Source organism: Peromyscus leucopus, chromosome 22, assembly GCF_004664715.2.
Source record: "Peromyscus leucopus breed LL Stock chromosome 22, UCI_PerLeu_2.1, whole genome shotgun sequence".
Lineage (NCBI taxonomy): Eukaryota > Metazoa > Chordata > Mammalia > Rodentia > Cricetidae > Peromyscus > Peromyscus leucopus.
The window spans coordinates 2,412,112-2,531,903 of NC_051081.1; the positions used below are offsets into that span (position 1 = coordinate 2,412,112).

Consider the following 119,792-nt stretch of genomic DNA (forward strand, 5'->3'; position numbering starts at 1 on the left):
AAAGAACTGTTGTGGGCACTGAGCTGTTTGCAGGTTAAGGAGGCAAAGGTTTCTTCCTCCACCTAACAGATGAAAAGTTTTAGAAACTAGTTGGTGGGTGCCAGGCCAGCAAGCTGCATTGTGAGACCCTGTCTCAAGAAAAGAGAGAGAGAGAGAAGATGAAGGCAATTAAATTTTTTTGATACATTGTATCACCGGCTGCCCTGGAACAGGCTATGCAGACCTGGATGTCCTCCAACTCACAGAGGTCCACCTGCCTCTGCCTCCCAAATGCTCATACCACCAGACTCAATGAATTAATTTTCTTTTTTTTTTTTTTTTTTTTTCGAGACAGGGTTTCTCTTGTGTAGCTTTGCGCCTTTCCTGGAACTCACTTGGTAGCCCAGGCTGGCCTTGAACTCACAGAGATCCGCCTGCCTCTGCCTCCCAAGTGCTGGGATTAAAGGCGTGCGCCACCACCGCCCGGCATGAATTAATTTTTTAATTAATATATCTTTAAAGTAATTCACGCTAAAAAAGTAATTCACCATTTAAAAAGTAATTTATAATTTTACAACAGAAAATTCTACTTAACTCAAAATTAAAGCAAATCGTAATTTTTAAGGAAGCAGTTCATATTTCAGAAAAGAAACTCATAATTTAAAAAAAATTAGTTTATAGTTAAAAAGGGAAGTAATTCATAAATGAAGACTAAAAGGATGTAATCCCCAAATTTAACTGCAGTAGCTACTTTCAACCAATCACTACCCAGGACAAACTCACTTCAGATTCCTCTTCTAATCCATAATTACAAATTGTCACTGGCGCCGATCGTGACGTAACCGTCCCGCCTCCTCCACGCAGTCAGCCAATAAAAGGGAGGAAGCTTAAATTGACATTTCTTAGGACCAGTAGAAACGCGTCACTGCACAGCCACTCAAGAACCGCCCGAAAAGAGCCCGCCTCCTTCCACCTCCCGCGGGATTTTCGGGCATACAAGCCACAGTTCTCGCGAGGATGCGCCCAGCGCCCCTCTTTTCCTGAGGCAGGACTGTCACGTGGCGCGCCCTCGTCCAATCGGCGCGCGGGCCGCGGAGGCTGCCGCGGTTCCCGCCAAATACGAGCGCGGCGGCCGCGGCGGCAGCAGTACTGGCACCGGCGGGAGGCGGAGAGCGCACCGGGGCCGCCTGAGTGAACCCTGAGCCGCCGCCGCCGCGATGCTGGAGGAGCCGGGCGCCGCGACGCCGCGAGCAGCAGGTGGGTGAAGCTGCGGCCCGAAGGAGCGGTTCCGCGCCCGGGTGGCCCGGGGACCGAGACGCGGAGACGCGAAGGGAAACTGAGGCCCCAGGGAGGGGGAAGAGTCCGCTTTGCAGGCTCCCGGAGGCTCTGCGTCGTCCAGACAACGAGGACCTGGTAGCAGATGGGAAACAGGCCGGGTCGTCTTTGATGGATCCTGAATGCATCCGTGTCCTCTTGTAGCAGGTGGGGAAACTGAGGCCAGCGAGTGGGTCGAGTCAGTTGTGCAGGTTATTAAAAGTGCATTTGTGAATTCTCGAGCGAATCGGACCTTTGCAGTGGGTGAGGAAACTGAGGCCTGTGGTCACTTGAGCTCTGGACACCAGAGTATCAGCTGTGCGGCACAGGGCAAGCCCAGGACGATGGAGGGGGTGGGTGGCAAGTATGACCAGGAAGCCCTCTTCTCTGAGTGTGGTATGGCCTGCGGGGCCCGTGTTAGAGTCTTTGTAGCGTACGGCAGGCTTCCCTAAATGTGGGGTGCCTAGTCTCCCTGCTTGACTCTGAATTGTCTTCCCAGCGGTTGTGTGAGTTGAAGGACCGAAGGACTGGGAGGGACAGGGGCCATCCTGATAAGCTAAGATTGCACCAGTTGAGCACCACTTGGGACACTTAGGACGGTCCCTTCTGGGTTCATTTATACCAGTCTGCAAGCCTGGACGTGAGTTGGAGAGCAGCGTCCTCGATCTCCGTCCACTTCTAGGATAATGCCGCCCCCCTCCTACAGTTCTGACCACCAAAGATATGCACCTCCTGTCTCTGTCTCTGTCTCTCTCTCTCTCTCTCTCTCTCTCTCTCTCTCTCACACACACACACACACACACACACACACACACACACACACACACACACACACACACAGGCGGGAGAAAGGCTGGAACTGTTGCCCTGACTGGCTTGGGATTTTATGAAGACATGATTAATATTCATAAAATTGCCTGGACTATCTGGGAGCATCGTTTTTATTTAACCAAGGCAGAACGTGTAAAACCAACACTATTGGTAATAAAGACAAGTTGGGTGTGGTAGTTCATACCTGCACTTACAACATCCTAGAAGCTGAGGCGGGAAGATGATGAGTTCCAGGTTGATCTGGCCTCTCACCACCTGAATTTTATTGTAAGAAGGAGAGAATTGATTCCACAAACCTCCCCCCACTCCAGCAAATTAATTAAAATGTAATAAAAAATTTAAAGAAAAGATGCCTTTCAGGAAAAAAAAAAAAACACTTTTTTGGGCAATAGGAAGCAGGGTAATGTTACCTTTCTTCCGTTGAAATAAGAAGAAAAGAGTGTGGGTGTTCTGGGTAGGGGTCTGAGTCTCTAAGTTGGGGTGAGTGGGCTGTCTCCACTGACAACCTCAGCTGTCCAGAGTGGACACTGAAATTCCATGTAGCATTAGCAAAATGTGTGGAGATTCTCCCCAAATTACTGAAGGAGTTTTTGTCCACATGATGCCTACTAGGTGAGAGTTACTACACCTGAGCCATCTGTTTAAAGGCATTTACCCAAAGAAAGGTTCTAAGTGAGACATGGTGGTGCATACCTTTAGTCCCAGCCCTTGGGAGGCAGAGGCAGGTGGATTTCTGTGAGTTCTAGGCCAGCCTGGTCTATGTATCGAGTTCCAGGAGAGTCAGGGCTGTCTTAAAACAAACAAACAAAAACCAGGTTCTATTTGTGGTCCAACGTGCATGGATTTTGATGTGCTTACATACTCCCTGAGGTTTTTAATTTACTTTAGTGGGAAATAGTCTCTCATGGGTTTTTTTTATTATTATTATTATTTGTAGTTATTATTTTTAAAACAGGGTCTTGTGTAGCCAAGGCTTGCCTCTACCTCCAGGTGCCATCATTCCTGGTTTATGCAGGGCTGTGGTTGGAACCCAGAGCTTCCTGCATGTTAGGCCAGTGTGCTACCTACAGAGCCCAACCCCGTGTTCCTTACTGTGCATTGACATGACTGAAGCTTCCACCATGCAGTGTGTTCATTTCCTCTACTTATATACTTCGCTTAGAAAAATTAGTTTTTTAAGTTTGTTTACTTACAGGTTTATTTGATATTACGTGTCTTTATATGTCTGTACACATGGGATAGGTGCCCATGGAGGTCAGAGAGGGCATCAGATCCCCTAGAGCTGGACTTGGAGGGGTTGTGAGCTGTTGGATCCTGATGCTGGGACTAGAGCAGCTAATGCTTTTAATTGCTGATCCCCCTGTCCAGCCCCACATTCACTGTGTGTGTGTGTGTGTGGTGTGTGTGTGTGTGTGTGTGTGTGTGTAGGTGTAGGTCAGAGGACATATGGGAGTCAGCTCTCGCCTTCCCCTGTGTGGGTCCTGGGGATTGAGCTCAGATTGTCAAGTTTGGAAAGTGTCCGGACCCACTGAACCATCTTGCCAGCTCTTACTTGTTTTTTGAGACAGCCTTGTGCAGTTTAGCCATGACTGACCTAGAATTCTATGTAACCCAGAGTGGCTTTGAAGTTGAGGCAATCCTCCTATGTGTACCTCCTTAGTCCTGGGATGGCGAACATCACCCCATGACTGGCTCTTCCTGTCTGTTTTCTCATGCCCTTGCTTTTTGCTCACAGTTCATTGGTTTCCAGTATATTCAAGTGCTGAGGGGGGCAGTATGGATCAGGGGACATAATACAAGTTTCTGAGTGAGAGGCCCACAGAGAAACTCAAAGCAGGATACTGAGTCTAGGATAGAATTGCTCAGTGTTGACATTTTGAGCCAAATAATTCTTTATTGGGGAGCCGGCCTATTCATTGTAGGCTGTTTAAGAAGAGTATCTGTGCATCAGCTAGAGATGAGCAGCACCCCCAAACCCTTCCCCCAGCCATGGAAACTGTCTCTATGGGCTGATGATAGGCCTCAAGGGTCAGAGTACTTGCTGCCGAGCCTGACCATTGGGTACTGTCACTACAAACCACATGTAGACTGAGAGTACAACCCCTGGAAGTTGTCCTCTGACACACCATGTGGCAAATGTAAAAACTGCGGGAGAGGAGGGATGCCCAGCAGTTACTGAGGACCAGAGTTCAGATCAGGACCCAGCACCCATATTCAGTACCTCACAACTGCTTAGAACTCCAGATCTGGGGGACCTGACACCTCTGGCCTCTGTAGACACCCATGCACACAGACATGCATACACATAAATAAGAAAGATAAATGGTAGCTGAGTGTGGTGTTATAGCCTTTATTACTAGCATTTGAGAGGCAGGGGCAGGCAGACCTATGTAAGTTCAAGGCCATCCACGACTACATACTGAGACCTTGGATGAAAGAGCAAACTAATGTTTTTTTTTTAAGCCTGTAAAAGTAGGCTGTGGTAGTTTGTACCTGGGATTCCAGCACTCGGGAGGCAGAGTCAGGAGGCTTGCCATGATTTTTTTGAGCTCAGCCTGCTGCATAGTGAGATCCTATCTCAAGAGAAGAGGCAGCTCAAATGGAATAGGCAGGACCATAGGAGCCTCAGGGGGATCCGTTTGTGTGTGGCTGCTTTGAATGTTAGCTGTCCAGTGGCTCTCACCCTTAGTAACATCTGCTCTTCTTTCCCCACAGCTATGGATTGCAAAGACAGACCCGGGTTCCCAGTGAAGAGGTTGATACAAGGTAACTTGGGGCTGGGAAAGCCCTGAACCTGGTTCCTAACTTGTCTCCATTGGCTTCTGTGGAGTCCTCAGTGGCCTGTTAAGGGCTGAGGGGAAGACAGCAGTTGCTCCCTCCAGTTTGGACATCTTCCAAAGTGTTGGTCACTGAGCTTTGGAGGTCTCAAGTGCTTCTTACATCTTATCTCTGGTTTTGGTGCTGGAACCCAGCCCAGGACCTCATATGGCAGCCAAGTCCTGTACCGCTCAGCTGCACCGACACCCAAAATTTTTCTTTGGGATATGTGTGTATATGGTGAGCCTTGTATGCTTGGGGCTCACTGGAGTTTAGAATTGAATTATGTTCCATGGATACTGTATGTACATGAACCCAGAGCATTTGTGTTGCTTTCATTTGCTTAGTTTTATTTTTGAGTGATTACTAATGTGTGCATATTTTAAGAGAAAAATTGATTGCATGTTTTTTTATCATGAGTCAGAGCCTCACTATGTAGCCCAGGCTGGTCTAGAACTCAAAAAGAGCCACCTGCCTCTGTATCCTGTGTGCTGGGATTAAAGGTGTATGCCACCATGCCTAGCTTCCAGTTTTAATTTTTTAAATGATGTGTTTATTTTCACTTTGTCTTTCTGAACATTTGCCTCTGTATTTTAATGTGCCATCTATATGCAGTGCCCACTGCAGGTAGAAGATCCTTGTTACAGGTGATTGTGAGCCACCAAGTGGATGCTGGGTCCTGAACCCGGGTCCTCTGTAAGACCAGCAAGTGCTCCTTACCACTGAGTCATTTCTAGTCCGTTTTATATACTTTAAAGATCCATTAAATTTTCTTTAATTAGGTGTGCATATGTGGGTGGTTATGTGCACCACTTGCTTGCAGAGGCCATGGGGAGTCGGATTCCCTGAAGCAGGATTTATAGGCAGCTGTGAGCCACTTCATGTGCTGGAGACCCAACTTTACAAGAGCAGGATGTGCTCTCAACCCTTGAGCCACCTCTCAAGCTGCTGGGTTTTGGTTTTTGAGACAGGATCTCACTCTTTAGTCTAGCTCACCTACTAGCTATAAAGTCCAGACTGGCCCTTCACATCTTCCTGCCTCAGCTGGAATCAGGAGCATACCTCCGCAAGAGGCCCCTTTTCAAGGCTTTGGGATTGGTGTTGTGTGCCCTGCAGAGGGACTGGGAGGCAGAGCTTCGCCCCAGAGCAGGGTTTCCAACTCACCCTTTGATTTGTGTACAAATAATGATTCACCTGTGTGTGTACACGTGCTGGGTGTGTGTTCTGAGGTGCGCAGGTGGCGGCAGAAGACCACTTGTGCAAGCCTTACTCCTTCCCAAGTGGGCCTTTGCCTCAGGCTTGGCAGCTACACCCTGGCTTCTTCCCAGTAGGTGCCAATAGCTGCCCCCAAGTTGAGCAGACAGACACTGCCTGACTGCTGAGGCAGAACTGCTACCTATGTGGAGAGTGCTTCTGGGCAGCGCATCAATGTTTCTTATTCACAAGCCATGCCCTTGCCCTCGGCCGAAGTGGCAGTGGGATTGTGTCAAGGATCGAGGCTCCCATTGCAGAGCCCAGCTGTCTATCTGGTGGCTCCTAGCAGTTCCCTCCCTGCTCAGGACTCCACAGCCAGGCTGGCTTGGGTGGAATGTGTCCTGGGTGGGAGGAATCAGCAGAGCCTGAAACCTCAGGGCAGCCATGTTTCATGAGCTACCCAAATGTAGGGAAAAGGTTGGTTTGGCTTTTGACTAATGTAGGTAGAATTAACCAATGGTACTTGGCATTTAAATGCATGGAGTGGGGAGTGAGCCCCCGAGGTCAGGTGAAAGTGCCCGCTGCAAAGCCTCACTGCTTGAGTTTGATCCCCAGCCTTCAGCAGCACCCACCTCTTCTTAAATTTTCTGGGTATGGGTGCTTTCCCTGCAAGTATGTTGGTGCATCATGTTCATGTCTGGTGTCCTTGGAGGTCAGAAGGAGGTGTCAGGTCTCCTCTGGAACAGGTGGTTGTGAGCCACCATGTCAGTGCTGGCAGTTGATCTCAGGTCCTCTGTAAGAGCAGTCAGTGCTCTTTATGGCTGAGCCATCTCCCCAGCCCTCAGCAGCTCATTTTTGGGCTTGAAATTTTCACCACAACCCCCCATAGGGCCATTAATGCCCGGGCACTCAGGTTTTGAGCACAGGTTGATGGTCTCCCTCTGCTGTCACTGAAGATGTTGCTTCTCTTCATTTCAGCCCGCCTGCCCTTCAAACGTCTGAACCTTGTCCCCAAGGAGAAAGCCGAGGAAACACCACCAAAAGTGTCTGTGGAAGATAAAGTTCGGGATCTACAATTGTCCTTGGACACTTTGGAAAACCGCTGTCACACAGGTTCTCATGTAGGCTTGAGTCCGAAGCTGGTCAGTGGCCGGGGCCCCATCGATAGCTTCTTGAGGGCCACGATAAAGCCAGTGCAGAGTATGGTCATCATCGACCTGACCGAGAACTCCAATGACATTCCAGACAGCCCTGAGGCCCCAGCGGAAGGAGCCACCAAGCGGCAGGGGCCCTCCACAGCGGAGCAGTGTCTCCAAGAGAGCCCTTCAGACATTCCCTGCCGTGTGGAGGAAGAGCCTGGCAGCCCAGGAGGCCCACAGAGGACGGGTAGCTGTCGAGCTGGCTCATTAGCGAGCTGCCCTGAGCTGACTGAGGGTTCCAGGACATCCCCTGTAAAGGAGCCACCAGGCTGGAGCAAGGCAGGGAATCTCCTGTTTATAGAGAAAGTGCCCATGGTGGTGCTTGAGGACATCCTGGCCGCTAAGCCTCCCCACACCTCTCTTCCCACGATGTCCCTGGACAGGAGTGTCACTTCAGAGAGTGAAGTGCAGGAGTCCTGCCCTGAGGATGATTCCACACTGAGTCACTCTTCCACCAGCTCCTCTTCTCCAACCAGCTCTCCTGAGGGACTGTCTGCACCCCCAGCACAGCTCAGTGGGACCAGCCCCCCCTCCACACCCATCTGCATAGTGAGTACCCACCCCCCAGAATCCCAGGGTACTGACCAGGCCTCACACTGGATAGAGCGCTAGCCCTGCATGCTGGAAGCACCAGGCTCCATTCTAGGTACCTCAGAAACCTGTTATGTCAGCACTGGGGAAGTAGAGAGAGGAGGATCTGGAGGTCAGGGTTAGCCTCAGTTATGTAGTGAATTTGAGGCCAGCCTAGGCTACATGAGTACATGAGACCTTGTTTTAAGCTAATCATAAATCATTATAATGGTGGTAGTCCACGCCTTTAATCCCAGCATTTGGGAGGCAGAGCCCAGCAGATCTCTGTGAGTTCAAGGCCAGCCTGGTCTACAGAGTAAGATCCAGGACAGGCACCAAAACTACACAGAAAAACTCTGTCTCGAAAAAAACCAAAACAAACAAAAACATTATATGGCCAGCCATGGTGGCAACATGCTTTTAATCCCAGCTCTTGGGAGACAGAGGCAGGGGGATCTCTTGAGTTCAAAGCCCAATAGGGCTGCATAGTGAGATCCTGTCTTAAAAACAAAACAAAACAAAAAGGAGGTTCATAGAATAAAAATTAATTACCTGGTCTTGGGACCCCAAGAGGTCAAAACCTGCTTGTCACATTACAGACATTCCAAAACTCACAACAGATGCTCCTGAGCATTTGGACAAGGGATGCTGAAGCATGCTGTGGCCAGGCTCACTTTTGCCCTTGTCTTAAAGCTAAGTTTTCCAACACCTGCCAACTTCCTGCTTTATTTTTTCATTCTGGTGCTGGAGATGGGACTTGACTTGACAGGCAGGTGCTCCCCACTTTGGCACACTCCAGTCCTCAGGACGGAGTTTAAAGATGAGTGGTCTGTCCAGGTGCAGTGTCCTTCCCAGATGCAACCCAGACAGACCACCAGAGCCTGGCTGAGAGCTCACATCCCTCTCCACCAAAATGGCCATCCTGAGGTCACCACTAACCGGATGTCAACGAGGCCTGGAAGAGTAACTCAGAGCCAGGCCACCTGCCTCATACACAGAAACCCAGGGGCCTCACACATGCTAGGCAAGCACTTTACTGCTGAACCATATCCCCAGCCGGCTTTCCTTGGTTTTGTTAAGACTTCATGTATGGTCCAGGCTACCCTGGATGCCCTCAGCCTCCCAAACACTGTGATTACATATAATGGGTTTTGTGTGTGTGTTTGTGTGTGTGTGTGTGTGTGTGTGTGTGTGTGTGTGGTTTTTTTGAGACAGGGTTTCTTGTGTAGCCCTAAACTTACTCTTTAGACCAGGCTGGCCTCGAACTCACTGAGACCCACCTGCGTCTGCCTCCCTAGTGCTGGCATGCGCCACCACCACCCAGCTATGGATCTCCTTTTAAACCTTATGAGCCTCTTGCATTCAGCTGTTTGCGTACCTTCACACAGCCTGCAGTTCATTTCAGCCCTCTCTTGGGAGGCATATCGGTGGCAGCCTGTGAGGCTGTGAGGTCAGGTGTGGGATTTTGCACTGGTAGTCAGTCATACATCGGTGCTCAGGGAGTCTTGTATTGAGGAGGACTTGGCATTTCAAATATGGGTGTCCCACTTTTATTGGTTTCAAATCTGCAGTGACAGATATGTCAATTCTCAGGTGTCCTTAAAATCTCATAGATAAAACTGTATATAATTTTTTTTTTTAAATTTTATCCAAACCAGTCATGATGGTACATGCCTGTAATCCCAGGGTTTGGTGTGAGGCAAGAGGATTCTCATCAGTGAGGCCAGCCTGGAATGTATAGTTGGACCAGAAGCCTTGAACAAAGTCAGTTCAGAATCCCAAAATATTCTGATTGTGTGGCACTTTGATTTGTTCACATTAGACACATGGGTGGTTTGTTCATCAGTTCCTGTGAGGTCTGATCAGATCGCCAGCCTTAGTGGCTTTGTGACTTTGTTGTTTTTTGAGACAGGGTTTCTCTCTGTGGCCTTGGCTGTCCTTGAACTAGCACTGTAGACCAGGTTGGCCTTGAACTCAGAGATCCGCTTGCCTCTGCCTCTGGAGTGCTGGGATAAAAGTGCATGCCACCACCGCCTGGCTAGCTTTGTAACTTGATGTGTGAGATTACTTCACTTACTGGGAGCACAGGCGTCCTGGGAGATGTGGTGACTTGCTGACTTGACAAACTGAACTTGGAGCTTCTGCCCTGCCCCTCCAGCCTCATTGGCCACCTTGTCTGTACATGCCACCTCTTGAGTCTGGCTTCATCTTCACCTTGCAGCATCTCTATCCCATGGTGCATCAAGATGGTCATAGATCCACCTCATAAAGTTCGACTTGATTCCTGCCCCCAGTGAATCTGGAACTCAAGGCCTTTCCAACCTATCAGATCAGGATCTGTCTGGGTAGTTTTTGTTTTTGACGTGGGGGTGTTGCTGTGTGGACAGGCTGGCCACAAGCCAGGTAACAGTCAATAGAGCTAGGCCTGGCTCCTGCCCCCAAATCTTTTCAAGCCATACTTGGTCCCTAAGGCCTGCATGTCTCAGTGCTTCAGGGGTCACTGTAGGGATCCTCTGCTTTCCCAGCCAGCCTGCCCCCTCCTGGTAGGGGTGGGGGTGGGAGCCATTTTCCCAGCTCACAAGACAGTTCTTGTCATCTTTCATTTTGTTTTTTAAGACAGGTCTCTACTTAACCTTGACTGTCGTAGAACTTGCTGTGTAGATCAGGCTCAGGCTGGCCTCACTCACAAAGATACACCTGCCTGTGCTTCCCAAGTGTTGGTACCTGTCTCGGTTTTTGTTGTTGTTGTTGTTTTTAAGGTTTTTGTTTGTTTGTTTTGTTTTGTTTTGTTAAATTATACATACCAATCCCAGTTCCCCCTCCCTCCTTCCCCGGTACCTGACTGTTTTGTGTTTGAGAATTCCATGTGGGGGTTGAGGATTTAGCTCAGTGGTAGAGCCCCCAAATTCTTCTCTCCCCTTCAACTTCATGAGCCTTTTTGGGGGGAGGGGTTTGGGGGGGTAGATTTTTTTTCAAGACAGGGTTTCTCTGTGTAACAGCCCGGCTATCTTGGAACTCATTCTGTTGTAGCTAGAGTTTTCCTGCCTTGCCCACAGTCAGGACACAATCTCTCTCACCCGCCAGTCCCACAGCCGCTCAGACCCAACCAAGTAAACACAGAGACTTATATTGCTTACAAACTGTATGGCCGTGGCAGGCTTCTTGCTAACTGTTCTTATATCTTAAATTAATCCATTTCCACAAATCTATACCCTGCCACGCTGCTTGTGGCTGACTGGCATCTTTTCATGCTGCTTGTCAGGGTGGCAACTGGCAGTGACTCCTTCTGCCTTCCTGTTCTTTTATTTGTCCTCTCTGTTAGTCCCGCCTATACTTCCTGCCTAGCCACTGGCCAATCAGGTTTTATTTATTTATTGACCAGTCAGAGCAACAGATTTGACATATAGACCATCCCAAAGCACTCTGTAGACCAGGCTGGCCTCAAACTCACAGAGATCTGCCTGCCTTTGCCTCCCAATTGCTGGGATTAAAGGCGTGCACCACCATGCCCAGCCTTATGAGCTCTTATTTTCAAAAATATGTTTTTAATTGAAGTAGGATTACATCACTTCTCCCTCTAGCCCCTGCCATGTCTTACACTCACAAGTTGATAGCCTTTTTATTGTGTGTGTGTGTGTGTGTGTGTGTGTGTGTGTGTGCACAAAGATGTGTATAAATACACCCCGCTGAATTTTTGTTGTTTGTGTAGATGGTCTCTGGTCTGATCACTCTACCTTGGACAGTAAGGGGGCTCATCCCTGGGAGAGGCTAATTCTCCATCTCTCAGCTGTCATTATTTGCCTGTAGCTGTTTGTCTAGGGGTAGGACCCTCTTGAGAGTTTCCATGTTCTCCTTGTTTATGCAATTGTTTCTAGGAGGCACAGTCACGGCAGACTTCCTGATCCTCCGGCTCTCACCGTCTTCCTGCTTACTCTCCCGCCATGTTCCCTGAGCCATAGATGCAGGAGCTGGGCTGTAGATTATCCCGGGCTGGGCTCCCTATGATGTCTGCATTGTGTCCAGTTGTGTCTGCTGTAAAAATCAACATCTTTGAGGAGAGGTGGCTGTGCTTACCCAGGAAAGAAGGCTTGCACAGAGACTTGGATCTAGGTGTCTGGGAGTTCCTGTGGGGTTCCAGGTGGCAAAGAGTTGCCTGTTCTTTTTTTAAATCTATTCAGTGTTCCGTACATGCACAGCGGGGACCATCTACGGGGCTTGAGCAGCCTCTTGGACCACATCCCTTAGAAGGCTGACCCCCTCTCCCCCGAGCAGCCACCCTTCCTCAGTAGTTCCTTGGCTGCGGGTGGGAGATTCATGACTGTTCTCCATCCGTGCTGGAATTTCATGAGGCTTAATCTGTGCAGGCCTTGTGCATGCAGTCACAGTTGCTGAGTTCACATGTGCGACATGTTTCACTGCAGGTGTCTACCCCCAGATGTGGCTCTCACAAGCTCTCTTCCCTCACATCCCTGAGTCTTGATGAGAGGAGGTGATATAACCATCCCATGTAGGGCTGAGTACATCAGTCCTCCTTGCATGTAGAAGTTGTGGGTTGTATGATGGTAATTCAAGAAAGTAACTTCTGGGGTAAGAGGTGACTCGTCTGTGGGTGTAAACATAAGAACACAGCATACCGAAGAGACGGCACAGGCCTGGAGACTGCTTGCTTGCTCCTTCAGAGGACACCCGGCACATACATGGTGACAGACACACATGCAGACAAAACTTACACGCGTCTTTAAAAGAGGAACCTGAGAGAGTTTATTACTATAGCCGATTAGGGCAGCTCCGTTTAAATCCTGTGCGTGCGTGAGCTAGGATGCTCCTGTAGTAGTGAGCTTCAGTGTCATTTACCCTGCCCCATTGACCCTCCTCTTGGTCCTCATCCTCTCCCTGCAGATGCTCCTCCCTTCATGGCCCTACTGTTGTTGTGCCTTCTGTGAGTGTTCCAGTGTAGACCCACCCTGCTAACTAAGGATTCAGAGATGGCATTCACAGATGGGAGACTGTGATAGCATTTGTCTTTCTGGGTCTGGGTTCCTGACCCAGGATGAATTTCCTGCAAATTCCATAATTTCATTTTTCTTTATTGGTTTTCCCAGGCTGGCCTGGAACTCAGAGATCCGCCTGCCTCTGAGTGCTAGGATTAAAGGCGTGCACTACCAGCGTCTGACATCATAATTTCATTTTTCTTAGCAGCTGAATAATATTCCATTGTGTCAATGAACTGCAGTTTCATGATCCATTCCTTCTGGTATCCTATTCAGGGTGCAGCCGAACATCAAATGTTAGAGGCCCCAGGTGGGTGGGAACACCTCAGCCATATGCTGTGGCCTCTACCATCTTTCTCAAGAGGCCTGCTAACCTTTTTCCAAATAACACTTTTTAATGTAATTTAATTTTATTTTTTGTTTGGTTTTTTTCAAGATAGGGTTTCTCTGTGTAGTTTTGGTGCCTGTCCTGGCTCTCACTCTGTAGACCAGATGGCTTCGAACTCACAGAGATCCGCCTGGCTCTGTCTCCCAAGTGCTGAGATTAAAGGCGTGTGCCACCACCGCCCATTAGTTTTCTTTTTAAATGTATTTGTGTGTGTGTATGTGTATGCGCGCATGCACGCACATGCAGAGGTGAAGGCGGCATTGGGACTTGATTTAAAAAAACCTCTGATGTTAGGCTGCTCACAAGCACTTTGACCTGCTGAACTGTCTCCTTGGCCCTGTTTTATTGTTTATTTTATGGTGTTTTGAGACAGGGCCTTATTGTATAACCCCACCTTTCCTTGAACTCACAGAGATCCTCCTGCTCCTGTGGCCCAGGTGCTGGGATTTCTACTCAGCCTGACAGGGCACTATCAGATTATCTGGCATCTTCTGGATCAGGGAAGGTTCTTAGTATAGTTTCTCCACTGGCAGAAGTCAGATTTATGTGCTGTGAGACATGTCGCTCAATCTAGTGTCTGGCAACACAGGGTGTCATTCCATTCATGATGGTGACGATGCAGCCATGTTCCTGGGTCTTTGCCTTGTGCCATGTGAGCCCTGGCTGCTGGAATGTTTTCAGTTCTGCACTCTGGAAGTTTCCCGTGCTTACATTGCATTCAGCAAAGCCAGGTAAAAACTACTTGAAAGCTAGGTGCATATCTTTCATCCTAGCCCTTGGAAGGCTGTGGCAGGAGTATTGAAAGTTCCAAGGCTAGGCCTGGGCAACATAGACCTTGGCTCAAAAGACTAAGGGCAGGGAAAATTCCAGAAGAAAACTTGCATCTGTTGTGAACATGTCCAAACAATGCTGCTCAGGGCAGGAAGTGGTGCACATGGTGTACGTCTGCAGGAGGGCACGCCAGGTGCTATGTAGATGCTGCTGAGCTATGTGGGCGGGCGGGCAGGGTTGCTCTGGTGCTCGTACTCTGGTGCTATGTGCTGACGTGTGAGGCAGGAGGATCTTTTGAATCCAGGGCTTAAGCCCAGCATGGGAAGCACAGGTGATCCTACCCCACACAGATACTTTGGGGCTGTGCTCGTCCAGGGCAGGAAGCTCTGGTGGGTTCCAGGCCTGATGATGCTCACCTGCCAGCAGGAGCATCAGGAGTTCAAGGCCAGCCTAGGCTACATGAGACCTGTCTAAAAATAAATCTGTAGTAAATACCTTTCTAGTCCCAGTGTTGTTCCTCAGTATACTGTGAAGTCCCCTGCTGTGTGTGTGTGTGTCTCCTCTCTTCTCTATCTCTGCATGTGAGGTTCCACACTTCTCACAGAAGAACTTTGAATGTGTCTTGGTTGCTAGGTATCCTGAGCTCTCTGTGGAGAGGCCTCTGTGGAGGCTACAGTTCCTGCATGTTCTGTGCCTTCTCTTGGATAGGTGTCTCTGGTGTCCCCTTCCTATCCCAGGCACCATACTTGCTGGGTGTCCACAAGTTGTTAGAGGGCTTGCATCTGTAGTCAGCCCCTTGCCTTCAGCTGGGCCCTCTCAGCAGTCTCTCCCCTGGCTTAGAAAGAGGGGTACCACAGAGAGCCCTGTCCCTGTGAGTGGGTGGGTAGAACTAACAGGCCAGCCTTGCTTGTCTCTTGACAGGTTCTCTGTAGCCCTGGCTAGCCTCAAACTCTCACGGACACCTGAAAAGCCCTTGTTGAGATTGCCTAGCAATGTGGTGGTGTGGTCACCACATACTCAGTGGAGACTGAAATCAGCCCATGGCCCTGCAGCCAGTGCTGTGTCCTGCTGCCTCTACCTTGGTCTTCTTAGCTAAGACTCAGCTGAGACTGAGTTCTATCCACCATTGAGCCTCTCCTCAAATCTAAAAGGAACCCACAGAGTGATTTCTCCCCTGCTTTTTGTGTGTAGAACCCAGACCCTTAAACATGTGCAAGTCCAGCACTCTACCATTGAGCCAGGCACCCAGACCCTAGTTTGTACTTACTCCCTCACTAAGTCGCCCCGATCCTGCAGAAGGGCAAAGACTACAGGCCTGGGTCATGGGCCCAGCCCAAGGTGACCTGCCACTTTCTAAAAAGTATCTGGCAGACATGTGATGGCATGCCTGGCAGGTACAGGCCCAGGGTTCAACTCCAGCACCACACAGAACTCAGGCTCATTTGTACCAGGAAGAGCTTCATTTGGACCTTGCAGAAAAGACTGAACATGGTAGGATTAGGAGGAGCTGGATTCTAGCTCGGGGCTGTCCACTGCTGCTTACAGTCATTCTTATCTGTTCAATTTACCTGAGTAAGGCCTTTGCACTCTGACCCTATTACAATCTTTGGTACAGTTGCTGGAAAAGGCTTTTGCAACAATGTTTCTGTTTTGTTTCTACTTATGTCTCAATAAAGAAGAGGAGATGGGAGGGCACTCCACCCCTGAGCCATGTCCCCTCACTTGGGGATTCTAGGTAGGGGCTCCACCCCTACCATATCCTCAGCCCTTAACTTGGGACTCCCAGGCAGAAGGCTCTACCCCTGATCATGCCTCCAGCCCCTCACTGGGGGATTCTACCTATGAACTGTATATACTTGACAAACAATCTTTGTAGGTTGGTTCCTGTGTGAGAATGGAGGCCAGAAGACAGCCTTCATTATTGGTCTTCAGGCATTATCTACCCTTTTGGGGGTGGGGGTAAGGGCACAAGGTCTCACTGTGTCTCCCTGGCTGGCTCTGTCTGCTAGTGTTGGTTAAGTGGCAGCCATGCCAACAGAGGAGAGTGCTGGAGGAGTCCTGGAAGAATCACGAACCATGGTTACCTTTCTATAGCTTTATTGGGAGAGAAAAAGAGAGGGAGGAAGGGAGAGAGAGAGATACAGCTACAGAGACACTGCACGGAGGAGGGAGAATACAGGAGAGGCCATATGGAAAGAGAGCACACAGAGGGCACGCCCGCTTTTTAGGCTGGGACGCTGTCACAGGCTGGTGACATAATTAAGGACATAATCCTTATACACAGTGCTGAAACTAAAGGCATGGCCACCACAATGAGCTTCTCACGCCCTTGGGCTTAGGCCAGCTAATTGAAGTAGACTGCCAGCTGGGGACCCCAGGGATCTTCCTGTCTTCTGGTCCCTGGTGCTGGGATGAAAAGTGTCCATCATTACACCTGGCTCTTTCTGTGTTGGGCCTTAGTCGGTTCTTGGTGTTTCAAGATAAAGTCAACTGCTAAATCACCCGGCTCTCCTGGGGCTTAAAGACTGTACCCATGATGTCCCCTGCAGGCTCCCGGCCCTGCCGCCCTTCCCATGGGCTGGGATGGAGTCCCATGGGAATGTGGGTGGAGTTCCTCCAGAATGTGACCTAAGCTCTTCTGTCTTTCTTTTTAGGTTGCCAAGAAACTGGTGAGAGGCTCCACAGAGAAGGGCAGGAGCAAACTGCACAGAGTAAGGCCCTCCTGGCTTCTGAGCCTCGTGCTTCGGGGCTCAGCTGCTTGTGCTGCATTGCACTAACAGTGGTGATAGACTGGGTGTCCTGAGTGTGCGGGTCCTGCCTGGGTCTCTGCTAGCCAGTGTGGGTAGGGGAAAAGCTCCCTTCAAAGGGGCATTGAGTTCAGATCCAACCAGGGCTACATAGTGAGTCAAAAACAAAACAAATAACTTTGTTATAGGTATGCTCTCCTTGGAAGGGTGTGAGGTAGGTTCACATGGAAGTGGCCCCAGACAGTGCAGAAGCGACAGCTGCTTGTGGCTTTTCAGTCTGGGGTCACCATGTGGCCCATGGGGGCGGGGAAAACACTCTAATGTGGAAAAGTTTAGGCCCTGCTGTGCCTGCTGGGCTACACAGCCCCTTTGCAGTGAGGAAGGGGTGTTGTGCCAGTTGGTATTCCTTAGACTTTTGGTATTGGAGGGTTGGTATGGGAAAGGCAAGCTATTTGCATGCTGAACGTGCTGGTCCTCTGAGGTATACCCCAGTCCTGTCTGTTGCATCTGCTTACTTAGACAGAGGCTCACTGTGTAGTCCAGGCTGGCCCTGGTCTCCCAGTGACAGGATGGCATGCCCACACCGCCAGGTACAATTCAGCCCGTGTGAGAACAGCACACATGCAGGTGCAGCAGCCAGGCTGAGTCTGCAGGACTTCTGTCTCCTTAGTGACAACTGGGAACAGACCAGGCCTACAGTGCAGTCAGGCCTGCACATCCTGCCCAGTCCAGACTGCCTCTCTTGGCCAGGAAGTAACACTTGGTGGGCTGTGCCTCAGCACGCAGTTGCAAAACATGCTGGAGTCCCAAGCACAGAGAAACCACCCGACACAGGCCTGTTGCAACAGCTGCCCCATGTCCACAGGCTTTAGTACAGGAAGACTTGAAGTCCTTTTCCAAGCTGGACGCTCCACTCGGGCTCCAGTGTAGAGAGATCTACTGGGCTAGAGCTCAGTCGCAGAAAGTTCTGTGCTGGGTATTGGGGTCCAACCCAGGACTCTGGTTAACACTTACCCACGAGGCTCCTGTCCTTACCTCAGCCCAGTTTCTCATTTCAAAAGAAATCAAGTCATGCTTGAGTATATGTTGGAAATGTGAGTCAGCCTGGGCTACATGGAGCACTGTCGCTTGGCAGTTCTCGCCATGGGTCACCTGTGGGGCGCCTTTGCTGCTGTCTTCATAGGACAGAGAACAGCAGAGGGAGGAGAAGGAAAAGCTGAGGGAGGAGACACGGCGAGCCAAGGAGGAGGCTCGGAGGAGGAAGGAGGAGGAGAAGGAGCTGAAGGAGAAGGAGCGGAGGGAGAAGCGGGAGAAGGACGAGAAGGAGAAGGCGGAGAAGCAGCGGCTCAAGGAGGAGCGACGCAAGGAGCGGCAGGAGGCTCTGGAGTGAGTGCCGGGCCCAGAGGCTCCCCAGCAGTGTTCTGATTCCTTCTGTCTCTCCTGCCGGAGCCGGACTGCAGAGCGGGCAGTTGGCTTCTGGCCTCTGTTCTTTCTGTGGGACTGCAGGCTTTGTCTGGCAGTGGTTCCTAGGCTGCTGGAGGTTTTGGTGTAGACACTCTGGTCCTATCAGAATTTCGTCCTCAGTTTCCTAACTGGGCTGTTGCCTCAGTGGACAACCACTGTGTCCTGTGAGGTTTTGACCTAAAGGAGTTCACAGCAGCTCTTGTAAAAGGTTCTATCATGATAGAGCTGTTTTGTTTTGTGTTTCCAAGATGGGGTTTCTCTGTGTAGCCCTGTGTCCTGGAACTTACTTTGTAGACCAGGCTGGCCTCAAACTCGCAGAGATCCTCCTGCCTCTGCCTCCCGAGTGCTGAGATTAAAGGTGTGCGCCGCCATGCCTGGCCACAAAAAAGCATTCTTTGTGCTTTGCAAGTAGGTGGTTGAAACTAATAATGGCAAGTGATTTTTGAACAAGTGAGGCATGTTGCTAAAGATGACCTTGGAATTTTGATTCTCCTGCCTCCACGTAGTGCTGGGATGATTGGCAGGTACCACCACATCTGGCTTTTGATGTGTTGGAGCTGGAACCCAGGGCCTAGTACATGACAGGCCATCCATCACTCTACCCACTGAGCCCCAAACCATCAAGAACTTTATATTGATGAGCAAGTGTGGTACCGCCTTTAATCTGCACCCATGCTGGGGGATTCTGTGAATTGCAGATTAGCTTTGTCTACAGAGTGAGACCCTATCTCAAAATATTTTTTGAAGATGTATTTATTATATATACAGTGTTTTGCCTGCATGTGCACCTTCGTGCCAGAAGAGGGCATCAGATTTCATTGTAGGAGGTTGTGAGCCACCATGTGGTTGCTGAGAATTGAATTCGGGACCTCTGTAAGAGCAACCAGTGCTCTTAACTGCTGAGACATCTATCCAGCCCCTCAAAATAATTTTATATGGAGATTTAGGATACCTGTAGTGTCAGCACTCAGGATGAGGCAAGGGGATTGCTGTTGCCAACCTGGGGTTGCATATCAAAACTGTCTCAGTAGCAAAGAAAAGTTTTGTGGTGGTGTGCATTTTGCTTTGTTAGTCCCAGTGCCACAGCTTTGTCACAGCACAGCAGGAAGATGAGGGTGATTCCGGGCTCACACAGTTCATGTCTCCTGTCTCCCAGGGCTAAACTGGAGGAGAAGAGGAAGAAAGAAGAGGAGAAGCGGATACGGGAGGAAGAGAAGCGGTTACGGGAGGAAGAGAAGGTAGCCTGGCTGCCTGCCCTGCCCCTCTTGGACACTGTGGCACCAGAGTGCTTTCTTTCTGGGTCTCTGTTGGGGCGGTGGGCTCTATGGGAACTGTGTGCTCACTCAGATCCCACCTTGTCTCCCTCGGCTGCCATCAGCATGAGCACCATGGGCAGACGCCTCATGGGATGGGGTTTTGAGAGCCTGCAAGCACAATATTGCCTTCCCAGAGTGCCCTGGGATAACTGTGGTGTCCTGTCCCTACCACAGCGCATTAAGGCAGAGAAGGCAGAGATCACCAGGTTCTTCCAGAAGCCAAAGACTCCGCAGGCCCCCAAGGTGAGCACTACATCAGCTCCGGTTACAGCAGACTCTGCATGCTTTTTTGTGTGTGAGTGTGTAGGCCAGGTGCTGGTGTCCTCTGTTGCTCTCCACCTTATTTTCAAAATTTATTTTATTTCTAATTGTGAGTTTGTCCCCATTCACCATTTTTTGAGACCATCTCTGGTTGTACTGATTGTCTAGCTTGGTTGGAACTAACCTGTGGCTAGCATTGAGACCCTAGGTACAAAGAGGCTCAAGGTGCTGGAGAAGTGGGTGACCTGATGCCAACCTTTCACCCAGTCGGCTCCCCTCACTGCCGGCTCTCAGGCCCCATTTCCTGACATACTGTGGCATCTGCTGCTTAAACACTGGTCCCACAGTAACTTTGGTGGCTTGGGTGTTTCAGACTCTGGCCCTGACGTATTGAGATCTAGTTGAGTGTCGTTTCCCAGGCCGTGCTAGAGTTGGCTGTGTAGGCTGGGTAGTCTTGAACTCACCATCTTCCTTTAGGAAGGAAGGACTGAGCACGTGGCAGGAGCTGAGCATGGTCTTACATTTGCATGCACTGTGTCATCTTAGTCACCTGGCCAGCATGATTCAGCACGGTGCTGTAGGTTCCGGTGACAGTTCCCTAAGGCTACCTGGAAATGGCCTTGCTTATTGGGAAAGCTGCAGTGACCCTGGCCAGCTCGCACCATGTGGGAACTGACGCTGAAGGTGGCCCCTCCCATCCTGCAGCTGCTCTGTTACCTTAGCCTGTGGGTAACAGGCTTGTTATGTCCTTGTCAGCTCAGTGGAGCATCCTGTGTCCACTTGATGAGCCTGTTCTTTTCCTCCATCAACCCCCAGCTAATTAACCTGTGAATCAGCAGGTTTGGCTCAGCATCAGCTGATTGGCCCATGGCCAGAGCCAGTGACAAAACCCACTCATCTTATGATAGAAAGACTGGGGAAGGGCTTTGGGGGTCCCGTGAGGATGGCCCTGCTCTAGGCTGCACTGTGTTACGGTGGCCTGCTATCTCCTCTGGACTTTATCCCTTCCTGTTCTGTTGGCTGTTGTTTGGGTTTTTGCTTGGAAAGTAGTATGTTCTGTGGCTTTGGCTCTGCTCTAATTAGGGAGGGTTGAGGTTTAGAGCGATGTGATGTGGCATCCAAATCAAGTCCTCTGCAAAACAACATACATACTTAATCCATGAGCCATCTCCTCTCACCTTGGCTTATGATTATTGGGTGAAGGTGTGAGTGCACATGCCATCACACACATGTGGAGCTAAGAACACAGCTTAAAGGAATCAGCTCTCTCCACTGTGGGTCCTGGGGATTGAACTTGAGTCATCAGGTTTGGTAGCAAGTACTTTTACTCTGAATCATTTTGTTGGCCCCTGATTTGTCTTTTTATTATTTATTACTGTATAGTGTGTGTGCATGGACAGAAATAAGAACAATTTCCTGTAGTTGTTTTTCTCCTCTCACCAAAGATGGGTTCTCAGACTCAAAGCTTGTTACAAGGCACGGGTAACAAGCTTTTGCCCTGCTGAGTCAACCCTTTTTTTGGTTTTTGGTTTTGTTTTTGTTTTTTTGAGACAGGGTTTCTCTGCGTAGTTTTGGTGCCTGTCCTGGATCTTGCTCTGTAGACTAGGCTGGCCTCGAACTGACAGAGATCTGCCTCACTCTGCCTCTCAAATGCTTAGATTAGAGGCGTGCACCATCACCGCCCCACCTACCCGCCAGCCCTTCTTAGTATATTAGATCTGCATTCTGCCCAGTGGCCCAGCCCTTAGCTTGCTTGGAGTGTTGGAATCCTGGGTGCTCAGCTGGGTTGTGACTGTCTCCTGTCTTCCTAATGCTACTGGCTCCTGGCCCCAGGGGAACAGTTGCTGGTTCTCTGCCTCAAGGCTTTGGGAAGTCTCAGGGAGCACTGGGACATGCTGGAGCTTGGCTGTTCTCCAAGAGTCCACAAGGCCAGGCTTAAGTGGCATGGCTTTTAGGGGTTCCCGAGCTCTCCACCAACTACGCAGTTGGCCATGCACAGTACAGCCCTTGTATGGGCTTACAATGGCATTCAGAGAACTTGAAATCACAGCCAGTGGTGGGATGACGAGTCCAGCCATTGGGCCACATGTCTGGATGTGGACTCTGTCGGCGACTCTTGTGTTTTCACTGTAAAACTCTTGGGGGGTGGGGTGTTGAGACAGGCTTTCACCGTATAACAGTCCTAGCTGTTTTGAAACTCGCTTTGTAGACTAGGCTGGCCTCGAACTCACAGAGATCCACCTGCCTCTGCCTCCCGAATGCTGGGATTAAAGCCATGCACCACCACCAGTTGTGAGACTCTTGATGAATGATGAACCTGTCCGTCCACTGGTTCTCAGTCCCTAACCCCCAGCATTGTCAGAAGAAGGAGTTCGCTCTGAGCTCTGCCACATGCCTTCCCTGAAGCCCCAACCAATGCTTGTCTCTGGTCCAGGTTCACACATTAAAACGGTTTTCTGCCTGGGCAGGGGTGGCGCACGCCTTTAATCCCAGCACTTGGGAGGCAGAGCCAGGCGGATCTCTGTGAGTTTGAGGCCATCTGGTCTACAGGGCGAGACCCAGGACAGGCAACAAAACTACACAGAGAAACCCCATCTCGAAAACAAAAAACAAAACTGGTTTTCTGGGGCTGGGGAGATGGGCTAAGCAGTAAAGAGCATTGGTTGCTCTTCCAGAGGTCCTGAGTTCAATTCCCAGTGACCACATGATAGCTCACAACCATCTATAATAAAATCTGATGGCCTGTTCTGGTATGCAGAACACTCATAAATAAAACAAAAAACAAAAACTGGTTTTCCAGAACTCACAGTGACTGACAAAAGTTGGGGGCTAAAAAGCTCTCACCATGATTAAGATCTGGAGGCCAGGAACAAGGGAGATGGCTTGCATGGTGTATATAAACTCACATAACAAAATGAATGGAGACTTCTTGTGGATTTTTGTTATATATGTATGGATGTTTTGCCTGCATGTATGTCTGTGCATCACATGCACGAAGTGCCCATAGAGAACACAAGGACAGCATCCTCTGGAACCAGAGTTACAGCTGTCATGTTGGTGTTGGGATTTGAATCTGGGTCCTCTGGAAGAGCAGCCAGTGGTCTTAACTGCTGAGCCATCTCTCCAGCCCCTCAATAAATAAACAGAATGTGGAGGCCAGGTTTGTCAGTCCATGATTGTCACCTCAGCAGGCTGAGATGGGAGAGTTGTGAGTTTGAGGCCAACCCGGGCTACTGCAAGGCTGTGTCTCCACAGGTAGGGTTGAAAGGCCAACAGGGTAGAGGTAGTTCTCAAGTGGCCTTGTCTGAAATCCACCCCCATCACTGCAAAGAAGGAAGACCCCGAAGTCTTCCAGCACCCAAGCAGCTTCCTTTGGCCACTCTAGCCTGTCAGAGCTTGCACAGCCTCTGACCTGAGCACCTGAACTTTCTACAGTGCACTCACCTGCCAGCATTGCATTGGGTTGTTCCTATTGCAGACCCTGGCCGGCTCCTGTGGTAAGTTTGCCCCATTTGAAATCAAAGAACACATGATGCTGGCTCCACGGTGCCGGGCTGCCTTGGACCAGGACCTGTGTGATCAGCTGGACCAGCTCCTGCAGCAGCAGAGTGGGGCCAGCTCCTTCCTCAGCGACCTGAAAGGCCGCCTGCCCCTGAGGTCAGGACCTACCCAGATCTGCAGCCGTAACACCAACATGGACAGGTGAGATCTGGCAAGCCAGGCCACAGGAGAACCTAGAAGGTGGCTCCATGCTGCTCATTGCTGCTGACCCCTAGGGTCACCATCTCCCTGGGCGTCTTTCTTGGTTGCTAGAGTATGTTACAGAGGGCCTCTGGGGCACAGCATGGCACCTCCTCTGCCCTGTGTGCAACAGGAAGGGCAGTCCTGAGCAGTTCCTGGACAGGCAGGTCACATGGCGGCCAGCCATGAGCACAGTACCGAGCACGGTCTGACCACCCAGGGACGTGATCATTGTGGAGAACAAGGTGGATGGCGTGCCTGAGAGGAGGAGCTTTGGCCGCATGAAGCTCTTGCAGTTCTCAGAGAACCACCGGCCAGCATACTGGGGGACGTGGAACAAGAAGACAGCAGTCATCCGCCCCCGTGACCCCTGGGCCCAGGACAAGGTGAGCCCTGGGGTTGGGGTCCCCATCCCTGGAGGGGGGTGCGGCTGCTCTGTGCTACTTCACACCATGTTGCTCATGCGCGTTCTCCCTCCAGAACCTTCTTGATTATGAGGTGGACAGTGACGACGAGTGGGAAGAGGAGGAACCTGGAGAGTCCTTGTCCCACAGTGAGGGGGTGAGTAACCCCGGTGGGGTCCAGTAGCCTCCGCACCAGCTGTGGGAGCCACTGTGCAGTTGGCTGATGTGGGGCAGGCCATGGAATCTGAAGTTCTGGTCCTGCTTGGACTAGGAAGTGCTTGCTGCCCCAGCTCCCCCAGTCACGGACAAACTATTGGAGCCACACTTGGCCCTATGAGTCCCTTCTTCCTCTGCCTACATGAACTGTTTCTGCCTGTCTCCCCAGCCTCCTGTGACCTAATGGGGTCCTGCTAACACCGATGCAGGTGTGCCTAGATATACTGGGGCACTGGGGATGAGCTAGGGCACGCGCAAGGCCAATGCTGGCCCCTCGGCAAGCTCTGCAAGCCCTTCAGTACCTGCATGGGTACTTGTGTTTATGTGAGACCAGACTGGCCTTGAACTCTGACGTCTGTGTTCTGTGCATGTGTGAGCTCTTCTCTTCTTTCTCTTCAAGGATGAGGATGATGACATGGGGGAAGATGAGGATGAGGACGATGGCTTCTTTGTGCCCCATGGGTACCTGTCTGAGGACGAAGGCGTGACTGAGGTGAGGGCTCCTGCCCAGGCTGGTTGCAGGGTATTGGGATGATTAGTGGCTGTGGCTTGGGTTCCGGTGAACAGGCATAGGGCTTTCTCTGCTACAGAGTGATTGACTGCAGAATGATGCAGTGCGGCCTACACATCCCACCATTACCTAGAATTCTATCAACCCCTGCACCCCCCTAAAAGAAAGCACAGGCTTCCCCACAGCTGCTGAAGGTCCCCGTGCCCCTGCATGCTCTCCCAGAAGAGGCCATGGACTGGTGTCCTTAGGCCCTGAGCTCCTAGTTGCATTTCTAGGGGGCCTGAACAGGATGGCTGGGGTCAGGCTGGCTGGACCGTCTCGTCTCTGGCCATGTTGTTCTGCAGTGTTTGCTCTGGGGTTGGCGATGTGGCCACCTGTTAGCAGAGCCACCAAAATATCCTGACTCATCACACAACTTGGGGTGTGAACTGATCCCTCTGGCTTTGCCTTTCACTGCCACCTCTTCCCAGGGCCTGGCACAGGCTCTCAGTAGTTCAGTGCCAGTGCTGGGTCACCAGGGAGCATGGGCATTAAACGAGGGTCTGCTCCCTGTTCTGCCAGGAATGTGCGGACCCTGAGAACCACAAAGTACGCCAGAAACTGAAGGCCAAGGAGTGGGATGAGCTCCTAGCCAAGGGCAAGCGCTTTCGAGTACTGCAGCCTGTGCAGGTGGGATGCGTGTGGGCGGCTGAGGCAGCCAACTGCGCAGGCTCCGACTTGAAGCTGCTGCAGCAGTTCACCGCGTGCCTGCTGGATGCAGCACCCCCTGAAGAGCCAGAGCCCAGGGCTTCCAGGCGGGAGAAGAGGGACCAGCATAGTAAGTGGAGTGCCAGTGTGTCGGGACCCAGCACTTGTTGAGTTCACAGGTTTGCAGAACCTGTGTGTGCTTAGCTATCCACTGATAAGCCGTCTGCATACACAGTTCGCGGGGCCTTCTGCTCATTTATATAGCAGCTTTAAATTTTGGCACTGGGTACAAAACCCAGGATTTGCATGTGCCTGCCAAGTGCTCACCATTTTGCCCCACCCTGGTTTTGCTATCTGTTACTATTTTAACTTTTTTTTAAACTTTGAGTCAGTATCTTACATGTAACTCAGACAAGTCGGAAGTTATCAAGTGGCTTACAGTGTTCTTGAACTCATGGTGGTCTTCTTGCCTCCACCTCCTGAGTGTTTGGATTGCAGCCCAGGCCTGGCTCCTTGGTGATTACTAAAGTAGGACCACAGCAGAATGTTGGGTCAGAATTGAGTCCTGGACCAGAGTGCTGTGCTACTCCCTCTGTTCTAAACCCTGGGACAGTGGTGGCTCAGAGTGAGCAGTGGCCACTCAGGAGGAACACGAGGGTGCAGGCATGTGGCTTGGCCAGTCTGCAGCCCACGCCTAGTGGCTTTCTTTGAAGTGTGCCCTGGATGGGGCCCTCTCAAGGCTTCCTCTCTAACCCCTGTCTCATCCCACAGTCCTGGCCCAGCTGCTTCCACTGCTGCATGGCAATGTGAACGGGAGCAAGGTGATCATCCGTGAATTCCAAGAGCGATGCCGCCGTGGCCTGCTGAGCCCCCCAAGCCCCACCCCACACCCACAGACACCCAGCTCAGAGGATGCTGTGGCTGTGCCTTCCAAGGCCAGGCTGAAGCGCCTCATCTCTGAGAACTCGGCCTACGAGAAGCGGCCCGACTTCCGTATGTGCTGGTATGTGCACCCACAGGTGCTCAGGAGCTTTGGCCTGGAGTGCCTACCTGTGCCCTGCCAGTGGACCTACGTCACCGCCATGCCCTCAACACCCAAGGAAGACAGTGGCAATGCTTCCACCGAGGGGCCTGGCCAGGGCACACCCATGCCAATCAAGCGGAAGCCAGCGTCCACCATGTGCATTACGCAGTTCATGAAGAAAAGGCGGTATGATGGACAGGTGAGCTGCAGAGGACATGAGCCTTGCTCACCTGTGCCAGAGCAGGCTGTACACCTGCCCCACAGCTTGTGCCAAGTCAGTCGACAGCTTTGTGGCACTGGTTACCTCCCGCCTTCACGTGGGTTTCGGGGTGGAACTCGGGTTGCCAGGCTTATGCAACAACATCGCTTTACCCACTGGGCCATCTCGATCCCCTTCTACAACAGTTTTAGAGTCGCAGTAGCACCGAGCAGGCGGTTGCATCTGCACAAGCAGCTGCCCCCTCTGCTGCATCTCACTCCTCGTGTTGATTTCCCCCAGAGGCCCCAGTTGGCTGAGGAGCTGGTTCTTAGTGACAAAGCTGTTGTAACTACCATCACAGTTACCTGGAGTTGCTTTCTTCCCCAAGAGCCTATGCCCCACCTGCCTTCCCACAGTAGCAGCCATGCCACTGTCCATGTCCCCGAATGTCCTCATCAGGACCACACAGCAAGTAACCTTCAGTCTGTACTGCTTAGTTGATCCTTGCTCAGTCCTCCTCCTAACTCTGAATGATGCTTAGATACCGGAATGCTGTCTGCTGGGCTGCGTGGGCAGGAGCATGTGACATAGCATCCAAGCCGTGTGGCACTGCCCACTGAGGCAGTATCAGCATTTTTTCCTTTGAGATGTCCTTTCTGTCACTGGAAGTCCAGCTCACTCACCACATGTTGGCATCTCAGGTCCTCTTCTGCGACGTTCGAGGCCTTGGTTAGGACACAGGCTCCAATTGTTGCCTGGTGTTGGCCACCACTGTGGGTGGACACAAGGCTTGGAATCTATAACCCTGCCCCAGACTACAAGAAGTCCTGGAGTCATTGATGGGATTGTTCCCCTGTGGCCCTAGTGTCAGTCATTAATGGCACAGGTCCCTTCAACCTGGGATATGGCTGGGGATGTGCCCAGAGCATTGTGCTCCAGCAGGTCAAGCCACTCTGGTGCCCTTGTCCTCCTAATGATCTTTGCCATACCCCACATGAGCAGGGAGCAAGGCTCAAAGGCACACTTTGCTGTCAGCCTTAGCCCTGAGGAACACCACGCACTCCACAGAGCAGAGCAGTGGGCGTTTGCATTTCATGGCTGGAAGTGCTGCCTCCAGAAGGCACAGGCCCAGCATGGTGCTCACACGGGGCCCTAGACTGCCTGGGTGGGTGCATTCCTCAGCAGCCCTGCAGCCCAGTGTTCTACCTGACTTGCTAGATCTACTTGTGAGGAGCGGATGTTGGATTCAGTCTTCCAGGTGTCTGGCCTCCTCGGGGAGGGCCAGCTGTGCTCTTGATTGAACCATTAGCCAGAGCTGTGATCACACCAGACTATACAGTGCATCACTGGCCCAAGGGTACCCCCAGTCTTTGAGACCTGGTTTTCCCTGTTTTAAGGATTTATCATGTTTTTACAGATGTGTGTGCATGTGAGCACAGTGCCCATGGAGTCTCTCAGAGAACGTCAGATCCTCTGCAGCTGGGTTAAAAGCATTTGTGAGCAGCCATATGGGTGCTGGGAACCAATTCAGATCCCCTGCTAGAGCAGCCAGGGCTCTTAACCACTGAGCAACCCAGGCTGGCTTCAACTCTTGATCCTCCTGCCTCAGCCTCCATGCCACCATCCATGGATGTAGGCAAACATCTGTACAAGAGGCATTTTAACTTGTGGAGGAACATGTCGAAGACCAGTGGGCTGTTTCCTCATGTGAGGTCACCCTGGCTGCATCTGTCTCTTCCCCAGAAGTCCGTAAACTGGCCAGGGCGTCTCCCAGCTGCAGGAGCTGCCAAGTCTTAGCCACCGGGAGAAAGAATGCCGATAAAGTGGGTGGTTCAGTTGGTTCTTTGAAACCAAAGTTGAGACGTCACTCAGGTTGCTGTGGGGTGCTGCTGCTGGCAGTTTTTAGATGGGTGTGTGGCTCCTCTTAACAGTCTGCAGCCATAGGCCCCGGTGTGGACACTCACTGGGAGTTGTCCAGGATGGTGTGTTGGGTGTGAGGGTCAAGATGCTGATAGGCTGTATTTCGTGCAGGTTGGCTCTGGGGACATGGATGGCTTCCAGGCAGACACAGAAGAAGATGAGGACGACGACACAGACTGTATGATCATGGAAGTGCCAGATGTTGGGGGTGATGTGCCAGAAGCTCCTGTGCCCGCCCCCACTCTTTGCAAATGACTAGTGTCGAGTTGAAAAACCCGGGACTCCTGGGTCAAAGTGATGTGGGCTGCAGGCAGTGGAGTGCAGGCTGTGGAGCGCAAGGCTGGTGTGGGCACGGCCTGGGCAGTGGTGGCCACGCCACCCTCAGCCTTGTAGAGCTGCGGAGGAAGGTGGGAATTGGCACTAGCAACAGCCTGCTCACTGTGGCACCTGAGCAGCCACCCCCCGACGTGAGCCTCCTGCTGACTCCCGTGTGAAGAGCACTTTGTCCCACACCCCAAGGTGTGGGGTCTAGAGGAGGCCTGAGCAGGTACTTCCAAACCGTCAAGCCCCCAGGGCGGTGTGCTAATCTACCCTTCTTAGTTAAGCATTATCGACAGCCGATTGACAGGTGCCTGCTGTTGTCAAACACCTGCCAACGAATTATGCCAGGGACACTGAGGCTGCTGTGCAGGCCCTGGGCAAACGTGGACATGTATAAACGTATTCTACCTGACCATGTCTGTCTTCTGTCACGACTGTCATGTTACACTGGTGTGTGTCCTTCTACCTGTCCCCTGCAAAGGTCCTGGGCCCAGCCAGAGCTTTCTGAGGGTATCCCCAGCAAGATGGATGTGTCCTCTCCAAAGGAAGTGCCATGGCTAGCCTGTTCCACCCCCACTGCGTGCACTTGGATGAGGCCCTTGTTCTACTAGTCCCTCAAGAGGCTGCTTAGCCTGGACCTGGTTGGCTGTAGGGCATGACAGACCTTGTAGGAGTTCCTGCTGCCATGGTGAAGCCTTGTGTGGTTTTGATGAAACACCAAGACACTGGGTTTAAATAGCCTGTTTATTTGGGTTCATAACTTAGGAATTACAGCGCCATGCTGCCAGGCACCTGCCCCTCCTGCTGCCTCCATCCACAGCCGTGAGGCCTGTGCCCATGCTAGAGACCCACTCTGCCAGAGGTGCCCATCCCAACCGTGCTGGGCTCCCAGCAGCTCCACTCCTCAGGCCTGTCCCTGCAGCCCAGAGGACTCGGCTCCTTGAGATGGGACCCTGTTCTCAACTCTGCTGCCACTGGAGTCTTTTCTATTCCCGGGGGCTCGGGGAGAACGGGTTTGGGGGACAGCATAAGACGGCGCCACGCTGGGCCAAGCCTGCTTTTATTCAGGAGAGCTGCTCAATGGCTGCGAGCAACTCCGGCCTCAAGACCGACGTGGCCGGCTCCGCTCCTGCGGCCCTCATGTCCTCCAACACCGAAGCATCCCAGGAGAAGGTCAGCAGGGCAGAGGGTACCTTCAGGGCAGACAGAATGTCACCTGGGCGTTATGACACCACCCCCAACTGTTGCTGCACCAGACTCCCCTCCCCACACCACCGTCTCCATACAGATCCCCCAGTCAGCTCTTTAGAGGTACCCTCCATGTTACAGGAGGGAAACCGAGACACCGAGCCAGTGCAAGCCCACCGAAGGTCACAGCCCCAGCTCACCAGCCCACACTCATTGAGGGCCAGGGCCTCGTCCTCCACCAGCTTCTGTCCACCTGAGGCCCGCAGCTCAAAGGGCAGCCAGTCGTTCTGCAGCACCTCGCGCACAAACTGGAAGAGCACGGGCAGCCGCTCCCGGGCATAGAAGGTCCCTGTGGGGTACAGAGCGAGCATGAGCTAGATGGTACGGCCAGCCTGCCATCCCCCCTTGGGCCGGAGGCACGAACCCTGCAGCAGGCAGCCATCGGGCAGGCGCACGCGCAGTAGGGCGTAGGTGTACTTGCGCAGCTCCCGCTGCTCCTCCTTCTCGCGCATGGCCTTGGTTCGCAGGGAGCTCAGCCGTTCCACCGCCTCGGTTCTGCATGGGTTTGAGTGCCGTTAGGCTGCCACCCCAAGAACTACCCCCCATGGCCCCCTCCTTGCATGGGCCTACCTGAGTCTCTGCTCACGCTTTACCTCCTCGGCCGTGAGGCTAAAGAAGTCGGCAGGGAGCTCGAAATGCGAGGCCAGAGCCGAGGGGCGGAAGACGCGGCGCTGCCGGTCCAGCATGGCGCGCACTGGCTCTGCACTCAGCAGCTGCTGCTTGTACTGCTCCAGGCTCTGCGGCTGCGCCCGTGCAGCCTCACCCAGCACATAGAACTCCTCGGAGCCCTCTGCAGAGGAGTCACAGCTGTCCCCGTGTCCATGCGCCGCACCACACCACACCGCCCCCTCCCATCTGCCTGACTGGCCTCACCCTGATCTGGCACAGGCAGTGTCAACTTCTTGAAGCCAATGGCCTCGAAGAACTCATGGGTCCCCTCCAGGCAGTTGATGCGCTCCTGGGGATGAGGCACATATACATCACCCGGGCCCCATGGCATGGACCCCCAGCACGGCTGGGATTGATGCCGTCTAAGGATGGCATCAGCCGTCATGGCTTTGTGGCAACAGTTAAAATACCGCTTCGGGCACAGACTGGGATGGCTGTACCCACAAGCCCCATGTCTGCATTTGTAGGACAAATGTCACAGGGTGACTTCTCAAGGTATTCAAACTGAAGAGAGGCCACTTAAGAGAGCCAGGTCGCTAAAACCCTAGTGGCTTTCAATCCTAGACCCAACATGCCTATGGTCCTGAAAGTCAAGATCCTATACTCAATTCAGTGCTTGTGAGATGGCCAGGTAAGTGTGACACCGGTGTTCCATCCCAGGACCCACAAGGTGGAAGGAGAGCCAACCCCCACAGGCTCTCTTTCACCCCGTGTAAATTAAATACATGTATGAGAAGAACGATGGGTGGTGTGCTGCAAGCCTGTATCCTACCACTCTGGAAGCTGAGGCAGGAGCATTTCCGCCAGTACTGGGTTAAGTTGGACTACATACTGACACCTGGTCTCAACAGCAAACAATCACAGACAAAATACAGGCACCACTGCAACCCACCCCATGTACCCTGGGACCCGGGACCGCAGCGCACCTGGAACACCTTGTTGTGCAGTTTGATTTTCTGGTACTTTTCCTCCTCTGGGTGCAAATGGATGTTGTCCAGGTACCTGGGGGGGCGGGCAGAGGCACACGCAGGTGACCACCTAACCTCACTCTTCTTCCACCCCTGGGCCTCAAACACCAGTGAACCTGGTGCCCGCAGCACAGGAAGGGCTACCCCCAATGCTCAGGCCCCTCAGGTAAACTAAGGCTCACTTGGCAATAGTGTCCACTCCCAGCTTCACTCGGTCCCGGTCTCTGTTGAATGTATGTATCTTCATGATGGACGCGGCCACAGGGTCCGTGGAGAAGTGCTGGGGGAGGGGAGGGCATGTTGAGGACCCCACAAGACTGCATGGCAAAGGGCAGAGGGGCAGCAACCGCAGCTCTCAGCTCTCGGGCCACTGTGGTGTAAACTGAGGCAAAGCTAGCCATGAGTGCTTGATAGAGGGCAAGGAGCATGCCTTCAGTGAAGGCCAATTGTGCCTCTTCTACGATGGGGAAAAATCCAAGCAGGAAGAGGAGACAAGCATGTCCCTTCAGATGTCTGGGGCACTTGTGGCCTTGTAAACCATAGCACCTGGCTGAGGTCCCCATAGCTGCCAATCAGGTAACTCCCAGATGCTGTGAGAAGCCGGTACTGTGGTAGCTACAGTAGGTGTCAGGTGGCACAGGGACACAAGCCTGCCATTACCACCAGCAAATCTGAGTGGCCGGTATGACACTGGAACCAGAAATACACTGGTGGACTGTGGGATAAGGCAGTATTGGAGTTGCTAATCATAAGCTATGGTCAGAAGACCCACAAATGGGGAAAACCAGACAGTTCCCAGAAAGATGAAACCATAAGCCAAGGGATGTGAGACTTCTAGCTGTCGGGGAAGGCAAATCTGGAGTCAACAAGGAACCAGCCTTCCCAAGCTGGATTTACCCCAGCAAGTCTTGTGCTAGACTTCTGAGGCCAAACTTCAGGTCAGAAATGCGCACCTGAAGCCAGCACGGACTATCAGAGCTGGTTGCAGGTGTATGCATATCTCCTTGTTCCCAGATTGGGGGGAGGGGGTTTGCACAGGCTGGCCCAAAATTTGCAATTCTCCTGCCTAAGCCTCCTGAGTCCTAGGACAACAGGAGTGTACGACCACATTGGACTTTCCTCTATTTTCTGAGTTTTCTATACTCTAGGCCTCTTGCAGAGAGGGCAAAAACAAGGGGTCCAATCCTGGGCCATCAGAGCACTTGCCAAGTGCTGCGGTGTGAGTAAGAACGGCCCCCATGGGCTCATATTTGAATGCTTAGTCACCAGGGAGCAGCACTATTGGAAAAGATTAGAAAGATAAGATCAGGAGGTGTGGTCCTGTTGGAGGAAGTGTGTCACTGGGGGGGGGGGGGGGACGGACTTGAGGTTTAAAAAGCCTTTGCAGTGGTGGTGGCCCACATCTTTAATCCCAGCACTCAGGAGGCAGAGGCCGGTGGGTCTCTGAGTTGGAGTCCAGCCTGGTCTACAAATTGAGTTCCAGGGCAGCCAGGGCTACACAGAGAAACCCTGTCTCGAAAAACCAAACAAGAAAAGCCCATGGCAGGCCCTGTCTCTGTCTCTTCCTGCACATCAGGACCTTGTAGCACTCGGCTACTTCTCAAGCCCTATGCCTGCCTGCTGCCATACTCTGCCATTGTAACAGACTAAACCTCTAAAACTGTAAGCCAGCCCCTTACAATTAAACGCTTTCCTTCTTAAGAGTTGCCTTGGTCATCGTGTCTCTCCACAGCAAGAGAACAGGGACTAATACACCAGGCTTGACGGCATCTGTGGTGCGGTGCATCCGATGGTTCAGGCCTGATGCTGGAGCCCAGGTCACTCACCGATAGGATGGCCGCCTTGATGTGGGCATCCCGCTGGTCCCTCCTCAAGGTGACACCTGTGAGCGGGCAGATGAAGTACACACCAGGCACTGCCAGGTGGGGAGAGATTTCTTCTTTGGGTTCAGGTACCTGAAGACAAGACAGAAGAGGAGGCTCCTGCAGCTGGACACACAGGCCCACGGCCATCACCCCTCCGTCCAAGGGTCTGTCTCCCCACTGCCGCAGGTGCTGCTCACGCCAGGCTCTGCAAGAGGCTCTCCCTCCCCAGGCAGCAGCTGCCTCCACACTGCCCCAGAGCACTGGGCAGTCCCCAGCAGATACCATACCAAGTTGGTCCCGGGAGCCCCTGGGCTGTTGCTGGAGGTGGCTTCGGCCTGAAGTTCCTTTCTCACTGGGAGTGGGAGGGTGTAATGGGGAAAGAGTGAGGACCTCAGCCTGAACCCGGAGGCTCAGCCACACCCACCCCTCTCCATGGGGGTGGGGGACAACACTGGCCTGAGAGCTAAAAGTCCTCCCTGCCAAAGCTCCAAGGAGTGGAGGGAGACCTAGTCCCTGCTCTTCTCCCATCCAAGGACCACCCGTGTCACCTGTCTCAACTGGACACACCGCTGCCTTCTGTGGACGTTTAACCTCACCCCAGGTGCCACCCAGAACAGGACTCACCCTGGTTCCGGATGGAGTCCTGAGATGTGGGGCCCCGCGCTCGGGGCTGCTTCTGTTCCAGCCGGGCTAGGGCAGCAGCCGCAGCCCTCTGCGCCTCATCAGTGGGGCCCTGGCGAGGCTGCCGGAGCGACACCTGTGGTGACTTTTCTTTGGGGTTCTTCTCCCTACACAGACATGGGGACCCGAATAGTGTACTGGGACTCCCATCTCGCAAAGAGGTGCATAGATCACAGACACTGGACCTCCAGACACCATCCCCTCCCCTGTCAGGTCCCGGCCTGAGGATCCCGTCAATCTCCACCATGGGAGCGGCCCCACTATTCCTGGCTGGACCCCTGGTTTGCCCACCTCCCTTCTAGCCCTGGCCTCCAGGCCCCTCCTCCTTCTGACCCCCAGCTCCTGGTTGTCATGGAGTCCACCTTCCATACTTCCTTTTACAGTCCTATAGACTTCTCTCTGGAAGCCTGTAGCTGTCTCCATTCTCCACCCCACCCCTTCCGGGCAGCTCCAGCATCCCACTCGCCACTCACCCAAGCCTCACCTCCCTCTTCAGCACACACAGCTCTCCGGGACCTCCGATCCTCCTGCGATCCCACCTCCTCCTCCCCCCAGAGCCTGCTAGGTGCATGCACCCCAACCACTCATCAACAGTCTGGGGTTCTCTGGCCGCCACACTCCTCCAAGACCCTCCCATTACCTCTCCCTCCCCAGTCCCTTCCAGAGTGTCACATCCCAGCCCTGCCCGCCCTCAACCACACTCCACACCCCCTGCAAAGGAGTCAATCTCTCAGTCTCCCTTCTGCCCTCAACACCTCCCTTCGGTCCCGCCCGGGCCCCGCCCCCAGAGGTTCTTCCACCCGGCCCCTGGCATCGCCCTGCCCCTTCTCACCAGCCGGGACCAGGAGTATCCAGGCCTGAGACCACTACTCCTTGCCCACCGGCCCCGCCCACCTCCACTACACGGCGCCCCGCCCTCCTCTTAGGCCACGCCCACGCCCCGCCACTTCGGCCACGCCCACCTCGCCGCCCTCCCATCGGCTCCCACTCAGCATCGCCTGTCGGGTGTCCCAGGCACCCCGCCAGCCCTTCCCGCTCCCTGGTCCTTGCCATCTGCGCCGCTCAGCCCGCGTCACGCACCCCGCGGAGTCTGTGAGCTTCTGGCCGGGCCCCGCGCTCTTGAACTTGATGTCAGCCTTGATCTCCTGGAAGAACTTCTTCATGGCGGCGGCGGCCCGGCGGCGAGGGCCGCGGGGCGGGGGCGCAGGGCCCGGGTTGGGAGGCGCAGGCGGCCAACCACCGGAAAGAAAATATCGCGGCGCCGGAAGTCCCGCCGCGCGCACGTGACAATAGCCTTGCACGCACCTCGCGGGCGAGGCGCCGCCTTCCTGTCTGCCGACGCCGTTGCCAGGGCAACGGGCCCGCCTTCCTCAGGACCTCAACGTGCCGCCTGGGGGCGCTAGAGAACACCACAGCCGCCTCGCAGCCTCGAAACGTACCCAGCGCTATGGAAACCAGGCTGGATGTCAAGAGTTTAAGGCCAGCCTGGGCTACAGAGAAAAGGAGCGTGATGGGAGCATGAACTACCTTTTGGGAGGTCCAGGGATTGGTGCAGGCGAGGTCAAAGCTGGCTGGAACTGCTCTACTGGAATGTACCTAAGTTGGTCCAGCGCTTGCTCAGCATGTGTGAAGCCTGAGTTGAATCTCCTGCACCACTTCCATCTGGTGTGGCGTGCACACTCAACAAAAAAGATGGATGCTGTGGGCTCAGGCATTGTAGAACACCACTATTCATGTAAATCTGCATCAGGACCACTGTGACTATGTGCAAGAGACCCCCCAAATCAAATACTTTACTGTTGATGGTCACTCATCAGAAAGATGGAGTGGACTACAGGACGATCACTTGAGATTCCAGCCCCTCCTTCCTGTGTGTGTATGCATTTCTGACCTAATTGCACATGGCCTTGTGGTCTCGAGCTACTAGAGTGTGCAGTCAGTGGACCGTGTACCTGAGGTGGCAGTGAGCAAGCCTTCATCTGCGCTGGTGTGAAACTGTCCGGGGTGCAGCTGCTTTGGTGCTATCCAGGCTCTGTTAGTAATCTCACTGCTTTGGCCAAGATGCACGAAGCTAAGGAGATGGAACAACATGGTGACCTCAAGGAAACAAGGGACCCAGTGGCTGGAGGACAGCAGGGAAGTCATTGATTTAAGATATCTGTGGAGGACTCTGGTCCAAGAACTGTAGTGGGACAGGAGTGGAGCACCCTGAGGAAGGCAGCTGGGAAGTACTTAGGAAATGCTCCAGGGCGGATACTTTAGTTCTTGGGGGGCGGGGAGCTGGGTAGTGATGGCACTCACCTTTAATTCCGGCACTCATGAGCAGAGGCAGGCAGATCTCTGATTCAAGGCCAGCCTGCTCTGCAGAGTTCCAGGACAGCCAGAGGTACACATAGAAACCTTGTCTCAAAAAAAAAAAAAAAAAAAAAGTTTGTAGATATACGCTTTTTTGGTTTGTTTGGTTTTTTGGTTTGTTTTGGTTTTTGTTTTGTTTTGTTTTTTTAATTTGAGGCAGGGTTTCACTGTGGAGACCAAGCTGGTCTTGAACTCACAGAGATCTGCCTATCTCTACGTCATGAGTGCTGGGACCATGTAGGTGCACCACCAAGTCCCCCAATATATATGTGTGAGAGAGGACATCGTAGCCTAGGCTGGCCTTGAAATTCTGATCCTTCTGCCTCTACCTCCCAAGTGTTGAGATGACAGTTTTGTGTCACCCCAGCAGAACAAAGGGGTGTGTGTGTGTGTGTGTGTGTGTGTGTGTGTGTGCATGCAGTATATGTGCACATTGGTATGTGAGGGTGCGCATGTCCATTATCAAAGACCAGAGGGGGAGAATGAGTGGCCTCACCTTCCAGTTTATTCCTGGGAGACAGGGGATCCATCTCCTTCTTCTGGCCTCCTCAGGCACCAGACATGCAGGTGCATACATACATTCAAGCAAGACATCCATATATATAAAATGAATTTTTTTTAATTTAAAAATGATACAGTATAAAGATAAAAATGGAATGAGTTACTTGTCCCACAGGCCTCAGGTGAAGGAAGACGGCTGGCTAGCTCCACAAAGCTGTACTCTGACATCCATACATGTGTTGTGGCATGTACTTGCAAGCCCACACATATCACACACAGATTTTTTTTTTTTAATTTAAGAAATAAATGCTTAAGGGAAGTTCCTTGTCTGTGTATCCTGCATAATGGGCGTTAACAGTTTAGATGCAAGATTGTAAAACATCGGTAGCGAACTTCTGCCCTCCGGGGTTCTCCCATTGTGCTGTAAGCCTGTATTTAAGACCTCTTCCCCCCTTCAATAAACGGCATTTGGCATTAAAAAAAAAAAAAAGAAGCCGGGCGTTGGTGGCGCACGCCTTTAATCCCAGCACTCGGGAGGTAGAGGCAGGCGGATCTCTGTGAGTTCGAGGCCAGCCTGGACTACCAAGTGAGCTCCAAGAAAGGCGCAAAGCTACACAAAGAAACCCTGTCTCGAAAAAAAAAAAAGAAAAGAAAAGAAAAGAAATAAAAATAAGGCCAGGCGTGGTGGCATACATATTTAATCCCATGACCTGGGAGGCAAAGGCAGAAAGATCTCTGTGAGTTCGAAGCAAGCATGATCTACATAGATTTCCAGGCCAATCAGGGCTGCTGAATGAGAGATCCTGTCTCCAAGTAATAAAATAAAATAAGAATACAAATAAATAAGTTATAAAATCCCCAAGCATAAAGATGTTATGAGGGCTGGAGAGATGGCTCAGAGGTTAAGAGCACTGGCTGCTCTTCCAGAGGTCCTGAGTTCAATTCCCAGCAACCACATGGTGGCTCACAACCATCTGTAATGAGATCTGGTGCCCTCTTCTGGCTTGCAGTCACATATGCTGTATACATAATAAATAAATAAATCTTAAAAAAAACAACAACAACAAAACAAATTATTTAAAAAAAAAAAAAAAAAAAAAAAAAAAGATGTTATGAATATAAAATGAAAACCTATTATAAACAACAAAAAAAGATAAACATAACAAAGTTTTAAAATAAACCGAGAGTCTGGCCCCCTCCCTTTCCAGACCCGCCCTCTCTGTAGACCCGCCCCTTCCCCTACCAACTCTCGGCGGGTCTTTGATGGGCCCCGTTGAACCTGTTCTCTTGTCAGCCATTGGTCGAGGTGCAGCCAGTGCGCTTCATTCTGTTAGGCTGTCAATAATCTGTCTTCTACGCTGATTGGGTACATTTTATCGGATGCCATCCAATAGCTTGTACAGTATGGTTGTTTAAGTCCCGCCCTTCCTAGGCCCCGCCCCATCGCTTCTTGTTACTCGTTTCCCTCTTCCTTTCACCTCCACCCCACCCAGTGACCCCAGAGGCCACGGCCACATCCCGCTCTTGGGCCCGCCCCCACTCCTATTGAAGCCCCGCCCCGTCTCCGTGCCTAATTAACCTGATCCCCTTCACCCCGCCCCAAATCCTGACCGCGTCCCATTCCAAGCCCCGCCCCACCATTCCTCTCCAGGCTCCGCCCTGTAGCCCCTTGGGCCGCTGGTCTTTTACGTCCCACAACCTCCACCCCGCCCCCTGGCCCCTAGGCCACGCCCTGAACTCCTGCTCCGTTATCCAATCCCGTTAACTAACTCGGCTCCAACCCCTCCCTTTATTGGTCCCCGCGCTTCTCTGTGGTCATGAGCGACGGTGACGGCGGCCCATGGCGAAGGGAGGGTGGGACTTCCGGGCGCGCCGAACCCAATAAGTAGGCGCCGGCCGGCGGCCCGTGCGGACGCCTCCGCCCCTCAGGCGTCCGACTCCCGCCTCCGGCTTCGCCTCCCACCGCCGCCGTTGCTGCTTCCCGCGGCCTGGCCCTCCGCCGACAGCATGCCGCACGCCTTCAAGCCCGGGGACTTGGTGTTCGCCAAGATGAAGGGCTACCCGCACTGGCCGGCCCGGGTGAGGCCGCGCGTGGACGGGCCCGGCGGAGTTGGCCGCCCCGAGCGGAGGGGCCGCGGGCGCGCGCAGGGAGGCTGGAATGGAGGCCGAGGGGAGGCTGAGGAGAGGTTGGGGCTGCGGGCTGAGGCGGCTGCACGGTGGCCCTCTGGAAGCTGAGGGTCGCCTTCCTCAGGGGCCACAGTGCCTGGGGTCTGGAGGGTCTTCGGGGCAGTCCCTAGTCTGAGGGACTTGTGGGCTGCGGTTCCGGGTCCCGGCCCTGAGACCCACGGTCCCTCAGGGCTAGGGTATGGCAGTTTAGTCTGAGTGACCTGCCTGGTGAGGTCCTGAGCCTCAGAGACGCACAGTCCTGCAGGGAACGGCTGTGGTGAGCTATCCTTGACCTCAGGAACCGGTGTCACTGGTCTGGGGTCCAGGACCTGAGAGACCAATGTACTAGAGTCTAGAAGTGCGTTTGGGGGATCCCAGGATCGTGCAGCCTGAGGGGTGTAGCGGGGCGTCGTGGGGCCCGAGGGGTGTAGCGGCGCCCGAGGGGTTCATGGGCACCTTGGGATTGGAGTGAAAGGGCCACATGATGGGAAGAGTCTTTCTCCCAGGAGCTAAAGATGACGTGATGACTAGAGGAGCAGAATGCAGCCCCAGAGGAGGGGACCCCATCTCCATTTAGGTCATGGGAGGAGAATGGGGACAGAGGTTGGAAGAAGTCTTTTCTGGGAACCTGGAGCCAGGCCCTTAAAGGGACTTAGTGGGGTGGCTCACTTGGGAACAGGCAACTTCAGGCTGGGGCCAGAGGCTTTAGGGTTTCCTACTGGAGGAGGCTGCGGCCCAGGAGTGTAAATGTTTGGAGCTTGGGGTGCACAGGTTGTAGAATTCTGGCCCTGGCAAGAGGACATATACACAGGGACCCAAAGGCTTCAGTTGCCCCCCAGGACTTAGGGCAGGGACCACTCCAAGGCTGAAGTTGTCATCCATGTGGCAGGACTGAAGAAATTTTGGGTTGTGCAGATGGTGGCTGGCGTTCCAGGCCCTGGTGCACAAGTCCAGTTGCATAGAGACAGAGTTTTGTTGCCTCCAAGTCTTAGTGTAGAGGCCAAGGTTGGCTGTGTCTTCATGGGGGGACTGCATGGGGGTGGAGGTGAAAGGCCAGACAGCAGGGGGTTGCCATGGGGATGCCCAAGAGCAAGCCAAACGGGAACCAGCTCAGGAGGTGGCTCCTAGGTCAAGACCAGAGAGCTGTTGGCTTTCTGAGGTGTGAGACCATTGGGAGAGACAGACAGCCAGTCTGGCTTGAGGATGCTCGTACATACGGTTTCCTGCATCCAGCCACCAGGGACCACAAAACTAGTAGGACTAAAGAGAAGTGAGGGATGATGCTGGGTGCAGGCCAGGAAGAACCCAGCAGTCCCCCGGGTGTTGGCGAGGTGGGTGGGTAAAGCATCACCCAGCCCTGGGAATCCCACTCTGAGAGGGGGAACTGAGGGACAAAACTTTGCAGTCGCCACTGCTCTCTCTAGTCTGGCTCTGCTCTCTGCGAAGCTCTTGTGCCCTCCCCCTTCCCAGCCTCCTCCAGCACGGAGAGAGAACATTTCCAAGCTCCTGATTGGAAGGGAAGGGGCTGCTAGCCTCCTTTGGGAAGGTGACTGACAGCTGCCGGAGCCCATGGGCTTGCATGAGGAGGGTGGGACTTCCGGGATGCTCTGGGCCTTGCTCCTGCAGCCCACCCCCCATCCTCTGCATCCCTGGAGCTGCCAGCTCCACCTCTAGGGCAAGAGCAGATCTGACCTTTTTGCAGTAGGGGCGGTTGTGGGGGGAGTCCTAGAGATGGGGAGAAGCTGAGCCTATGCCCACCCCGGGGGCTTCAGGGGGCCATACTGGGCCTGGCTCAGGTTAAGTACCTGTCAGGGAGCCCAGCTTGCTTCTTGGCAGAGAGAATCACTGTGAGTGGCAGACAGGCAAGCAGGGAGTACCTTTAATCTCAACGCCCACTGCTTGGGAGGCAAAAACAGTCTGAGGCCAGCTTGGTCTCCATAGTTCCAGGACAGTCAGGGCTACCTAGAGAGACTGTCTCAATTTTTTTTTAATGCCAAATTAAGGGGCTAAGGAACTAGTTTTGTGGGCCTAAGTTCAGACCTCCAGACTTGTGTTTGGAAGGTGCTCTGTATCCCCAGGGTGTGCTTTTCCCCCCAAGTAATTGGAGGTTTCCTGGCCCTCACCAGGAGCCCCCTAACCACCTGCCTTTCACTACAGATCGATGACATCGCCGACGGTGCTGTGAAGCCCCCACCCAACAAATACCCCATCTTCTTCTTTGGAACACACGAAACGTAAGTGTCCACCCCACAGAATGGTTTCTTTCCCAGGGTGCCCTGGCTCACCTGGACCTGGCCTGTGGTTCCTTCCTTCAGGGCCTTCCTGGGACCCAAGGACCTGTTCCCCTATGACAAGTGCAAGGACAAGTACGGGAAGCCCAACAAGAGGAAAGGCTTCAATGAGGGGCTCTGGGAGATCCAGAACAACCCCCACGCCAGCTACAGCGCACCTCCGGTGAGTGCCTGGCGCCAGTGGGCAGTGGGTGTCTGGGGGCCTCTGGGGGTGGGGCTGCCTCAGAAGCTTCCAGGCTGCTTTTTCGCAACCTTCAGCACTGTGGGTGCTGAGGATGCTGTGGATCAGGTCTTTTTGGGGTGGGTGTGCTGAGCCCTACAGGGTGTGGACCAGCATCCTTGGTCTCTGCTCACTGTGTACTCCAGGAGCTACCCGGGTCATTACCACAGGTGTGTCTAGATACTATCCAGTGTTCACTGGGTGGATACTGGGGTGCAGACACATCTATGGTGGGGACCACCATCTAAGGATGAGCCTGGGATTCAGAACAGGGTGTTACAGGTCAAGGTAGATGCTTCTCTAAGGTAAAAGGCTTTCTCTGGCTAACACTGTCCTCTGTCCCAGGACTCTCTTTGTGGATTGGGTAGGGTAAAGTTGGTGAATGTGAGAGCTCCTCATCAGGGAGGAGAAATAATGCCAAGAGTCACAGAGAGTCTGTCTCCGGGGAAGTCTCTCTGGGGGAGAGAAGGACTTTAAATTGAAGTGAGGACTCAGAAGCTGCTTGCCGCCCAGCCTGATGACCTGAGTTCCATCCCCAGTACCCACATGGCAGAGAGGAAAACTGGCTCCTGTGTGTAACCCTCCGCCCCCCCCCACACAACAAACTAAGCAAATATAATTTCTAAAATTGAAAATTAGAAGTTGAAACTGATAGCCACTGTGGAAGGCTGGAAGGGGTGCCCATGTGGGTGTGGGTGTTCTGGAGTGAGATGAGGGTAGAGGATGTTTGGATGCCCAGGGTCCTTTACTCTGCTGTTACTGCTGCTTTAGGGTGTTGTTGATGTTGTTTCTTTGCACATGTGTGGTGCGTGCATGTGCACATCTGTGCATATCTGAAGATGGAGGTTGATATCAGTGTCTTCGTGATCACTCTCCACCTTACATATTGAGCCACAGTTTCTCATGAGCCCCTAGCCCATTCAGTTGGCTGAATAAGTTCCAGGGATCCCCTGATAGTGTACTATGCACCTGGGCATGCAAGTGAGCTGCCTGACTTCTCTGGCGACTCGGAGAACCTGGATTCAGGTACTTTTGCTTGCACAGTAGGTGCTTTGCTGGCCGAGCCATTGCCTCATCCCCTGCCCTGGAAATTATCACGAGAAGTAGCAAGGTAGCATTGGCTTGGGAGGGCTGATGTCCAGTTGGGAGGTGGCCAAAGGGAGCGATCACACAAGCCAAAACTTGCTGTTAGTGAAGAAGGGCCACCTGGGTTTGCTGATAGCGAGCGAGCGAGCGAAGCAGGAATTGATGAGGGTCAGTCCCAGCCTTGCCTTTGCTGGTAGAAACCCAAGTCTTCTCATAGAATCGGGTCGTGGTTGGACCTTGAGAATAAAAGATAGTTTATTATGGAACCATTTTGAGTGACCATGGCCTAGGAATATGGATCTAGGTTACCCCAAGTTCCATGTTCCAACATGGGAGCAGTTGCATGAAGTTTTATAGTTTTACAGAACAAAGAAATCCATAAATCAAAGCAAGTTTAAAATACGTTGGTGGGTACATCAGAGAAATTGCTACAGCAAGGTGGCTGGAGGAGCTTTTCTCTAAGCTGTCTGATGACATTCTCCTTAGCTTGTGGGTTGGTGAATTCTAGTGGTCTGCTAAGTTGATAGATTTTGAAAGGTTTTCAACTGTTTGTCACGGGGTGTTGCAGGGTTCACGCTGCAGGTGTCTCCTGAGCACTTCTGGCTCAGCTGCCTTTGTTGAGGGTCTGGGGACATTTTACTTCTGTTGTCTGTTCTGTGTGTGAGAGTGGAGTGGCCCTTTTTGTGCATCTCTCCTCGGTTCTGCTTGGGCAAGGGATCTTGAAGTTGAATGTGTCATGATCTCTCCTGGTGCTCCTTTGAGTGTGCTCTGGTTACACATTCAGAGCCCGTTGCCTGCTGGTGAATCATCACTGTATTTAATATTTATTGGACACCCACGGCTTGTGGGCACCATGCAGATAGATGCAGTCCTCGAGGAAACAAGACTTGAACATCAAGTGCTGAGACCAGCCGGTTCTCCACATGCCCCCAAAACAGAGTGGCTAGAAGCTCTGAGAGCCCCTGGCTGCCTTGTGGTTCCCAGGTGCTCTCAAGGGGGACATGAGTGTGGAATGTAGATACCTACAGGCCTGTCCTCAGCATTCAGAGATGCTGAGGCAGGAGGATCACAAGCTTAAGGCTTGCTTGGGTTACAGAGTGAGTACAGACAGGGTCAGCCTGGGCTGTACACAGTGATACCTTGAATTAAACATAAGGAAAGGAAGGAAGAATTCCTGGGCCACCATTGGAGTGGCCCTTCCAGGCATTGTTGATACTTTTGACACAACGTGTGTATGCAGGCCTTTAGACAGAAACATGATTTTATGGGAAACTGAGCTGTCTCTTTTCCCTAAATTTTAGCTTAGTTTTACTTTTCCCTAAATTTTAGCTTAGTCAGACAGGAATCCAGACTTGACATTCAGAAAGAGCACTGTTCTGTGAGGAGCCGTCCTACCTCCTCGCCTCCCGGTTACTTTGTGTTGTTTTCTTTCTCAGATAGCCCTGCTGCAGCGCCTTCCTATTTCACAGAAAATCACACAGAGCTTTCTTTTCTTTTTTTAAGATGTATTTATTTTTATTTTATGTGTATGAGTGTTTTGCCTGCAAGTATAGAAGTGCACTAAGTATGTGCCTGGTCTCTGAGGCCAAAAGAAGCTGCCAAATCCCTGCACTGACTTATAAGTTCTAGAGATCCTTTTTTTTTTTTTTTTTTTTTAACCCCTCAATTTTCTTTATGACACATATTCCCCAATTTCTTCTGGTCAAAAGTTCTTTGAGAACATTCCATCAGCCTTAGTCAATCATAGAGTAGACAGACCTGACTCAGCCATCCTGTGATTGGCCCCACAGATAGCATAAGTTTTAAACTGGCTATTAAAGCTTCCTGTGACCTTGTCAGCCTCTGCCACATTCATCTGAATACATATGTGGTCCTTGGCACCAATGATGTGTTAACTCAAGGATCGTGTCCATGGAATGTACAGGTGTACAAACTCACTAGTGCTGTTATGTATGTTGAGTGCCCACTCCAGATCCAGTGAGAGCACATAAAGGAAGTGGCTCATCCCCCGGCAGCAGGACTGGGCCAGGTGCTGGGGTCTGAACCCAGATCCTCTGCAAGGACAGCCAGTGGTCATAACGGTCTCTCCAGCCCCAACTTTCTTAAGTGTTGGTTCAGAGCTTTGCAAGCTTAGCAGGGGTCCTGGCCATTGGTGCATGCCAACAGACCAGCCTCCAGCTTTTGGGGGAGTTGATTGTGAGTGGTGCACCTGCGGAGGCCGGGGCAGAATGTCGGATATCATCCTCTGTGACTCTCCACTCTGTTGCTCTGAGACAGAGGCTCTCTGCACTGGAGGCTTGCAGTCTCCGCTGGGCTGGCTGCTTGGTGAGCTCCTGGGAGACACCTGTCTCAGTCACAGACCTTCACAGCTATGGCTTCTCACATAGACACAGGTCCTCATGGTTCCCGAGGAAGGGCTTTTATCCACAGAGCCTTCTCTTTCTTTCTTTCTTTTTTTTTTTTTTTTTAAAGATTTATTTATTATGTATACACTGTTCTGACTGCATATATGCCTACACACCAGAAGAGGGCACCAGATTTCATTACAGATGGTTGTGAGCCACCATGTGGTTGCTGGGAATTGAACTCAGGACCTCTGGAAGAGCAGCCAGGGCTCTTAACCTCTGAGCCATCTGTCCAGCCCCGAGCCTTCTCTTTCAAACCATCTTGGGTTTTGTTGCTGTGGGTTTTGTTTTGTTTTGTATTTTGTTGTTATTTTGAGATAAGGTCTTACTATGTAGCCCAGTCTGACCTCAAACTCACTAAAAAGGATGGCCTTGAACTCCTGATCCTCCTGTCTCTACCTCCCAAGGGCTGAAATGACAGGCTTGTGTCACTATCCTACATCGTCTCTTCCCTCTTCTGGCCAGGATGCAAGACAGTAGCAGTGCACTTAGGACCACAGTGCCTTTCAGCCCTGCTGTGGTCCTCAGTGGGGAGTTCTTCATTATATGGCTAGACACCCAGACAGTTTGCTTGAGCACCAAGAGGGGCCCAGCTAGGCTCTGAGGCCACTGAGACTTAATCCAAGATACTCAACCATAGTGGGTTTTTTCCCTTTAGTTTTACATGCATGTGCGTCTCACTGCACTTCTGAAGGTCAGAAAACGACTGGGGTAGTTTATATTCTCCTTCTACATATGGGTTCTGGGCAACAAACTCAGGTTGCCAGGCTTGGCAGCAAGCACCTTTACCTGCTGTGCCCTTTCATTGGCCCTGATACAGTTTTTTTTTTGGGGGGGGGGGGGGACTGGTTCTCCAGTAGGGTGGTGGGTTTTGTACATCAGAAGGGCCCAAGCAACACCCTGGCCTGGGTGAACTTGAGTTTGTACCTGTCCTGCCTCAGCCTTGAAAGCACAAGATAACAAGTATGGGACCCATTGTCATCCATGCTGTAAGCCAATGACCTTAAAGAGGTCCCACTGAGCTGGAAAGACAGCTCATTTGGTAAAATGGTTGTCATGAAGTCAAAAGGACCTGAGTCTCAGCCAGGTGTGGGGCATACTCCCCAACTGGGGGGGCAGAGGCAAGGGGATCCTTTGAGCTCCCACCAGCCAACCTCACCACCACCACCTCAGTAAGAAGTTCCAGGCCAGTGCAGCCTTGCCTCATAAAGCAAGGTGGCCATCTCCTAAGTAGCAACAGCCAAGCTTGGCCAATTCTAGGCACACCTGTTTTTCATCATTCTTGTTCTGTTATATTTTGATTATGATGTACACACACACACACACACACACACACACACACACACACACACACACGTATGTTGAAGTCAGAGGACTACTTGGAGTAGTTGATTTATTTTTTACCAGGTATGTTTTGAGGATCAAACTTCAGGGCATCAGACTTGGTGGTAAGCACCTTTACTCACTGAGCCATATCACCAGCCCTGTAATGTTTTTGGTTTTTTACCATGTAGCCCAGGCTGGACTCAGTCAGGAACCTCAGCTCAGCCTCTCCCGATGCTGGGATGAGGAATAGAAGCCTCAGGCCTGGCTTCTGTCCAGGGCTCTCAAGATAGAGCAACACATTGGGCTGGGTGCAGAGAACAGGCTCCTGATGCTAGGCATGTTCCGTCCCTTCTGACTGGCACCTGTGCCCACAGGCTACTGAAAAGGAGACACTTGGCATAGAATCCCCGCTCCAGAGGCACTCAAGCCCTGGGTCTCTGTACCACACCTATATGCTGTCTTGCCTCTATGTCCTGCCTGACCGTCAGGGTTAGGGACAGTGTGAGGTCAGCACTCAGTGAACACTGGGCATAGCCACTGTCTTAGGGTTTCTTTTGCTGTGATGAGACACAATGACCAAAAGCAACTTGGATAGGAAAGGGTTTATTCAGCTTACACTTACATATCATTGTTACTCTTAAAAGAAGTCAGGACAGGAACTCAAATAGGGTAGGAACCTGGAAGCAGGTAGATCTCTATGACTTCGAGGCCAGCCTGGTCTACAAAGTAAGTTCTAGGACAGCTAGATCTGTTACACAGAGAAACCCTGTCTTGAAAAAACTAAACCAAAACCAACAGACTAGCTATCACACCACCCTCTGGAATGCACAGCTGGTCTGGACTGCTCTGCTATGGTCGCTTCTTAATTCATCCAGACAGACACGGAACACCATCTATTTTTATTTTTGAAATTTTGAAACAAGATCTTACTATGTAGCCCAGGCTGGCCTGGAACTCATGATTCTTCTGCCAGTCTCGAGTACTAGGAAGACAATTACGTGCCATGATGCACAGCCTTGAGGAGCAATGTTTTGTTGGTGTCCTGTTGTTTTGGAGACAGGGTCTTGTGGCAAGTGCATGCCATGGTGCAAGTGTGAAGATGAGAAGACAGCCTTCTCTTCCACCTTATTTGAAGAAGGGTCTCTTGTTCTGCATAGGCCAGACTGCCTGCCAGCTCCCAGGGATTCTCCTGTTTCTATCATGGTAGGCATGCCTTGATTATAGCCACGTCTAACTTTCATGTGGGTTCTGGGGGTTGGAACCCCAGTCCTCACGCTTGCACAGCAAATACTCTTCTCCCCCATCCATGACATCTGTCCACTACCCAAGCTTCAAGGCCACAGTGGGCCTGGGCTGCAGGTCTCATGCTGACCTGCTGAGTTGTGCAGCTGATGTACGGCTCTTTGTGTTCTTGTCCTGCAAGATCAGGACACCCTACACTCTGTGTCATCCATGAACAATGGCTCTCCATGGTGTGATATTGCCCTGTCCTTCCATGTTCACCACGTGGCATTGTCTTCTTGGGAAGGGGACCTGTGTTGTCATTTCTAGGATGAAAGAAAGAGAGGGTAGAGTCAGAGTCCCATACCCACTGTGGGTGAGGCGTGTCTCGCAGTCCACACAGGCCCTCGTTTTTCCCTCTTCATATGTTTGGTTTGGGGTTCACCCTACTTAAGCATCACAGTTCAAAATGGTTCAGGCAGGGCTGTGTCATAGCTCTTTGGCCACATGTGAAGCTCTTTGGCCCTGTGAAGCTAAGTGGAACAGCTGGGCTGGACCGGCACCTGGTTTTCACTTGGTGGGCTCATTAGCCTGGGCTAGGGTCTATGCTGAGGACTCAGCTCTGCTCTCCGTTGGGAAAGATACAGGACTTGATGAAGACCGCTGGAGAGCTGCTGCAAGCCCTCCTCCCTCCTTCCCTCCCTCCCTCCCTTGCTTTTGAGAATGGATTTCATATAGCCCAGGCTAGCCTCAGACTCCCTTTGTAGCTGAAGGTGACTTTAGACTGTCTTTGCCTCTCACGTGCTCTTCCACCTTATTTGAAGAAGGGTCTCTTGTTCTGCATAGGCCAGACTGCCTGCCAGCTCCCAGGGATTCTCCTGTTTCTATCATGGTAGGCATGCCTTGATTGATTATAGCCACGTCTAACTTTCATGTGGGTTCTGGGGGTTGGAACTCCAGTCCTCATGCTTGCACAGCAAACACTCTCTCATGAGTCTTACCTGTGTTTCCATGCTGTGGTGTGAATTGCCACACTTGGGCTCAAGCTAAAGCACCTGGGAGACCTGGACTACTTCATTTCCCTTTCTGGTCTCCTGTCTCCAGCAGCAGTTCATTTCTGATCTCATCCGTGTCTGCCCATCAGGGCTCCTAGGATCTGCTCCATGGCTTTTTCTCTCAGCCTCTGCAGTCCCCCATCCCCTGTCCTTCATGCCCACTACAGTCACCCCAAGGTAGTATCTTTTTAAACACCAGCTTCTTAGATTTACATTTATATCTATGTGCTGTCTGGTTTTATGTCAGCTTGACACAGTAGAGTCATTTGGGAAGAGCCATACAGACTGGCCTGTGGGCAAGCCTGTGGTGCATTCTCTTGATTGAAGATTGATGTAGCAGGGCCCAGCCCACTGTGGATGGTGCCATCCCTGGGCTGCTGGTCCTGGGTTCTATGAGAAAGCAGGCTGAGCAGCCAGTAAGCAACAACCTCCCTAGCCTCTGCATCAGCTCCTGCCTCCAGGATCCTGCCCTGTTTGAGTTCCTGCTGACTTCCTGGATGATGAGCTGTGAGCTGAAATAAACCCTTTCTGCCCCAAGTTCATTTTGGTCACAGTTTGTTTTTAATCACAGCAATAGAAACCCAGTAATGGTATATACCTTTAATCCCAGCACTCAGGAGGCAAAAGCAGGAGGATCTCTGTGAGTTTGAGGCCAGCCTGGTCTACAAATCAAGTTCCAGGACAGGCTCAAAAGCTACACAGAAACCCTGTCTTGAAACCAAAAAAAAGAAAAAAAGAGAAAGAAAGAGAAAGGAAAGAAAGAAAGAAAGAAAGAAAGAAAGAAAGAAAGAAAGAAAGAAAGAAAGAAAGAAAGAAAGAAAGAAAGAAAGAAGACTATAAGTAACATAAGTTGGTATCAGGAGTGGGGTATACAGATACGGCCATGTGTTTTGGGGAGGATTTGCAGTAGCATTTGAAGTTGGGCTGAGAAATCCACTGAGTGCTCAGAGCTCAGTGGACTGTTCTGTGGGAGCCTGGAAGATAAAAGTGTTGAAAGCAGTGCAGATGATGGAGGCCTGGCTTCTGAAGTTTTGAGAGTCCTTTAAGGATTCTATTGGGCCGTTCCACTAATGTGAAACCTTTGCTTTGCTGGGACAATCGATGCTGGTCGGCTGGGGCTAAAGAATCAGTGGTGATGGAGGCCAGCTTCCCTGAGGTGAAATCTGGGAAGTGTTTCTTCAGGGTTAGCACACAGAGGCTGTAGTTCAGAGGGGACTGAGCCTACATCTCGTGCTGGCAGCCAAACTTAGTCCTGTGCAAGAGTCCCCCAGGGGGTGCTGCTTTGAAGGCCTGCAGAGATCTTGGAGAGCAGCTGAGGCTTGGCACTGTGAGAGGCCAGGAGAGGCCACTCGTGAAGGTGGAGTCTCAGTTGTAATAGAAGCCCCAGGCCTGAAGGGTCATGCGGAGTGACTGAGGCTTGGCACTGTGTGGCTGGGTCAGAGTACTTGAAGAGTGCCCACAAGAGGCCCCCAGTGAAGGTGCAACTCAGTTGTAGAGACCTCGGTAGTTTGGAGATGACAGTGGCATAGGATGGATGACCAAGGACAGCAGCAGATGTGGAGTGGAGCTGGCTGTGTGTGCTTCAGGTGGTAGAGCCAGAGCAGCCACTGCCAAGGCCTTTGCAGCTCAGTCTCCATTGAGTTATGCAAAGCCAGACTTGGGTTTTACTTGTATCTTATTTCAACCTATTTAATCCCACAGCTGAGAGACTTTGGATATTTTTGAGAAACTTTGAAAGAGACTGAATTTGTTTTGTTTTTCGAGATAGGGTTTCTCTGTATATCCCTGGCTGTCCTATAACTCACTCTGTAGACCAGGCTGGCCTTAAACTCACAGAGATCCACCTTCCTCTGCCTCCCAAGTGCTGGGACTAAAGGCGTGCACTACCACCTCCCAGAAAGACTGAACATTTTTGTTGTTTGTTTTTGTTGTTGTTTTTTGTTTGTTTTGGAAATAGGATCTCACTATGAAGCTCTAGGTGTCTTGGCATTTTCTATGTAAACCAGGCTGGCCTCAAACTCATAGAGATGTACCTAGCTAGACTTCATTGTTCTGTGTAGCACTGGCTGTCCTGGAACTTACTCTGTACACCGGCTGGCCTCGAACTTAGAGATACACCTGCCTCTGCCTCCTGAGTGCTGGGAACAAAGGCGTGTGCCACCACGCCCATCAAGGATAAACTTTTAGTGTTTGAATTTTTAAAGACTGTAGTACTTGCAAAGTTATTTATATTGTGATGTTAATATTAACATATTAGGAAAAGTTCAATAGTGATGTGTTTGTGTGCCAAGTTAACAAGAGGTCAATTGTGCTGGGTGGTTTTATGTCATCTTGACACATGCTAGAGTCACTTGACAAGAGGAACCTATCTCAGTTGAGAAAATGCCCCCACCAGATTGGCCTGTGCATGGGTATGTCTTTGTGATATTTTCTTGATTGATGATTTATGTGGGAGGCCTCACCTACTGGGTGGGGCCACCCCTGGGCTGGTGGTCCTGGGTTCTATCAGAAAGCAGCCTGAGCAAGCCATGAGGAATAAGCCAGTTAAGCAGCACCCCTCCATGGCCTCTGCATCAACACCTGCCTCCAGGATCCTGGTTTGACTTTCTGCCCTGTATGATGGTATAAGAGAAAATAAGCTATAAGAAAAAATAAGCCCTTTCCTCCACAGGTTCATTTTGGTCATTCTTGTTTAGTTTTTTTTTTTTTGTTGTTGTTGTTGTTGTTTTTACTGCAGCAATGAAATGTATGGTGGGTGCTGCATGCTACAACACTTGGGAAAGTCAGGTGATAGCTTGTGGAGTTGGTTCTCTCCTTCCACCATATGCGTCCTGAGGCTCAAACTCAGGTCTTCAGGCTTGACAGCAAGTGCCTTTACCAGCTGAGTCTCTTCCTGACCCTCAACACTAGAGTCTTGGGTGTATAAAAATGATTAACATTGGGCGCTAGTGGCGTACACCTTTATTCCCAGCACTTAAAGAGGCAGAGGCAGATGAATCTCTGTGAGTTCGAGGCCAGTCTGGTCTACAGAGTGAGTTCTAGAACAGCCAAAGCTACACAGAGAAATTCTGTCTCAAAAAAAAGAAGAAGAAGAAGAGGAGGAGGAGGAGGAGGAGGAGGAGGAGAAGAAGATGATCAAGATGATCAAGATGATCAGAACTCTGGAAGCAAAGGAAGATGCATCTCTGTGAGATCAAGGCCAGCCTGATGTAGATAGTGAATTCGAAGACAGCCAGAGCTACATAGTGTGAGACCCTGTCTCAAAAAAACAAACAAACAAACAAGAATGGTCAGAGCTGTTTGTGAGGTCCGGGCCTGCAGTCCCAGCCGGGGGCAGCAGGAGGATACCATCGGGTAAACTGTACTCTGCAGTTTCTGTTTAACGGTGTTGGTGTATTTGCAGCCGGTGGGGCTTTCACCACGGTGTGACTGCAGCACCTTTCACAGCCCTCGGGACTTTGCTTTTCCACCCAGATTCACCCACTGTAGACAGAGGCCCACACTGCAGGGCCGCTGCCATCCTGTGTAGCGCAGGCTGGCCTAGAACTATAGTGTAGCTGGAATTTTAGGCCTGCATTGCACACTGGTGGCCATGCTAGCCATGCTCACTATTTCTGGCTGTACCGCATCTTTCTCACTCCTTACTTGATGCAAGTTTGAGTTCTTTCCAGGCATGGTTCCTGAAAAATGAGCAACTGCCCCCATCCCACCCCTACCTCGACCCTCAGGCAGCAGTCATGTGGAATGACAGTGACTGGGGTTCAAGTCCTGTGCCAGGGAGGTCCAGTACTCTCACTGCTTTTACCTGTCGCCTCCCCTTAGACAGCTCCCTGAGGCCCAGACCACGTCTTATTCTAGCACATAGTAGGTGCCCCATAGTGTGCATTGGATGAGTGAGGGGCAGACTGAACACAACTCGGGCTTCTTGTGTCACCTGCCTACTGGTTTCAGAGCCTCGGTAAGCCCATGCGAGAGCTGGCTACAGCCTCATCCTCAGTCTCTGCCTCACTGCCTTCTCTCTCTCTGCCCTGACATCCCAGCCTCTTCCTTTTGTCGAGAGGACCCTCACTCCCTCAGGCCACTTGTGAGCCACATTTTGTCCAGCCTGCTCTGCCTCTTGGTGGGCCTTCCTGAGCGCCTAGTGCAAATCCTTCACTTCTTGGTCCTCACAGCTATGCAGTATTTTCTGTCTTCCTAGTCACTGTTTAGGAGCCTTGTGTGGTCCGCCTGTCCCTAAGTCGTCAGCTCCTAAGTTGATAGGAGATCAAGCTGCAGTCACTGTTCTGTACAGAGCCTGTGGTGTGGTTTGGCTAGCCTCTGGCTGCTGCCCGAGTGGGCATTGAGAAGGTAATGAGTTTAGCAGTGCCCTGGAGGCTGGCTTTCTTCTCATAGTACTAGGGTAGCTTGAAAAAGAGCCAAGCCAGGCCTGTTTGGTCAGGCCTGTCATCCCATCATAACATGAAGGCCAGCCCAGGATGGATAAAGTATGTTCCAGGAGAGCCTGGGCTTCATAGTACCATATCTAACATGGAAAGTAAAAAGAGGGCTGGGGTTGTGGCTCAGTGAGATCGTGCCTAACATGCATGAAGCCCTGTGCTCTGTCCCCAGTAGCACACACAAAAACAAAACCCACAGTTTTCATGAGCCCTTGCTGTGGTCTACACACTACCCTGGCTTCACATGGCAGCTCTGTGACACCTTCGACAGCCTCATGGGTAAAAGCTGTGATCTCCCCTTGCTTGCATGGAAACTGAGGCACAGAGTTAAAGCACTTACCCTGCATCCTAATATCTGACTGCCATGCCCACCATAGACATCGCCATCTTGGCCCTCCTGCCTCAGTTCCCCAGCTCATGAGTGAGGTGGCTAGATCCTGAACCTGTATTCCCAGTGTTAGATGCTGTCTGCCCAGTTACCAGGGGCTAGGAAGTTTACCTGGCCCCTTGGTGACACATGTTTGTCATCCCAACCACAGCCTGTGAGCTCCTCTGACAGCGAGGCCCCCGAAGCTGACCTAGGTGGTGGCAGTGATGGGGACAAGGATGAAGAGGCCCGGGGGGTCATGACCGTGACAGCTGTGACCACCACAGCCACCAGTGACAGGATGGAGAGCGACTCTGACTCTGATAAGAGCAGTGACCACAGTGGCCTGAAGAGGAAGACGCCAGTCCTAAAGGTAGTGTAAAGTGGTGGTCACTCCAGGCCTGTCCCCTTGTGGCCCTTCGCCTTCTCCTGCCCCTCTCAGTAGGCATCGTTTTTGTTGTTTTGTTTGAGACAGGGTCTCCCTATATAATAACCCAGTCAGGCCTGAAACTTGTACTCATTTTTTACAAGAACTGAGATAAAATTCAGATTTCAGATACCTTGATTGATTCTCTTAGAGGGTGGGGTGTGGCTCTCATTGATGTTTTTAATCTGTGTGTGTGATAGGTGCATGTTTCTGTTCCTGTGTATAGAGGCAAGAGGTTGACAACAGGCCCCTTCCTCAATGTCTCTTATTTGTCTTGTATTTTGAGACAGTCTCTCCCTGCACTTGGGAGCTCACCAGTTCCACTAGGCGCTAGCAAGCCTGGAGACCTTGTCTCTGCCTCCCCAGATCTGGATTACAGATGTGGGTTTGCTTTTTTGTTTTTCCTGTTTTATTTTCTGCATATGGGTGTTTTACCTGCATGTATGTCTGCACACCTCATTTGTGTCTGATGCCCAAAGCAAGAGACATTGTTGGATCTCCTGGGACAGAGTTGTGAATGTTTATTTTGTTTGTTTGAGACAGTGTCTCGGGCTGGAGAGATGGCTCATCCATTAAAGGCTAGGCTCACAACCAAAAATATAAGAGACAGTGTCTCACTGTGTACCCTGGCTGGGATGGAACTTACTATGTAGACTAGACCGGCCTCGAACCTAGAGATCTACCTGCCTCTGCCCCAGGTGCTGGGATTGAAGGTAGCGCCACCACTCCTGGCTTGTAGTTACTGATGGTTGTAAGCAGCCTTGTGCATGCTGGGAACCAAGCCTAGATCCTTTTTTTGTTTTTGTTTTTGTTTTTTGAGACAGGGTTTCTCTGTGTAGGGAACTCCCTCTGTAGCTCAGGCTGGCCTCAAACTCACAGAGATCCACCTGCCTCTGCCTCCCAGAGTGCTGGGATTAAAGGCGTGCGCCACCAACGCCCGGCTGCCAGTGATCTTAAATGCCAAGCCATCTCTCAAGCCACAACCCCCACCCTTTTTTTTCCTTTTTTATTTTTCTTTAATTTATTTATTTATTATGTATACAATGTTCTGCCTGCATGTATGATTGCATGCCAGGAGAGGGCACCAGATCTCATTATAGATGGTTGTGAGCCACCATGTGGGTGCTGGGTATTGAACTCAGGACCTCTGGAAGAACAGCTAGTGCTCTTAGCCTCTGAACCATCTCTCCAGCCCGCCTTTTTAAAGTCTATTTTTCATCATGTCTATGATTTGGGCCTTGGGGGAGGGTGTACATTCATGCAGGTGCTTGTGGAGACCAGAGGTGTCAAATCCCTAGGGCTGGATTACAGATGGTTGTGAGCCTCCGAGTGAGCGCTGGGGACCAAGCTTGGGGCCTCTGTGAGAGCAGCCAGTGCTCTATCTATGGAGCTGTTGCTCCAGCCACACATGGGCTTTTCTACGTGGGTGCAAGGGATGGGTCTCAGGTCCTCGGGCTTGCACAGTGGGTACCCTTCCTGCTGAACTGTCGTCCCTGTGCTTTACATACTGTTTGTCCATGTCAGTGGACGCTGCCTCTTGGCCGCAGTGAGCTGCACTGCCTCCTCTATAGTTCCTGCTGAGGGCCTGCTCTCTCCCCCACCCCCCACCGTGTGTGTGTGTGTGTGTGTGTGTGTGTGTGTGTGTGTGTGTGTGTGTGAGAGAGAGAGAGAGAGAGAGAGAGAGAGAGAGAGAGAGAGAGAGAGATTTTCCTTTTGATACAGAACTTGTGACATAAAATGAGATATTCTGAGGCATAGTCCTTACCACCTGTCTCCAGAAAGTTCCGGCCCCATCAGACACTGTCCTTCCCAAGCCCCTGGCACCTGCCACGTCCCACACCCCTACACCCCCCACCCCCGCCACACACACACTCTCTCTCTCTCTCTCTCTCCCCCTCTCTCCCTCTCTCCCTCTCCCTCTCTCTCTCTCTCTCTCTCCCTCTCCCTCTCTCTCTCTCTCTGGTTCTGATAACTGAAGGATAGGGAGCTCCTAGGAGTGGGATCTGTGTTGTGTGTGCCTCTGTGTGTGACCTACATCATCATCCCAGAATTCAAGAGCACCAAGGCACATAAGAGGGTCCCATCTGGAATCTGGAACCAGGACTGTCCAGCTGTTGACCCAGCCTGGCCCTGCCTTCCAGATGTCAGTCTCTAAACGAGCTCGGAAAGCCTCCAGCGACCTGGATCAGGCCAGTGTGTCCCCATCGGAAGAGGATTCCGAGAGCCCATCCGAGTCAGAGAAGACCAGCGACCAGGTGAGTGAACAACAGCCCCAGGACAGCCTGGCACGGCAGCCAGCACCCCTGACGCTCCTGTCCCTTCACTCAGGACTTTACCCCAGAGAAGAAGACAGTAGCCCGGGCACCACGGCGGGGTCCTCCAGGAGGACGCAAGAAGAAGGTAAAGTGCTGTGCCCACGTTCCCGAGAAGCCACTAGCATCCTAAGGGGCTTTCGATGGCAATGGTACCTGGGTACCCAGGTGCAGTGATGCCCCTGGGGCCTGTGGGTCACTGCTCCCAGGGGACCCCACTTACCAGGATTGGAAAATCAGGTCTTGCGTGCTGGAAGGTTGTGGCATCAAAGGTCACACGTGCTGTGTGCATGTGGGGGTGAGAGGACCTGTGTTCACAAGACTGCTTGTGCATGTGCACATGTGCTCGTGTGTCTGTGGCCATGTGTGCGATGTGGATGGTGGATGTACTGTGACGTGCGTGCGTGCGTGCGTGCGTGCTTGCTGTGGGGGAACTGGACAGTACGAGGGAGGAAGCAGACCTGGCCACCTGTGCAGGGTTTCAGTGCACACCTGCCCTGGACAGTCCTGGGCTGGGCCCTGACCCTGTCCCCAGGAGCTATCCAGGGTGTCCAGGACTCACGTTCTTGCTGTGCGTGAGGCATAGAACTGTGTCCTTTGGGGACTGCAGCTGCCTCTGCCCCGTCGTCACCTTCACTCTGTGCGACACCCCCTGGCTCTGCCTGTCCCCAGAAGGTGCCTGCAGCCTCAGATTCAGACTCCAAAGCCGACTCAGATGGGGCCAAGGAGGAGCTTGTGGCTGCAGCACGGCCGTCCCCATCCTCCTCCTCGTCCTCTTCATCCTCTTCCTCCGACTCAGATGTGTCTGTCAAGAAACCCCCTCGAGGCAGAAAGCCAGGTAAGGCCTGAGCCAGCCTCCATGTAGCCCTGGGAAGCCATGGAGAGAAGGTCACCCCTCCTTTTTCGCAGCTGAGAAGCCACCCCCCAAGCCCCGAGGGCGGAGACCAAAGCCAGAACGGCCACCTTCCACCTCCAGCAGTGACAGGTGGGTGTCGGCTGGTGATGTGGGGGCTGTAAGGTATGCCGGGGTCCCTGCTGACGAACTTTCCATCCCAGCGACAGTGACAGTGGTGAGGTGGACCGCATCAGTGAGTGGAAGCGGCGCGATGAGGAGCGGAGGCGCGAGCTGGAGGCCAGAAGGCGACGGGAGCAGGAGGAAGAACTCCGGCGACTGCGAGAGCAGGAGAGGGAAGAGAAGGAGCGCCGCAAGGAGCGGGCAGAGCGTGGGGGCAGCAGTGGAGAAGAGCTGGAGGATGACGAGCCTGTGAAGAAGCGCAGCCGCAAGGCCCGGGGCCGGGCCACACCATCCTCCTCTGACTCCGAACCTGAGGGGGAGCTTGGGAAAGAGGTGCGTGGTACCCCCTCTTCACACTGAGGCCCCAGGCACTGGCCCTGGGCTCCACTCCTTTATTGAGCACCTACTGGGTACTGGGGCCTATCCTGGGTATTGGAGATAAGGTGGTAACACAGAGCCCAGGGTCCTGGCCATAGAAGATAGGGACAGCCAGCTGAGGGTCCTTCCAGAGTATAGGGCTTGCCTGTTGCATTGATCCCTGGATTCTACACCTCTGTGGAAGACCAGGGAAGCTATAGCCCACATGTGCTGGGTGGGGGTGGGACAGGCTGCCCCTAAGGCAGCAACCCTGTCCTCTGGCCGCTGTAGGGGAAGAAGTTGGCCAAGAAATCCCAACAGCCAGGCTCAGAGTCTGCAAGGAAGCCCGGGCAGAAGGAGAAGAGAGGGCGGCCGGACGAGAAGCCACGAAACAGGTTAGTGCCTGTCCTGAGCCTTGGACCTAATCATCCCCACCCCCACCCCCACCCCACCCCACCCCACCCCCACCCCCACCCCCGCGCCTGGCTGTTAAGTTCAGCCTTGGAGCTGCATCCATCCTAGGGTTCCAGCTCTTGGGGCTGCAGTCTTCCCTGGAGCCATGTGTGGCAGTCAGACTAGGAGCTCCTGGCCTATAGTAGGTAGAGGGACACCATACCCAGCACGGTGGCTTTAACTTTGAGCCTGCAAGTGGAGAGGTGCAGCTCATCTCTGCTCTCAAAGTGTCCCAACTGTTTCTGATCAAAGCTGCCCGTGGGGACCAGAAGTGTGGCACAGTGGCCACACAGCACGGGGTATGATGTGCTGAGCTTCTCATGGTTAGCCTGGTGCACAGAAGCAGAGGAGGGCCTCAGGCCCCTGGCCTGGCTGGCTGTCCTCACGTAGGGCCTTCCAAGGTGGCCTGTCTGATGGGACCCTCTTCATAGGCCTGTGAAGGTGGAGCGGACGCGGAAGCGGTCAGAAGGCCTCTCGCTGGACAGGAAGGGGGAGAAGAAGAAAGGTGAGCACTAGCATGGTGCAGGATTCCCAGGCTCCGGGTGCAGGCCTGTGGTGGTGGAAGGCTGGGCCACCTTGTAGCCCGGGCCAGAGCACCCGGCTCAAGCCAGTGTCTCTCCTGCCCAGAGCCCTCTGTAGAGGAGAGACTGCAGAAGCTGCACAGCGAGATCAAATTTGCACTGAAGGTCGACAACCCAGTAAGATGCCTGCTGTGCAGCCCACAGGGTCACAGCCCCATGCTGTCCTGAGATGGGTGCTTTCCTTAGCCACCTCCTTTCAGGCACTTTGGAAGTCTTGGGAAACTGAGGCAGGGTCCCCCAGGTTGGAGAGTGGTTTCATATTGGCCCAGGAAACTCCACCCCCACGCCCATACCCTGCAATCTCCCCTGGGGACAGCAGGTGGCATCCTAGAAGTCAGCCAGAGCTGCTTTCCACTCTTCCTGCCCTGCAGGACGTGAGGAGGTGTCTGAACGCACTGGAAGAGCTGGGGACCCTGCAGGTGACCTCTCAGATCCTTCAGAAGAACACAGATGTGGTAGCCACACTGAAGAAGGTATGGCATGGGGCACTGGGGCAGAGCACCGGGAAGATGGTGGTGGTGTCCAAGGGGAGAGCTTGGGGACACAGTCAGCCGCTCTGCTAAGCTTAGCCTCCTGGTGGCTAGATTCGCCGGTACAAGGCCAACAAGGATGTGATGGCGAAGGCAGCAGAGGTCTACACCCGGCTCAAGTCTCGGGTCCTGGGGCCAAAGGTTGAGGCTCTCCAGAAGGTGAACAAGGCTGGAGCCGAGAAGGAACGGGCTGACGGCGAGAAGGTGGAGGAGCAGCCAGGGGAGCAGGCTCCCAGAGAGCTGGTAGAGGATGAGCCCAGCACTGGTGAGGGCCGCCTCTACCTGGCCAGTAGGACAGGTTGAGACTGCATGTGTTCGCCCCAGCACGCTTACTAGACCCAACCTCATTCTGGATAGCTGCACAGCTCCACTGGGTGCTAGCAGTTGGGTGTTAGCAGTGCTCTCTGGGCCACAGCACCTATGTGCGTGCGCCTACACTGTTTATAAGCTCATGATGACCCTGTCACCCTAGATCTCTCAGCACCTGTGAACGGTGAGGCTGCATCCCAGAAGGGGGAGAGCACAGAAGACAGAGCACAGGAAGATGGGCAGGACTCAGAGGACGGCCCACGGGGCGGCTCCTCAGAAGAGCTGCATGAGTGAGTGTCCCTGGGGCATTAGGCACATTCCCTGCACGATGGAGCTCTTCCCCCCACCCCTACCACATCTTGGGGCCAGCCAGCACACTGATTGTGGCCATAGGCCACCAGGCTTCCAGTTACTTGTACTCTGGGAGGGGCTTCCTGCTGACTGTCCAGGGGTGGCCCTAGTAGCCACCATGAGCACCTGCTGCTGGACTGAGCTACAATTGGCCTGGGGAAGGTCAGGAAGGCCACACTAGACAGGTGCTGTCAGCGAGGAAGGACATTACCCCTTTCTGGCCGCCCGCCCACCCACCCGATGGCCGTGTGGCAGCACCAGGTAACTGCATCCTGACCGACCTTCACTATGCTCCCAGCAGCCCTCGGGACAGCTCCGACCCCGCCAGGCCTGGGAGTGAGCATCAGGAGCATGAGAGGGCACGGCTGGCCTCCGAGTCTGCTGATGATGACGAGGACAGCTGAGCTCCAGCCACTATGGCCATGGTGCCATGTCCGTCCCCAGCCTCCCAGGGAAGTGCTGCGCTGTTTGTATTTGTGGCCTGGGCCTTTCTGCCTAGTTCTGTGACTTCGATTGACATGAAATGGCTATAAAGGTTTTATAATGAAAAAGAAACAGCTTTTATTGGCTTGGTGTTCTGATGTGAAATGCAGCTGGGCTAGGGCCAGGGCACTAGGCCTGACACAGTGCTGAGGTACCAGCCACCATGAGCAGCATGGGAGCCAGGCCTGGCACAGGGCAGGGTTCCCGTTTACAGCTCAGCAGAGCTCGTCCCGCAGTGAGTGGCCTGTTCCTGTGGAGCAGACGCTAAGGACAGGCCAGCAGGAGAGACTCAGCCCCGTCATGGCCATCCCCAGCTATGCAGGGGCCGCCAGTGGAGGCCAGCAATGTGGTTCTGGGGCAGCTCAGTCCACACTGTCCCATCCTGCTCTCGCTGTGTGGCTTTGAGCAGTGGCTTTTCCACTCTGCTGTGTTCCCTGTGGGCTCAGGTTGGGTACATGCCTCCCAGTGTATCCCCTGCCTCCGTGGCCACCAAGAACTGGACATGATGTAATGAGGCTCATCTCCTGGAGGACTTAGCTGCAGGCCATCAGTGTTTGTCGGTGGCTGAGTCGGTGTTCTGCTGACATGGCAGAAGGACAGGGAACGGCTCGGGAAGGCTCCTTGCCATCTCCGTCATGGCATTCCTCTGTCACAGCTGGCCCAGCCTGGGAACTCATGGACATTGTTACTTTCCAAGGGTGCAGATGAAAGGGAGCTGAAAGGTTGGGGTTGCTAGCACTGCTGAGGTTCAGGGGGCTGTGCTGTGGTCTTGGGTGATGTGCCCACAAGGGAGGGCCTTGGCCCCGTCATCTCCTGTGCTTCGGACTGGAGTGCATAGGGTGAGGGAGGGGCCGTCACCTGCCCGTGTCTCCTGTCGGCACAGCCTTCGACTGCTCAGAGCAGTGCTGGCCCTGTCAAGTCAGCCCTGTCTCCATTCAGTAATGTTTGTGACCCTCCTTTTCCCAACAGAGCAGGTCTGAGGCCTGAAGCATCCTGGGATATAAGTGTGTGGCTTTGAGTGGCTCTACCCCCCACTAGCTATCAGAAGAGGCTGTGGGAACTTAACTTAGGGTGGCTGTGCATTCTAGTACATTCTAGTGCCAGGGAACAAGTTGCCTAGTATGTCAGCTAAGAGCTCTGGATGCCCCAGCGTGGGGCCTGGGGTGGAGTGACGCCATCCGTGGTGGAGAGTCCTGAAGGTAGGGTCAGAGCCCCCGCCCCCAGGGTGGAAGGCTTACCAGTGGGTATGGCTAGAAGACCTTCTAGGTTTGCCTGTGCATCTGCTTTGCTCTGTCGTGGAGACCTGTGTGGACGCTCTCTGAACAGACTTGGTGGTGACTAGTTTGGAAGAGGGGCCCTCAGTTCTTGGAAATAGCAGGAGCCGTAGCTGCTTTCAAATTCACTTTCCAAGGACCCTCTGCTCCCACTTAGCCCAGAGCTTTGGGGAAGTGCAGATGCCTACAGCTGGCCGCCAGGGGTCAAAGCGAACGGCCCCACTAGCCAGCCAAGTGGGGGGCTCTGCTGCAGCCTGTCCAGCAGCACCTCCAGGCCCTGCCATGTCTGGACCACACTGGCACTGCTCTGGGCCAGCTGCTCGGCCTGCAGCTTGCCGCCACTCGAAGAGGACACAAGGCCATACAGCTTGCAGAGGCTGTGCCGCGCCAGCCCTGCCTGCTGCTGCACTTGTGGCAGACCCTGCAGGCTGGCTGCCAGGCCGCTGTAAGCTGCATGGAGCTGACGGGCTATCGCGCACAGCCTGTCCTGAGCCACGGGAGCACGAACCTGAGGAGAAGGAACAAGGTAAGCGGCGTGGGGCATGCAGTGGGGCACTGGGGAGGGCTGTGTCACACACACCTCATGGGTACCAGCGGCCTCCACCGTGGAGCTCAAGCTCTGGTCCCTGCAGAGCTGCCCGCCTGGCGCTTCCATGGCCATGTCTGTCTGGAAAGAGAGCCACAGAAGAGGTGGTGGCTCTAGTGGAGGTAGGGACACTCGGTGTTGTCCCTAGTTCTTGAGTCTAAACCTCCTCCATACATGGTGCAGCCAAAACACAAGTTCCCCATGAGGGCATCTGGAAGGCCAGGTGGTGGTCCCTGTCTGTGTCCATTTCTCTCCCACCCCACTATTGCCCTCTGCATATACACACAGGTTCCCTTCTGTCCCTGCCCATGATCACACTTTCCCCTGGGATCTGCTGCCCTACACCACACCATGCCTGCTTTGTCCCTCCCATATTCCCTGGGTGTCTACATGGCCAGGGATGGGGTGGGCAGATGAAAGGGATGCCACCGGGCACCCAGAATTAACAGGCCTCTGTGTCTATAATGCCCCGCAGAATCCTGGAGACAGGACACTGGGTGAAGAACCCCTTGCTAGGGCCCTGTCACCCTCACCACCCTCTCCCTTGGCTTCACAGATTCTAGCCACACACCCTGCTCACTAAATGAGGCTAGAACAACCATGCCCTAGCTTCCTCTGTATGCAGGTGGCTTAGCCCATTAGGCACTTGGTCAGTGAACAGTTGGAAGTTCCCAGGGTGGGAACCCGAGATGCGCTTACCACCTGTAAGACCTCCTGGAGCTGGGCCAGTGCAGCCCTGGCTTGGAACTGGTTGTGCTGTATGTGGCTCAGGGCATGTTCAAAAGCCCGCTGGCGGAAGCTGGGTGTCAGGTCACCCAGGCGGACAAAGTAGCTTCCCCGGTCAGCAGATAGCACCCGGGGCCCTGACTCCAAGGCTGCCAGCTGGGCTGGAAGGAAAACAGTGAGACTCAGTCTGAGAGGTCCCTTGAGGCGCTCATACTGGAGCTAAGGACCTGTAATGGGAGGGACAAGCACTCACCTTGTTCCTCAGCTGTCATGGGCTGAAAGATGTCCCCTAGTCCCTCCAACTCATCATGAAGTGCAGCAAAGTTTATAGCAGCCAGCTGACCACACTCATCCTCAGACCTGGTAGCTGCGTGGGCAGATGAAACTACACCAGACACAGGATCTTTGGTGGCAGCTGTGGGTTCCGTGACAAGCCCCAAGCCACATGTGTCTGCAAGGCTGCTGATCTCAGAGCACAGGGACTCTGCAGAAGTCAGAGTAGCATGTTTGACTCCTTGGTTGGTGGCTTTGTAACTGCCAGGCTCATAACATGTGGTGGCATGAGAGCTGTAGAGTGAACTCGGGACTGTGTGGACACTTGTGTGGGTGGCATTGATGGCCACATTATCTGCTGGAGACAGCATGACAGACTGTGTGTCTTTGGTTGTGTCCAGGCCCTTCTGAATGACACCTTTAGCCATGTTCATGGCCCCAGTGATCCCAGCAGAGACAGTATCCTTCGTACCTGTGAGCACGCTCTTGCTGGTGTCCAGGCCCGTCTGCACTGTCCCCTTGGCCACGTTCACGGCCCCCGTGAGTCCTGTGGTCACTGTGTCCTTGGTGCCCATGACCACAGACTTGGTGTGTCCAGGCCTCCTGGCAGCCACTTTTGCCACATTCATGGCCCCTGTGAGTCCTGTGGTCACGGTGTCTTTGGTGCCCATCAGCACACTCTTGCTGGTGTCCAGGCCCATCTGCACTGTGCCCTTGGCCACGTTCATGGCCCCCGTGAGTCCTGTGGTTACTGTGTCCTTGGTGCCCATCAGCACGCTCTTGCTGGTGTCCAGGCCCGTCTGCACTGTCCCCTTGGCCACATTCACGGCCCCCGTGAGTCCTGTGGTTACTGTGTTCTTGGTGCCCATCAGCACGCTCTTACTGGTGTCCAGGCCCGTCTGCACTGTCCCCTTGGCCACGTTCACAGCCCCCGTGAGTCCTGTGGTCACGGTGTCCTTGGTGCCCATCAGCACGCTCTTACTGGTGTCCAGGCCCGTCTGCACTGTCCCCTTGGCCACGTTCACGGCCCCCGTGAGTCCTGTGGTCACTGTGTCCTTGGTGCCCATGACCACAGACTTGGTGGTGTCCAGGCCCGTCTGCACTGTCCCCTTGGCCACGTTCACGGCCCCCGTGAGTCCTGTGGTCACTGTGTCCTTGGTGCCCATGACCACAGACTTGGTGGTGTCCAGGCCTCCCTGGGCAGCCACTTTAGCCACATTCATGGCCCCCGTGAGTCCTGTGGTCACTGTGTCCTTGGTGCCCATCAGCACACTCTTGCTGGTGTCCAGGCCCGTCTGCACTGTCCCCTTGGCCACGTTCATGGCCCCCGTGAGTCCTGTGGTCACGGTGTCCTTGGTGCCCATCAGCACGCTCTTGCTGGTGTCCAGGCCTGTCTGCACTGTCCCCTTGGCCACGTTCATGGCCCCCGTGAGTCTGTGGTCACTATGTCCTTGGTGCCCATGACTACAGACTTGGAGGTGTCCAGGCCTCCTGGGCAGCCACTTTTGCCACATTCACGGCCCCGTGAGTCCTGTGGTCACTGTGTCCTTGGTGCCCATGACCACAGACTTGGTGGTGTCCAGGCCTCCCTGGGCAGCCACTTTTGCCACATTCATGGCCCCTGTGAGTCCTGTGGTCACTGTGTCCTTGGTGCCCATCAGCACGCTCTTGCTGGTGTCCAGGCCCGTCTGCACTGTCCCCTTGGCCACATTCATGGCCCCCGTGAGTCCTGTGGTTACTGTGTTCTTGGTGCCCATCAGCACGCTCTTACTGGTGTCCAGGCCCGTCTGCACTGTCCCCTTGGCCACATTCACAGCCCCCGTGAGTCCTGTGGTCACGGTGTCCTTGGTGCCCATCAGCACACTCTTGCTGGTGTCCAGGCCCGTCTGCACTGTCCCCTTGGCCACGTTCATGGCCCCCGTGAGTCCTGTGGTCACGGTGTCCTTGGTGCCCATCAGCACGCTCTTACTGGTGTCCAGGCCCGTCTGCACTGTCCCCTTGGCCACGTTCACGGCCCCCGTGAGTCCTGTGGTCACTGTGTCCTTGGTGCCCATCAGCACACTCTTGCTGGTGTCCAGGCCCGTCTGCACTGTCCCCTTGGCCACGTTCATGGCCCCCGTGAGTCCTGTGGTCACTGTGTCCTTGGTGCCCATGACCACAGACTTGGTGGTGTCCAGGCCTCCCTGGGCAGCCACTTTTGCCACATTCATGGCCCCTGTGAGTCCTGTGGTCACTGTGTCCTTGGTGCCCATCAGCACACTCTTGCTGGTGTCCAGGCCCGTCTGCACTGTCCCCTTGGCCACATTCATGGCCCCCGTGAGTCCTGTGGTCACGGTGTCCTTGGTGCCCATCAGCACGCTCTTGCTGGTGTCCAGGCCTGTCTGCACTGTCCCCTTGGCCACGTTCATGGCCCCCGTGAGTCCTGTGGTCACTATGTCCTTGGTGCCCATGACTACAGACTTGGAGGTGTCCAGGCCTCCCTGGGCAGCCACTTTTGCCACATTCACGGCCCCCGTGAGTCCTATGGTCACTGTGTCCTTGGTGCCCATGACCACAGACTTGGTGGTGTCCAGGCCTCCCTGGGCAGCCACTTTTGCCACATTCATGGCCCCTGTGAGTCCTGTGGTTACTGTGTCCTTGGTGCCCATCAGCACGCTCTTGCTGGTGTCCAGGCCCGTCTGCACTGTCCCCTTGGCCACGTTCATGGCCCCTGTGAGTCCTGTGGTTACTGTGTCCTTGGTGCCCATCAGCACGCTCTTACTGGTGTCCAGGCCCGTCTGCACTGTCCCCTTGGCCACATTCATGGCCCCTGTGAGTCCTGTGGTTACTGTGTCCTTGGTGCCCATCAGCACACTCTTGCTGGTGTCCAGGCCCGTCTGCACTGTCCCCTTGGCCACATTCATGGCCCCTGTGAGTCCTGTGGTTACTGTGTCCTTGGTGCCCATCAGCACACTCTTGCTGGTGTCCAGGCCCGTCTGCACTGTCCCTTTGGCCATGTTCACGGCCCCCGTGAGTCCTGTGGTCACTGTGTCCTTGGTGCCCATCAGCACGCTCTTGCTGGTGTCCAGGCCCGTCTGCACTGTCCCCTTGGCCACGTTCATGGCTCCCGTGAGTCCTGTGGTCACGGTGTCCTTGGTGCCCATCAGCGCACTCTTGCTGGTGTCCAGGCCCGTCTGCACTGTCCCTTGGCCATGTTCACAGCCCCGTGAGTCCTGTGGTCACTGTGTCCTTGGTGCCCATCAGCACACTCTTGCTGGTGTCCAGGCCCGTCTGCACTGTCCCCTTGGCCACGTTCACAGCCCCCGTGAGTCCTGTGGTCACTGTGTCCTTGGTGCCCATCAGCACACTCTTGCTGGTGTCCAGGCCCGTCTGCACTGTCCCCTTGGCCACGTTCATGGCCCCCGTGAGTCCTGTGGTCACTGTGTCCTTGGTGCCCATGACCACAGACTTGGAGGTGTCCAGGCCTCCCTGGACAAGACCTTTGGCCATACCTACTGCTCCCATGACGCCTCCGGACACTGCCTCCTTAGTGCCCACAAGGGCGGACTGGGTGACGCCCAGGCCACCCTGGACCATTCCTTTGGCTGTGTCCATGATGCCAGCCACCCCGGAGGATAAGGCATCTTTGCCACTGGTCACACTGAAGCCTCCCTCGTCCTTTTGTGCAGCCGTTGCCTAACAAGGAAGTGCACAGGTCATCACCTCATGAAAGTCCCTTAGGGTGACTATGCTCTCCTTCCCCTTTGTGCACCTAGGTCCCTGGGACCTCCCACCTACCTTAGCCAAACACCCTAATGTCACCCAGCTGCAAGATAATGTCGGGGGACCCGCTAAAAAGATCCCAGCACTTATCTTAAGGAGGATTGTCCCAAGTCAAGGGCTGCCTGGCTATACCGTGAGACCCTGTCTCAACAACTGAAATGCAAGTTGACAGAGACCCCATCAGTGTCCACTGGACTTTGGCTTGTCTCACATTGTTGTCAAGGGCCCATGGGTCAGAGGTCACTGTTGTCACTTGGGTGTTCCTTGATACCGGTCTCATGTGACCCCAGAATTCACTATGTAGCTGAGGAGGACCTGCTGGGATGATGGAGATGTGCTGCCACTGAGTGGCCAGGGACTCGGAGCATCCCTGGAGGCACTAGCTGTCCCAGCAGGGGAGGGTGGAGGCCCAGCCCAGTGTGTGTCCCACAGTGTCGCCCAGTTAGCCCAGTGGTCACCTCGCTTCTGCAGCGGCCTGGGCTTGACTCCCCAGCTCTCCCTGCACGTGTGTGATATCAGGCACCAATGGTGTCTCCCCTCCCCTCAGGCCTGCAGCCCCTTAGAAGACACTCCTACCTGCTGGGGCTCACGGGCAGACTCAGCTACAGACTGAGGTACAGGCCAGCCTGGGCTACATGAGACCTTGTTTCAGATACAAAACCTCACTTCCTTCAAGGTCAGAACAGTGGGTGAAAGAAAGGGTCTCAGTGGGTGCTGAGTCGTCGCTAACAGAGGGACTGGCGGGCCTTGGCGCCAGGGCTGTGTTCTGATTTGAATCTACAGGGGGTAGCCCGCCATTGCCGGCCCAGGTGGTGCTTAAGGCAGCCACGGAAGTGGGGTTGGGGTCTCCTACCTCAGTTTCTCTGCACCTGCCATGTGGTGTTGTGGGCCCCTGTCTCCCCGGGGGCCAGGGAGGGCTAACATTTAAGTAGGACTGTTAAGTTTGTGCTCATTTCTCAGATGTAGAAACTGAGGCCCAGGGTGGAGAATGTACTAGGGGCCCCACCTTCTCTTTGTCCTTTGAATCCCCACCCCATGGAAGGAACTAGAACCTTCCAGACCCTCCTGTCCAGGGACTTCCAACCCGGCTCACCTGTTGAGAAGGCTGGAGCAGCCCCGCCGCACCTCTTGCCATCCGCTGCAGGTCGGTGGCCCCTGCCGAGACAGAGCCAGGCTGGGGAGTGAGGGGCAGGCCTCCAGCTGCAGCCTGTCACTCTTGTGCAATTCCAGGCCTGGCCCCAAAGGACAGGAATGTCCTAGCCGCAGGCCGGGGACAGCAGGCGGTGGCATCTACAGGCAGGAGCCAGGCCCAGCCTCCCCCCACCTCTGCCAACGGTGGCTCTGGCCCCCGTGACGCAGGGCTCTGGGAGGACTTTCTGTGCCGGACTCTGGGTGCTGGACACCCACCCTGTACCCTTGGGGCCCACGGAGCCTGCAGTGGGCTAGTGTTGTCTTGCCGCCTGTGCCATGGCCCCCAGTGGTCTGTCACAGGTGTGTGGCCTTCAAGGCAGTTAGTGGCCTGCTGCAGGCACCCCAGCTGAGTCCCAGGATGCTGTGTGACTCTAGGACAGCTGCTGGCCCTCTCTGAGTCTTTATCCTTGACACAGTCAGACAAGCACAACACCCAGCCTGGTATGTGGTGCAGAGTGGAGGGGCCATGGCAGGGTTTAAACACCGCCTTCCCTGGGCTATGTTGCCCAGTATCTGTGCCTCAGTTTCCCCATCTAATGAGATAACACAGACACAAGATCACCGGGATTGCTGCAGGTCCCTCCTGGGCAGTCTGCATAGTTACTCGGTCCCCACCACCTCCGTCGTGCCACTCACCCAGAGATGGGGGGACAGAAGTCCCTGTGGGGTCTGTGGCCGGTCCTGCGTCCTTTGGGGAGCTGTGAGTGTGGGACACCAGATTCCGGGCAGAGCTGAAGCCAGGCAGGGACCCGAAGAAACTGCTCAGGCTCTGCGTGGGGTGGGAGGGGGTGGCATGAGTGGACACTGGAGTCACCTTCCCAGGTCCCCGGTGGGATGGCTCTCCGTTCTCTTACCTTGCCTTTGGATTTGGGGTGACCCCTGGCCTCGTCTCCCGAAGCTGACATGACAGCGGCCTGTGGGGCTGGAGGGGAGCAGAAAGTACCACATGGTGGGGGGCCCTCCTGTCTCGTCCCTATTCCGGGCCCCACGGGCACCCCCCCTTCACCCACCTGGAGGCAGCGGTCGCTGGGTGACAGCTGGAATCACCTGGACCGTGCAAGGTCCTTCAGAGCAGGGCAGCTGCTGGCAGTGCCTCAGCTTCTGGTTCCCAGGCCTTATAGGGTCTGGGGAGGTGCAGGCTCGGCCGGCCCAGGCAGGCCGCCAGAGAGCTGGAGGGGGGGCGGTGTCACGTGCCTATCTGCCTGGGCCAGTGTGGACCCAACCCAGCACCTTTCCCCTGCTCTCCACCTCGGCCCAAGCTACCTCTGCCCACAGTGCCTGCCTGCAGGCCCAGTGAGTCATGGCCAGCTGGGCTCCCTGAGGGACCTGCTCTCTGCCTCTACTTTCTGAGATGGTGCCTGACCAGGCACCACCTTTGGGTCTCAGTTTCCCCTTCCAGATTCATCGGTGGGCTTCTTTGCCTCCCTCCTCCTCTGCTCCTGGCTCCCTGGCTCCTCACGGGGCCCTCCTCTAACACGTGGGACCCTTGCTTGCTCCAGGGCCTTTGCATAGGCCATGCCCCTGCCTGCTACACCTTCCTCTAGATTCCTGCACAGCCTCACCTGTCAGCCTGTTTATATCCCGCGCCCAGGACAATGCCTGGCATACATCAAACACTTAGGAAACATTTGTCTAAATGGGGACAGCTAAAGGTGCATATGAGTTTAAAATGAGGTCATATGTGATCAGTAGTCAACAAATACTACCTTAGCATTACCTGGGAAGAAACAGGGTCTCCAAGAGTGCTTCCTGATGAGGGCAGTGACATGTCCCTCTACTGAAAGGACCTGGCTGAAATGTAGAGCGGGAGGCACCCTGGGGGTGAGAGCCCAACCATGGTGGGCCCGACCTAACCAGTGTGTTAGGTCAGAGGAGGATGGTGGGCCTCAGGTCCTGAACTCACTGTCTGCCAAGTGGGCCGTCAGTGGGGCTGCTGGACAGAGGTAACTGCCACTCCCACCCTGAGCCCTGTCCCAGACTTGTACCCCAGGAACAGGGATCCCGACCTTAATGATGGGGCAATTAACTCTGGTGCTGAGCAAGGGGAAGGGGTTCTGGGGGCTGGCACCCCTGAGCCATTTCCTTGGAGTCTTGATTGTGTTGGGAGACAGTTCTGAAACAAAAGTGGGTGCTCCTGCCGGGCGGTGGTGGCACACACCTTTAATCCCAGCACTCGGGAGGCAGGGGCAGGAGGATCTCTGTGAGTTCAAGGTCAGCCACAACTACACACAGAAACCCTGTCTCGAAAAAACAAAACAAAAAAAGCATTGCAGCCAGGTCCCTCTTGTACCACCAGCTAGCACCTGACTGCCACCACCCCCCCTCACACAATCCACAAGGCTCCCTGGTGGAAGCAGCATTAGGCCTGAGGGGGGTGCCTTCTGGACAAGACGGGTGCTGGCAGGTGGGCAGAGATGGGGACACTGTTCTAAGAGCACTAGGGAGCTATGGGGTTTCTGGAACAGAGGCCCAGAAACACCATCCAGGCAGGGTTCCAAGGAAGCCAGGGGCTGCCCTGATCTCACCATGCTGGCAGAGGTTTCTCGCCAATGTGCTGCCCAGACCCAGGAGTCGGGGGCAGCCAGGAATGCGGTGAGAAGCCAGGAGGGCCCTGTGGGACCCATCCCGGCCTATGCCCTGTTTCTGCCTCCCACAACCCTTCCCCAGAGCAGGCTGTCTCCTGCGGATCCAGGGAAAGAGAGGCCACCCCATGGCATCCCCGCCATCACCTCCTTCCTCTCCTGCTTCCAAGAGGTTCCAAGAACTGATTTATACGACAGTAAGAGCGGCTTCCACTTAGGTGTACTGAGGGGGCAACACTTAGCCTTTGCTCCTCCATGCTGTAAGCAATGCTCTGGTCCTGAACGCTGGCCGGAAACTCCATCCCCACACCCTGAAAACCGGCAGCATTAGAGTGTCAAGACCCGCCTCAGACCACACCATACATGTTTATTCTGGACCATGAACAGCAAAACAAGTGAGTCTCTGGCCCAACAGAGCTGGCTGGACATCCTGGAGGGACATCAGCCAAAAGCATTTGCTTTGAAAGCATCTGAGCCCCTGGAGCAGATGCCGTGGGACACCATGTTTTCCTCAGAGCCCAGAGCCGCCTTAAAAAAAATATATATATTTGACAGTTTTGCTAAGGCAGCTCAAGCTGGCCTCAAATCTCAATCCTCCTGCCCTAGCCTCTCAAGTGCTGGCACGATAGCTGTGTGCCAACTTTGGAGGTGGGCACAGGATCACAGGAAAGAGTAGCTTGCGTGGGGTCCACAGCCCGCTGGGGTGAGCGCGATCATGTGACCACCAGGGGGCAGCAGGGCCCTGGGTGGTCAGAAGTCCAGCTCCGGCATCATCCTGTGTTTAGCCGGGCTGCTCTGGGGCTCGGACGGTAACGGCAGCGGCGGGTCTGCGTGCTCGGCCTCCCAGGCTCTCTGTTGGGCCGGCCAGTCCATGTGCGCCCAGCGCGGATCGGGGGCGCCCACCACCTCATCCACGCAGGCAGCCAAGTCGGCCAGGGGCTCCGGCCGCTCCACCAGGATTGGTGCAAATGGACCCACGAGCCAGGGCAGGGGCACCGCCCGCAGGACCAAGTCCAGCAGCTCGTCCACGCAGGCGTGTGCACGGGCCACGCGGCCCCGGCCCTCGGCCAGAGCGGCGGGCGCCACGTCCCGTAGGCAGCGGGCGTCGGCGAAGGCAGCCTGCAGGGCGTCCACGCTGCGCTGCACCTCGGCCACCTTGGCCCGGGCACCCGGCGGCAGGCCCCGCACACAGCCTGCCAGTGTGTCCACAGCACTCTGCAGCTCCAAGGTCAGGCTGCGAGACAGGGCCAGGGTCTCCAGCTCCACCTGCAAAGGGTCCATCCTCAGTTTCCCCATACATCTAAAGCAGGGTTCTCAACCTGTGGGTCACAACCCTGTGAGTGTAGAAAGGTCTTTTCATAGAGGTCCTGTATTAGATATTTACATCAAGATTCATAACAGGGACTGGAGCGATGGCTCAGCGGTTAAGAGCACTGGCTGCTCTTCCAGAGATCCTGAGTTCAATTCCCTGAAACTACATGGTGGCTCATAACTATCTATAATTCGATCTGGTACTCTCTTCTGGCATTTAGGCAGAACACTGATACATAATAAATAAATAAATCTTTTTTAAATCTTTTTTAAAAAATTTTTTTGAAAAAAGATTCATAACAGTAGCAAAATTACAGCTATGAAGTAGCAATGAAATAATTTTATAGTGGGGAGTCACCATAGCATGTATAAAACAGCTGCATTAGGAAGGCTGAGAACCACTGATTTAATGGAAGCTTTGGCTGCTTCAGTTTCCCCATGAAATCTAATGTGAGGACCTTGGCTTGCCTCGGTTTCCCCTGTGGACAACAATGGGGGGCATGTAGATCTGCCTACTTTACCTCGAGGATGCAAAAAGAAAATATGTGCCCTGCCTGTTTCCCTCATGAACACCCAACCTGGTGACTGAGAGCACTTGAGCCAGGATCCCTGTCTCATGCCCAGGATGGGTCCCGCCTTCCCCACGGCCCCTCACCTGGCTGTGGCTGCGCCCGTTCTCTGGCCATGGACTCCAGCCCTCCCACAGCTCCTGCACCTTTGGGGGGTGGGGAGTGGGGCTCACCCCGCTCTGCATACGGTGAATCTGCAGGACAGGGACACTGGGAGTCAGGCTGGAGGTCTTGGGGTGAGTGGGCCCCCCTAGCCTGCAGTCAGCCTCTAGCAGCCATTAATGAGCATCATCTGAATGCCGCCAGCCTTGCATTCTGTTGGCCAACCACCCCTTCTCCCCTCTGCTCCTCCTGTTGCTCACTGTCACCACCCTGTCCACGGGGGTCCCTGCCCAATGGAGAGTCTCCCTCCCTCTCCCGCCTGAAGACAGTGAGTGGACAGGTATAGTGTGGTATGTCAGTATTCAGTATTCAACCAGGAAAAGGGGGAAGGGATGACAGCTCCACGGTGGGTGGCCCGAGACGAGGCCCGGTGGGTGACCAGACAGGACACAGCTCAGATCTGCCCCAGCCTCACACCCACAGAGACAGGAAGTGGGAGGGTGGGCAGAGGGTTTGGATGGAGATGGAATTAGTATTGAACAGGGACAGAGCCTCACTGGGGGGAGAGGATGGGTGGTGGGGAGGACTGCATGGCTTCCTGAGTACCGGGGTGACAAGGCCTGAGCCACCACACCGCGGCAATACCATAATGCGGATGTTTTAAAATGAGGCAAGAGATCATGCAAGATCCCGTGCGCCCCCACCCAGCTGTGGGCCGGCACACAGCGGACTTTCTCAATAAGCATTTAGTAACCTGACTATGTACAAACTCTCCCACTGGCCCCTGCAGGCGGTGCTGTGGGCAGGCCAGCCATACAGTGGAGCAAGCGCCGGGGCCCAGCACAGTGCTGAGCGCCTTCCCAGCGCGGGTGAGGCCAGACAAAGGCCCTGAGGCAGGGTGGAGCCTGGTGGGAGGCTGTGGGAGGCAGGATGGGAGGGGGTCAGGAGTGGGAGGACAGAGACTGTGCTCGCTGGTGCCCTCTGGTGTGTCCGTCGTGAGCGAGGTGAGGACTGAGTCCCGTGGTGTGTGTGTGTGTATGTGTGTGTGTGTGTGTGTGTGTGTGTGTACGTGTCTGTGTCTATATGTGAAGAAGCAGGTGGGCTGGCCAAGGGCTTTGAAGATGAGGCCACTGTCAGCTGTGAGGGGAAGGAGGGAGTCCGGGGCAGAAAATGCGGAGGGACACAGTTTGGGGTGAAGGCTGAGGTGTGATCTGGGATCTAGGGTGATGTGTCCCGATGGGGTCTCTTCCTGAGTCCACTAGACTCAGATCCCTGAGAGCCCCGGCCCCACCCTCAGCAGGGACTCCGCCCCATCCCAAAGGGAACCCCCACCAATCGGGAGCCCCCCCCCCAGGCCTCTGACTACCGATCCCTAGTTGCTCACCAGCTCCAGGGTCTCCTGCAGCTGGGCCAGCGTGTCCTGGGTGCGGTGTTTGCTCTGCCTCAGTTTCCCCAAAGAGTGTTCATAGGCCAGGTGGCGGAGGCGCGCTGACAGGGATCCCAGACGCACAAAGTAGCCCTGTTGCCGCCTCTGCTCCTCCACAGAGCCCACTTCTGGGCCCTCAGCCTCGGCTGCCAGGGCCGCTGGGGACCAGGACACCGGGGGTGGGGGGGATGTCGGCATGACGCGGCCTGCGCCTCTGCTCACCCACCGTCCAGAGTGCCCAGGCCCCCAGCTCTACAGCGTCTCCATGTTCCCCTCGCCCCTCTAACCTTCCCCAAACCCTACGGCGTACTTTATTTTTGTTCCTTTGTTTTGAGACATGTAGCCCAGGCTACCTTCCAACTCACTACATAGCCGAGGCTAACCTTGGGTGTTGAGGTGACAGGTGAGGGCTGCCACAGTGGTTCATGGGGTGCTGGGGATGGGACCCAGACTTTGTATCCCCAGCCCTGGCCCCTGCGCTGAGGTAGGTCAGTGATGATGGAAAGAGAACCAACCCCCTGAAGTTGGATCCTCTGACCTCCCACGCCTGCTGTGGCACACGCACACGCACACTTTTAAACTGAAGTATCTTAGCATGCCAGAGGCAGATCCAGGACTCGAACCCAGGCCTGATTCTACCAAGCATAGCCAGGTCTAGTGATGCACACCCGTCATTGCAGCACTCAGGAAGCTGAGGCAGGAGGATGGCCATGAGTTCAGGGCCGGCCTGGGCTACAGAGTGAAACCCTGTCTCCAAACAATGGCAACAAATGACATGAAATGAATCCACACATCTGCAAGCCAGATAAAGCAGTTTCCATGGCCACCACATGCAAAAGCCCCATGTGTCCTTGGGGTCCCGGTGTCCAATTTTCTGGGCGCAGAACGGAGGGAGAGATCTGACCTGGTTTGAGTCCCAGGTTTCCCTATGCTGTGCTGTGCAACCTCGGGCAAGCCCCAGACCTCTCTGATCAGTACCTAGCTCATCCTCAGTCATGGGCAGGAAGTGGTCCACCAGCTCCTCCGACTTGCCCAGAACCATGTCCATGGCCTGGCTCATGGAGCGCCTCAGCTCTCCGCTCCAGCGCCTGCCGCGCTGGGCCAGGCCCACCACACCTGTGACGCTGGTGGCCACTACGTCCTTGGCTGAGGTCACCACCTGTGGGGAGGGTGTCAGTTTGGGCGCGGTGGGCCTGTGGCTCCATTTACCCTCCACTTTAGTCCTGGGAGCAGAGATCCCAAGACCTTCTGAACTTCCTCCTAGTTCTGTGCCTCAGTTTCCCTTCATCCGATAGGTGGCCCTGAAGCCCTCCCCAACTGGCCAGCTGGGGCCACCGACACCTACATGTACATCCTACACATCTGCTCCCCCAAAGTCCTCCCCTCCCCCTCCTCCCCCTGGCGGGGGCCCCTGAGGCCTGGTCAGTTCTAGTACCATGTCTGACGGCTGCTGCAGGAAGGGCAGCTTCTCCTCCAATTTGTCCAGTCCCCTGCAGGCAAGACTGTTCACCGTGGCCACTGAAGAGAGAGGGAGAGTGATGGGGGGGTGAAGGGCTGTGGTGGGCGGGAGTGCCTGGCAGAGAGGGGGGACGTAGAGGGGAGTGCACCCTGGCGAGGGGGGACCTGAGGCATTCCAGCTATTGAGCCCTGTCTCCCCTGTCTCCCCGTCCCCTGCTGGGTCCCTCAGCACAGCTGGGCTCAGAGCCCTGGGAACAGCAGAAGAGTTGGGGACCCTCAGAGACCCTCTTCAGTCACACCCCCTGGTCAGGTCAGAGCCCTGAGCCAGAGACCTGGAGACAAGGGAGGTGCCAGAAGTTGAGACAGGGCAGAGGGGACAGAGTTGGGGACCCACAAGAAGAGGTCGAGGCTGACTACGTGTGATTTGATCCCAGGGCCCCATAAGCTGTGAATGGTAGTGCACGCCCATCATCCCAGCACTCCGGAGGCTGAAGCAGGAGGATTGCTCAGTGTTCTGGGCCAGCTTGGGTTACAGAGCAAAACCCTGAGTCAGAAAAAAGAAAAGAAGGGGGTGGGGGCTCCCTGGGTGGCTCAGGGAGGGACACCTGGTTCTGGGGATGGTAAAGAAAGACGAAGAAGGTAGGGACTCGGGGGGACTCAGACTCACACTGAGGCTGCAGATGCTCCAGCAGCGGCTGCGCGTGGTCCAGGGCGCGGGTGGTCACACTGCACACACAGTTCTCAGCAAGGCGGCAGGCCGAGCCCAGCAGCGGGTGCTTGTCCTTGGCGGCATTGTAAGCGCCAGACACGGCCGTGCAGGTGGCCCTGACGAGGGGCAAGGCTACCACACGCTTCACCACGCTCTGCAGGAACCGGTGATGTCAGGGCTCTGCCCCACCAGGGGACAAAAGGCAGCTCGCCGGCCAATGCGGGCAGCGCACCACTCAACAGGGCACCTCCCGGTGCTCCGGGTGAGGCTGCCGAGTTGGGGACCAGCTGGGGCCTCAGTTTCCCCACAGGTTGTAACTGTGGGTGGCATATACCCTGGGTTTGGTGACACCAGTCACGGAGCTGGATCTTGGTGTGTCACTCCTGCTAGCGCCTCCCCCAGGGACGTGCGGGGACCCAGCCGCGATCCCCCTCAGAGGGGCCCCCCATACGGCCACTCTCCCAGCCCCTCACCTGCTGGTCCGGCTCCCTCAGGCCGCATCCAGGGTCCTGAGCTGTCTCATCATTGGACACACTGAGAGGCAGGACACAGAGAGAGGGGACCCCTGAGAGCCTGTGGGGTGTCCTGGGGTGCATAGACAAGGCCTGCACAGGGCCCCCGCACACAGTAGGTATATAATAAAAACCCACGGCTTTGTGGGGCAGGGGACGCGGGCCCCGAGTTCAGATCATTACCTGCGGTGTGGCGCGGGACTGGCGAGTGCACCTCTCTGGTCCATTCCACCGGGGACAGACCTACACACCAGCTCCGCTTGCGGAGGTGGAGGCAGCGGCCGCAGAATCCGGTCCCTTTGACAGGCAGGGAAATTGAGGCACGGGCTGCACGTGGAGCTCCGAGGTCACCCTCAGCTGTCCGGGGTGACAGGGACGCTGACCTCAGGGCACACAACCGCACTGGGCGTCCCCACCATGGCCGTCCCACTGTCCTCTGCGCCTGGGCCACGCCCAACTGGGTCCTGGGCCGGGGCCCACTGGGCCAAGGGTCCCGCCACCTGCCGCGCCCGTGGCTCCACGCATGCGCGCCCCTCCCCCTCCGGCCCCGCGGGGGAAGCCGGGTGTTCGGGGTGAGGGCCTTGCGCGCCCTCACCTGGGTACAGAGCAGACCCCGCGGGTGTCCCCGGCGCCCCCACCCGAGTCAGCCCCGCAGCCCTTATAGCAGCTCTGGGCGGGGCCTCCGCGCGCGGGCCAATGAGGGGTCGGGGTGTGTCCGGGGCTTCCCCCCCACCCCCGTTGCCTTAGCGACCTAGGGACGCTGGTGTTCCTGTCCGGTTTCCAGTTCTGACCTCCGACTAGGGCCGAGGACTTTCTTACCCTTGATTCTTTTATGTACGCTGGTTTTGTTTTGAGTCAGAGGCTCACTCTGTAGCCCAGGCTTGACCGGAACTCACTCTGTAGCCCAGGATAGCCTGACTAACTACATAGTCAAGGATGACCTTAAACTCACCACCCAATGGCTAAGGTGACAGATGTACTCACCACCCTAGTTAGGCAGTGCCGGGAGACCCAGAGCCGTAGTGCTAGGGAATTCTGCCCCCTGAGACCCACCCGGCCGGCTTCCTTATTATTATTATTATTATTATTATTATTATTATTATTATTAATGTGTGCAGGTGTTTTGTCTGTATGTCCGTCTCCCTTTCTGTGCACCACGGAAGCCAGAGAGGGCGACAGCCGCCTGTGACTGGAGTGACAGGTGACTGTGAGCCATCATGTGGGTGCTGGGACTCGAACCCAGGCTGCAGCTCTTCTGCCACTGCCAGGTCTGCTGTTTAAGAAGAGCAGATCCTGTCAGCTCCGACCCCATTTTACAGATCAGCAAACGGAGACCCCAGGCTTAACCCACTCTCCTCAGCCTCCTCTGCAGGACTGGGCTGAGAAACCCGATCTTGCGGTGTTACATCTCTCTCTCTCTCTCTCTCTCTCTCTCTCTCTCTCTCTCTCTCTCTCTCTCTCACACACACACACACACACACACACACACACACATGCCAGGAGGTGGAGGCAGGAGAATCATGAACTCAGATCATCCTAGGTTACCTAGCAAGTTTGAGGCCAGCCTGGGCTACATGAGACCTTGTCTACAAAAAAAAGCTGGGCGGTGGTGGCACATGCCTTTAATCCCAGCACTGGGGAGGCAGAGGCAGGCGATCTCTGTGAGTTCGAGGCCAGCCTGGGCTACAGAGAGAGTTCCGGGACAGCCTAGGTTACAGTGAGAAGGGTCTGGAGAGCGGGATGTCAATAAAGGCTTTGCCATGCGAGCCTGAAGGCCCGAGTCTGAATCCCCAGCAGCTACGTGTGGACGGAGGGAACTGACTCCTGCAAGTTGCCCTCTGCTCTCTCTCTCTCTCTCTCTCTCTCTGTGTGTCTCTCTGTCTCTGTCTGTCTGTCTGTCTGTCTCTCTCTCTCTCTCTGTGTGTCTCTGTCTCTGTCTGTCTGTCTGTCTGTCTGTCTCTCTCTCTCTCTCTCTCTGTGTCTCTCTGTCTCTGTCTGTCTGTCTGTCTGTCTGTCTGTCTCTCTCTCTCTCTCTCTCTCTCTCTCTCTCTCTCTCTCTCAGGCTGCATGAGCACACAATAAATGTAAAACAACAAGGAACGGCGTGAACGCTGAGTGCTCAGTCAGCCTAGGGGCCGTTTTACTAACTGCTTTGGTGACCCCCTAACAGGGTGGCCTGGGGTGCGGCAGAGGGAGAGAGCGCAGGCAACGAGGAGCCCGGAGGGCGTCAGGAAACCGCAATCCCCCTCCCCCGGCAGAGGGAATGGGGAGCCCGCACCCCAGTGGCCATCCTACAGGGACCCCAGCTCCGCCACATCCAGCAGCAGCCGTCCCCTCAGGGCCTCGGGACCCGCACAGCGCGTGTCGTTCTGAGAGAACATCTTGTGTCTGTTGGCGTGCACCCAGCGGCACAGGTCCCGCAGGTCGTTGTCGCAGACCCAGGGGTTGTGCGACACGTCGAAGCCGTCCTGCATGTCGCGGGCCGGCCTCCCCAGCGACGCCCAGAGGCCGGGGGGCGTGCTGGATAGAGAATTGTTGGACAGATCCAGCATATCCAGCTGCCGGAGGCCCCTGAAGGCTCCGGCCGCCACCTCGGCCAGCCGGTTGTCGCTCAGGAACAGGACACGCAGAAATGGCTGGGGCGCGAGCAGGCCATCCCCCAGCCTCCGCAGCCGGTTCCCTTCCAAGTGCAGCCGCTGCAGTCGCCTCGGGCCCCAAAGGAGGTTTGAGGGCAGCGTCTCCAGCAGGTTGTGCCCAAGGTCCAGGGTGCTCAGGGCGCGCAGGCCGGTGAGGAGCCTGGGGGGCAGTGTACGCAGCCGGTTCCCCGCCAGGTCCAGGTGGTCGAGGGCGCGCAGGCCCCACAGCCACCGCGCGCTCGCGGCCTGCAGCCGGTTGTCCCGCAGGACCAGGGTGCGCAGGGCGGCCGAGGAGAGGAAGAGCCCCGGGGGCAAGCCGCGGAGCTCGTTGTGGGTCAGGTCCAGGACGCGCAGCCTGGGCACGGACGCCAGAAGCCCCGGGGACAGAGCCTGCAGGCGGTTGCTGGAGAGGTGCAGCTCCTGCAGGCGAGGACAAGCTCGCAGGGCGGAGGCGGGCAGCTGCGTCAGGTTGGAGAATTCCACCGACAGATGGACCGTGTCAGCCGGGAGGGGACTGGGGAACTCGGTGGCACCGTGGCAGGAGATGGTGCTGCCCTCAGCCGACGGCAGTACCAGGCATTCCTTGAGACTGAGCGCGATGCCCTCGGCTGAAGTCACCAAGAGGGCCAGGAGGAGCAGGATTCTGGGCAGGCAGGTGTTGAGGTCCTGGGGGCTGCGGTCAGGGAACTATGGTGAAAATACATTCCCTCCCTCCCCGTGGCCACCACCCTGGACTGGGACAATACGAGCCTCGTGGTTTGTTTCCTGAGTCTATTTTTGTCCTCTTAGCTGGGTAGGTGAGTAGCAGAGTGAGTGAACTCCTATTCATCCTGCAAAGCCTCAGTCACACTATTTTCATCCTCACCTACTGCCTCCCCTCAGCTTCCAGAAGCAGCCTCTGTCCCACAGCAAATCTCACCTCTATGTTGCTTAAATTCCTGGGTCTGACACCTACACACTTCCTCTCCTGCTGCCAGCTCTAAAAGGTTACCAGTTATTAGTTATTCCCAGCCCAACTAGCTAGTTACTTCTAATTTGGTTTGGATCTTGGGCCTTTTCCTATCTCCCTAGTTATGTGCTTGAAAGGGAGAGTCAGTGGACTCCTGTTCACCCTGCAAAGCCCCAGCCACAATGCCTGGCTTTCATTAACGCTTCTGTGCTGTCCTCAGGAGGACAGAAGCCCCCGCACTGGGCTCCTCCTTTCTCTGTCCAGCTCTGGTTTGGGTTGAGCGGTCACCGCTGGAGAACTCAGGGTGCAGTCAGGTCTGGTTAAGTCCTTACCACAACCCTGGGAGCTCCAAAGCAGTGGTGACTGTGGCCTTGGGCCTTAGCAGGCCCCTCCCCCATGCCTGCTCACGGGGCCCCTGGAGGCCTGTGTCTGCACTAACAGCCTGCAGACCTACATCTGTCCCTGGCAACCTCAGTGGGTCAGACCAATGTCCCCGTGGTTCTGCCTGGCCTGGCTCCAGGCCTGCCAGGGGAGACCTACCTCCCTCGCTGCCAAGAGGCCATGGCTGCTCTTCTTTCTCTCTGTATCTGTCCCTGTGGCCCCAGGCAGGTGGCTTTATACAGTCCCCACCACAGGTCAGCGTTACTACACCCTTTCCTGGCAGTGGCCACTGCTTCCTGCCCACCCCTTCCCGGACAGCATTTCTTCAGCTTTAACTTCCTGGCATGGGGATTGGTCCCACACAGTGTCTCCAGAGCGGAGTCCCCACCTCTCCCCTCCCAGGATTCGGGGACTGAAATTGCAACATGACCCGGCACCTGGCTGCTCTTTGAGCCGGGGACAGGGAACAGCAGGAAGAGCTTTGGGAAAACTCTGTGGCCTCAAAAGGCTGACATGCTGTGTTTTCTTTCTTTGCTCAAGTAGCTTGCCTTTAAGGTAATGAGCAAGGGACAGTGCTTGGTTCTAAATTCGAGCTCCCGCACAATGAACGGCAGCAGCTGGCTCAGGTCGTCTGGGACTCGGGTTCCCCACCTGCACAGCTGAACTCAACCTTCCAGAGACCTTCTCACGAGTCTGCAGTGTGTGCAGGTGTCTGTTGTGAAGACACTGTGGTTGAGTGTCATCGCAGCACTCTGGGGTTGGGATATGGAGACAAGAGGATCTCTTCCGCTTTGACGTCAGCCTGGGCTCTATAGTGAGACTTTTGTCGAACAACAACAAAAACTACAATAGTGAAATGCATTTTGAGGCTACGAATTTGCCTTTGAAGACAACTTTGGCCTTGTCACATGCACGCACACTTGCAGAGGCCACAGGTCGATGTTGCCTGTCTTCCTCAGTAGCTCTCCGCCTTGTTCATTGAGACAGGGCCTCTCACTGGTTGGGCTAGGCTGACAGGCTTGAGAGCCCCAGGGGTCTTCCTGTCTTGGCCTCCGAGCTCTAGAATTACAGGTGCACACCACCACACCCAGGTTTTTCTGAGTGCTAAGGGATTCGAACTCAGGTCCTCATGCTTGTGTGGGAAGTGTTTTTACCCAGTGAGACGTCCCTTCAGCACCTGGTGAGTTCCTCGGTGTTATTAAATCTTCCCAGGTCTTCACACTCCTCCCTGACCTCTCCTCCCAGCCTGGACTCTGAGAGGCTAACCCCCCCCCCCCGTTTGCCTGTGAGCATGACTAAGAGCAGACTCTGTCCCCCAAGTGTTCCCAGTCACCCCAGGAAACAGAGCTGACCCAGAGTCGAGGGGGCCGGTGGATGTAAACAGAGTTTTATTGACGGGGATAGGGCTGGGGAGAGAGTCCTGGACTCAGCTGGCCACGTGGCATGCACGGTCAGCTGGCGGTCAAAGAGGGGACGTCACAAGGGAGGACGGGTGGCATGGGCCTCTCTGACCACCCCAGGGCTGTATTTACAGGGGGGTCTGACCACCTCCACCCCCCCCAAGACCCCCACAAGCCCTTTAGAAGCAGGTCCCCCCATCTCCCAGCCTGGACCCCAGGTCCCCTCTGCAGAAGCAGGATTCCAACTCCAAACCGGCACCTCGGAGGCCCCCTCCCCCGGGCTTCTCTCCAGAAGTCCCACCATTGGCTCAGCCAACGCCAGGGTCTCTGAGGGCGCCTCCACCCACATTCTGAGTCGCACACACGCACACCCACGGCGGCCCTGTCTCACACACACGCACACACACATTTCTGTCCCGGGCCCTTGCACACGAACAGGCCATGCACACAGACACACCCACACACACAGGGGCCCGGGACTGGGGAGGGGGTCCCTTCCGTGGAGGATGAGTTGAGGAGGGAAGGCTCATGTCTGCAGCTCTGCCTCCCCTCACCCCACGTCCTCACCCCCCACCCCGGCTGCCACCCCAAGAACGGGGCTGTGCAATTTCTTAGAAAAAAAAAAAAAAACCTCAAAATAAACAAAAAGTCAAAGTCTATGCGAAGGTCAAAGGTCGGCCTCCTCCCGCCCACCCCGGGGCTTCGTGTCCTGAATCCTCCGCGATGGAGGGGGCTCTTGTGCTTCCCTGTGGCGAGGGGACCCCCACGCGCGTGGGTGGGGGACAGACGCGCCCCACTCGGAGCCGGCGGGGCCTGGTGACCTGGGCTCGCGCCCCTGGTCGCTGTGGTTGGCACCGTCGAGGCGTCCACCCAGCCTAGGGTACCGGAGGTGCAGTCCGCTCGCCCACCCCGCAGGGCAGTAGGTGCGCAGAGTCCACGGGTGGGTGGCGGCGGGTACGGTGACCCCCGGGCCGGGCCTCGCCGCTGTTGAACGTGTGCGTGCGCCTCAGGGCTGCTGCGGGGGGCCCGTGGGGACCCGGCCTCCGCAGGCTGCTGGTCGCGGGTGGGCTCCACGGCCCAGGCAGGCCATCGCCCGCCGATGGGTCCAAAGGGCCCGTGGGTGCGGACACCACCCGCCGGCGGTCCGGGCTGGCGTGGGGCGTGAGCGGGAAGTCGCCGGGGTGCGAGGCCGGCCGGGTCTGGGGGCGCAGAGGCGACCGTCGGGGCCCGGCTCTGCCGGCACCGGCACCGGGGGCTGCTCGGGGGCGCGGGCCGGCGCCAGCAGCAGCAGGGAGGTGGAGGCCGAGGCCGACAGCAGCGCGTGGCTGTGGTCCCAGGCTCGCGGCCCCAGGGCGTGGGCGTGCGGGTGTGGCGTGGGCAGGCGCTTCTGGGGCAGCGGCGTCTGCTCAGGGGTGGGCAGCAGCCCCGAGTCCAGGTCGTGAGGGCCACCATGCAGCAGTGTCGCCTTCGTCCAGCCGTTCTGCATGAGCGGAGCTAACAGGGCCTCGGGGGGACCCCCGGGGCCGCCGCCGGCGCCTCCACGGCCCCCGGGCCCGGTCCCCCTGCGCTCGCCCAGCCGGCTCACACTCAGCACTGCCTCGCCGCCGCCGTGCGCCAGGATGGCCTCCTTGTCCTTGCGCCGGGCCAGCTCCCGCCGCTCGCGGAGACCCACGAACCAGCCCACGCTGAAGCCAGACACCACGGCGCCCACCACGAACGCCGCCACCGAGGACGTCACCAGCAGGTTCACTGACACCAGCCCTGCGCGCTCATCCGAGAGGCTGGCGCGTAAGAGTCCTGGGGACAGAAGGTGGCAGTGTGGTCTCGCCCTGAAAGCCGGACTGTCTGCGCCAGATAGGCACAGAGCCCCCAGTCCGTCACTGAGGGTTCTAGGACGGGGCTCCACGCCGAGCACGCCCCCGGGCATGAGCTGTATGTCTGAGCCATGCCCCATGTCCGTGTCTTTTTCTGGCATCAGTGTCTTTCCCTCATCTCCCATTCCGGCCGATCTCATGTTTACCCTTCCCTGCAGCAGCCACCAGAGGGCGCCCGTGAGCACCGAGTCACGGCCCACAGCCTTCCGCGAGCCCCCACCTCCCTCACCCCCAGGACTTCGTGTCCCTGGCTTGTGTCACAACACACAAGGGAGCCCCTTTCCCCGCTTACCTGAGCAGTCCCCTAAGCCCGAGGTGCTGGCCCCGGACACATCTTGCTCAAACGTGACACTGAGGTGGGGAAGGGGACAGAAGCCGACTTAGCGGAGAACCCTTTGCGCCCAGCACGGCACAGGAAGGGGGAACGCGGACTGTGGGTCCTCAGACGCGCCCCACATGTACCCCCTTCCCCGTACCTGGTTCCTGGCCTGAGGAAGATGCAGGAGCCGTCGGGGGCCCACCCGCAGTACGGATCCTGGCTGCCGATACAGTTCCTAGGATGGAGTAGGTAACAGCCACTTAGGGGACCTGGCCCCGCGGCTTCTGGTCACCATAGCTGTGGTCGACTCAGAGTGAGTCTTGGAGACCGGGGCTACGTCCTCTCCCTTTTTTCACACAAGGCTGGGCTGGAGTCTGAACCCACACAGTCCGTCCTCCCTGCAGCAGCCCCCCTGCCTGCCTACTGCTCCACCAATCAGGCTCCATCCCGCCCCAGGGCCCTCGCACAGCCGTGGCCGCTGCCCAGTCCACCTCTCCGTGAGCCAAGGCTTTTCAAGGACATCTGGCTCTCCTCTCTGCCTTCGTCTCCTACCCCGGGCCAGCCTTGCGGGGGGCACTCACTTCATGCACCCCGAGTAGAGCTGGCAGCGGGCGACGGGCACTCGGACCACGCAGCGGGGGAAGGCCGCCAGCAGGCCGCCCGAGGCGGTGTCCAGTTCCAGGCTCAGCAGCCGCTGCCCCCACTCACCACCACTGCCGGATCGTCCGCACCTGGGCACACAGGGTAATGAGTGAGGCCGGTGTGCCCACCCCGTCCGTCGTTCGGCCGGCCACTCCCACCTCCCTGGTCATCCGCAGACCTGTCAGGCCGGTAGGTCTCAAACTCCTCCAGGAAGATGCTGGGCCCGGTGGTCCCTGAGACACTGGCATTGGGCCTCACAAGGAATTTGAGGATGGTGCCCACCTCGGAGCCAAGGAAGACGATTGTCTGATTGCCCCATGGGCCGGCACCCACATCCACAGCCACTCGGGTGAGCTGGTGCCTGGAACACAAGAGAGAGTTGGAGGTCAGGTCGGCCCTGAAGCCCTGCCGGCCTCCCACCCCAGGTATCATGCATCCCCTAAATTGTGGGGTACAGGAGTAGTTACACAAGTACACGCCGACCGTTACACACGGATGCACACGACACCAAGAAGTCCTGCTATGTCCTGCCTCGGCCCTTTGCATAGGCTGAGCCCCTGCTCCCTACCCAGGGCCTTGGCATGAGCTGCCCTTGCCCAGCATATCCCTCAATAAATGAAGGCCCCTGATGCTGACCCATCCCCCTCCCACAATGCCCTCCTAAAGTACCCCTTCCCCAGCACTGACCGCATCAGGGTCCTCACGATCCAGGGCGCATGGCCCAGGGAGGGCACCGCCTCATCCATCAGTGGGTGGGTCTTCACAAAGTTGAGGATCTCATCCGGCAGAGCACTGGATGCATTGTACTGCATGCCGGGTGCCGCGCAGCTCCCGGGCCTGGAGGAAGACAGAAGGGGGTGGGGGGGGGCGTGCAGGGCATGAGGGTTTCCCCACTCTGACTTCAACCCACTAAACTCATCAGAGCTTCAGGACCTCCGCTCATGCTGATCTGATTTGCCCCGGGGCCTCACACAGGCCTGGCTCTCTGCCCCAGGGCCTTTGCACACCCTTTTGCCCTCTGCCTGGCTTATCCCTCAACACGTGAAGGTTGTTGGCCAAGGCCTGGTCCTCCCGGCAGCCCTCTGGCGTTGCCTCCTCCACCAGCCTCTCTGGGTTTCCCTCCATCATCTCCTCATCCAACACGCTGAGCTGAGCTGGGCCCCCCCAAGCCGGCCACCGTAGGAGCAGGACGCTCCGGGGGCCCCCTGTGAAGACGGACGCTGCTGTCACCTGGGCCGCGGCACTTGGTCTTCCGGCACCGGCGTCCAGATGGACTCGGGGGACTTCTGCTCCCGGAAGCGGCCTTCAAACACCGCAGCCACCTGGTTCATGTCGAAGGCGCAGACGGCCGAGCCGGGGATGCTGCCAAGGAGGCGAGAGACACTGCTGAGCCAGATGGGGACGGTGCCACCTCCGGGTCCCCCGTGCGGCCCAGGTCCTGTCCTTCTTCCCATGTGAGCAACACAACCCACTGGACCTCCAGAACACCCCCAGGTGGACCACCGCGGCGGGGGGGGGGGGCACCGCGGCTTCCCCGAGGCCCTGCGCCCCAAGGCCTTCGCATGTGTTCAGTTCCCCGCATGGCTGGCCGGGATGTCTAGTCCCCCAGAGGCCACGCTTGCTGACCTCTCTCTATTGCTCCTCATTTGCCTACGGCTCCCTTGTGCTCTCAGACCCAAGTCCAGGCCTTGCTTCATGTGTGATCCTCCACAATTCTAGCATATTCCTTGATCCCACTGGCTCCCTCCACACCCTCCGACCAGACACAGCCTCTGAACCTTCGCATTTCCTGTCCCCTCTCCCACACCCCAGTGTCCCTTCTTCAGGAGCCCTTCCTGCCTTGTCCCGTAGGACGACAGGACTCCGGGGTGTCTCTTTGGTTCCTTGGCCCCAGCTTGGCACAGCGGTCTCCTGGGAGTGAATGCGTGACCCCTGGGATTCTGCTCACCAAACCCCCCCAGTGGGCACCCGCTGGTGCTGCTGACCTGTTGCTGGGGGTTGAGAAGACAGCGAGGATCACCGGCCGGCCGCCCAGGCTCACCACACCTGTCACCGCCTGCAGGACGTTGAAGTAGAAGTGGGAGTCCCCGGGCACGGAGCAGTTGAGCCGGGCCTTCAGGAAGGAGGTCCACTGCTTCTCCAGCACCCGCGGGGAGCCGCCCACGTCATTCTTGCACACGCGAGCCACTCGGGATACCACCACCTGTACAAGCATCAGGCATCAAGGACAACCTGAGTCAGCATGGTGTAGAAATGGCCGCTGCAAGCCATGCAGGGCAGAGGGACCCTCTGTTACAAAGGACAGAGGGGACCTGATATCCACAGCATGTGGGACGCCAACACCAGGGATCCAGATGCAGGAGATAAGTGGATGGATGGATGTGAGGGTGGGTGGATGGGTGGATGGATGGGTGGGTGGGTGAGTGGATGGATGGATGGATGGATGGATGGATGGATGGATGGGTGGGTAGGTAGATGGATGGATGGATGGTGATGGATGGATGGATGGATGGATGGATAGGTGGATGGATGGATGGATGGATGGGTGGATGGGTGGGTGGATGGATGGATGGATGGGTGGATGGATGGGTGGGTGGGTGGATGGGTGGGTGGATGGATGGATGGATGGGTGGATGGATGGATGGATGGATAGGTGGATGGATGGATGGATGGGTGGATGGGTGGGTGGATGGATGGATGGATGGGTGGGTGGATGGATGGATGGATGGGTGGGTGGATGGATGGATGGATGGGTAGATGGATGGGTGGATGGATGGGTGGGTGGATGGATTGTGGGTGGATGAATTTGTGGATGGATGGGTGGGTGGATTAATGGGTGAATGGAAGGAATGACGGATACTGGGCGAATGGCTATGTGTATGGATTGGTGGGTGGATGGATGGGTGGATTGTAGAAGACTCGGGTTAATGCTTCTGTGAAGGGCTGAAGAATAGTTTGGATTGTGGTTGTGTGTCAGTGAGACAGACAGACAGTGTTGAGGGGTGGATGGCCGCAGGAGCTGCGGGGCCACATGACACCAGTGTCTCCAAACACTCCTCTCTAGAAAGATCTCAAACTCCACAGTTACTCCATAAATGTCTTCAGCCCCAGAAACACAGCCCTTGCTGGAGGGGACACCCTGGGAAGGCTGGCCCCTCTGACCCATAGATTCCATGGATTAGAACGCCTGTCCAGCTCCCCCGATGTGAGCTGCTCGGCTCAGCGTCCCCTGCCCAGGCACCCCGGGGCTGTTCTGTCACCTTTTCCAGGTAGTTAAACTCCATGGCGATCTCCCGGAAGAAGAAGTAGACATGGCTCCCCCACTCCACCGCGTGCACGAAGTACGGCTCTGTGGAGAGAGCGATGGAATCCAGCCTCGGCCTCTGGGGCACAGAATGTCGTCAGAGCAACTGTGAGCCGCGCCTTCCTCTATGAAGAGGGGACTCACAGTGGCCACTTAGCCAAAATGACTGCGTTCGGTTTCACTCTTTTTGGGTGAATGGGGTCGTAACTCAAAACACCACCGTGGCCACACTCCCCAAGCCAATCTGTGCTCTTTTATGACACCCCGCCCCCCGTCATGTGGTGGAGAGCTCGGCTCCAGGGTGTCCTGTCCTTCCAGCCACACACTCCCAGATGCTCTGCTTTACATCAAAATCTTGCATCTAGTTCCAACTTTGAAAAGATGATCAGCAGATTCCAAAGATGAGGTCCCAGTGTCTCCGCTCCTGATCTTCCCTGGGACTCTTATTTTGTTGGGGGATGTTGGGTAGATGTCGCATCTACAAGGTTTACACTCTGCTCAGATGGGTCTCACCTTTAAACCACTTGGAGTCATGCTTTACTGTGCGCAGGGTGGGCCGGTCCCCGAGGCTGCGGTAGATGACAGCGTCAATAGCCAGGAAGTCAGTCACCGTGGCCGTGAAGAGCATCCCATCTAGACACGGGTGGCGTAGAATATTATTTTAAGACGTGTTACATTTGTTTATGCTCAGGAACATTTGTTGGATGATGCAGAGATGTGTTGCATTCCTTTATGTTGCATTTGTTTGACTCTGTGAAGCTGTGTTTGCCTGTCTAAAACACCTGATTGGTCTAATACAGAGCTGAACAGCCAATAGCAAGGCAGGAGAAAGGATAGATGGGGCTGGCAGGCAGAGAGAATAAAATGGAGCAAGAGAGATCAAGGAGGAAAAAAAGAAGGGACCAGCTACCCAGCCACACAGCCAGCCACAGAGTAAGAGTGAAGGTAAGATATACAGAAGTTAAGAAAAGGAAAAAGGAAAAAGCCCAGAGGCAAAAAATAGACAGGGTAATTTAAGTTATGAAAAGCTGGCAAGAAATAAGCCAAGCTAAGGCCGGGCATTTATAAGTAAGAGTAAGCCTCCATGTGTGATTTATTTGGGAGCTGGGTGGTGGACCCCCAAAGGAGTAAAGAGTGAAAAAACAAACCAACAACATGCAGAGGAGCAAGGTGTGAGGGAAGTGGATGGGGCAGGGGAGTTACACTGAGAAGGCCCTGAGAAAAGCCAGGCGTGGTGGTGGCACACCCCTGAATCTCAGCACTCAGGAGGCAGAGGCAGGCGGATCTCTGTGAGTTTGAGGCCAGCCTGGTCTACAGAGTGAGTCCCAGGACAGTCAAGGCTATACAGAGATATCTTGTCTTGAAAAACAACAACAACAACAATAATAATAAATAATATAATAAAAGGCCCAGAGGGAGCCAAGGCAAAAATTGGAACCTCAGCCTACTGTGGCCTGTCACCAGGTTGATCCCAGGACTGGTTGAGCCTGGATCCCAGGCCGAGTCCCAATACAGGATGAGTCTAAATCCAGCTGAACCTTGAGCCCAGGCTGAATTTCTTCATCCGGGCTCAGCCTAGCCACCATCCTGACCCCGACCAAGTCCCCTCCTGCCCCCAAGATTTTAGGAATGGAAAATGCCTTTCTTGGGGCTGGGGGATCCACAGCAGGAATTGCTCACCTGAGAAGAGGGCCACATTGGCATGCTTGGGGTCGTAGGGGCAGCGGGCCATGCCGCTGATGTTGTCCCCGAGGGGTTGCAGCGTGTCCATCTGCATGGAGGACAGAGTCTGAGCAAAGGATCTCACCCTGCCTGGCAGTCCCGGGCTTCCCCACTCCAGACCCAACCCTAGCTTCACCCTGCACTGCTGCGTGACTCTGACCAGTCAATTAACCTCTCTGGGCCTCAGTTTCCTGGCCTGTGAATGAGCCCAAATCTATCATAGTCAGCCTTGCAAAAAAAGGGGGAAAGCCTGGCAAGCCCTAGCACAGGGGTGAGTGTGGGGTGAGGAGGCCCTGGGCAGACCCTCGGGGTCTCGGAAGGGCTGAGACTCACACTGTAATTGGCGCAGATGGGATTGAATGCATTGGAGCCGCACACGAAGAGCGTGGACTCGTCACGCAGCAGGAGCACCTTGACGAAGTTCCGACACTCGCCCTGGGGTGGGGAGGGAGGGAGGCCGGGGTCATGGAGGGCGTTGCCTGGTCCCTGTACACACGGCTTGGGCTGTGAGCTTAGCCAAGGCCGACCTAAGGGGTGGGGCTACTCGCAGGGGTTCCAGGAGGTCGGGCGTGTCCTGGGTAGACTGGATGCGGGGACGTAACCATAACAAGGTGGGGCGCCTCCTCTGAGATGGGAAGAATTACCCTGAGCCTGGCCAGGGGCGCTTGGGCCCTGACTAGGCATGTGGCCAGGGAGGGTGGGCCAGGCTAGGCCTGGACAGGGCCAGGTCCCTCTAACCTCTTGCTTGCCCTTCATCCGACACACATCGATGTCGCTGGGATTGGAGCGCCAGGTCAGCTTCTACCAACACAAAGAAAGCGGGGTGAGGGGAGTGTGGTCCCCGGCACCCCATCTCCCCTCTCAGCACCCCGGTACCGCACGCACGCCGTCCTCACCCTCTGGTACCGCAGCTCTGTGGATGTGGACGGTTCCAGCTCTACCTGGTACAGGTTGTCTCTACAGGGAAAGCACGGTCCGTGAGATTGCGGGACCCACCACTTCAGTCCCACCACAGTAGACGTGAGGCCCATCCGGCACCCACACTGTTCCTGGCCCGATTTCTGGTCTCTGCCTTTGAAATCTATCCCAAATCCCCCGCCCCCCTCACTCCCTGCACGCTGCCCCCGTCCTGCCTCGAACTCTGACAGCATGGACACATCCAGGCTTCGGTACCGAGAGGCTGCCACCAGGGGGCGCCGATGGGCCCCGCGTCCACGCCTTCACCTGCAGCCTGTCACGCCACCTTCCATGGTTCCAGCCCCAGTCCTCTTTGGAGTTCCCCTCTATCACCCTCTCTAGGCACTCAGTAAATTGTGCCCAGACATGGTCCCCAAAAGTCATACACCCAAGCCAACTCTAGGCTCTAACCATGCAATATCCAACGCCCTTAAAACTCTGGCTTCAAGCCAGAGGATTTCTGTGAGTTCGAGGCCAGCCTGGTCTACAGATCGAGATCCAGGACAGCCAGGGCTACACAAAACAAAACAAAACAAAACAAAAACAAACAAACAAAAAAACAAAAACAAAGCACAGGCGCAAAGCCTGAACCTGGAAGTTGACCTCTAGGCCCCGTGTGGAGGGGGAAGAGACCAACTCTCACGGCTGAGCTCTGCATCCGCCCACCTTTGCATACACACCACCACACATGTCACACACATACAAGTCCAAACTAAAATGGAAGCCGGGCATGGTGGCACACCTTTAATCCCAGCACCCAGGAGGCAGAGGCAGGCAGATCTTTGTGAGTTCGAGGCCAGCCTGGTCTACAGAGCGAGATCCAGGACAGCCAGGGCTACACAAACAAACAAACAAACAAATGAAACCACCCAGCATTCAGCACCCTTAAACTCAGTGCTCAATAGCCTTACAACTCAGTTCAGCACCCTTGAAACTTAGCACTCAGTACCACAGGTCACACATTCCAGCCAAGTAACAGGCCCATCATGCACCCCTCAAATGTGCCCCCACGGGGGGCTCCCCAACATTTGCACACCTGTCCCCGATGAACAGCGTCCTGTTAACACGCAGCACCCGCTGGATGTTGAGATCCTCGGCACCCTCCGCAGGGGTCAGACGACCAGGCCCGCTGCCCACGAACACGGGGTAATGGCTCAGGTCTAGGGGGGGTGTGGAAGGAGGATGCGCTCGGAAACAAGGTCCCGCCCACCCGGGACCCCGACGCTCCCACCCCGAGTTCCCAGACTCACAGTCCCTCGGGGCCACGCTGAGTGGGGGTGGTTCTTCCGGGAAGAGGCCGTGAGCGACCCCCAGGAGCAGCAGCAGCAGCAGCAGCAGGGCCGGGCGGGGAGGGGGCGCTCGAGGGGTCGGCATGGCGAGGACCAGGTGGCCGCAGGTGACACCTGCAAGGTAGGAGAGCGTGAGTGGCGCGGCCTGCAGTTCCACCAGCAGCCGGCAGGGGGCGCGGGAGCCCCTCCCTTCCTCCCAGAATAAATGTTAACAATAACATTGATAATAATAACGACGCTCAGACGTTGTTTAATTAACAAGCGACTTTACGACCACATGTGAGTAAAAGTCTCAGGAAATAGCTGCAAACGAAAATGCATTAGGTAATTAAAAATTAATCACAAGAATTACAACAATGGATATTATCTTAAAACATGTGCTTAAAAATCCAATCTCAAAAAGCATTTTAAAAAAATCATTCAAATTAAAACGCAAAAAGCCTTAGAGCCTGGCGTCGTGGTGCAGGCCTGTCATCTCAGCCCTGGAGAGGCTGAGGCAGGAGAATCGATAGGTCTAGGCCAGCCTGGGCTACATAACAAGACTCCACGATAAAACCAATGGCCACAAAATTAAAACAAAGAGGGACAGGATTTTAAATGCAAAGGCTGAACAAAACATAAGAGAATTAAAAGCCCATGGCGTTTTATAAACCACAACATAGCGATGGAGTCACAGAACATCCCACATGACATGGCCTAGAGTCCCTGGTGGGCTTGACTTCCTGTCCCCTTGGGCGCCTCTTCCTGCTCTCATCCATAACTGAGGAATCCTAAGGTAGGTGAGTCCACATGTGGGAGCCCAGCCCTCCAAAACTGGGGACCCCAGGGCAGGGCAGCACCTCCCTACCAGAAGAGGGTGCAGTCCAGGTCTCAGACATCCCACATGGGACTCTCAGCAGCTTCCTCAATCTCCAGCAAGCTCTGGGCCTCAGTTTCCCCATCCAGGCAGCAGAGACGTCCCCCAGCCCTCCCCTGACCTTGTGTCATGGGGATCTGGAGCCCCAGTAGGTGGGGGCGATGAAGGGAACATCAGCCCCAGAACACAGGGTTCTAACGGTCAGGGCCAAAAAACAGGAAGACCTTGCGCGGCTTCCTCTGCCCGACCCCGGCTTCCAGGATTTGTGACTCAGAGGACGTGTGTCCTCAGACATTTGCCTACTTCCTTATGAGCTTCCTACAGGGCTCCTCCCTGCGCTGCCCGCCTATACCCGCCCCGTGACCCCAGATTCCAGGAGGCTGACCTGAGCCCTGTGGCCGTCCTGACCCTGCTACTGCCTCAGCCCCTCACTGGGGGATTCTGGGCGGGGCTCCACCCTGACCACGCCCCCAGCCCCTCACTGGGGATTCTAGGCGGGGCTCCACCCTGACCACGCCCCCAGCCCCTCACTGGGGATTCTAGGTCTGATCAGAGTTGACAGGATGTAACCACAGGAGCCTCATTGGGGAGCTCTGCGTTCAACAAGAGCCCCTGCCCAACAAAATAAGGTGGAATAGTAAACATAAATCTTTTTTTTTTGGATTGGTTCTTACTATGTAGACCAGGCTGGCCTCGACCTCCCTGAGATCCACCCCTGAGCCCTGAGTCTGGGTCTTCAGGTGACACTAACGCCCCTCCACGCCATCCGGGGCACCCGTTCACGCCCCCTCTCCACCCTGCCTCAACTCAGGGTCACCCACACTGGCAACACGTTTTCCACTCATCCATGAAGTTCCCCAGCACACGGATGAAGGACACCAGGGCCATCTCCTCCAGGCTCCCACCTCCTCCCTTGGCCCTCAGCCCGGGGCCGCCCCCTCCCCTCCTCCCTCTCTGCCCCCCCAGCCCCCCTCAGCTGCCTCTCCAACGGTGCTCTGTCCTGCAGGGTCTTTGCACAGGCTGACGCCCCTAGCTGCCCACATGGCCCTCCACAGCAAGGCAAACCTTTGGCGCTCAATAGTCGCTTGCTGTGTGTGAATACATGATCACCACTGAAAGTTGCACCCTGCCCGCCTCAGGGTCTCCCAGTCCCCTGACACACACCCACAGTCACCCCAACCCCGAACCTGTCCCCGTGTGTGTGGCCACCCACACGTGTGTTCACACGTGTCCCTGGGTGCACCTGCCTGCGCAGGTGCCTCCCCCACACGGCTTCCAGGGACTCCGGTTCATGTGACAACCCAACCTCACTGGCTGCGTGAGGAAACGGAGACCCAGCTGGCGGGATGGACGGACCCCGCCAGAGGCCAAGGACAGCCACCTCCTGGGCTCAGCCTCTGAGACAACTGTAAAGGTCCCAGATGTCGCAGTTGACCCCCGGGGCAGAAGATCCCCCCGTTGGTGGCTGTTGTACGGGACGGTCCAGGGCCACGGCTGCCCAGCGCCCTTAGCCTGATGCCGAGCGCCAGGGCCGACTCCCACCCCGAACTCCTCACCTCCCATCCCAGCCCCCACCCTTGCCCCACCACCCCACCCTTAAATCTCCCACCCTCACCCCCATCCCTCACACTCTCCCCATCCCCCAAAACCACCTCCATGCCACACTCACCCCACCCCCACCCCACCTCCTTACCCCACCCCCCACCCCTGCACCTCCATAAGCAAGTTCTACCTTCAGTCCTTCTTGATTTCAGGGGTGCTGGGGTGCTAGAAGGGCCTCCCACCTTCCTGCCCCCCAGTCCCCCATGGCCACCAAGCAAGTCACAGCCGGGCTCTCTAGGCTCTGCCCTTCACCTGGCTGTGACCCTGGCTGCGACCTCCCTGGGCCCTGTGAATTCCACAGGGACACAGACCTCGGCTGAGAGCAATCCCCCTGCCTCCTCCTCCTGCCTCCTGGGTTCCGCAGTGGCACTGGCATCCCCAGGGAGATCAGGTGACGGTCGGCAGCCCGAGCTGGCCCGGTCCGGTTACTAGCTCCCCTTACAGCTCCCCCCAGCTGCCTTGCGCCCCACTTGGCAAAGGCAGGGAAGGGGACTCAGCCTCGCCCCGCTCAGCTCGACCCCCACCTTCCTGACTCCTCAGTACTGGGGCCTCAGTTTCCCCGCCCACAAGACAGGTGACAAGTGTGATGGCCCTGCACCCACCCCCAGTCAGATATCCAAGTGTATACAAGTGTCGCACAATGGTTGCTTAGCTGTGAGGAAGTCTGAGCTTCCTCTGGGGAGCAGTCACTGCTGTGTCCCCAGAACACAAAGCCAGCATACAGCAGTCACTCAATAAATACCAAAAGCGCTCTGGCACAGGCATGCTCACTCCAGACTTTTTGGTTTTTTGAGACAGGGTTTCTCTGCATAGCTTTGCACCTTTCCTGGATCTCACTCTGTAGCCCAGGCTGGCCTCGAACTCACAGAGATCCGCCTGCCTCTGCCTCCCGAGTGCTGGGATTAAAGGCTGCGCCACCACCGCCCGGCTTGCTCACTCCAGACTTTCTGAGCACTGACTGTATACCAGCACAGTCAAGGATACAGCCGTGACCCATGTCATACATGCCCAGGCCTTGGCACTACGGCGGCAGGTATACAGAAAGTAGTCAATAAATGACGTGCAAGCTCCCCACAGGTGTGAACCCACGTCACCGTTTACATACCAGCCCTGGGATACAAAGAAACCCCAGGGCTCAGAGAGGTTGCACCACTTGGCCTAGGTCACACAGCACCACCCCAGAGTGAGGGGACCTTGTCCTCCGGGGACCTGTGAGCCCACCCTGATGCACACCTGGGACATGCAGGGTGACAGGCGCCAGGGCCTTGCAAGGACTGTTGGGAGCAGGAGGTGAGGAAGACAGGCAGAAACAGGTCCCTGGGGAAGACCCTGGGGTCAGCGTGGACCCGAGGCCCCACGTGACGGCCCATGGTGGAGGTCAAAGCTGGGGTCACCGTGCTTGTGACCTCAGGATCGCGGACTGGGCAGGACCGCAGCACCCCAGTCCCAGCTCCGGGTCTTCCCAGCACCTGGGAGTCAGACCCTCTGAAGGGGGTCCACACAGACACTTATGCAGCGCCTACTGTGTTCCCGGCTCACCTTTGGAGCGCCTGCTGTGTTCAGAGCCCCGGGGTCGTGTGTCAGAGGACGTCTACCTCGGTCTCTGGCACAGCGGCTGCCCGGACTGTTCGCCATCGCCGCTGAGCAGACTGAAGCCCAGGATGGGCAGGGGCCCGAGATTGCACAGCCAGGAAGTGGCCACGCTGCTGCCCACGAGGACGCACCGAGGGCTGAGACGTCCCCAGCTTATGGGACCCCAGTGCCCACACTCCCTGCAGCCCTGCCCAGCTACTCTGCTCTTCTCCCTCTGCCCCAGCCACGGGGGCCTCTCCACCACACCAGGCTGCACCCTGCAGCTCGAGCACAGCCTGGACCCCTGCCCCCTGCCCCTGGCCATTGGCTTTGCTTCATTTGTGGGGAAACTGAGACTCTGAGGGGCCGGGTTTGATCCAAGTGCTGTCCCGGGGCTGGGGGCCACATCCGGGGAAGGGAATCTCTGCTGCCTCCAGTGCAACTATCGGAAAAGACATGACCAACTCCTACATATCCCTCACTGCCCTAGCTGCAAGGCCCCTGCTCCATGTGCCTTCCCTGAGCCACAGCTCAGAATCCAGTTCTCCCTAGCTTCAGTTGCTCCCTCCACTCCAAGCTCCAACAGTACACAGCAGAGTGAGCCAGGATCTGCCTCAGTTTCCCCTCCCATGGCCTGGAAGAGTTCTGAGGAACAGATAGACAAGCTCTCTGTGCAAGACACAGACCACAGCACGCAGGGGCCACTGGGAATGTCTGTTGACGGACTGAATGACTTCCCTGATCACTCAGGGTCCCCCTAGAAGCCCATCATCCCCCTCCGGGCCTTTGAAAGCCTTCAGGAAGTTTCTTGGGGCTGAGCCAAGTGCATCCTGGGAAACGTAGGCTGCAGACGTCCCGGCCTGCATCTCACCTGAGTGAGGGGTCACCCACCCACCCCGGCCCTGGCCTGCATCTCACCTGAGTGAGGGGTCACCCACCCACCCCGGCCCTGGCCTGCATCTCACCTGAGTGAGGGGTCACCCACCCACCCGGCCCTGGCCTGCATCTCACCTGAGTGAGGAGCCACCCACCCACCCCGGCCCTGGCCTGCATCTCACCTGAGTGAGGGTCACCCACCCACCCCGGCCCTGGCCTGCATCTCACCTGAGTGAGGGGTCACCCACCCACCCCGGCCCTGGCCTGCATCTCACCTGAGTGAGGGGCACCCACCCACCCCGGCCCTGGCCTGCATCTCACCTGAGTGAGGGTCACCCACCCACCCGGCCCTCCGCGAAGGGGCAGCCGCGTCAACGCCTGGGCTCCCAGCGGCTCTCAGAGCTCGCCACGTCTCCCGTTTCTTTATAATCCCCCTGGCTCCCCCTGGCCCCGGAGCGACGCTCCCACTTCGGAAAGTTCAGGCGCCCTGGGAAGTCCCCCCACCCCCCAGCGCAAAGCTCCCAGCTGCCCCTCCGGGGCCACACCCAGGGTCAGCTCGGGACACTCGGCTCCCCTGGAGGCGCCGGCCGGTCACCTTTCGGTCTGGCTCACCTGTCCGCAGGCTGACGTCACCTCCTCCAAGGGCAGCTGCCTGCCTGCCCTCTGCCACAGACAGACAGACGGACGGACGGACGGACGGACGGGGGAGGGCTGGAAGCCCCGGAGGACCTGGGGCCCCAGGACACGCAGCGGAGGAAGAAGCCGGCAGGCGGGTCGTGAGGAGGGTGCACAGAGACTGACCTCCCGCCCCAGGACACACAGCGAAGCTAAAAGTTCGAACCGACTTCCCGCCAGGGCCCCAGACATCCAGGGCCACCTCGGAGGGGACAGGGACGCGAGAGCGCTCGGTTTCCGGTGGATGGAAAGAGCGGATCCCTCACTGGCCGAGGAACCCATGGCCTCACAATACTAGGCGGTCCCAGCTGTCGCTCAGTGCCTCGGTTTCCCCACTGTTTCTTGGCCCCCAGGCTGCCATCTACTCAGCCCGAGACTCCCCGGCAGGGAGCAGCGGCCCCCACCTCTCCGCCCCAGCCAGCAGGCCGGACAGACGGCAGCAGGCTCTCCCAGGTCCAGGCCTTGAACCCGGGCCCTCCCCGCCTCTAACCTCTCAATAGCCTGAAAGCAATCGTGCACCCTGAAAATCTGCCCGTCTCCCGAGTCCTGGGCCCCAGACAGAGAGCCAGGCAGCAGCAGCTGCCCGGTCCCTCCGGCCATTCTGTCCCCCAGGGCCTCCTCCAGCCCCAGCTTGCTGGGCTGCAATATTGGGGTTCCCAACTCGGTGACACTCAGCTCGGGGCTGGGGTGTCTGGCGGCTAAAAGATAAGAACCTGGAGGTGGGTGCCACAGACCTCAGGCGGGTGACCGAGACCTGGGGGAGAGACTACACAGAGCTCAGGCGGGGGACAGAGACCTGGGGGGGAGACACAGAGCCAGGGGGGGAGCTGGGGGGGAAGACACAGACCTCAGGCAGAGTGATAGCGACTTGGGAACCTCAGTGACACAGACCTGGCGCGGGGCAGGCACACAGACCCCAGGGCGGGCACACAGAGACCTCAGGCGTTGGTGACACAGAACAGACCTCAGGCGGGGGTGACACTGACCTCAGGCGGGGGTGACAGACTCCCAGCGGAGAGGAACTGGGATCCACGAGTCCCTCCCGACCTCAGGGATGTCGCAGGCCTAGAATTCGCCATCGGAGGCCCGGGTGGGGGTTCGGCCTGGCAGCGGCTCTGGGGAGGCGCCCCAAAGTCGGCGGTGGAGAGCAGGATGCGGCACGTGACCCCCGCCCCAGGGACCAATCAGCGCCTTGGTCGGCCGGGGGGCCACGGTGGCACCCACTCCGCGCGGCTGCTAGAGACGCTCCTTTGTCCCATTGTCGGGCTTTGGGGGGGCCTTGGCCGCCCCCCTCCGGGCCGCGCTGCAGCGGGGGCGTTGGCCGCGGCCTGTGTTCCCCCCCCCCACTCCAGCTGCGCTGCCGGAGGGGACCCAAGAGCTCCGGGTGCAGCCGGTGCACGGGGCCGCGTGGGGACCCGCGGGAGGTCGCGGCTGCGTGTCCCGCCCCCTCCCCCACCCCCACTCGCAGGTCGTCGCCCCAACCATTCAAAGCCACCGTCGCTGCCCTGGCGCGACGAGCCCCGGCCTTGGCTGCAATCCCCGCCCGCTGCGCAGCCCGTTAGCCCCGCCCAGGGCGCTGGAGCGGCGACCGCACGCGGGGGGCCCCCCGGCTGGTGTCGCTGCACGAGGCGCCCGCGGCCTGTGCGTGCCCGGTGCGTGCGTCCCCAGCGCATCTGTCTCCGCATCTGTCCCCGCGCCCGTCCCCGCGCCCGTCCCCGCTGCATCTGTCCCCGCTGCATCTGTCCAAGGTGCGTCCCCGCGCCCGTCCCCGCGCCCGTCCCGCGCCGCGCCCGTCCCCGCACTCACCTCGCAGCGCAGGCCGAGCACCTGCCCGGCTCGGCTCCGCAGCGCCTCAGCCCGGGCTCCCACGCGCGGGCGGCTCCCGCGGGGGCGCAGCGCGGTGTCCGGGCCGGGGCCGCATCTCCGCCGCCGCCGCCGCCGCCGCTGCGACTCGCGGCTCCGCCACCTCCGCCCCCAGCGCCCAAACCCGGAGCCGCGCAAAACGCGGCGCGGATCGGCGCGGAACGGAACGGAGCGCGGCCAGGAGGGGCGCCTGCGCCATCCCCGGCCTCAGTTTCCCTCGGTGCCTCGCACCTCTCCCCACGGGAGTGACGCTGAAGGCCGTGGGGTCCCGCACTGAGCAGGGCATCTCCAGTATACAGTAGGCGCTCCATGGATGCTTTGCTATTATTGTGTGTTTTAGTGAGTTTCCAGTTCATCCGGCCCGCCACCCTCCCACAGGAACTTCGCGCACGCGGGATCGGGTCCCACGGCCCCTGCGGACCTCACGACATCACTGAGTCAACCCCCCGGGGTCTCCTTTATGTATTTATATTGAGTAAGGCGGGATCTCCTGTGGAGTCCAGGCTAGCCCGGAACTCAGAGTCCGTGGACTAACGGCCTGAGCCGACACGCCCGCCACACTCACTGTCTGAGGGACCCCGGGACGGCAGGACATCTCTTTCCATGCCTCAGTTTCCCTCTGTCGGAAGCCCTCCCCGTCCCAGACGTGACCCTGAGTGCAAACCTCTCTCCCGTGGATCTGGGTACCGCTTTACCTCCTGGCATCCCCCGTATACAGCAAGCACTCCACACTGCCTTCGCTGTTGTGTGGAGTCAATCCTGCTCCTACCCCGGGGGACCCCCCAGCTGAGGACCCCCAACCCCAGGGACTGTGGGCTGTCTGGGAACAGCCCGGGGTGTCAGCATTTGAACCCTGACCCGAGGTCACTCTGAGGGGCTGGGCTCTGGGTCCCTGTGGCCCCCAGGCTGAGACCTCGCCACGGCCTCGGACCCGCGTTGCTGTCCCCAGAGAACCAGCCAAGACTCGGCTACTGTGGAGGCTGAGGCCTGCGTGGCAGGGCACGGGGCCAGACCTGGGGGTCTGCTCCTTGGCCTAGAATCCGTTCATCGGACAAACATTGAGCGCCAACTGTATCCTTGGTCCCGGAGGCCTGCAGGTGACCAGCGGCTGCAGAAACCCAGAGCTCGGCGGCCGCCTGGGGGCCGGGGGAGGAGGGGACACGGGGGGGGGTTGTCAGGGCACGGGGGGGGTGTCAGGGCACGGGGGGGGTTGTCGGGGCACGGGGGGTGTTGTCGGGGCACGGGGGGGGTTGTCGGGGCACGGGGGGGGTTGTCAGGGCACGGGGGGGGTGTCAGGGCACGGGGGGGGTTGTCGGGGCACGGGGGGGTTGTCAGGGCACGGGGGTGTGTGCGGGGAAGGCCGTCCCGGGGGGGGGTGCAGGGGAAGGCCCGTCCGGGGGGGGTGCGGGGAAGGCCTGTGGGGGGTGTGCGGGAAGGGCCGTCAGGCCGGGGGGTGTGCGGGGAAGGCCCGTCCCGGGAGACCTGTCTGGACAAAGGCCCATGGTCATGAATGGCGCCTCTTTCACAGACGGGACGGGGAGGTCACGCCGCCCTCCCCCACCGGCTCCGGCCGGTCTCGGCGCTGACCTGATGGCCGTGGGGCGTCGGGGAGGGGGGGGGCCTGGCCTGAGGCCTCCAGAGCCAGCAGCATCCCCCTCCCCTCAGCTGCAGGGCGGGCCCCACCCCCTGGGCCTCAGTTTCCCCAGCCTCGGCAGTGCCGGCGCTCCCGCCCTGCTCCGGGCTCGGAGATTCCAGTGCGGATTTTGGGGACGCCCGAGGCTGCCGACACCTTCCTTCTACCCTGCCTGGCTGCGGCCCGGGGGTGTTAGGGGGTCCGGGGAGACCCTGAGAGGGACAGTCGGCCTCGGAGACCCTGGACCCGGAGGCTGGGCCCGGGCACAGTGAGGACCCGCTCCGGCCTCCGCACGCCCCCCGTGCGCCCCTCTCCTCCTCGGCTTGCTGTGTGACGCCAGGCAGCTCTCTGACCCTCTCTGGGCCCATCTGGAGCTGGGCAACCAACTTGCCACGGGCCACCTGGGTCCCTTTCCCGGCAGTCCCCTGCCTCAGTTTCCCCCTCTATGTCAGGCACACTTTGAGCCCAAGCTTGGGGTAGTGAGAGGGAGGGTCATCGTTGCTCCACGGCACTCAGTGTCACTCCGGGTCCGGGCTGTGACCAGGGAATCCCCCCGGGGCTGCCCAAAGGGCAGCTGCGATTGGCTGAGGCCTCTCATGACGTCAGACCCTCCCTGACGCCCCCTCCCCCCCGGAGGCACGTGGGGGGCGACGGCCGCGGGGGAGGGGCCCGGGTCGGGCGCGTTGGGGTGTCCCCCCAGCCCGGGGTGGCAGCTGAGAGGCGCAGACGCATGTGCGCGCGTCCCCCGGTTGTGTCCCCACCCCCCGGGGCTGCAGCTGCTCCGGCGACAGATGCGCCGCTCAGGCCGCCCAGCTGGTCCCGGGGCTCACGCGGCCCGGGTGGGGGAGGGCTGCGGCGGGCTCTGACCCTTCCTTGCCCCTGTCCTTTGACCCCCGGGGCAGGGGGTCCCCTTGGGGACCCTCCCGTAACCCCCAGGCCCCTCCTGGGGCTTCTTTCGGTGTTGGGTGACGCGGGGGAGGGGGCGGGGGGCTCGCGGAGCCATCAGCAACCCCGAGAAAGGCACAAGACACCACCAACAAATAGCAAGACAGTGCCCTGGGGCGCACAGAGTCCTGACGAAGACGGGGGGCCTCTATTAGGCACCTGCTGCATGCAACTCCAGGATCCCTGAGGGCAGCCATTGTTACGCGCTGAGTGAGGACATTGAGACCCGGGGCCATGGGGTCCAGATCCCAAGCCCGGCTGTTGAGAGGAGTGTTCTTGGGGCTCCCTGTCTGTCTGGCATGTGGGCCCGGCCCTGCTGCACCCCTTCTCCCTGCAGACCCAGCTCCCGTGCCCCCCCTTCCCCTCGGCTGGGCCACCCAGGTTTGTCCCCACCCCAGGACGGGGAGGGGTGGGGTATGGTGGGGTGGGCCCAGGTCTGCCCTGCCCGCTGCTGTGTCCCAGGGTCTGTAACGTGTCCTGGTCAACAGTAGGTAAGTTATGAATGCTGTCAGGACCTGCCTCCTTGCATTGAGGGGGAAACTGAGGCCCAGTTGGCCCTGGGGTGAGCCGTGAGCCACCGACTTGCCTCATCACTAAAGCGAGGCAACAAAGGGGACCTTCTTGCCAAAGGTGAGGGGGTATCCAGTGAGACCACGGTTTCAGGAGCACTTACTAAGCACCTACTGTGTGCAGGACCACAGGTATACTCAGGATATCTCGGGGAAGCACTTTATTGAGCACCTACGGCATACAGCCCCGTCCAGGTGCTTTGCTCACTCAGATAACCCTGGGAGCACTGATTGATGGCCTGCGGTGTGCACTGTAACCAAGGTGCTTTGTGGACTTGGAAAACCTTGTGTGCACTTCTTGGACACCTACTGTGGCTCTTTGCACACTGGGGTGAGTAAGCTCTGGAGACCTACTGTGTGTGTGCACAACCCTGGGCGCTTTGCACATTTGTAGCTCGCTCGGCAGGATTCAAACCCAGGACAGAGGCCTTGGCTGGTCTGAGTCCTGGTACAGAGGGAGGATGTGTGTGAGGCTGAGCTGTGTGAACTGCCCTGCCAGAGCCCCGGGACCCTCCTACCCCTTCCTCCCACCCCCATCTCCCTGCCCCACCCCACTCCCGCCCGGCGCCTCCTCTGCAGAGCTCCCAGGGAGTCAACGTGCTCCCTGCATTTGTGCTCTAACCAGCAGAGTCCCCAGAAAGGCCCAGTACTGCCCTGGGTGGTCCTCCCCCTCCAGGCTGCATCTGCATATGTAAACGAGGCCAGAGGCATCCTGGTCCCCACAGCTGAAGGGACAGGGATATCCTGATAAAGCCACCCTCAAACTCTCCAGGACCTATCCTCACTCTGGGAGGGACAGTCACCCCTGATCCCTGTGGCTGCGTCCTGTCTCAGGGCCTCTGCACACGTGGAGCAGAGGTCGAGTGGTTAGAGGTGAGCACGCAGGAGGCTGATTGACAAGAGGTCATTGCTGAAGATGCCCAGCACACAGTAGGTGCTCAACTGAGATTCAGTTTCCTCTCGCCTCTGTATTCCTCTGAGGCTGGGGAAGGAGCTCAACCACAGGAATACTACGCTGTCAGGAAAAGGATGGGAAGCTGGCATGGCCCTGACATGGGTGGCCTGCCAGGGTCCCACTCCCAGGAGGTCCCGGAGTCCTCAGAGCCCCGGAAGGGGTGGCAGCCGGTGGAGAAGGCGAGATGTGGAGACGGCTGTGTGAGTGTGGGCAAGCTGGGTGCTGAGACATTAGTTACCCGCTAAGATCCGGGTGGGGAGGGGGGGCAGCTGCTGCAAACAGGGCGCAGGTGCCAATGACCTCACCGTGTGGCACCTGCCACCAGGCCCCCGCGGGTCACACTGACATCAGCATGTGTTGGGCCCAGGTGGCTCTGTGCCCAGGTCCACACGCCTCTACAAACCCAGCTAACTTGAGTGTGCACCTACTGTGTGCTGGGCACACGCTGTCCTGACAGAGCTCAGGCACCACCTATTCCAGGCACATGTATTGAGCACCTTCTGGATGCAGCAGAGGATACAGAGTGAAGGTCTCCAGCTTCCAGGCTCTGACATTCCAGGGAGACAAACGTGAAGAGCCAGGAGGTCTGTCCTGGCCTGTGCTGCAGAGCGGGGGCCAACACTACAGGAGGAGGAGGAAGGGGCGGGGCAGGGGGACTTTAGATGGGTGGTCCCAGCAGGTCACACTGAGGGAACAAGGAAGCAGAGACCAAGAAGAACTGAAAGTGCCTGAGACAGGGAAGCAGTTGTGCAAAGGCCCTGGGGCCTGAGGAGCCGGGGACTGCCTCAAACGAGGCCTGTGTAGCTGGAGCAGAGGGAGGGAGGGGATGGGGTGGGGCTGGGGGTGGGAGGATGGGCAGGAGAGGGGGTCCTCACCGGCTGGAACCACATGGTGGGTCAGGACCCAGAACCTCTAGAAAGGTCCGACCCTGCACTGCGGTCTCCTCACAGCCCTGGGCCAGCCTGGTCCAGGTCTAGAGGGTTTTAGCACACACTGGGACCAGGTGGAATGTGAGGTCACACTGTGTGCAGTGGGGTGCCCCTGCGCCCTGGGCTGCTGAAGTCTGGAGTCACCCCATGTGGCAGATCCTGGGACTGTGGGAATTAGGGGAGAAGCTGGAGTCCTCAGGACCCCTACAGTCACTCCCAATAGCCAGGCGGATCCCCAAGGCCTCAGCCTGCTGCAGACTGCAGACTGAGGCCCAGAGGCCTGGGTCCCCTAGGCAAAGGGGTGGGCCCGCAAGCAGACGTGGCTCATTTGCATAAAACCTGCATCAATTAGCATATTTATTACAAGTGTCCACAGGCCTTAGGCAAACGGTTTCCACAGGAGTGGGAGGAGCCTACACACCCACCTGAGTTTGCAGGTGGGGAAACTGAGGCCCACGGTAGGGAGAAATGCGCAGGACATAAGAGAAAGCCTAGTGAGAATTACTCCTCTGGAGGCCAAGAAGGATGTCAGCCACTGTGACAACAGGAACATCTCTGAGGTGGTGACATTTGAGGATAAATGTCCAGAGAACCCCCGGGGAGGGGGTTATTCCAAGCAGAAGGCCCCACCCCAGCAAAGGCCTGGGGTTGGGGCCTGAGGGCCCTGCAAGCCCAGGGGCAGGGGACTACCGAGGCAGGGGACTACCGAGGCAGGGACACAGCTGTGTAAAGGTCCGCAGCCCAGGACAGAAGTTCCTGAGAAGATTCCAGAGAACTGAAGACTTTCTCTCCTCACAGGTGCCCAGCAGGAGGAGGGGAAGCAGGGTGGGGGGGGAGGTGCGCTCTTAGGGGAAACTAAGGCACTGTCCATTCCCTGTTTTGCAGCAGGGATCCCTGGGGCAGAGGTGGGGAGCTGGGAGCCCAGGAGCCTGGAGGGGGAGGCAGCTCCTCTGTGCTGTATTTATAGATTCCGTTTGATGTCCCCACCGTTCAGGGGCTGACCTGGTTCTCGGCAGCTGCGGGAAGGAGGGAAGAAGGAAGGTTCTGGAAGCTGCTGCTCAGAGGAGAGGAGGAGGAGAGGAGACAGGGAGGGAGACCAGGTACACCCAGGGTGGGGGCACGGGGCCAGCCTCAGTTTCCCCCTTTGCAGTATGATTTCAACATGCTAATTTTTGTTTGTTTGTTTGGTTGGTTGGTTTTTGAGACTGGGTTTCTCTGTGCAGCCCTGGATGGCCTGGATTTCACAATGTAGCCCAGGCTGGCCTTGAACTCAGCACTGCCTCTGCCTCCCGAGTGCTGGGTTAAAGGCCTGTGCCACCACGGCTCTGCTAACACAGTGTTTTAACGATGCTTTGTGTGTTGGGCCACGTCAGGAGATGTGTCTGGGGTCAGTTCTCTCCTTCCCACACGGGTCGAAGGAGTTGAACTCAGGTCTGGTGCTCGGTGTCAAGCTCCCTTACCTGCTGAGCCGCCTCCAGCCCTGATACAGAGTCTACTACAGGATTGGCCTGGGCCGGACTCTGCCTCCCTATGTAGCCAAAGCTGGCCTCCCCGCTTCCAGTGCTGGGTGAAAGGCACATGGCATGGGAGGGGACCCAGGGCCGTGTACACATAGGCGAGTGTTCTGCCCGCTGCATCCCCCTCTCCCACCCTCAGCTTCGCATTTTAGCCCAGATCTTAGGGCTGTGACATCAACCTTTGACACCACCAGAAAAGACGATGTCACCACCAGGAAGCTCTTGGTTGATCCCAGCAGTTCCCTGCGCAGCCCCTGAAGGGCTGTGTGACCTTGGGTTAATTGCTCAACCATTCTGGGCCCTGATTTCCTCTGGCTATGATTTTCCTATAAAAAGGGACTTCTCTGTCCTTTGACCTCACTTGGCTCTAGCAGGGAATTCGATGATTCTGGCCTTGGGTTCCCAGCACGCGGGAGGTGGAGGCAGAGAAACTGGTCCTTCCCTGTGCCTCAGTTGCTGTAGCAGTTCAAAAAAAAAAAAAAACTCAGCTTCACAAGAGAAGGATTTTATAGGGGATCCTTGCCAGCCACTGTGGACACACATTAACTAACATGACTTTGGGCGACCAGAGAGGTCGAGTCTGTTTCTCAGGGCCACACAACCAGGCAGGCCTGAAGGCTGGGAGCTGAAGCCAGGTCCTGCTGGCGTGTGGAAGTGAAGCTGGGCTCTCCGTGGGGTCAAGTGGCCGGCGTCGGGCCTCTGAGGACCTGGCTGGCGCCAGGCTCCAGGGTTAAGCCCCTGTAGCAGCTGGACTTCCGTGGACTTGTAACTCCCAGATCCCTGGAAGCACAGCGCCAGGTGTTCCGGAACAGACTCTCAGGCTTGACAGGCCACCGCACACGAGGAGGGACAGCTGCCGGGTCGGGTGGCCCCGGGGAGGGGCCACAGCAGGCAAAATGTTGGCCAGAAAACCAGGCCACAAGCACCCTCAGACACCTGTCCCCAGACTCCTTGTCCCTAGCCACCCCTGGAAAGTCAGTTCTGGTGACAACATTGGGGAGCATTTATGGAGCACCTAGTGTATGCCTGGTGCCCAGCAGAGCCCACCCTTTCCTAATGCACGGGTGAGAGTATGCGTGTGCCTGCGCGTGGGGACAGCAGAGGACAACCTCCGACGTCATCAGGAGTGAGTCTCTCCCTGGCTTGGGATGCGCCATGTAAGCGAGGCTGGCTGGGTAGTGAGCTGGACCTGTCTGTCTCTACCCCCAGGACTGGGATTCCAGGCCCGGGGTTGTGTTCTGGGACTGGGGCTCAGGTCATCGCTCTTGCACAGCACTTTGCCAGCCGCGTCCTCAGCCCCCCATGGGCACTTCTGCTGGACACTGTGCTGAACTCCCGTTTGCATGTGGAGCTAAGGCCTAGAGAACAGCAAACAGCAGGCCAGATCGGGGAGCTGGGCTTCTGCCCAAGGGCCTTTGTACTTCTGTTCTCTGCAATCACTGACGCTTTGAGCTCTCAGGTCAGGTAGAAAGATTTCTGGGGCCCACCACCTCCTGGACCCGCCGGACCCGCCTACCCAGGCGGTGTCCTCAGCCACCCCTCCTCCCCACATCTGCACTGGGGGCTCCATCATGGTGCTCCTGATCTCCCAGGTCCCCGTATCCTCCATCCCCAGCACAGATCTCCCAAGTGACCGGAAGGGGGGTGGGGGTCACCCGGGACCTGAGGATGAGGTCAAGGGGTTCCTGCAGAGGTTGGCTGGGCCATGCACCCCGCCGCAGAAGCGATAGTGTAAGGGCGCCCCAGAGCTTTGACTGCTCCTGTCACTCAACAGTCACCTGCTGAAGGGTGAGGTGGGAGGGGCCTCTGCAAGAGGCGGGGCCCGAGGGGCGGGACCATTAACGGGGGCGTGGTCTTGGGGCAAAGAGGGAGGGACTTCTCGGAGGCCTGGCTAGGGAAGGGGAGGGGTCCGAGGAGGGGCTCCGGTGGGGAGGGGCCCTGTGGTGGGGGTGGCGCTCCTGAGAGACCGCTGGAGAGGGGACCGGAGCCAGGGCTGTGGGCATGGGGACTCGGCGGTCATAGCGGGCCACATCACCCCGCTCCGTAAACACGTCGCAGGCCTCAGGGTCTCCCCAGCCCGTGCCCCTCCCCGCCGCGCGGGTCAGCTGTGGCCGTATTTATAGTGCGTGTCACTTCCCTTCCGATCACCCACCGGGGACCCGCCACACCTGTCCCCGCGCGCGCGCGCCGCGGGGGGAAGGGCGGCCGCGCTCCTCCCGCCCCTCCTCCCTCGCTCAACAGCCCCGGGACCTTTCCCAGGCCCCCTGAGGCCCCCTAGTGTCGCCAGTCCCCCCTCCTTCCGGACCTGACACATTGTCCCCAACCCGGGGTCCCGGCGTCTGGGCGGGGTGGGGGCTTCAGCCTGGTGCGGGGGCTGCCTGCTGCTTGCGGTCTCTGGGCAACGCTGGCTCGCAGCGCGCCAGGACACAGAGGCTGCGCTGTTCCCGGGGAGGGGACGGAAAGCTGGAGGTGACGGGGTGACAGCCTGGGAGGGGCATCTCATGCAGGGGTGCCAGAGCAGGGTCTGAGCGCCCCAAGTTGTGGGTAGGCTGGTGATGAGGCCATGGGAATCCTCTGCCATGCCCAGCTGTCTCCATTGAGGGAGTCCCCAGCTCCGCCAGCTTCCTGTCCTCCAGGCCTGCCTTGTCTCAGCGCGGCTGCCGCGGACTCTGCAGCTCAACCCATTGAACGGATCTGAAAACCAAGGCCTAGGAATGATGGCACACATCCATCATCTCAGCTTTTGGGGAGAGGGGCAGGAGTACTGAGTTGGAATCCAGCCTGGGCTGCCTATGCATTGAGGGAATAAGAAGGCACATTTTGGGGACTCCGGCGGGACACTGACTTCTGCTGGTTTCTCACCGAGTTATCCAATAGTTCCTGAGCCTCAGTTTCCTCTGGTATAACAGGAGCCACAGCCCCCACAGGAAGGGCAGTCAAGACAGTCAAGTTAGACAGGGTAGGACTCTGAGTAGAGTGCTTGCTCTCAGCACCCACAAAAGCCCTGGGTTCCATTCCCCAGCTCCACAGAACTCTGGAGACAAAGGCGGAAAGACCAGGAGTTCAAGGCCACCCCTAGCTATAGAGCGAGTTGAGGCTGCCCTGGACTGCCTGGGACTGTCTGAGAAAGCCACAGAGATACAGAGGACACTAGAGTGAAGCCTGGTGTCCTGGCTGTACAGCTGACCAGAGCCCGTGGATTCTCTACCTCAGGTTCCCCATCATTAAAATGCGTGCTGGAATTGTCCCTGTTTGGACAGGCCGTCGTGGTGACAGAGGAACAATTTCTCCAGTTGCTCTCCACCAGGCAGGCCAGCCTTCCCACAGCCACCTGTTTCTTCCACTCTTGCCAAGAGGACCTTGCTCACTGGGCAGCCGGAGGCTCGGAGGACCCCATGCCTCAAGGCTCAGTAAGAACACAGTTTCATGACATCCGCTTGACTTCCTCCTTCCTGAGAGTGGCACAGTGGCCCCTTACCTGTCCCATCTCTGTGTTCTCACTGCGTGGACCACCCCGGAGCCCAGCACTCTCAGGGTCAAACAGCAATAACCGCTTAACCACACAACAGACCCCAAGAGAGTCTGTCACCTCTCCCGACGCCCACCGGAAGCAACAGCAGGGTTCACGCTGCAGGCTGGACTCCAACTGATGCTCTCTCTGCCTTGGAACAGCAAATGGCAGTGGCGAACAGAAGGCTGGGCTGGCCTCAGCTCCTACACAGAGGCCAGGAATTGAGGAAGTCAGGATGGGCAGGGTCAAGGACACAGCAATTAGGAAGGAAAAGATGGGTATGGGGTCTTCTGCATCTGAGGTAAAAGACACCAGGAGGGGTAAGGAGAGCTGTGGATGATGGACAGAAGGAAGGATGGAAGGATGGAAGGGTGGGTGGGTGAATGCATGGATGGTGGATGGGTGGGTGGTGGATGGGTGAATGGGTGAATGGGTGGAATGGGTGGATGGATGGATAGATGGGCAGATGGATGGAATGTTGGATAGGTTAATGGATGGGAGGGTGGGGGGTCAATGGGGGGATGAGCAGATGGGTGGATGGGTGGGTGGATGGGTGAATAAGTGGATGAATGGGTGGATGTGTGGGTGTGTGGATGGTGAATGGATGGGTGGGCGAATGGCTGTGGATATTTTTGTGTGTTCTCATGGATAGGTGTTCCAGTGTGTTGGCTTTCTATCTGTTTAGGGAGCATTTAGCCTGGTGCAGTGTCTCAGGAGGTTCCCTGAGGCTGGTACCAGCCCCACATGCTGTCTTCATGGTGGTGGTTTCTTACAGAGGCCATCTGGTCTCGAGCAGAGTTCCCTATGGCCCCCATTAGTTTCTCTTTCAGAGAATGCTCATCCTAAATCTGTTTCCCTAGTGACACCCTGGCTCAGGGACCTGGCTGAGTTCACAGGAAAAGCAAACTCCGTCCCCCTGGCTGAAGCCTGCTGGTCAGGGCTCCTGGGACATGGTGGGGATCAGTGTGCCAGCTTGTGGTGGATGCTGCTACTGTGTGTGGTTACCACGTCAGAGGCGACCCCAAGTGACTAGCCCAAGCCTGGACTGAAGGGACTGAGCTACGGCCATTTGCCCTGGCATCAGGATGTCATTCAAGTGGATTCTAGAAACAGGAGATGGAGGAACCTTGTGGGTAGTTTTTTTGTTTGCTTGTCTGCTCAACTTGACCCAAGCCAAAGTCATCTGGGAAGAGGGAACATCAAATTGAGTAAATGCCTCTTTCAGATTGGCTTGTGTGACAGTTTCTCAATTAGTAATTGATGGGGAGGGCCCAGCTCACTGTGAATAATGCCATCCCTGAGCTGGTGGTCCTGCATTCTGTAAGAAAGCCATGGAGAACAAGCCAGTAAGCAGCACCCTCCATGGCCTCTGCATCAGCTCCTGCCTCCAGGTTCCTGCCCTGTTTGAGTTCCTGTCCTGACTTCCCCCAGTGATGGTGGGAAGGTTGTACGGTAAAATGAATCCTTTCCTACTCAGGTTGCTTTTGTTCATGTGTTCACCATGTCAACAGAAAGCCATTTAGGTCAGAAGTGTAGACAGCCAGTATGGACACATGGCTCTTCTAATTTAGCTGTTACAAATTGAGTCTTGGGAGTAGTCACTGCAGATGATTTGGGACTGATAAAAGACCTTTAAAGAAATAAGAGCCCTGAATGCTGTGTGCACTCCTGAGATTCGGGCTTCTAAATATACTTTTATTAGATAATAATTAAGATCATTATCCTAATGATGGTTATTATCAGCTTCTGATGGCTTGGGGCAAAACTCAAGTGGCTGCAGAGCCCAGCAGCTCTGATGGAAAAGCAGGCATCGGAGAGCTCGCAGCCCGAGGTCTGCTCAGCCCCAGGTCTCTAGCAGGAGGGGATAATTTGGTTCTGTGTGTTTGTGTACACATGTATTCGTGTAGGTGGCATCCAGACATCCTCACTGGGCATGCTCCTCAACACACAACCACCTTCATTTTTTATTTTTATTATTTTTAGTTTTGTGTGTGCCTGTGCTTGTATGTGTGTGTGCTTGCCTGCACACATGTGAACACCCTGAGGCCAGGAGACGGCTTTAGATCCCCTGGAACTGGAGTTACAGGCACCGTGAACCACCTGTGGTGGGTGCTGGAACTGAACTCAGGTCCTCTACAGAAGCAGCCACTGCTCTTAACCATTGGGCCATCTCGCCAGCCATTCCTCTTTTTAAAAAAGAATTTAAGTTCAGCATGCAGGGGCAGGTGGATCTCAGTGTGTTTCTGGCCAGCCTGGTCTACATAGTAAAACGTCGTGTAAAAAGATGATTCTTTTTATTATTCCACCTTATTTTGGGAGGCAGGGCGCTCATGAACTCAGAGTTCTGCTGATAGGCTGTACTGGCTGTGTCTGGTCAACTCCAAGTCCAGAGCTGCATAATCAGGATAAGTTAAGAGGGCTGGGGGTGTGGTCAGGTGGAGCCCCGCCCAGAATCCCCACTGAGGGGCTGGGGGCGTGGTCAGGTGGAGCCCCGCCCAGAATCCCCACTGAGGGCTGGGGCGTGGTCAGGGTGGAGCCCGCCAAATCCCCAGTGAGGGCTGGAGGCGTGGTCAGGGGAGCCCCGCCTAGAATTCCCAGTGAGGGCTGGGGCGTGGGGGGGGGGGCCCAGGGGGGGGGGGGGTCGGGGAGCCAGAATCCCCAGTGAGGGGCTGTGGACATGGTCAGGGTGGAGCCCCGCCTAGAATCCTCCCGTGAGGGGCTGGGGGCGTGGTCAGGGTGGAGCCCCGCCTAGAATCCTCCCGGGAGGGGCTGGGGGCGTGGTCAGGGTGGAGCCCCGCCTAGAATCCCCAGTGAGGGGCTGGGGCACTGCTCAAGAGTTAAACATTATGGTCATATTGGGTCCCCCTCATATATGTGATCTGTTAACAGAAAGGCTGTTCATTGCCTGTCTTATGATCCCAGGGATTTTACAGATGGGAAAACTGAGGCACACAGCAGTTCCATACCTGGTAGCATTTGAGTATCTGATTCTAGCCACACTGAACTTTGGCCTGTCCACGTGGGCCTGTGATCACACAAGTGTGCGTGCGTGCGCAGGAGCGTGTGTGTGTGTGTGTGTGTGTGTGTGTGTGTGTGTGTGTGTGTTCGCACGCGCGTGTGTGTGGCCAGCCAGGCAGGTGGTCCTGACTTGCAAGGAGGTGTCTATGGAGACCGGAGGCCCCACGGTGAATGGGGTGGTCAGGCCGCCTGGCAACCATCTCTGAGCCAGGTTTCTGCTCCTGCAGCCTGCTCCCCTCCCACACTCGGTTGGCCCAGGGCCAGCTCCTGACCTCGGGCACAGAGTCCCCTGGGGATTGGGCAATCAATTAGTGCTGGTCCTGATGTCTGAGGGAAAAGCTGCTGGGAAAAGTGGAGGGCAGTGCCTGGGGCTCAGTACTTCTGCCTGCCTGCAAGGCCAGGCCAGTACTACCCGTCTGCAGTGTCGGGGCTCAGAAGCCATGTGCATTTATTGAACACCAACTGCATGCACAACAGCAGCCTCCAGCTGGCCTTACCCAGCTCTCTCCCTCCAGGCTTTCAGTGACGGATGGAGGGGACAGAAGCATTCCAAGCCTCCTCTGTGAGCGACCAAGGCTGTGGTTTGATATCTGGGCAGCAACAGGATGAGGAGGAAGTGTAGGGGTGGGCTCCCTGGAGAAGGGACCGGTCACGTGACTCAGTCGGTGCCCATGCCTTCAAGAGGCCCTGGGTTCAATCTCGGAACCACACAAATGTGTGACATTCCTCTTCCATGCAAATGACACTCCAGGCTGGAGAGAGGTGGCCTTTCATCTGTTGTCTGGTGTCACCAGGGTCCTCAGAGGGGCCGGAAGGATAAGAAGTGAAGATGTTGGGAACAGCCTCCTGCAGGCTCTGAGGAGGGAGGAGGGAGCACAAGCCAAGAGACGCAGGGCAGACAGATGGAGAGGGACAGCGCGAGGGTCCCAGACTGCCTCCACCCTTCCTTTTGCTCCTGGCTTGAGTCTCTCCTCTACCCTCACCACCTGCCCCCTGAGAGCCTCCAGTGACAGCCACAGTCCCCACCTGGGGTCCCAGCTGCAGATTCTAGGCTGCACCGGAAAAGATCTTCTGAAAACTGGCACCTTCACCACCTAGCTGACCTAAGCTGGATCCCCGACATGGGGGGAGGACTCCACACAGGCCTGCTTCGAGACAGGCAGGCTGCATTCAGATGTTAAGACCAGGACACATTGATTCTCTTGAATGTAGGGTGCATGGTCCCTGCACCCTGAAATAGCTCTCCTCCAGCGTCTACATCCCCAGTAGTGGAGAGTTGTTTCCTTGAGTCTCAGGCCTGAAATTGCTTTGAGGCAGCTTCTCTGTGGCCACATCTAAGACATGTCACTCCCAAGACCACTAGTGAGCAGGGAAGGAAGGGGACTCCCCGAGGCAGCCACGGGGGACCTGGGGAGGCCATGGAGCAGCAGATGTGAGCAGTGACTTCACCAGGGACTGCATGTGGGGGCCTGGTCACAGACAGGAATCACGCAGTCAGGCTTTGGAAACCAAAGTCGGAGTTGATGCATTCAGAGAAAACAGAGCCCTGCCTGGAAGGTTGGAAGTGAGAAGCCACAGTGTTCTTCATCCCCATCCCTGGCCCTGGAAAAGGGTGGGATGTGAGGGCCAGAGCAAGGAGGCTAGGGCTGGCCAAAGACCTTAACGTTAAAGACTCACTCCAAGCCGGGCAGTGGTGGTGCATGTCTTTAATCCCAGCACTCGAGAGGCAGAGACAGGAGGATCTCTGTGAGTTCAAGGCCAGCCTGGTCTACAGAGTGAGTTCCAAGACAGGCACCAAAGATACAGAGAAACCCTGACTCAAAAAAGAAAGGAAGGAAGGAAGGAAGGAAGGAAGGAAGGAAGGAAGGAAAGGAAGAAAGAAAAAAAGAAAGAAAGGAAAGGAAGAAAGAAAAAAGAAAGAAAGAAAGAGAGAGAGAAAGAAAGAAAGAAAGAAAGAAAGAAAGAAAGAAAGAAAGAAAGAAAGAAAGAAAGAAAGAAAGAAGACTCATTTCATTAAAATGTCAAAGGCAGGAGGCAGAGGCAGGTGGATCTCTGAGTTCGAGGCCAGTCTGATCTACAGAGAGAGTTCCAGGTCAAGCAAGGCTACACAGAGAAATGCTGTCTTGAAAAGCATTTCAGCAAACAAACAAAACAAAAAGGTCAAATGCAAACGCCTCACCTGCAGGGACCAGATCCTTCTCCCTCTGCTCCGGCTACAGGGCGACCTGCATGCTCCTCTCACACACCAGGCTCCATCTTGCCCTAGGACCTTCCCCTGCGGCCTGGGGCAGAGGCCGGAGTGGCCGGAGAGGGAACAGGAAAGCTGGCAGGAGATGGAGCAGGAGAGCGGGAGCATTTCAGCCGCCTTTTCAAAGCTCTGTCAGCTAATGGGGCATGGGTCACTTTGTGGGAGCGGTGGGAATCTGGGTGCAGGTTGAGATGGGCTGAGTCAACTGAGTGAGGGGTAGTGGTGACGGCCTGGACATTGGGTGCTTTGAGGGATGGGAGATTGGTTAGAGGGACACAGCTTACAGCCCCACTCAAGTGACTTATCTGGCAGCTGTGGGTATTGAGGGCCAAATGTTTAGATGTTGGGCTTCAGGGGAGCCCCCTGATTGACAGAGGAGCAATGACAAGTGGAGAGGAATTATAAGAATCACTGTTACACCTTTACCAATAAGCAATCTTACCAAAATCCCTCTTTCATTTGTGATGGCAGCATACTATTCCACCGGCGGCGGGCGGCTCAGAGCAGAGTCCTTCATGCATCCCCGTTCCTGGGCAGCCAGGCTGTCTATCGCCTCAGCTCCTCGCTTCACAGAGGGTCGAACATCCTCAAAAGTGGTAGGTTCTGGAGAGGAGGCAGGCGGGGGCCAGAAGGACCCGAGAGTCCCCGCCTCCTGGGGTCTCTGCCAATCCCCTGGCACGGGAGTGTGGGTAGGCCGAAGGGAGGAGGAGGGAAGGGAAGGAGCGTGTGTCCAATGTCTAAGTTTGGGGTGACACGTTCCGTCTAGCGCGAGGGACTCTTCTCTCGAGCGGGATTTAAGGCAGGATGGAGGCAAAGGCCGGGGCTCCGACCCAGGACGAAGGCCCAGCCTGGGGACAGCTGCGTGGGGCTGAGCGGTCAGAGGCGGGACGGGAAGACAGTGGTGAGGTGCTCCTGGGCTGCGGGGAGGGATAGGGTGACACGGGGGCCGCCGAGGAGGGCAGGGGAGCCTCCGGAGCCCTGAGCCCGCACCCCGCCCCGTGCCCCCCTTCTCTCCCAGCTCCGCTCCCCACCGCCGGCGACACAGAATAGAACTGTGTTTTTATAACTTCTCTTCCCCCGGTGCCGACTCCGTGTGCACAGAGTTATATTTAAAAATCAGAGTGGAGAGTTGCTGAGGCTCGCAGCCGCACCCTTGGTGAAACGGGGTGCGGGGACCAGGTTTCTCTTCCTTCAGGGAGGTCAGGGAGGGGCGTTAGGGCTCAGAGACGCCAGGACCTGGGGCACATCCTTCGCGGTGGACTCGAGCAGCGCCCAAATCCTGTTCCCTGCCACCGCGAAGCTGGGGTGGGGAGGGGGGGAGGGGTGTGAGGGGCCCGAGCCTTTGACTACACGGTCCAGCGGGGTCCAGCGGGGGTCCAGTGAGGTCCAGTGAGGGTCCAGTGAGTCAGTGAGGGCCAGCGAGGGTCCAGCGAGGTCCAGTGAGGGTCAGTGAGGGTCCAGCGAGGGTCCAGCGAGGGTCCAGTGAGGGTCCAGCGAGGGTCCAGTGAGGGTCCAGTGAGGGTCCAGTGAGGGTCCAGTGAGGGTCCAGCGAGGGTCCAGCGAGGGTCCAGCGAGGGTCCAGTGAGGGTCCAGTGAGGAGGGTCCAGTGAGGGTCCAGTGAGGGTCCAGCGAGGGTCCAGCGAGGGTCCAGTGAGGGTCCAGCGAGGGTCCAGTGAGGGTCCAGCGAGGGTCCAGTGAGGGTCCAGCGAGGTCAGAGGGTCCAGCGAGGGTCCAGCGAGGGTCCAGCGAGGGTCCAGTGAGGGTCAGCGAGGGTCCAGTGAGGGTCCAGCGAGGGTCCAGTGAGGGGTCCAGTGAGGGTCCAGCGAGGGTCCACGAGGTGCAGGGTCCAGCGAGGGTCCAGCGAGGGTCCAGTGAGGGTCCAGCGAGGGTCCAGCGAGGGTCCAGTGAGGGTCCAGTGAGGGTCCAGTGAGGGTCCAGCAGTGAGGGTCCAGTGAGGGTCCAGTGAGGGTCCAGTGGGGGGGGGCAGGAGGGTCCAGTGAGGGTCCAGTGAGGGTCCAGTGAGGAGGGTCCAGCGAGGGTCCAGTGAGGGTCCAGCGAGGGTCCAGGAGGGTCGGAGGTCCAGCGAGGGTCCAGTGAGGGTCCAGTGAGGGTCCAGTGAGGGTCCAGCGGGGTCCAGCGGGGGTCCAGTGAGGGTCCAGTGAGGGTCCAGCGAGGGCCAGTGAGGGCCAGTGAGGGTCCAGTGAGGGTCCCAGTGAGGGTCCAGTGAGGGTCAGCGAGGGTCCAGTGAGGGTCCAGCGAGGGTCCAGTGAGGGTCCAGCGGGGGTCCAGTGAGGGTCCAGCGAGGGTCCAGTGAGGGTCCAGCGAGGGTCCAGTGAGGGTCCAGCGAGGGTCCAGCGAGGCAGCCGCTAACGTCATCCTCGCTGCCTGACCAGGCGCAGGCGAGCACTCAGCCAGGGGTGGGTCTCAGGGGAACCCCAGCATCTGGTCACCAGGGTTAGGAACAGCGATGTGCCTGCCAGACTGTCACCTCCCCAGGGCATCTTTGCTCCCATGCCTGGTGAGCAATTGGACACATGGGCAGAGCCAAGTCCTTCAGAACCTCAGCACTGAACTCCCCTCCAGATGGGGTGCGGTGGCACACACCTGTAAACAGCGCACTCAAGAAGCTGAGCCAGGACTGTGTATTCAAGACCAGCACGGACTAGAAAGAACTCCTTCAGCCGGGCAGCGGTGGCGCACGCCCTTAATCCCAGCACTCCGGATCTCTGTCAGTTTGAGGCCAGCCTGGAACTACAGAGTGAGTTCTAGGACAGCTCCAAAAGCTACACAGAAAAACCCTGTCTTGGAATATCCAAAATAACAAAACAAAAAGAACTCTCAGAAACCAAAACACCTCCTACAGAAAGACCTCCCTGATTCCACCTTGGTCAAGAACCTGGGGCTGTGGGCGTGATCAGGGTGGAGCCCCGCCTAGAATCCCCAGTGAGGGGCTGGGGGCGTGGTCAGGGTGGAGCCCCGCCCTAGAATCCACCAGTGAGGGGCTGGGGGCGTGGTCAGGGTGGAGCCCGCCCAGAATCCCCAGTGAGGGGCTGGGGGCGTGGTCAGGGTGGAGCCCTGCCTAGAATTCCCCAGTGAGGGGCTGGGGGCGTGGTCAGGGTGGAGCCCGCCCAGAATCCCCAGTGAGGGGCTGGGGGCGTGGTCAGGGTGGAGCCCCGCCTAGAATCCCCAGTGAGGGGCTGGGGGCGTGGTCAGGGTGGAGCCCCGCCTAGAATCCCCGTCAGTGAGGAGCGTGGGCTGGGGCGTGGTCAGGGTGGAGCCCCGCCTAGAATCCCTGGTGAGGGGCTGTGGCCTGGTCACCTGAACAGAGTCCTTGGAACTGTAGTTCCGCCACCTCTCAGCACGGTTCCATTGGGTGTCATGGACACCCACCTTGTAGCTGTACTTTCGGGTTAATCCTTTGTTGTTTCATACACGGCCCTGCCCAGCCAAGGCTGGCCTGGGACTCACTATGTAGCCCTGGATATCCTTAAACATCTGACCCTCTTGCCTCCGCCTCCCGAGTGCTGGGATGACGGGTGTGCCTTTCTACACCTGGTTTCTGTGGTGCTGGGGTCGGCACCCAGAGCCTCTTGTGGGCTGGGAAACCCAGCCCCAACTCCCAAAATATTCACTGACTGACCTTTGAAACCGAGACAGACATTTGAGAAAGGTTACCTACTTTGAAGAGGGGGAAACTAGGCCTGGTGAAGGAAGAATTCTGCATGCCCTAAACCCAATAGGTCAGACAAGATTTTCCTCCCACCCCCCTCAACCCCTACACCACACAGCTCCTTCCTCAATGGCAGACAAAATGAAAAGATGTCCATGACCATCTGAGGGACTAGTGTTGCAGGCCCAGGGACCAGCATGCGTGTGAAAGGCCCTGGGGCAGAGGGCACAGGACTGTCGGGGAACAGGACAAGTCCTGGTGATGGGACAGAGCAGGAGAGGGAGGCGGGCAGGGTTTGTGGACTGCGGAGAGGACTTGGCTTGACTGGGCGAGGAGGAGGTGAGGCTGCGGTATGCACACTGGGATGCAGGCTTGCTCAGGGCAGACCTAGCCTGCCTGGTCTCTGTCGGAGGCTGTGCAGCTCAGGGGAGGTGAACATGGCCTCTGGACTCACTTTCCTTACCTGCTGGAGGGACGCCATCACGGCGAGACTCTCAGCCTGAGACTCTCCTCAGGCTGCCCGGGCACCAATGCCAAGCATTAGCTAATGTTTGTTGCCCCAGATTCTGAGCAGTGTAGGGCCTCTGGGTGACCCCTTTATCAGTCTGCCCTGCTGTTTACACACCTCGATGAGGTGGGAAGATGAGGCCAGCAGCAGCCCTCCTGGTGATGTCACCCATAGGGACAACGTGCACACAGGTTCCTTTCCTTGTGCCTTCTGAGACCCAGGAGCGGAACAGGACCCAGGCTTCACTGAGGTGGGGGTCCTCACATGCAGCCCTCCTCAATCTCCCCTGGGAAGCCACTGACACCCCACGACCTCTGAGGACACGGTGACAGTGACCTGGGACCCAGG

At 56.3% G+C, this 119,792-nt stretch overlaps 8 protein-coding genes and 1 pseudogene across 15 annotated transcripts; 2 read left to right on the forward strand and 7 right to left on the reverse strand.

Annotated features, from left to right (window-relative positions):
* The first annotated feature begins 1,083 nt into the window (after positions 1 to 1,083).
* Positions 1,084 to 29,277, forward strand: Chaf1a (chromatin assembly factor 1 subunit A). 2 transcript variants are annotated; one of them, XM_028859697.2, is made up of 14 exons: positions 1,084 to 1,236; positions 4,840 to 4,890; positions 7,114 to 7,883; positions 16,709 to 16,765; positions 17,985 to 18,187; positions 19,422 to 19,503; positions 19,756 to 19,824; positions 23,321 to 23,544; positions 23,804 to 23,969; positions 24,064 to 24,144; positions 24,604 to 24,696; positions 25,276 to 25,531; positions 26,173 to 26,624; positions 28,656 to 29,277. In XM_028859697.2, exons 1-14 carry the CDS (start codon positions 1,197 to 1,199, stop codon positions 28,797 to 28,799), a joined length of 2,688 nt encoding a protein of 895 aa, XP_028715530.1. In that variant the 5' UTR covers positions 1,084 to 1,196; the 3' UTR covers positions 28,800 to 29,277. The 2 variants fall into 2 exon arrangements, with proteins under 2 accessions (XP_028715530.1, XP_037054087.1); XM_037198192.1 differs by lacking the exon at positions 1,084 to 1,236 and adding an exon at positions 1,281 to 1,461.
* A 314-nt stretch (positions 29,278 to 29,591) lies between these two features.
* Positions 29,592 to 35,558, reverse strand: Ubxn6 (UBX domain protein 6). Of its 2 annotated transcripts, XM_028859698.2 has the most exons (11): positions 35,377 to 35,557; positions 34,240 to 34,403; positions 33,903 to 33,967; positions 33,577 to 33,705; positions 31,933 to 32,030; positions 31,709 to 31,784; positions 30,987 to 31,071; positions 30,684 to 30,903; positions 30,478 to 30,608; positions 30,254 to 30,402; positions 29,592 to 30,058 (listed from the first exon to the last, which is right to left on the reverse strand). In XM_028859698.2, the coding sequence occupies exons 1-11, from the start codon at positions 35,457 to 35,459 to the stop codon at positions 29,930 to 29,932; spliced, it is 1,329 nt and encodes a 442-aa protein (XP_028715531.1). In that variant the 5' UTR covers positions 35,460 to 35,557; the 3' UTR covers positions 29,592 to 29,929. The 2 variants fall into 2 exon arrangements, with proteins under 2 accessions (XP_028715531.1, XP_028715532.1); XM_028859699.2 differs by lacking the exon at positions 33,903 to 33,967 and having other exon boundaries at positions 33,577 to 33,704; positions 35,377 to 35,558.
* Positions 35,559 to 39,037: 3,479 nt separating this feature from the next.
* On the forward strand, positions 39,038 to 60,615 carry Hdgfl2 (HDGF like 2). 4 transcript variants are annotated; one of them, XM_028859677.2, is made up of 16 exons: positions 39,038 to 39,231; positions 41,476 to 41,552; positions 41,634 to 41,772; positions 53,898 to 54,098; positions 56,294 to 56,407; positions 56,481 to 56,552; positions 57,137 to 57,302; positions 57,374 to 57,449; positions 57,521 to 57,812; positions 58,128 to 58,231; positions 58,721 to 58,794; positions 58,917 to 58,987; positions 59,242 to 59,343; positions 59,455 to 59,665; positions 59,873 to 59,999; positions 60,359 to 60,615. In XM_028859677.2, exons 1-16 carry the CDS (start codon positions 39,160 to 39,162, stop codon positions 60,462 to 60,464), a joined length of 2,004 nt encoding a protein of 667 aa, XP_028715510.1. In that variant the 5' UTR covers positions 39,038 to 39,159; the 3' UTR covers positions 60,465 to 60,615. The 4 variants fall into 4 exon arrangements, with proteins under 4 accessions (XP_028715510.1, XP_028715511.1, XP_028715508.1 ...); XM_028859678.2 differs by having other exon boundaries at positions 39,046 to 39,231; positions 60,362 to 60,615; XM_028859675.2 differs by lacking the exon at positions 39,038 to 39,231 and adding an exon at positions 40,883 to 40,993.
* On the reverse strand, positions 44,551 to 44,992 carry LOC119086483 (annotated as a pseudogene).
* Positions 60,597 to 69,475, reverse strand: Plin4 (perilipin 4). Its single transcript, XM_037198184.1, is given in 11 exon segments — positions 60,597 to 62,325; positions 62,398 to 62,484; positions 63,103 to 63,290; positions 63,383 to 64,837; positions 64,840 to 64,919; positions 64,921 to 66,603; positions 66,605 to 67,077; positions 68,258 to 68,319; positions 68,992 to 69,124; positions 69,210 to 69,277; positions 69,366 to 69,475. Coding segments are annotated over 10 exon segments (4,536 nt in total). The 5' UTR covers positions 69,261 to 69,277; positions 69,366 to 69,475; the 3' UTR covers positions 60,597 to 62,001.
* Positions 69,476 to 71,284: 1,809 nt separating this feature from the next.
* Positions 71,285 to 77,701, reverse strand: Plin5 (perilipin 5). 2 transcript variants are annotated; one of them, XM_028859709.2, is made up of 9 exons: positions 77,620 to 77,701; positions 77,208 to 77,381; positions 76,986 to 77,046; positions 76,471 to 76,666; positions 75,781 to 75,863; positions 75,324 to 75,504; positions 74,304 to 74,503; positions 72,904 to 73,011; positions 71,285 to 72,203 (listed from the first exon to the last, which is right to left on the reverse strand). In XM_028859709.2, the coding sequence occupies exons 2-9, from the start codon at positions 77,249 to 77,251 to the stop codon at positions 71,688 to 71,690; spliced, it is 1,389 nt and encodes a 462-aa protein (XP_028715542.1). In that variant the 5' UTR covers positions 77,252 to 77,381; positions 77,620 to 77,701; the 3' UTR covers positions 71,285 to 71,687. The 2 variants fall into 2 exon arrangements, with proteins under 2 accessions (XP_028715542.1, XP_028715541.1); XM_028859708.2 differs by lacking the exon at positions 77,620 to 77,701 and having other exon boundaries at positions 77,208 to 77,572.
* Positions 77,702 to 79,140: 1,439 nt separating this feature from the next.
* On the reverse strand, positions 79,141 to 81,269 carry Lrg1 (leucine rich alpha-2-glycoprotein 1). Of its 2 annotated transcripts, none has more exons than XM_037198215.1 (2): positions 81,150 to 81,269; positions 79,141 to 80,303 (listed from the first exon to the last, which is right to left on the reverse strand). In XM_037198215.1, exons 1-2 carry the CDS (start codon positions 81,170 to 81,172, stop codon positions 79,316 to 79,318), a joined length of 1,011 nt encoding a protein of 336 aa, XP_037054110.1. In that variant the 5' UTR covers positions 81,173 to 81,269; the 3' UTR covers positions 79,141 to 79,315. The 2 variants fall into 2 exon arrangements, with proteins under 2 accessions (XP_037054110.1, XP_028715551.1); XM_028859718.2 differs by having other exon boundaries at positions 79,141 to 80,333; positions 81,150 to 81,266.
* Positions 81,270 to 82,356: 1,087 nt separating this feature from the next.
* Sema6b (semaphorin 6B) lies at positions 82,357 to 93,775 on the reverse strand. Its single transcript, XM_037198191.1, is given in 18 exon segments — positions 82,357 to 83,579; positions 83,582 to 84,187; positions 84,557 to 84,615; positions 84,741 to 84,818; positions 85,165 to 85,314; positions 85,404 to 85,586; positions 85,913 to 86,062; positions 86,456 to 86,587; positions 87,211 to 87,428; positions 88,486 to 88,574; positions 89,043 to 89,162; positions 90,210 to 90,300; positions 90,585 to 90,686; positions 90,990 to 91,052; positions 91,148 to 91,208; positions 92,245 to 92,368; positions 92,459 to 92,611; positions 93,345 to 93,775. Coding segments are annotated over 18 exon segments (2,787 nt in total). The 5' UTR covers positions 93,439 to 93,775; the 3' UTR covers positions 82,357 to 83,265.
* A 4,241-nt stretch (positions 93,776 to 98,016) lies between these two features.
* LOC114685089 (branchpoint-bridging protein-like) lies at positions 98,017 to 99,770 on the reverse strand. The gene is made up of 2 exons (XM_028859695.2): positions 99,065 to 99,770; positions 98,017 to 98,132 (listed from the first exon to the last, which is right to left on the reverse strand). The coding sequence occupies exon 1, from the start codon at positions 99,761 to 99,763 to the stop codon at positions 99,263 to 99,265; it is 501 nt and encodes a 166-aa protein (XP_028715528.2). The 5' UTR covers positions 99,764 to 99,770; the 3' UTR covers positions 98,017 to 98,132; positions 99,065 to 99,262.
* Positions 99,771 to 119,792: the final 20,022 nt, after the last annotated feature.

Bases quoted from the DNA above. Each gene is read 5' to 3' on its own strand.
- Chaf1a (XM_028859697.2), top strand. From the start codon at position 1,197: ATGCTGGAGGAGCCGGGCGCCGCGACGCCGCGAGCAGCAG. The intron at 18,188-19,421 runs GTGAGTGCCGGG...CCTGTCTCCCAG, and splicing joins GAGCGGCAGGAGGCTCTGGA to GGCTAAACTGGAGGAGAAGA. The intron at 19,825-23,320 runs GTGAGCACTACA...TTCCTATTGCAG, and splicing joins AGACTCCGCAGGCCCCCAAG to ACCCTGGCCGGCTCCTGTGG.
- Ubxn6 (XM_028859698.2), bottom strand. From the start codon at position 35,459: ATGAAGAAGTTCTTCCAGGAGATCAAGGCTGACATCAAGTTCAAGAGC. The intron at 33,706-33,902 runs GTATGGTATCTG...TCTTGTCTTCAG, and splicing joins GGGCTCCCGGGACCAACTTG to GTACCTGAACCCAAAGAAGA. The intron at 31,072-31,708 runs GTGCGCTGCGGT...CCTCATCCCCAG, and splicing joins TGCACAACAAGGTGTTCCAG to GAGCGCATCAACTGCCTGGA.
- Hdgfl2 (XM_028859675.2), top strand. From the start codon at position 40,898: ATGAGGAGGGTGGGACTTCCGGGATGCTCTGGGCCTTGCTCCTGCAGC. The intron at 41,773-53,897 runs GTGAGTGCCTGG...TCCCAACCACAG, and splicing joins CCAGCTACAGCGCACCTCCG to CCTGTGAGCTCCTCTGACAG. The intron at 58,232-58,720 runs GTTAGTGCCTGT...CCCTCTTCATAG, and splicing joins GACGAGAAGCCACGAAACAG to GCCTGTGAAGGTGGAGCGGA.
- Plin5 (XM_028859709.2), bottom strand. From the start codon at position 77,251: ATGGACCAGAGAGGTGCACTCGCCAGTCCCGCGCCACACCGCAG. The intron at 75,505-75,780 runs GTACTAGAACTG...CCCTCCCCACAG, and splicing joins TGCAGCAGCCGTCAGACATG to GTGGTGACCTCAGCCAAGGA. The intron at 72,204-72,903 runs GTGAGGGGCCGT...GACCCTTTGCAG, and splicing joins ACGGGCGCAGCCACAGCCAG to GTGGAGCTGGAGACCCTGGC.
- Lrg1 (XM_028859718.2), bottom strand. From the start codon at position 81,172: ATGGCCTCTTGGCAGCGAGGGAG. The intron at 80,334-81,149 runs GTAGGTCTCCCC...CCCTGACCGCAG, and splicing joins GCCTCTTGGCAGCGAGGGAG to CCCCCAGGACCTCAACACCT.
- LOC114685089 (XM_028859695.2), bottom strand. From the start codon at position 99,763: ATGCGGAGACAGATGCGCTGGGGACGCACGCACCGGGCACGCACAGGC.